The following is a 144,179-nucleotide window of genomic DNA, read 5'->3' on the forward strand; positions in this document are numbered from 1 at the left end:
CCTAGAAGTGGATCATCAGGTGGGATTTAATGAGGATACAAACAATGCATACTTCAAAAAGGTAAAAGGACTGAGGGCAAAACCCATGGTGATCCATTTACTGTTTAAACTGAGCAAATTAAAGAACTGTACTACATCCTCTCCAGCCGAACCTTGAACAAAAACTGTATCTCAATTCTCAACACAATTACTTTCAAGAAATTTATAACCCACTGATATTAAATTGCAACAGCCATCACGAGTTCCTACATTCTAAACTATAAAATGGCTTCCTCAAATCTCCTTTCCGTGACTCCATGAAAAGTAGTACAGTAGCAACATACTTAACAGGGGTCAACCATGTCTCAGCCTTCAACTCTCCCACTACATTATTCCTCTCACTACCAGTGTCCAACAAACATTCAGTGTCCAACAAGCATTTAAAAGTATGAGAATGTTTGCCCTATAAAAAGTCAATGACAATACATGATGATGTAAAGGCTCAAAACTGGCTTCTGAATGCTATATGTATATTGATACAAACAACTGACTGATGTTACAACAACGGAAGGCAAGGGTTAACCAGATGTGTTTAAAAATGCTTGGCAAAGAAAGCAAGGGTAATTCAGTTTATCCAACTCACCATACAATGTTCAAGGTTATTTTGTCATTGCAACAATGGTGCTGCAGGTTTAAAACACTACAGCATTTTTTCCTACCAGATTTAAAGTTTAAACAATAAGGCATACAGTGTTCATGAACACTAGAAAATTTTTAATAAGCTCCATTTGCCTTCCATGACATTTCCTTGATGGAGGTACAGGACCAAAGTTCTCTATATGGAGGATATATTCTTGGAATGGTCATAGCCAAAACAAATTCTTTTGTCCTTTACCAGTTTTATTTTACTATAGTGTTCATTAGTACTGTCCTTTTTCTCACCCATTACATTCCTCCTAGCATTGGAAATAGCTTTAAGTTTATATAATACATTATCAATCATCAAACAAATATACAACTGTAATATAGCCTAATTGCTATTGACTTTAAGCACACATTCTCTCCTTGATGATTTAAGCAATTTTGAAAATATGGCTGCAAATTTTGCACCCAGAAAATGCAAAATTCAAAAAACTACATTGTACTGATTTGATTTACAAACAAAGACACCGCAATCACTGATATAGCATCTAACCTCTGAAATAGGATGGGCCCTATTTAGAAAAGTAACACTAAAGTTGCTTGAAACTCATCATCAAGGTAATCTTGTCTAAGAATTTATCATTCAGTGCAGCTATGCCACTTCATAATTTTAATCTGGAACTGATATAAAGTTAATCTAAATGCATATCCTGTCAAATTACTTATTTAATAAATAGGCTTACCAGGTAGACAACTTTCCAAAAACATTCATACAATTATTACGTTATGACCAGAAATCTTTGAATTCTAACTCATGAAGAGACTGACCATCAAAAGTCTTACACTTGAGTTGAGACAACTTATTTCTTTCATTTTTATTTTTATTTATTTATCTATTTATTTTCTTTATATAATTTTTATTTATTCTTATTGCACACTGTGATACAATAAGAGGTTTCTTTGAATTTACTTGTTTTGCAAAATAAAATTTATCATTAACTTCATCAGAATACTTTACTTGATTAGTAATTTCATTCACCCTTGCATCATAAGTCTTAGATTTTCCATATTCATTACAACAAATCAACCATGTTATCATCTACATCACTAACGTTTTCCAAATACTGCCTTATAGTACCTTGTCTTCTTTGAAATACCTCAGGAATTAATTCTTTGGCTGCAATTACTCTACCTTAGCTTGCCAAGTTTTATGGTTACCCTAGATCTGAAAGTCGCAAGCCTCCTAACAATCTTGTTAGGCTTCCTACTCTAGTCAACTTGCTCAATATTAGTATTGTAGGCCTATCCCTGACAGCCTCCTCTTCCATTTCTCTCACTGTTACAAACATAAGCAAAAACAATAAAATCTTCCCAAAAGACACTACTACCCTGGGCTAAGCAAACACCATTAGTATAAAATGGCCTCCAGGAGCATAGTCAATTAACAAACTAACTGGTGTACATTGCTTAAGTATAAAAATATTTAACAGCCTATACTGGCTTATACAAAAATTGCAAAATCACTAGAGCCAACAATCAGATTTACTGTAAGCTCTACAGCAAAGTGAATCATCTAAGTACACTCCACAATTGGTTATGTGTGGCCCTCATATTTAACCTAGGTAAACACAAAACATAAAGCAACGAAATCTAAGATTCACGCTAACAGAATGCAGTGGGGGTCAACAACTTACCTGGGGGGGAGGCAGGTTTCAGGGGGTGGGGCACCCTTGGCCAAGTTACAGCACGGCGCCCGAAGTTAGGTTAGGTAAATGTAAGTCTGATCAGGTCATACCCCATTTGAAATGCCTACAGCAGCAGCCCTGACCCCTTCCTCTGCGATTCCGATAGTAAGCTATCTTTAGGATGCCTGCAGGGTGGCTCAGCCTAGCCTAACTTTCACTAACATCACCGTTTTGTAGGAATGCCACACTTTACCTTACCAGTAACTTAAAATCGGAATACTAAACCTTACCTTCAAGGTTATTATGATGCCCAACACGAAAACACTGCTACTTAGGTTCCATTCACATTCTAAAGTGTAGCAAATGAGATACAAAACACACTAAAATTTGACAGTTCGGTTGCTCAGCCGGGGCACCTAGCCTCTATAACCGCACCCCCGAAAAACGATAAAGGTAAACAAATTCCTTTATAAAACACACACAAATCACGTGATATAGGATGAAAAATGAATGCATTGAATTTTTTCTGATGGAAAAAATGTAGCTACCCTTTGAAACTGACGTTCTGTGGGCTTCCCTTTGAACAGTGTCCATTCAAGAAACAAAAGAGGCAATAATTATGATACAGATCATAATAGATAGATTACAGCCATAGCTAATAGTAGCAGGCCCACACACCCTGCCGCTACCTAATAGGTTCCATTCTTACGTAAGGAGAAAATACCAGGAAAAGCAAATTTAAAGGCCATAGTAATATATTTCATAGCGTTCTGGTTCTTATATTTTCTTTAAAATTTTCTGAGATTGTTGTCTTTTCTCAAACACACTCCTAAAAATACAAATAGTATGGTTACACATACAGCAACTAATGAATACAAAGTATAAGCTATTAAAGAATGAAAAATGACATTTCACTACATTTTTTTATTGTCAGTAGGTTATCCAGTTTCTTGTATCTTCCATTGTCAATATCAGCTCTCTCGTATGATAGAGAATTGTTTGTGACAGATAAGCTTCTGTTATGCTTCGTGATATAGGCTGAGTCCATGAAATAAGCACAAAAGTCTTAGGATTTTGCTCCCACTGGGATTTTTCCTATTTTAATAATCAAGTTCCACTTTTATAAAGGCACAAAACGTGAAGAGAACTAATCCTTAGCAAACTCTTAAAGTATGGGTGTTTCAGACGTTGCAGTCTTATCTCCTTCCAAACGAAAGCTTTGAATCACTTCAGTCCTGGTACAGGCAACAAAATCGGTGCAGAGTTCTTCGTGTGCTTTTTTCTGCAACTTCGCTTCGTTGACTTCCTTTCTAACCAACAGGTCAAGTGAAGACTAGTAAGAAGTGTTAGTAATTCAGAGTGATCGCAGAAATAACTGCTCGTTTATAAATAATTGCTATCTAGATTTTAGCAAGACTTTCCAAAGATGTTACACTTTTTATATAAGCATAAATGTAGACTCGTAAAAATGCTCACGGCTGCTGTAAAAGTATTCAGTCTCTCGATATTATCATTTTCTCAGACAATTCAGAGTTTTAAACGGAAAAGTAAATCAACCGTAGCTTAGGGAAAAAGTCGCCAGAAATTCACCCCATTCTGAAATTCAAGTCATCACTGATCGTCATACTTTTCATTCAGGAACTATGGCATCACCATCTAAGTAAATGGACGATCTCTGCTTTAAGTGAATGATCTCCGGTTTCCTTTGGAAAAGCACTGTACGCAGGTTGGCAGCCTCTTCTCTCATGGTGGCTACTTGGGCACGCAAGATGGCGTTTTCGCGCTCTAAGAATCCCGCCCTTTCAGCAATCTGAAGAAGAAGAAAACACCTTTAAGAACATCTCTTTTTCCTTATTCGTTTAACTGAATAATCTTTGCTGCTAAAAACAATGGAGGAAAAGGAATCCTGATATTGTAGTGGACTGAATGAACAGAGCCATAATTCATTGTTATAATAAGCAATATTGTACGAGAACGAAAAATTACTTGGGGAAAATATAAAGAAGTTTATGGTATATGTATCATTAATTTTCGTTTAAGATTTAATATTCCTTCAAAGACAAAGATGGGCTGCCTAATAATTAATTTACCGTTTATTGTGATAAAAGGAAAAACTACATCACTCAGTTACTGTAAGGAAAGACAAAAGCAAATCATTATAAGATCTCTGACAGAGAGAGAGAGAGAGAGAGAGAGAGAGAGAGAGAGAGAGAGAGAGAGAGAGAGAGAGAGAGAGAGAGAGGGAGGAAATACAAAACTAAAATATATGGACCTCTGCAAAAATCGCATCACTTGAGTAGCTATGTGGTAAGTCTATTGAACTCAAGACTCTTTAAGACAATAACCTAGTTATAACAAATTATAATGCATTTGTCATTCTCTTGATGTCAAAAGCATGCAAAGGTGCTAAGTGCCAAAGGAACATCAGGTATTCACCATGTCCTCCCGTTTCTTTCTATTATCTCTGGATTTTTTGGCTGCCAAGTTGTTACGTCTTCTTCTCTCAAAGTACTTGTCGTCCTTCTGAGATTCTGGAATGGGCCTTTTTTCACCTCTGGGTCGACGCGAACCAGTGGACACAAGTGCCCTAGCGAACAAATCTGAGGCTGATTCTCCTGGGGGAAAATGAATATCTAGGTTATCTGAGCCTTACAAATAAGAAAAATTTGTTTTAAAGTATTCAAGGGTGGATGGTAGAGTATATTATACTGACACGTGCAAGGAGGGACTGCTGCCTTGGCACCCAAAACTGTGGGTTCATGTGGATTAGCCCTATCCTCTGACACACACTCGGCCCCTTTTTTTCTGCGTCTTTTAACCCTGTAACAATCAATAAAATTATTTGTTTTTAAAAAAGAAATCTTCTCATACTATGGGCGAAAATTAATATACTGACTTCATTCCCAACGGGAAAAAATTCTGGCTTTTTGCCACTATTATCAACCAGGTCCGCAAATCAAACATTATTTCTCTCTTATGCGTTCTCAACCAACAAGGCATTTTGATTAAATTATACCTCGGAATGGTTCCTTGAGGTGTTTGTCGAGCAGGGTTCTCTACTATGTAATCTATTTTGCATATTAACAATTTCCACAACATTGATTCAAACTTGATTTGCCGTATCAATGAGCCCCTGATTCTTCTCAGATTCTCTTTATACCAAAAGATGGACTTGATGGTTCATTCTGTTTACAATAGGCACATTATTATGTTGGGCCCTGTTTCCTGGGACCAAATGAGCACCTTCCCTCTGGTAGCCATCACTTCCCACTACCTCTGTGCCGTCTGTAATCCTCTGAGTGTTCCATTCGGAGCTACTGTTTCTTTGCCTTCACGACCAAGTTTTCGGTTTCTTTTCCTTCTTCCATTTCCATAACAGCAAAAATATTCCATTTTTTCTTCCTCCCTCTTTTTCTACTTCCTTCAAATCTGGGCTAGATGAGGACATTGGCCTTACCCGTCCCATTTGCTTATGCGTTAAACAAACAAGAACGAGAACTTGTATTGACGTCATGGCAAGTTCAGTATAGTTACTTGTATAAGTCTTATGGTCTTAGTCCAAGTCTACCCACAACGGAGAAGAAACGCGTCGAGTATAATAGGCCATCTCTCTTGGGTGAGGTTATCACCATGAAAACAAACACAACAAAACTGGCGGAAGACTGCAGGAATTAAAAGATCTCTGCAAATGGAATCCTTCAGTCACAAAAAATCTGTCTATTTTTCTTTATAGTTAATGCATAAGACGGGGTCGAGGTTTTTAAAGTAATGATATTTTGTGGGAGCGTGTATGTGTTTTCACAGATGAATAAAATGTGTATGAAGGGTTTACGCTGTATTTCCATTTGGCTCAGAGTTAAATTTGAAGTTGAAGTCATGGTCCTGTCGTTTTCCCTCGATATATTATACATAGTAAGCCAAAGTTTACTAACATTCAGAACTGCATGATATGTAATTGAAAGCAATCAAATACCATCTATTGTAGTAATATTCACAAGCAACACAAAATAATGGTCAAATGGAGTGTCACTTACCCTTCCCTACGATAGGCATATTAGACATTTCTTGAACAGGAATACTCTTCTTGGAAAAGCTCTTCTGAACGATATCCATTACGACTTGGCTATCTTCTGTCGTCACTTCTTGCTTGGAGTGTTTCAAAATGTGCGTGAATAGAGCTATCTCTTGGTCTTCTGTGAGCCCTATGCCGGGTTCTTCGATAACGCTCTGTGAAAAAAAGAAATTTTAAATGGGATTTATTCTTAAAATCTAACTAAATCATTCTTTTTCGAGTCATTACTAGAATATTTTACGAAAAATTTTTCTTCTCTCAAAAATTATTCAAATTATTATTACCTGGGTCTACCTTATCATGCCCAGCTTACCATGAGGTTGTGGTTATTTTTGTAAGACTGAAGGCATTCCTCTTCTTGCAAACTATTCAACGTTTCTGCAGCAATAGAACTGCGCTCAGAGTCTCTCTCTGCGCCTATGTCAAACCTCGAGTTCAAACTTGCTTGCACTGGTAATTCTTGGCTTTCAGAGGATCTTGAAGGACCCACGCTTGGAGCCCGCAACTCTTCCTCCGTCCGAAAGCTGAAAGGTGTCTTCTCTTTGGCAGAATAGTCAATCGGTTCCTCTTGTGATAGGGTATTGTGCAGTGACGTAGAACTCACAGACCGTTTGCTAGAAGGCTGGCAGAAGCGTTGGATCGTATGATAAGTCAGTACAGATGGATGCTGCCTTACGGCATCAAGTGATTCAAATAACTGATGAAATGAGTAATCAGGACGTGTAACTGCTAGACAGGAAACCAGTCTCTTGAAGGGTCCTGGCGCATCTTCCTCGTTCAGAGACGAACAAAGGTCACTCGAGGCAGTCTGAGTTAGTGATGGAAGAACAGCTTCCAAATCGTGTGGCCTGTCTGGAAGAAGACCCACGGCATTTGATGCAATGTCAGTGCTAGACCCTGACACCAGGGTAGACCCTCTGCCTATATTCGATGTGGAGGGTTCCGGACTGCTTCCACTGTCACTTAGTCCTATTAAATAAAGAAAGAAAATACATGAGACTGTCTTTGAAAAGATTGTCATAGAGTCGTGGCAATAAAATGAGTAAGTTTATAGAACTGCAGTAAAGTTAGATATTACTATGATTTCAATGTATGTCAAAATTCATTCGATAGTCTGATGGATGTCTGCGTTAACGACGCAACGCTCAAGATAAATCCGTGTTTATATAATGATGATAATAGAACCCAGTCAATCAGTAACAGGGAAAGAGAGGAACACGAAGAAACCCATCTAGTCACCTAACAATATACGCATACATAAAAACATACATACGACAAAATGTCATGAATATTAAGGTAATATAAATGATGCATTTCAAACTTGTGACTGGTTATGATCCCCACCGTCACTGTCAAAATATGTACACATACATCCTATAATTACAACAATCGAATGATGTTTCCGAAAAAAATTAATGATTCTTTTAACTGAAGTTTGCACTCACATTGCCCATAACGTTACACAGGAGATTAGCTGGCGATAAAGTTTCCTCCTGGGTAAATGTTATTATAATTTGCAATCACGTAAAACCTACAGACTCTTCCAGTATCTCAGACTTTTGATGGGAAAAGGTTAATGAATCAACAGTTGTTGCCACTTCACAGGTAATTTGATCGGATTAGTGAAAACTTATTTCTGATTCTCAAGACATCAAGCTAATTTTCTGCCTGGGCATTTGCCATTGTTGACTTTCGACTATAATGACATGCAAAGGCAAAGGATTCCCTCCAGAATATTCATAACCATCCAATCTGTCTTTCCTGAAACCAGTCATTTGATTCTGTATTTGAAGAATAAAATTTGTCCTCGTCCTTCTTCCAGCAAAAGTGAAGTGTGAATTATGTTAACGTCAAGTTCTGAATTTGTCGTCAACGTAAGTGTGCAACCGTCCACAGAGACTCATGCTTATTTCAATCTGGCCGTATTAACATCCAACAATGACACGAGAAAGACAGAAGCATCCGGAAGCTAATTAAGAAATAATAATCAGTGTAGTGAGATATGCTATCAAAGAAAAAGGTATGGTATCCATTAACAAGATAACACACTGCTCTAAAACACGTGGGGCAGCCATATAAAACAAACAGTTACAGTACGTTTACCAAAAGAATTAAGAACAAAAATAGAACGAAGATATTTACAACACAAACCTGAAAAAAATACTGCAACGATAAATCGGCCAAAAGCCACATAGCACATTCATCAAGGTAGTATAACTATTACAATAATAAAAAAACGGTGCAACGTGTACTTAGGGCGTTTTCACCCATCCAAATAAAAGTAGAACGCCTGCAAATTAAGACCACGGCTCCGTTGTTATCGACGATTGTTTTTAAAGCCTGGGAAAGCACATGTGACCCGGCGATTACGGAACGTCTGTTGATCACGACAACGCTAAGCTAGTTTTCGGGGGTGGGGGCCGTACGATGACTGTGCGCCTTTAGTGGAGGTGTAATAAACGAAAAATGGAAAAATCCCTTTTGGTAGTTGAGAAAAGAATGTGTTCATATTCAGTCAGCAGATGCCACAAAAGTTTATCAATACAAATTAGATATAACGAAAAACTTATAAAATGAACATAGTTTAAAAATGTTGGAGGGGGATTCAATGAACTTACAGAAATAAATAACTGGTATAAAAAAATATCAAAGAATCGGAGAGAAAATTTAACGCTGGACTGAATGAAAGCTAATTACTTTGAAAACTTGCTTGTTTTTTTGACGTTTCTCTAGCGCTCTACACACACACACACACACACACACACACACACACACACACACACACACACACATATATATATATATATATATATATATATATATATATATATATATATATATATATATCAGCATCCACATTTCTAGTGATAGAATGCATGTTTCACAAATACAAGAACGAAATAAATAAGTGAGTCAATTAATCAAACAATTATCAAACTGTAAAAAAATAAACTTCACCCTTACGAGGTTTCGTGAGGCGAATGACACTTTGAAAGTTGAATAAGGCATTGGTGGAAAGAACTAGTGTTTGTGCTAGCAAACACTTGTTACCTGGTTACCACGAAGAAGGTTCGTGAATCAAAGCCTGCTGTCTTGACATAATAGCTATAATTCCTTTTAAATCGGGGGCGGGTGGCACACACACACACACACACACACACACACACACATATATATATATATATATATATATATATATATATATATATATATATATATATATATATATATATATACATATACAGGTGTGCAAGGATTTGTATATGTGACTTAAAACAATATACACTTATGTCAAGACGCATGACTTTGATTACACACACATACACACAACCACAAATATCGTTTAATATCGGATTCTCTAAACTTTGGGGATATAACACCCAAAGGGAATAATATAAACACTAAGGGAATTATAAAATCTGGCCTGGTCAGGATTCGAACCTATCAAGTTACAATTCCGCTTATGTAGGTTTATTCCCTACGTAGAGTGAATTCGATATTAACCGATATTTATGGTTTAGTATTTGTGAAAATAAAAAAGGCATGCATGTACACGTTACAAAAAAAATTATATATATATATATATATATATATATATATATATATATATATATATATATATATATATATATATACACACACATACATACAGTATATATATGTGTTACGTATAGCTATTTACACAAATATAACTGTAGGTTCAATGAAAATAATCCCGATTGATATCAACACTTGATTAGCTACATGGCATTTCTTCAGTGTTTTTTTCCTAAACGAAGCAATGAACTAACGAACAATTTCTTCATTATTTCTCCAAGACTCGTTTCGTGAAAAGGATTGTCGTGAACCCCTTTACGTGTCGAAACGGTAACACGAATGGTTTGTTGTTGGAAACGAGCTTCGGCGGAGCAACTCTTACAAAACTCTCTTTTATTATTCAACGACTTCGTGATGGAACCACTCCACAAGAATTAAAAAGGGACATGACTTATTACTTGCATAACAACCGAACGAGACCACTTATTTTCCGGATGACGTACACACGAGGCTGTAGCGCAGGATTGAAATGGATTGGACTTGGAGAGTAAACAAAAGCGCAACTCAACAAGGAAATGTGTTGTAGGTAGTAGGCTCCTCACCTCGTTGCAGACGCGAGGAAAAACTGAATACCGCATGCGGTGGTATATGGTGATGGTGGAACGTTAACTATAACTGATCACTGACGTTTGGTTGGAACACTAGACCAACCACTCTCGATCAATACGAACAAAAAGGGGCCCTCGGTCACAACACCACTTAGTCCTCACATGAATGATCAAATACGAGTGACTCAAGTATATGAAATGGTCGTGCACACGAACGCATACACTTACAAACCGCCACCGGATTGGTGCAAGTCACTTAAATCTCCATTTTCATTCTAATCAAGCATTTATATGCTACGACAACGTTCTTCCCGTCACGCAACGCTCTAAGTTACATCCACTAATTGTTACTGAAATGAAAGGGTTTAACCTTTATATATAAATATATATATATATATATATATATATATATATATATATATATATATATATATATATACATACATATATGTATATGTATAATGTACTGTCGGTTCTGTGAAATTTTAAAATCAAAATGTTTAAAAAATGGCAATTTCTTCACTGCTATTTTCTTACATCTCAAATATGAGTAAATACAAGCAAGAGTTTTATTTATGAAGGAAATGATCCAAAGAAACATTAGGGAATTAATTTTTCCTTTTCATAAAGGAAAAGTAAAAGAACTGCCAGTGGGAATTGTAGGGGTATAAAATACTTACTGTAATGGGGAAGCTGTATGGTAGGATTTAGGTAAGGACAGCAAGACATAATATGAGAACTTGTAGGATGAGAGCAGCGTGGATTTAAAAACCGAGAGAGGATGTTCGTTGTGAAACAGTCGTGAGAGAAGTTTCAGAGTAAAAGGAAAAAGCTTTATGTGACATACCTGAACATATAAAAGCTTAGAGTTTCAAGAGATGCTATGTGGAAGGCATTTAGAATGTACGGTGGAATGATATTAGTTTACTGTTGTATGTTTTAATGTGTCCCCTTCCAACCTTGTCACTTCCTAGTCATCTAACAATCCCCTACCCCACCGCAATCCCTGCCGTACCGGGGTCCAAGTAACTAAAACCGGCGGCCAGGATCATTACAAGTATGGCAACCTTTTGATCGATACTGGAAATATCAGTATTTCCCCCGCCCTAATATACAGGTGGTAGTGACATTACAAATTGTGATAGACGGGAGGGGGAAAAATGGAAATTAACTAGTGTGATCAATTAAATTCCTTCTTAATGTTACCTATCCTATCCTCCTAAAAATAATTTTTCCCTGCTTTACTTTCGTCTACTTTGTAAGATCGCTGTCATTTAAGTATTACATTTTTGCCTTTCCCGAATTCTTGGCAGATTGCCAAAAACAGAGGTGTCCTTCCAATATTTGCACAAACAATAACATACCATGCTTTGACATTTTTTACTGAAAAGTAATTTTTTCACGATATTAACCATATCACTGATCATATATTCCTTATTCTTTAATCCTTTCTTTTCCATTTCTTGAAACCGCTTAAGCTTCATCTTAGTTATCTATTCTTCTTTCTGTTTATTTGCATCTAACTAAACCCATGATCTTCCTCGAATCTATTTTGCTTCATTCTTTTTATTTAAAATAAACGTATCAGATGCTTTACGAACATCAGGATATTTGTGCACAAAACTTTTTCCATATTATTAAACGTTAGTTTGTTTTTGACATTTTTATTCCTTGTCTCTCTTATGTTTACCTTCCATGATTCATTTCGTTGCGTGTCACTAAATGCTTTTTCAGTTATTCTTTCCCGACAACAAATTTTATACACTGCTACTTCGCTCCACTATCCACGATTCTCGTATTTCTTCTAAGTTAAGTAACTCCCGTTGTCGTTTCTCTCGTTCCAAGAATATTACGATTATTTCCGTCTAAAACTTTTTTACAGCCTTTCAATTTCTGATTCTGTTATGCTTGTGCTCTTTTATATCCCACTTAACATAATTCATTCTGATAAATGACCTTACATTTACATATATAAAAATGAAGTATATAAAAGTTCACTTGAACCAAGTTGCTTGTTCAGGAGAATGCCATGTGTTTTTGCTTTTATTCCTTTTATCAGTACCTTCTGTACATTCCAATAAATCATCTCATGACCAACCTCGGAGTTATAAGAAGTGGTGTAATTTGTTGGTCATACAGAAATACCAAGGGACTTAGCTGGCGAGACCACGGAAGACATATTTCGCAATTATACCTTGAATTTGAATTATGAATCTAATCATTTTTGGAATGCTCATTACTAAGTTTTAGGTGCTATAGTCTAGCAAAAATACTGAACTCTTTACAAACTATACAGTCTACCGGTGTTGGATATGTACAATCCCTAAACGGCTAAGTTCAAAGACTAGTAGACCTTCGTCGTTTGCTCAGTGATTGGGTTTGCTAGAAAGTTATTTATACACAACATAAAAAGCAACTGGAGATTGTGAAGGTTTCATAAACCCCTTTGCAGCAGCGAATGACTAGCTTTGTTTACGGATTTTCAACATTTTTTTTTTTCATGAAAAGCGATACTTTACTAAGTTTCTGGAAAGATGCTACGTAATCTAAATATAAAACAAAATTATCTGTGTATTATCTCACCTAGGAATCAGGATGGAAATGAAACATCAAATAAAATGCAAAAAATTGATAGCCTTAGATGCAGTGATATTTGCTACTGAATCCAAATTTCGTACTCACCCGTGTAATCATTTCGATAGCAATGGACCTCAGGTCGTCCTTCGCCCTTACTTTGATGATTGGAACTTCGCTTGTTCGAACAGCAGTTGGACGGCATCGCCACTAAACTTGAATTTTCTTACTAAAAATATTTGTTTTTTTGGTTTCTAAGGTACAAAATTTAAGAATCTCCACGCACAGGCGCTACTGTCAATCAAGACCTTAAGGGAAACTTAAACTGAGACCGCCGTACAGTCGAGTTTGCCTGCTCGTGTGACGTCACGCAGTCGTAAAGGACCGTGTGAACAGACTTTGCTTTTCGGGTTTGATACGACTAGGTTTTATGGTTGTGTTTTATTTTTGTGTGTGGATCTTACCAGATTGAGCTGGCTATATGCCAGCACGGGCTCTTCCTCTCAAGAGCAAGCCCCATAAACCCGTGCGTGCTGGATCTGGTTTAGAGGTAAGAGAAAACTTTACATATACAGTTAGGCTAACACCCCTTAATTGGCTTGAGTAATAGGCCTAAGGGAGTATTTTATTTAAACAGAGTAGGCTAATAGCCTGTGTGAGACTAGCTTTGGCATGCATTTTTGCACCATATTAAGAATAACAATTTTTAAATGTTACCTACTATAAATCACTTAGGTATACTTTTTCAAACTGCATTGGAGTTTGAGTAATAACCTAAAGAAGATATTTGCCCAGTTCAAGGCAAATTAAAATGTCTGCCTTAGAGTATGAATTAGCCTTTATTGTAAAACTTTATAATGTCGCAATTGTAGAACAAAGTATGAGATAGCTTAAGAGAAAAAACTAAAGTGCTCTTGACTTCTTAGACCAGCCTGGGCCTAACCTACATGAAAATGGATAACCATGAATTTCTGTATAAACAAGCGTAGCAGTAGCACCAAACGAAGGACAATTTAGCAATAACTTGAACAAATAGGCTGTTGATAACAATTAGTCTAATGTGATTATTGAGGTTAGGCCTATTGTAACAGGGTATTGCAGAGGTTAGGTTCAAATTTCATTGACTTGATCCAGTCTGGTTTTATCAAGTGTAACTACCAAAAATTATACTTATGCATATACCAGTAGTATGTCCTTGTTTTATACTTGTGGGTAAATATGGATAAAACTGTCCATGTATAATTTACCTAGATTAAAAAAGGTGCAGCTCTTGCTTGTGGTAAGATGAATACTGTATCAAATTCTGTGGTTGAAATAAGACTATATTTTAGACCTTGTTTTTAACGTATTAAGTATGTTTATCATATTGATTATGTTCTTTATTATTGTTTCAAAGAACATAATTCATCATTGTAAATCTTTATATATCAGTGACCTATACCATCTGCAGTATTATGCTATGCCCATACTTTCTGCCAGTTTATCTTATTCCAGTGAAAACTCCCAATTATAAATTTTCTGCATGTATAAAAAGGTTGCATTTCTTCCATAAAGTGTTATCGGGTTTGGATCTGGCCCTCTGCTTCTCTGACCATAGGGAGTAAATACCAGCAGTAGTACATTTAGTTGCTATAATAGAAATATTTGGGTGAAAATGTATTTTAGAACTCAGTCTTGCAGTTTGGATCTACTACCCCTATTTCAGTATGTAAACAAACAAAATTTTACCTCTGGCTCAGGGTAGGATATTTTACGTTACTGTATCCTACTCATTGGTTTTTAATAGTTTGTCATTACACTGCCCAAACCAAGTTCAGCATTATTGACTTTTTTTTTTTTATAGGGTAACCCAACAATAATTGAAATAGGAGTTATCATGTCCTGTGGCCTAGGCATAACTATAACCCCTTTAGACTCAGCTAATAGGGTTATTGCAGTGTCAGTGTATTAGCTTTGTCAGTATATTTTGGCTTAACAGATATGTTCAATTGGAAATAACTATTGCAAATAGACTTGCTTATGCTTATCTATGACTATTGGGCCTTGTATGCTATGCTTGGTAAATATATTACTGTACAGCATAGATTAATTTCTGGTGAGCACCAAATTCAGTAATACCAGTTACTGAGTGGTGCTAATTTTGACATTTTTTGGTATTATTACAGTTTCGGTCAAATTCGGATATCTAATATTTTTTTACTTGCTATCATATATTTTTGTCATGATTCATATGAAAATACTTACTCGCATCTTCCGCAAATTAAGAGTTACGGAGATATTTGCCGATGAATAATTGTGCCTTGTTATCGCAAAGGATGCGTTTATGCTGCCATGTCAGTTTTTCTGCTGATGCGTATTTGTTTTGTCAATGTATTGTGGGTAAAAATGCCTAATCGTCTTTTGTTTTTTCGTTATGAATTATAAGTACGGTACAAATGCTGAAACCTGATTGGTTGCTTTTGTTTCAAGAATATCCAATTAACTTTGCGATTTTTGGAATAAGCGGCTTTCAAAAGTGCGCTGAGTTGTGCCATGGATTCCGTCGTGCGTCTGCAGTGGGGGTTCTCTGTCTTACTTTGAGGCTATTGGTCGTTTCCATGGACATTACAATGGAACTCCACGAGGTTGTGAATACCTATTTTCGTGAACATTTTGTTACTACCATCTATTTAAGGTAAGTGAAGTGGTTAACGAAAAGGTAACGTGCAGTTTGGCCGTGAATTTCACCGAAACTGTAACTGGACGCGTTAGGCAAAATTTCGTTCCCTGTAACCCTGTGGCAAAGTTGGCGAAGCTCAATATACAACTTGCCAGAACATACGAGCTTTGCAACAATCATTTAAAATGTGCATAAAGTCATGACGCGTTTACCACCACCAACTGAGAGCGGTACTTATAGCCGCCATGTATCTCAAAATCTAATCATTTGCGGGAAGAAATAAAGGTCAGATTCGTTGAAAGTACACTATTTAAGCTAGGGAAAATGTAATTTTATATCGGAAATGTGAATTTGACCGAAACTGTAAATTTACCCATTTTTTTCCCGTATAATTTGAATGGCTAGATATATTTACCAATAAAAGTATAAGATTATATCTTCATGCTGTTGATTGCAAGGTGCTCTGTAACTGGATGGATGCGGTTAGGAAAGTAATACAGTAACACCATTTTGTGAATACGAATGGCTAGTTAACAGTGGGTTACATATTTACCAATAAATGTTAGTTTGTAAGTCCTGTTGTCAATTCCAATGTGTTTTGTAACATCATGGATGTTGCTTAGGAAGTCATAGGTGCTTGTAGTGCATGAACCTCACACTACCTGTTGTTAGATTCCCTTTGTATGTATTATGATGCGATAATTACATAGCTTTTTGGCCAATTAAAACTTGACAAGTCAGAAGTTCCCCCATGTTCTTGGACTCTGCCCGGTTTACAGTCATTTCTGGACTTTATGACTGTAGTAGCAAAGTGGATATATGAGTGTGTTGAATGTCAGTGGAATATTCTTTAATGTTTTTAAGTAGCAAAGCCAGGATTTAAAGATCCAGCATCCAGATTTCTAGAAATGAAGACATCCTACAAAGCATCAGAGGTTTTGAAGTTGATACAAAGTACGACTGTGATCGTAAAAATGTTAAACATTTCATAGGGAAACGGGGAATGTTTAATATTTCTAGCCTACTTGAAGATTTACACTTGAAATATCACCTTCATTGGATGCAGAAAACCCGGACAATGTCACAAAAAAAGTTTTAAGTTTCCCCTGCTGCATGCAAATATTATTGAACCACGTCTAAATATGTATGGTATATATTTGTTCTTACAGGAAAACAAACCTTTGCCTTTTATTTAGGAATATTCTGCGGTGCAAGCTTGAACCTGTAGGTAGGTTAGGTAGGTAGATGGGCAAGTGTGGTGAACTCCCTACTTGCATGTCATAACCAAGCCCTTTTTCTTCGAACTCAGTTAAATCATCTTGCCCCACTTTGATTGACCAAGTTGTAACTCGATCTTTTTTATCATATACATGGAAACCTCTTGCTCTCCATTTGTCTCGACCTTGGACTCATGGTAAATGAAGAAATTGGATCTTCTACCTAAGCAGCAGGCATCTACAGGGCATGCTGATAGATGTGGCAGCTGCGAGAGCTTTTGGTTATGCTCTTGCTTCAGCAAACTCATGTAGGTGATAGTGCAATTCTTGTCGCAACAGGAACAACCATCCTGGCTTTGGCAATTCATACAGTCTTCTGTCATCCTTTTTTAGAGAAGCTCGTGCTTCGAGGCACCTCCTCCAATGCTCACGTCAATAGCAACTGCAGAGGCATTGGTTTATTGTGAGTAGCCCTTCCTCTTACTTAGTGCCCTCGAGCCAAGAGAGAGGGAGGACCTTGCTTGGCGGCTAGGTGATGGAAGCTCCTGATGGGAGTTGTTTAAATTTCTTGCTTCCAGAGATACCTTTGTTCTCAGACACATCAGGGGTGAGGCCCTCTCCTAGGAGTCTCTTTAAATGTGTGGACAGAGAATGACGTTTAATCTGAACATCATCTTTGGGATTTTGCAACATTCATTGACCGTGTGATGGTTACTCTGAAATGTCTATGTTTTTCTAGGAATGTCTTGGCAGACCAGCTCAACTGTTAGCAGTTACTTGAAACAAATTAGTACAGAATTTCTTGTGTGGGGAAAAAGGCTCTTTGAGCATTTGGGGAATTCCAGTGATCAGTGTGTTCGGTACATAGTTATACATGAAGCTCCCAGTGTTCTTGTCTGTTTCAGACCCTGGGCTCTCTTCGAAAACTCCTTCCACCAGCCCGAAACGCTTGAATATCTTCACTTTTCCTCTGATTCTCGAAGTGTTCAACTGAGTGCTTGTCACTCCAGGTCTCTGTTAATCCTGTTAGCTCTTCGTAGCCCCCATGCCGAGTGGTATCATGATCTGCTAGTTCTTCTGTTTTAGGCTTCTGAAGTTCTCGTTTGGCCAGTCTTCTCTGTTAGCCACACATTTTTAGGCACCCTCACTATTGTATCCAGGGGCAATATTCTCTGATTGATGTTGTAGACTAGGATTCTCTCATGGTTAGAGGAATTATTGCTGCCCTGCTTAGGACCATTATATATACAGTATCTATCTATCTATCTATCTATCTATCTATATATTACAAAATAAGCTGTCAGAAAAAATGCATGGTTTGTGACTCTCGGACGATTTTTTTTCAGCATCTTGTAATGCCATGTTGTCAGTAGTGACACCAAATAGTGTTCGTGCTGTTATGTGTGGTCAGAGTCACAGTTTATTGTTATATCTAACCGAAAAGCCCAGGTTTGAATTCTGGCCGTGACGAATGCACTCATCAGTTAAAATCGCCCTAGGTTGTAAGTTATTCCCCAAGGTATGGTGTTATATATATATAAATGTGTGTATATATATATCCATATATCCATATATATATATAATATATATATATATATATATATATATATATATATATATATATATATATATATATATATTATATATTTAAAGTCCAGGGAATTATAATTGATAAGTGCATCTGCCCCAACCAGGATTCGAATCTGGGTCTTTGGTGTATATCTAACAATAAACAGTGACTTGGACCACGCGAAGGTGTAACAGCGTGAACACAATTTGGTGTCATAATTGGCAGCACGGCATCACAAGAGGACAAAAAAAAAAAAATTGTCCGTGTGTCAGGGCCTTTATTACTTTTTTAATTACTACCAGTTAAGGTGTACACGCAAACCATGCATTTTTTCCGAACAGCATATCTTGTAATTATTTGTGACTATTACTTCTAGTGCAGTTAACTCATTTTTGCTTTAACCCCTTCCCCCTCTCCAAGAACGTACGGTAAGAAGTTTTTCATGTACGGAAAATGAATAAATATAGCGTACCGTACCGTACCTTCAGTCTTGTATAATTCTTAGTAGTCATCATTCTTTAGAAATGAACAGCACTTCTGAAGTGTGGTGACAAAAGAATATGTACATGTACAAGCAAGCCAAATCTTGGTGAAAGTTTTGGGTATCCCCATTAACGAAATTGTTCATTCGGTGATTGGACGAAGACAACCCTCATAGTCCGTTACCCTATTTTATATTTTAAAGTAAACAAACTCTACTACAATAATTTATGGTGGCTTCCGTGGGCCCGGGGCTCGACAGGTTTTTGCTTGGTGTCGATCTAGGAGGACGCTGACTTAAGTGATTCAGCTTTTTTCTTCACTCCTTTCATGTTTTAGCAGGGAAAGCAGTTTTGGTTCTGTAATTACATTTTATCGAATTCAAAACAATAATTACGGTTATTGAAGAGTAATTGCATTTTCAGTTACTGTCATCATACCAAGACCAAAATTGATAGCAGTTTTGAATTAGAATTGTCACAGTGCTACGTCAAGCGTTAAAATAAATCTCGCTGGGGAGTAATTTCTGCATAAGCACGGGAGTATTAAGATCCAGGATGACTTGTAGAATTAATATATATATATATATATATATATATATATATATATATATATATATATATATATATATATATATATATATATATATATATATATTACATTGTATATAGCCTATATATGTTAATATAAAGTATATATATATATATATATACCAGAAATTTAAAATATATTTTAGTTGTGTGTACTATTGACGTCACTTCTCATGTCATTTATTAAGAATACTCATTCTCGGTCTATTAGGTAATGCTTACGCTTCGGAAAGTAGGTTTGTCAATCTGCCTTGAGACTGCGTCAAGAAAGTGACCCTCCAAATTAAATCTTCAATAACAATATGTGTAATAAAACTTAAAGGCATCTAAGGCTCTTCAGAATAAAAATTACTAACATTTCAAAACACGGTTCGCTAGAGAGTTGCAGGAAAATTAATGTGACAAAAAACCTTACCGGAATCCGATGCATCGTATTTTTCGGCACTAGTCCATCCGTTATCGATTTCATCTCCTTCGAATGGTTGTTGGACCTTAACTGCTTCTTCACTTTGTCTTTTGTGAAGAAAATTATCCCAGAATTTTCTGTTCAGTCGCTTCGTGCACTGCAATTTCTCGTTCATTTTAAACTGGGATGAGCCCGATTTTTCCATTAGCATAAACATCCATAGCAAAATGGCAACGCCAAACTAGTTCTTATAGATTAGACGACAAGACTTGTCGACCACAACTTTACATTATGTAAAGCAGAACAGGTTGAGTCTTTTGAAAAGCTAAATGAGTAGAAATACTCAAGTTACGTTTGTCCCCTTGTGATTTTCATAACGCTGCTCGATGACTACTCTCACAAGGACTGCAACTTCAATCTGTACGTGGCGATCTTCAGGAACAGTTTTTGTTATTCGCTATTTGTTCTTCAGTCAGAATAATGGTCACCGAGTCTGAAAAATTATTGATTTAGTAAGTTAATGTCGCATTTAGTTAACCATTACACAAAGTTTTCAAATTGGAAATGTCCTTATTAATTAGGTCTCACATTCTAAATCTAGTATCTAAAACAGTTTTAGAAAAGACTGTATGTGGACACACTTATTAACATGTAGATTTTAATGTATAGGCCATGTGAATCAACAAATCTTGACCGACATGTTTTGGTACAGGCTGGAATTCACAGAATAATATTCAGACTCTTAATGCCTGTAAGTAATTAGGACTCCAGTTAAACGTGGAATCTGATAAATACAATTGTTTTCTCCCAGACTGATGAATACACACAGTATGTATTGCACTTTGATTAGATGAACATGGAACAATTTTGCTTTCTACTTTTAAAATTCAATCTCCAAGAATCTATCGTATATCTCCATGAGAAATAGGAGAAAAAATAATTACAGCCCACGCAAAGAATTTTCGTAACCTCTAAAAGTAGGCTAATGACGACTAATCTTCTGATATTTGCTTTCTCGAGAGTTTGAATTGAACGAGGTTCTGGTAGAGACAAGTTCAGTTCACCGAGCGCGTTCTCAGGTCGATACGTTACGTCCACAGTATGTTACGCCCGACTAGTAAGAGAACCATTTACGTGTTTGATTGGATCATTGAGCCTGGTTTTTAGTCTTCACGCTATGTAACACTTCATGTCTGGGTAGAAACGCCTGTTATATTGCGCAAACATACCTACCTGCCGAATGAGTCGATTGGTCGCTATGGCTGCTAAATAGGTTTTTTTTTTTAGTGAGGTCATTACAACGGCGAGTAATGAAGAACGAATTGAATGTTTCGTTTATTTATGCAGTTTATAGATTTAGCTGTTTATTTTCTTGGATTAGAAGATGAAAAACGTCTAAGAAATCATTTGTTTTGTATGTTGCCAAGGAGGGCTTGGTATTGTAGCATGTCGCAGCAGAAATAGTTCCAGAGGGGAGAGAAATTGATATAATAATGAGCACAGGCGTTATGATTATTTTGTCACAGCTAAAATTTAATGTAATGCATTCTTCTGTTTACTGAAAAAATATTCAGTGAAGCATTAGCGAAATCAAATCGTAAGCACAAAATACGTTGATGAATACTGTTCCAAAATAAAACAGCCAGTATAATAAGAGAAGGTAGTTTCATACCAGGTGTAGGCTAATTCAACAATAAATTCGAAAAAATAAGAATTGGATAGGCACCAAGTACTCTGATTCGTTCTTCTTTAGCGTAATTAGACTGCTTTATGTTAACTTGGTGACTGATTAGTGTCTGTAAGCGAAATCGAAATTTTATTTTTCATGGTTAATTCGACGTTATTTCATAGTATTATTTGACCATTAGGGCATCACATCGTGTGTTGCCTATGATTTAATTCTCGATTTTGTAGCCTATATATATTAAGTGAAGTCAACTATGATAAAATTCTCGATCTTGCAGCCTGTTTGTAGTAATGAAGTTAACCCAATTTTATTTTCATTATTTCCTTGTTTTATTCCTGGTTATGTTTGCGCGTAATCTAGAATCTACTGGGAAGAGAGAAAGAGTTGTAGCCTTGGTTTCTTTCAGTTAAACAATGTTAAACAGACTATTTTATCTTTAAATGATGCGTATAAGTAACGACTGAACTTACAAATGGTCGAGTTGGCAGCTTTATAGATGAAACATAGAACATTGCAAAATCCCATTAGGGGGGTAGTGCCGCCAGTGTACCTCACGCGGTGCACTGTAGGCATTACCGAAGAGTTTGCAGCATCCCTTCAGCCCCTAGCTGCAACCTCTCATTCCTTTCATCTACATTCATATTCTCTTTCTCTTTCTTCCAACTTCCTTCTCACCCTCCTAACAATTGTTTCGTGGTGCATCTGCGATGTTTCCCTCCTATTACACCTTTAAAACCTTTTACTGTCATTTTCCTTTTCAGCGCTGAATGATCTCATAGGTACCAGCACTTGGCCTTTGGCCTAGATTTTATATTCCATTCCAATTATATTCCAACACTACATAAAAGTGTTCTGTGTATACACCTGCAAGAGAGAGAGAGAGAGAGAGAGAGAGAGAGAGAGAGAGAGAGAGAGAGAGAGAGAGAGAGAGAGAATGTGTTTAGAGGTCTTTTATTTCGTAAATCCCATGGTGGTGTTCAGTTGCTGTTGGTTATTTACAAAGCTAGATTTTTAAAAATTTTTTGTACCATCAGACTTATGACTGCGAACCCACTTATTCTTTAATGTGTATTTAATGATTCTAGGGCTAATCCAAAATCTGTATTAATGCAAATAACAAATGAAAATAATGTTAATCTAAGTCTTGACGCCATTGTGCACAATATGTTTGAAGGAGATTTAATAATAAAATAAAATTGTTGGTAATCAATCGATAGGTATCTGCTAAACTGTAAAGTTCTTAGGCTTAATCTGTGATATGAACACATTCGAACCAGAAAGCACACACTGTATTAGTAAAAGCCAAATGCAAATTTACAATAAACTGATAAGAAAACCTATCACATAAAACTTGGGTACTGTAGTTGAAAGATCAACCCTGGTATTACTTTACAAAGCAACTGCCCTCTGTTTAGATTATGGAAGCCAAGTAAAAAGCTCAGCCTCAGACTTGTTGGAAAGCTTACAATTCATATGAAGGGCTGTGAATCCTCTGCAAACAAATTTTGCAAGTTGAAAGTGGGGAACCTTCCCTTTCTGTCCATAGTGGCTAGTCACCATACAAAGGTTTTTAAAGATTCAGGCAAGTGTCTCACAAAGTAAAGAGCTTTTCAGTCAGAGACATTTTTATAAACTATCATCCACCACCATTCCTGATTACAGCCAACAGAATTTTGTAGTTAATGTAAACAAGACGTTTCCTCCAGCACTAAAATTCTCCTTCCTAGGATGATGCGTAAAGTACATGTCTGTTTGGATTTGCACTGCCTCTACAAAGATTATGCAAATACTACTGAACATCATAAGCAACATAAAAAGAACAGAAGGCCCACATTATGCATTCTAAACAGAGGAATCCAAATTATCTAGAGTAGGATATGGTGCAATATTGCATAATGAAAGAAACTAGTTTTCTTTACTCAGTAATCACCTGTTTCCATGGCAGAATTATCTGCTTTATGGTCAATAGGTAAAAATATTAAAAACAGGCCACCACAGAAATTTGTAATTTTCTATGCCTAGAAGGTCTTTAGAAGCCTTTTCAAAATTACTGTCCCAAAATATCTGTGTTCTACAGACTCATTCTGCAAATTATGTGAAATTGGTTAAAATGTCAGTGAATTGTTACCATCTTTAAAAGTTATCATGTTTAGTACATGGTAGGCTTTGTGGAATAATGACTCTGACGATAACAAATTAAAAAATATTAGACCAACCATTGGTTTCTGGTATTCATCTAAAAATAACACATTGAAGGTAATAATTATCTATAGTCAAACCAAAATGATTACGAACATGGCTGTTATTAGTTGCATTGCCAGACTTCTTCCTGACTTATAATCCAGCTATAATTAATCTGTATCCCCCAATTGGAGGTCCTTTAATCTGGTCACAAAATCCTACTTAACCCTCCCACGGGCTTTCCAGAAGAAAGAGGCCATTCCTAGACAAGGCCGACTTGATTTACAATCTTTTAGGAGCCAATAACAGAATTTTTTTTTTTATCACGTATCATATGTTTTCATCAGTGAGTCTGGGCTAGGTATTGGGCATTTTTATAATTCATTTAGATGATGGAAACTAAATCATCCTTATCCTACCCTGTCATCAAAATGGTATAATGTATGATTTCAGATCTTCAGTTAATGCAGCTCTTTTTTTTTTTTTTTTTTTTTTTTTTTTACTATAAATCATCCTTTACTTGTCATCAAATCTCAGTTCTTTCGCTCATTGTACGTCTTCAGTGTTAGAAACCCAGAGCAATGGTGTCAAAGTGTTTACCCATTTTGGCCTGGTATAAGGGAGATATGACAAAGTTTCTGCCACATTTACATGCCAACCCAACTTAGGTCAAGGGTTTATGAATCAAATCTGGGAAAAGCGGCAGCGTCGAAAAGTACTACATGTTCATAGTCATTTTGGTTTGACTATAGTCTTTGAATTGGTCACACTTGTCTGACGTCCGGGTATTTGTTGAACAAACAGTATGACCAAGTTCCTGAATGCAGATCAGCACTTTCTATCAAATATATATCTAGGGATTGTCCAACTTTCAACCATCATCATATATATAAAGTACTCAAAACAGATTTTTGAAAGAAATTGTTAGAATATTCAGCATTTTTGGTTTATCTAATTATTACATATTTAAGGAGTTGCAACATAATAAACAAGATCTAATATACAGTAGCTGGAGAAGAACAAACACTAAGCCAGCCTGTGATAATTAAGATTAACTCAGTGGTCTGGTTAAACTCATTATTTTTTTATAGCTTAGTTGCTGTTTCGCGCTCAAGGAGTTACCTTCCATGGTCTACCAGAGCTCCATGATTATTTATTAATAATACTGACTTTTAACTGTGATGTATCAGTGTGATATAAAAGAGCTTGATCTTCTCTAGTGTGGTGTCTTGGTTATGGAGCTGGTTGAGGCTGTTATACCATCTAGTAATAACTGTTTTGAAACTTAATGATAGAATTGTTGTACCCATTATTCATAAGAACTTAGGAAATCCTGTTTAGTTTTTGGTGTGTCCTGCCAGGTTGTATAATGGAATAGGGCTCTAGCATATACATACTAATGACACCATTAAATATCTTTTTTGGCATTCACTTCTCCCTCTCCGATTTGAGCCCTCATTTGTTGGTTTTCTATCGATATTTTTAGCGTACCTAAGTTTGTCTTGTGTAAAATAACATGTGATGTAGGTTAAAAGTAGTTTACCGTCATTGTGTTATGGAAGAGTAAATTTAAGGAAAGGGTTATTTTTAAAGGTATTACTGCCCGGCTGGTTTATTTGTTTATATCTCAACGAAGGGGTCGTCAAGATATATGAAAACAGGCAAGGGCAGGAGAAGATCGAAGAAACTCTTTCTTCTGTCATACTCTTGTGAAAATTAGCAGAGTACCCCAAGGGAGAACCCGTCAGTACACTGTGTAGGTAGACATAAAGCTGCTCCTTGTGGAGAGTAAAGGTGGCCCTCATAGTATCTATTTCCATTAATGTTCTAAGTGCCAATTCGCGGATGTGAAGGTCTTGGGTGGAGCTATCGTGTACTGTAGACTCTTTAATGATCTTATTGATAGTTTCTCTTAATGGGACAGTCACCAGCAGGCTTTTAGTGGTGTTCTCAGAAAGGAGCTTCCTGTGACTTGAAGGAAACCAGCCGATGAATTTTAAGCTATTTATATGATGTATGTGGGGTTAATACAGCAATGATGAGTCACTCTGCTATTCTGTAAGTGGGGGTGATTACCTGCAACATCTTTTAGATCTTTATTGAAAACTGGCTACATTTGAGTCCTCTGTCTTTATTTGTTTCAGCAATGTGTTTGTGTTAGAATGAATCATTTGGGTGGACTTGCCTTCACATTTTCACTTGAAGATATTGTCAAGGAGGACTTCAGTTACCTGTCTTCTTTAGGGCAGTCTAGGTTTTTATATGAAGTGGAAGGTAAGAATTAACTTCAGCGATTTCTTTCCTCATGTAGGCTCATATTCTCATAATTGTACAATACTTGGTCACTCTTTGGTGCCTTAACATTTCTGCATTTAGCTGGGATATATTAGATAGGACATTTCTTTTGTTTTTTTGTAGTCACTTTGTGTAAGACATTGTAGCTCCAGCTTACTGGGTTGCAGTCTGTGTAACATGAATTTTCCCACTGATGTATAAGCTTCAATAATCAATTATCTGTTTCTTTATATTTTCTTTTTCCTATCATGCTGTTGAAATGCTTTAGCTTTTGCCTTGGCTGCCTTTTCAGACAATCCTATTTTCCTGTGATATCACTGGATAATCTCCAGGTTTAAGGTTCGATGGAATCCTTGGGAGTGTGATTTTCTCAGAAGAGTGCTTCCAGGGACTCCTGGTTGAACCAGAAAGTAGCTACAGTATTAGGGAAGTGTAAATGCAACCACCTTCCAGGCTGCCTGATCACATAGGCTGAGTCGTATGTTGGTATAGTTTGTTGTTGCTGCTAGTAGTAAACAAATCCACCTTTAGGGAACCCGACATCTACCGCAATGCTTGGCAAAAATACCAGGTTAGAGATACAGTCTACCCCCACTTATTCGTGGTTCAGCATTCGTGGCTTCACTCATTTGCGGACTTTTATGTGGAACGCATCTCCAAATTATTTGCGGAAAATTCACCTACTCGCTGATTTTTTTGTAGAGCAATATTCACTAATTACTGTACTGTATTTTCATACTATTTTCATGATTATATATACATTTTTATGTATTTGGTGTTTGAATTATTAAAATAGGCAGTTATAAGAGTTTTAGAGGGGGTCTTTGGTGTTTGAACTATTAAATAAGCAGTTATAAGCATTTGTAGAGAGGGTCAAGTATTTGTGGATTTTAGCTATTCACGGGTGGTTGTGGTCCCTATATACCCCTGAATACTGGGCAGGGGGTTATTGACTGTACCATAGTGAAAGCCGAACATGGGCCTTTGAAATGAGAATCCACCAAAACATTTTACCTTGGAGCACACTTTGGCACAATGTTCGGTTCATGATCCTTAACCATGTGGAGATATCAATGGGTAGATAACTAAACTTTCCTGATCCTCTACCCTCCTTATGATCTGAGCAGTGGATGTTGTGTTATCATTCATTACTCCTACTGTCCTGCTAGATGCATGGTGGTGAAAAAATTAAATGGCTAGAAAATCACAAGAAGTAATTTGAAACTATCTATGTGACAATGTATGATCTTTTTTGACTAAGTGAATGCTGCATAAAAATCCAGATGGGAACCCTAGCCCTTTGTGGGTAAATTCCTAAAGAGAAGGATCTCATGAGCGGGAAGAATTAGTTTAGCTATGCCTCGCAGATTATCGGCATTCTACCATCATCATAGACTTGTCACCACATCCGTGGCTAAGCTGTAATATTGGCTCCACAGCTGTGGACCATGACTTGCTCACCTGCAATTGCAAGGAGTGAATCCCAAAATTGGCCATGACTATCCTCTTGGTGAGAGCACATGACTTATGAGAACTTATCATAGGCTTTAGGGTAGTCACTCAAAAACTTCTCCCGTGAATGTAAAAAATCCTCTGATTTTGTCCTACAATTATTGAATTACAGTTTCAGTATGGTGAATATCATACGAAGATAGACAGCCTTTGCAATTGGTTCCACATCTTGATTTCTCACAGTTGATTTGTAATCCCTGGCATAGAGGAGTAGTTTCTGCAACTGATGTTGTAGGATCTCTGTCCAAATATCTACTTTGTCTTACCATGTCCCTCTGTAGCCTGATTGTTATTGGTGCTTGAACTCTTGTGAACAACTGCAGGGCAGTTACTAATCCAAAACAAAAGACTGAATTGAAACACCTTTCTGCTCCAAGGCCTAGGAACTTTTGGGATTCTGATTGTAACTAAATGTAGAAATAGGCATCCTTTAAAAAAAATTATTGCTAAAAGTTTTTTTTTCTTAGTTGATGGATTGAAGCTGCAGCCTCTGTCTGGAGAAGGTTTTGCCTGAGGAAGTGATTCAGAGGCTTTAATTCAATGATAGTTTTCATCCTGCCTTTTGTATAGAAACAATGAAGATTCAGCTGTAAAACCTGCTACGTCAATTTCACCCTTTTATTCATAGCTCTGATCGCACGTGCAACCTCCAGCATGGCCCAGTGTAAGCTCACATTGGAGAGATTGGAGTTTACAGGAGAGGCCTCATCTCCTCAACTGAAGGGCAGTGTACTGGTACACTTGAAGTATCTCTTTCCATTTCCATTAAAAGAGTGGCTGCTACCCATGCTGTTAATGCCTGAAGGCCTAGAAGAGCCATGAGAGAAAGTACCTGAGGATGTAATTGATTTTTCCTATAAGGGTGATTTCCTCTGCCAGCTAATGACTAGAACTGACTGGTATATCTTCTGTGGGTGACACTTCCTGGTTTCCTCAACATGACCCCGATTTGTTACCAAATATATTTTACTTGCTAAATTGTTGATGGTAGGCTCTAGAAAGAGGTGAAGGTCCCAAAAGTGTGCTATTCTCTCATATTGTGGTTGATGCTAAATCAGAAAACTACCCAAGGTCAGAATCTCATTTCTGCAAGACATGTGCTAAGAAATTAGTGACCATCCTGAGTACTAGAACAAAGGATTTTTATACATGAACTTACCTGTTGTTTACATATAGCTGTATTCTCGATCTCGACAGAAAATTCCAAACTGGCGGTCCCGCTAATATATGGTCAGGTGATACGACTACCCCGCCTCTACCGGGTACTCTGGATCCATTTCCATCAACAACTAATCATATTTTCTCTGTCGGGCCGGCGACTAGTCGTCTGCTCCTCTTCAGAAATTCATCGTGCTTTTTCGCTTTCTTTGGTGAAGTACCCACTTTTGTTGACGGTTCTGGCTTGTTTTTTTGGCTTGGTTGAGATTTTTCTAGTTATGTCTGATTCAGATCTCAAATTAGATATTATGGGGGTTGTAAACTCGAATGTCTCGGTTCAACATAGACCTCACTCTTCTTGCTCTAACTGTAGAGGAAATTGTGCAATGAATCTGATAGATGTGATGAATGTCTGTCTTGTCTGTGCTTGATTGGCAAAAGTTGGCTAAATATCAGGCAAAATTAAGTAAAGATAGGCACGTTAAGGCTTCGGCCAGAAGTTCCTCCCAGAGTAGGAGTAGTATTGCCTCTTGTTCTGTTCCTGTTACCCTCCTGTTCCTTTTCCTGCCCCGGAACCTGTTGTTTCCGGAACTCACCACCGTGTCAGACCTTCGGGCAGAATTTGATGGTAAGATTTCGCTCTTTTTCTCTGCGAGCAGAGAAGATTGGCCAGATGTGAGTGCCATGTCTAGACATCAAGTGTTGCGAGTGATAGTGTTGTGGAGGGAGGTGACTGTCCGTCCCCTGCCTTCCTAGGTCGAGGCTCTGTCCGGCCCCCAGGGCTCAGGAGAAGAATGCCAAAGCCGAAGGGAGGCGAGTGGGGTCTGCTCACAGCAGTTGCTCCTTCTAACAGTCCTGTTATGTCCCAGGCTGTTGCAGCCGTTATAGTAAAAAGCGATGAAGTGTCTTCTTGTGCTTCTGTTTCTGTCGAGGAGGAGTTGGAAGCAGTCAGAGTCTAGTAGGCCGCTGAAGAGACGCAGAGCTTCCTCTCCAAGTCAAGTTCTATCAAGAAACTTTCGCACGTTCTCCTCTTCCGTCTTGTAGCTTTTGGGATAGCCCAGAGATCTCTTCTTCTTCAGGCAGTCCTGATGTTATGCGCCCACGGATCGTAGCCAGCGCCGGATCCTCCTGTTAGCATGCAGCGTTTCCTTCCCTGATCCCAAGTCGGGCTTTTATGCTCCGATTCCGGGTCCCTTTTCAGTAAGAGGACAACCGACAAGATTTTGAGACTTTTTCGGGAAGGCTTTAAAGCTCCAGCACTTCAGGTTCCTTCTGCAACCGAGGTCGCCCTGCTCCTGCTCACGGCACCTGGCGCCGCTTCCTCAGACGCCTGGTCTGGCTCGCCGCGCCGCTGGCCCGCCTCCGACCGCGCCCTGGCGTCACTTCCGCCCGCACCGGCCGCACCACGACGCTACTTTGGCGCTGGCGCCCCAAAACACGCTCTGGCGACAATGTTTGCGCTTTTCAGCGCTACCGGGTTTTTGGCGCCTCTTGCCTCTCGGATCTTCTAAGGGCTCCTGACCTCCTCAAGCCCAGTTTGATACGCTTTGACGCGTGGTCGGGCCTCTGGCGCCGGTGACGCTCGCGATACTTCAAGAGATAACGCAAGTTTGGCTCCCGGAGACGTTTCTATCCGCGTGCTCCAACTGCTTCAGAGATTCTTCCCAGTTTCCATGTTTCGAAGCAGATGATGTCTCCGCCTGCTCCACGCCCAACTTAAGCATCTCTTACAACTTTTGAAGAACTTTTCAAGAAGACTTTGCTCCAGCTTCCCTTCGTCTCCGGGACTACGCAGTTTGCCAAGGATTTTAAACTCCTTCTCTAGATTTCTGAAGCTGGTCCTGTCTGTTTCAAGCAAAAGAGCTCCAAGGCAAGAAGGATGGTTGAACAAGAAAAGTTCTCAGGGTAAACATCTTTCTGTTTTCCCCTCTCAACTGTCTTTAAGTCTCTGCTCGTGGTATGAGACTGGGGAAGTCCTTTCCTTGGGAGACTCTGCCTCCTCCAAGGGGATTTCTCCAGCCTTGTGGATTCTGCCTGTCGCTCTCAGCTTTTTCTTCGTCCAAAGTCGGCTTCTCGTCTTGGAAATTGACCATCTGGTGAAGAGTTCCCAGGATCTTGGAGATTCTTTCTTTTTTGATCAATCTATAGGAGCCTTGAGCAGGATAGTGAAAGTCTGTGATCTTCCCCAAGACTGCTAAGCAGATCTTGATGCTATTTTTGGCCTGCTCTGACAAGGCTAATCACGGACGGAACGCCAGAAATTGCCCAGTGACTGCTACCGGCATTTTGAAGAAGAGAGCTCATTGATTTCCGCTTGTTGCAGAGGAGTCTCCAGGAACCAGAAATCTGCCTTCTTTTGCCTTTGCTTAAGGAATCCCTTTTCCTGCCATTAGTTAGGGAAATTTCGAGGCTCTCCACGGTAGTCTACTCAAGACCTACTGGCTCATTCTTCAAAAAGACCCAGGTTTTCGACTACTCCAGTAGTACCCAGTTTCCTCTTTCCCTGCAAAATTTAGGCCTCTCGGGGTACTTTCGGCCCTTTTTCCCAGCTAAGTTAGGAAGAGGAAAATCTTCTTCTCATCCCCAGAGTTAGTACCCAACCGGAAGGAGTTCAAGGTCCTTCATAACGGTCGGAGCCAGACTAAAGTCGTTCTGGTGCAAGTTTGGGAGGCCAAGGAGAACCCTGGGTGGTCAACGTCTCCTGAGAAGGCCACACCATTCCTCTCAGAGAGTCCTCCTTTAAAGTCTTCGCCAGTAGACTTCAACGTATCATCCAGGGACTCAGAGAAACTTGTGGTGTTGGAGGAGGAAGTTACTTCTCCTTCAAAAGGGAGCTATAGAAGCAGTCCTCGAACCTTCATCTCCTGGTTCTACAACTGCCTGTTTCTGGTTCCAAAATCGTCAGGAGGATGGAGACCAGTCCTCGACGTGAAGCGCCCCTGAACAAATTTGTGCTTCAAACACCATTCAAGATGGAAACACACAGTCGGTTATCAATTCCTCAAGGAAGGGAGACTGATGGTGTCCTCGGATCTCCAGGACGATACTTTCATGTACCCATCCATCCGAGATCAAGGAAATTAACGCTTTGTGTTCAGAGGCAGGGCTTTTTCAATTCAGGGCCTTTGCTTTTGGCCTACTCAACAGCCCCACAAGTTTTCATATGACGATGGCTCCACTTGTGAAATGGCTTCACTTGAGGGAATTCACATTTCCTTACTCGACGACTGGCTGATCCGGTCTCCGCAAAAGTACAATGCATGAAGGGACCTACAAAGGACCCTTTCTTACCGACGAATTGGGACTCATAGTAAATCTTCCAAAGTCACAACTCTCCATCTCAAGACTTGACTTATTTGGGAGTTCGGATGAACCCAGTTCTTTTTCAGGTTTTTCCACGCCTCAAAGGATCGAGAAATGCCTGCTGAAAGTGAGATACCTGATGGCAGCCAAGACTTGTTCTGCCAAGGAATGATGAGTTTTAGGCACCTCTCATCGCTAGAGATGCCCGGGCAGTCTGGGGAGGTTACACATGAGACCTCTTCAGTTCTTCCTACAGCAGATCTGGGAACAGGAAGAAAGACATGGATTCGCTTGTTTTTTCCTCTATCCACTCAAGTAAAGCAAGACCTGTCATGCAGGAACGACAGGAGCAACTAGATCGCAGGTTTGTCACTGAGACAGAGGAACCCAGACCTGATGTTGTTCTCCCACGCCCAGACGCAGGGTTGGGGGCAACATTGGGGGATCTTCTGGCGTCAGGCAATTGGTCTTTTCCCAACGGGACTGGTACATAAATGCGTAAAAGAGTTGAAGGCAATTCATCTAGCCTTGGAACATTTCGTGCTTCTGGTGGAAAAAAAAAAGATAGTAGTGCACTTGACAACTCCACAGCTCTGGCGCACGTGAAGAAACAAGGAGGACTACTCCTTCTCTCTGTTCGAGATCGCAAAAGACCTGCTTTTGTGGGCGGCAACCAAGAACATAGAGCTAGTAACTCGCTTCATCCCGGGAGCTCTCAACGTAAGAGCGGATATCCTCAGCAGGTCACTCCAGGTCATTCGACGGAATGGACCCTCCACCAGAAAGTCTGCCAAGGCCTGTGGAAGGTTCGGGGAACCCCATGTTAGACCTGTTCGCAACGAGGGAAAACCGCAGACTCCTCTCTCTTTGCTCTCCTGTTCCAGACCCAGAAGCATTAGCGTGGATGCCATGCTCCTGACTGGTCGGGTCTCTTCCTTTATGCATTCCCTCCTTCAGGATGCTGGGAGAAGTCCTGGAAGTTTCTGAGCACAAAGGTGTGTCAATGATCCTATAGCCCATGGTGGCCAGGAAGATCATGGTTTCCAGAACTACTGGAGAAAGTAGTGGATTGGCCAAGGAGGCTGCCATTCAGACCAGACCTTTCTGTGCCAGTTGCACAGCAGAAATGACAGGAACCAGATCTAAATCTGACAGGGTTCAGACTCGAGCGACTCTACAGGAGGAGAGGCTTCTCTAGAAGAGTGGCGCAGGCAATGGCTAGATCAACCAGGCCTCGTTCTACAAAGGTCTATCAAGCCGGGCGGAAGCGCTTCAGGAGTGGGTGCCCGAGTCTGGAGTGTCTTCCACTTCACGACTCTAAGCCAGGTGGCGGATTTTCTTTGTTTCTTGCACAAGGAGAAGAAATTGGCTGTCAGCACGATTAAGGGGTATAGGAGTATGCTGGCGGCAATTTTCAGGAATAGAGGTATAGACCTTCTCAGACAAAGATATTGCAGAACCCTTAAACTTTGCTACCACTAAAGGCAAATCTCTTCGTGTACCGCATTGGAATTTAGATGGGTGGTGCTAAAGTGGTTTACCTCCAAATCTTTTGAGCCTTTGAGTTCCTGGTTCGTTAGAATCTATCCAAGAAAACTTCTTTCTGGCACTGGCCCCGCAAAGAGAGTAAGTGAGATTCATGCTCTGGACAAAGAGTTGGTTTTGTGCGGATAAGGCTGTAGTTTCCTTCACCTTGGGTTTCCTAGCTAAGAACGAAAACCCTAGTAATCCATGGCCAAGGGAATTTCCCATTCCTAGCCTATCCTCCTTGAGTGGGAAGAGAAACGAGAGACTTCTGTCCGGTCAGAGCTTTGAAATTCTATCTGACAGGACCAGAAGTGTAAGAGGAACTCATGATTTTTATGGTGCTCAACTAAGAACCCCAAGAACCCCTCTATCTAAAAATGGGATTGCTTTCCTTTGAAAGAACTGATCAGGAGGCACACAAGGAATTAAGGGATGTGGATTTTCCTTAGTTAAAGTGAGGCCTCATGAAATTAGGGCTATTGCAACTTTTAGCCTTTCAAGAAGAACATGGCTTTAAAGGACATTCTAAGTTCAACTTATTGAGATGTTCGTCTGTTTTTGCCTCTCGATTATCTGGAGACAGATCCAAACCACATATGAAGACTGCAGCACGTTGGGCCCCTTTATTGCGCCTGACACGTAGATGGGCAAGGAAACCAGAGGCTCTAGATCCTCTCCTAGTTTCCTTGGGTGCAGAAGTTTTTTTTTGGTCGACTACTAGAGCCTAAGAGGTTAGGGGATGGCCCAGTAGGTCTAATTTTAATAGGTTGGTGTGAGTTTTATGGTTGGGTGATATGATGGTGAATGCTTTGAGTACTGCGCCCTGAGCAGGGGCATTATATGCTTTGGTTGATTGTGTCGAAGACGGCTGGGCCAACAGACCTTTCTCCATATAGCAGCCCGCGCCTGAGCTACTAGGGCCCCGCAGTTGCACTAAGGATAGCAGGTTACAGAGGCAGTAACCGAGAAAACAGCTTCCTTAGCAGGTAAGGATCCAAAGTTAAGACGTTTTTTCTTAGCCTGATGATCTCAGGTTTTTTCCATTTAACACTTACAGCTGTCCATGCCCACCGCCTCAATGTGGCAATCAGCTATATATAAACAACAGGTAAGTTCATGTATAAAATGACATTTTTATAATAAAATAAGATTTTATATCATACTTACCTGTTGTTTACATATAAAACTTTCCCACCCGCCTCCAAGCAAGGGACAAGGGGACATAGAAAATATGATTAGTTGTTGATGGAAATGGATCCAGGCACCTCGGTAGAGGGCGGTAGTCGGATCACCTGACCATATATAGCTGGACCGCCAGTTTTGAATTTTCTGTCGAGATCGAGAATACAGCTATATGTAAAACAACAGGTAAGTATGATATAAAATCTTATTTTATTATAAAAATGTCATATTTCCACTAATGAAACAATCTTCCTGGCCCTTAAGAAGTTCTTAGTTGCAGCTCCTCTTTGGAGGGAAAGTGCTACAGTAAGCCCCCCGCATTTGCATTCTCACGATTTGTGGACTCGCTGATTCGTGGATTTCTCTGTAGAGCATGCATACACATTATTCACAGAAAATTTGCCTATTCATATAATTTTTATTACTAAATGCACTTTTTGTTATAAAGCTATTAAAATACTCAGGTATAAGCATTTTTAGAGGCGTTTTAAGTATTCGCGGAGTTTAGCTATTTGCGGGGGTGTGGGGTATGCATCCCCTGCGAATATGCGGATTCTACTGTAGTGGCTCATATCATCGATCCCTGCCCGTTTATAACTGCCAGGAAGGTACTAAACTGGTGTCTGATTTAGGAGAGAAGAAAAGAGATGGCCAAGGAAACATCTGACAAGTCTTAGTGCCCAGTGGTGGCTGGCAAGCGTGTGATAAAATGTCAGATTTTATTGAGTGTCAGAGTATGGGTCAACATGAGTCATATGTAACCTCTACTTGATCCTACGTATGTAATCCTCCCTATAATATCAGAGAAGATGCTTTGAGGTGACCACAGTGAAAGGTAGGTCAAAAGCCACAGGAGTTTCTTTAGCTGACCTGTTAGTAGCATACTTTCATGGGTTTGAGCAGTTTAAAAAGGTTGCAAATCCAGTCTAGCATCTTGGTAATATTACATGTGCCCTGGTTGGTCATATCTAGAAATCCTCAAAATACTTGGATTTAGTTTAGTGGCTTTAACTATCTGGTATAGTAAGGACCTATTTGATCTCCGGCATTGGATATTTACTCCTCATAGATGGTTCAGGCACAGAAAGCACGTTCAAGGAATTTGGGTATAGAAAAGAAAATCCATTGCCTGTGTCATCCTTTGAGTCATTCTTATCTGGAAAAGGTGGCCAGCTAGCACAATTTTCTGGGCTTTGAAAGTCTGATGACTGGAAGTTTTCTCTCAAGCACACAAACATTGAATAAGATAGGTAGTCAGCTGGTACCTATCCGATCCATTATGCATGTCTACTACCCACTTATCGATCACTGTCCCTCTTATTTTCTTCCTTAGGAGAAGGCTTGCCTAGGAAACATGTCATGGATGAATGAAATGGCACTTTACGATATAGTTTTTCGTTATTATTTTACAGAATTTTTGGAATAGAATAAGCAACATTTTATATGACATATGATTCAGTTCCTTGAGGATGAGCATTAAAATATATAATTAGTCGGTTAAATCCTAAGTCAGTTTGAAATAAATTCACACTTACAAAAATAATAGTCTTCAATAAATACAGTACAATAAGTCAGTGGTATGAAGCCTTTACTAACCACTAACTCTAAAGTGTAAATGTTTTTAAGGCTTTAACCACTAACTCTAAAGTGTAAATGTTTTTAAGGCTGTCAGGAAAATGTAACTAAAAATGAGGCATAAAAATGACAGAACACAGATAATATAAAGATTTCCATTTTATATAACAAAATATAGTGAAGAAGATAAATACTGATAAACATTTGACATCTTATTCAAACACCTTGAAAGTTTGTAAGCACTTTTTGCAGAGCGCTCACTCTCATTTCACAGACAGCTACATTTCTAGCTAGTTACCCTGAATCACAGCTCTTTGATATTAGCATTCTTCCCACCAAGTAAATTAATGCCTTGTGCTTACATATGAATATGATGGCCATTGTCTTTTAACAAAGTGAAACCATTCAAGGGTAACACCTTGGGCCTTTAGGGACTCCGTAAAATGTTACAACACTGAATTGTCAAAAAGCATGAATTAAAACCTGCAGTAAATCCCTTCTTCCAATACTGTACATTCATTAACAATAAATTCTATATTTATTAAGAAGAGGAGTTTGAAGTAAAGTTTTTCTTTGTTAATTTTACCAAATTTATCCTGAAAGAATTACCTTATCAGGCATAAACCCAAGAATGCAAAGAGTGTGGTTTACATACAAGAACAGTGTACATTATAACTTAAAAGTCAGGTTTCTTGAATAAGAAATTTTATGTAAGGTTATTCAGCTTCAGAGGCACTAAAGAAACTGCCTGACACACAACAGGCTTTTTACTTCTCTTGCTTGTTTATTTACTTATGGTAAATAAAGAGTAACTTATAGTCATTCAAATGTAATTTATCAAGTAAAAAAATAAGAAATAAATATTTATTATTTGTACTTGACACCATAAATCAAACTCTTTATGATACAAATAACTAAATATTGCTCTTTCAGCAAACTTTCTTGCTTCAGTAAAAAATGCAGTACGTATTTTTCCTAATGGTAACAGCTAACAGCTTTCTTTTACATAGATTTTTTCCCTTCCAGTCTTTAAGCAGATTAGTTTCTATTACAGATTCTGTCCCTTCCAGTCTTTAAGCAGATTGGTATCTAGTACATGATGTCAGATCAGTAGTTAGTACAGATTCTGTCCCTTCCAGTCTTGAAGCAGATCAGTATCTAGTACATTGTATCCGGTATAAACTTCCTAATTTTCAATATGGTCATATCAGTAGACCTACAGTAAATATTTACCTTATCATCTGATAGAAAGGGTGCAGTGACTTTTTTTTATACTGAAGTAGGCATATATTATTTACTACAGAGCAAATAGACAAAAGACATCCAATTCTTAAACTTGACTATGAGAAAGCTTAGTGGAATTAAATTTGGAAAATTTATTGGGCTCTTTCTGCATCAAATGCAGACCTAAAAGTTTTGGCATTACTGCTGTAAAATTTATTATAATCTATCCTCATGACGAGCTGTGAAGTGTACTGGGAACGCTGGTGTACAGAAAGCTCAGACAGCAAAAAGAAGAGATTGTAACAATCTCTTTGGAAAACACTGCTAAGCATCTTGATTTCTTCTTGCCAATCATCATCCTGTTTTTGTTGAACAAAATTCAACCTTTGCTGCACATCAGTATTGTACTGTTCTTCCAAAATAGTGCAAAACTTATTCACTAGGTTTAGAAGGATGAGGAGTCTATTCCAAATCAACCCATTACTCATAAAACACTGAGCAGCTACAGACTCAAGAAAGTTATGATGTAAAGTTGCTAAATGCTGATAATCACTAGTTTTGTCTATTTCTCCAATAAGCTGCCAATGGTGTGACTCCAAAACATCCACCTGAAAAGAAAAAGTTGTGTGTGAAATCGAAATGTTAAACATTTAGGATTATATACTTGTAAGTTTTTGAGTCAGAACACCAATTGAAATATTAACTTTAATCACATTAAATTAAAACTTATAATAAATTTTTTCATAGAATCCTCTTCTTAACAATTATCCCATTTCCAGAGGCTTCAGCTGACCTAAAAACAAAGAAAACAGTAGTCGGTGGTACTACATAAATGTGGACAAGTCCTAAAGTTTTAGGCAGCCAGAAGTGTCATTATTTGTCTGTCTGACCCTTGAGCTGAGAGGTGAGAAGCTGCTTCATAAGTAACAGGTTTGTATGAAAACACCAGTGTTTTTGAAAATTATGTACTTGTTTTAAAACAAACCACTGTTTATGAAGTTAGCCAAAATTTAAAATTAGACAGGAATGATTAAGCTGCTACGACCTCCAGACTGACTGATTAAAATCTGTATGATCTGCCTGAGAGTTCCTTGTGACTTGTCTGAAGCATCAAAGCCCTTGATTAATGTTTTCTTGTCTGTAAACTAAAAATTTTTTAATAAACTGAAGGAAGTAATAATTAAATAACTTTAAACATTTTTTAATGAATTTTTTCATACAAACCCCTGTCTAATAATTAAACCATTTCCAGAAGCTTCACTCAATCTTTAAACAAGAAGAAAGTAGTCATTAGGTACTACTGCATATGAATGGGCAGATCCTCAAGTTTTAGGCAGCTAGAAGTTACATTTGTACTGTCTGATTCATGAGCTGTGAGATGGCTGGGAGATAAGATGTCACACCATAAGTAACAGGTTTGTATGAAAATGCCAGTTTCTAAAATTTATACTTGCTGCAAAGCAACACTGCATATAAAATTAGCCAAGATTTAAATTTGTGGATAAGATCAAGCTGCTACAACTTGCAAATGGATAGAGATTACTTTGTCCAGGCATGAGATAGCCAGACTCAGTTTCCATCCTTCAGTTGCAGTCTGAGCAAACTGTAACAGGCCCATGATTCATTCCAATTGTTGTCTTGAAAAACAACTGTGTAGGGAACTCCCTCAGGTCCTTCCTTATACTGGTTTGAATCTTACTGGGAAGAGACAGCTGTCGACAAAGAGTATCCCAACAGAGTCCCAACCATAAGAAAAGGTATATTGGGTGTATGCAACTTACCAGGAAACCTTTTGACTGGATTCTGTCAGCTACCACTCTCGGGTTTTGTAAGCACACTTCTTTGCTGGCTCCCCCAGTTAGCCAACTGTCTAGATAGTCTAGTTGAATTCCTTCTTTTCTGATTTCCCAGACAATTATTGGGGTAGTGTTTAAGCCAAAGGGCATGACCTTGAACCTGTACATGCTTTCCCCTAAGCGAAACCCAAGGAAGGGTCAGAAGGGAATGGAGATGGAGGCATACTATTACGTATCTTTCAGACTGATAGAAGTGGTCCAAGCCCAACACAGATTGAGAGAACATACTTGCGCAACAGTGGTCATCCAGAATTCACGACTGGACAGGACAACTGCACCAGTGGGCGGCCTCTCATTCAGTTGATCTCTCAGCAAGAAGCATCCCAGGCAAGAGGAACGTGCTGGCAGACAAGCTGTCGTCGGGGGCAGGTTTTGAGAACAGAGTGGTCACTGCATAAGGATGTGGCAGAAAGGCTTTTTTCATCTATGGGGAAGGCCATCAGTAGACCTCTTTGTGACCAGACACAGCAAAAAAACTAAAGGTATTTTGTTCAGTCATTCCAGATCCCTGGCTGTGGCAGAAGATGCCTTTCAACATTCTGGGCCAATCTGACCTTTAACTCTCTCCTGCTACACACACACACACACACACACACACACACACACACACACACACACACACACACACACACACACACACACACACACACACACACACACACACACACACACACACACACACACACACACACACACACACACACACACACACACACACACACACACACACACACACAGCGTCAGAAATGTCTCGTTATCTCCGAAGGCCCTCAACAGCCATGTACCAGGGAAAGTGGGTCATCTACTGTGATGGGTGTCATCAACGGGATTTCTCTCCAGTCGGAACTATTATTCAGCAAGTAGTAGGGCTGCTCTAGGGTTAGTTCTACGTTTGAAGGACGTAAACCTATCATCTTCGTGGGAAATCTCTATGCTTATCAGGAGTTTTGAGCAGTCCTGTTCCCTGCGAGAACTTAGACCTCTAACTGGGACCTAAGTTTAGCCTCTTCAGAGAGAGTTAGTGAACTTCACAGACTTTCTTTTGACAATAAACACATGAGGGCTTGGGGGTCTGTTGCCTTCGAATTTGTCCTGGAGCTTGCAGCTAACTCGAAATCCCTCGGTTCACAATGACAGATTCAAATCTTTTTCTATCTCTTCCCGTGGAGATTTTGATTTTGATGGTAATGACCCTGAAGAATGCTTCTAAGTCCTGTCAGAGCACTGCGCAACCATCTCAGACCAGGTTATTGAAGACTTTTTGATAGTACAGGCCAGAATAAGAAGTATCAAAGAATACTATCTCCTTTTGGCTGCGTGAAGCAATGAAACAAGCCTACAGTTCTTCTTCACATTCAGATGCCAATATAGTGCATGCAAGAGCACATGATGTTAGGAGTCTAGGCCCTTCCATCAGCCCCTCTCAATGTAGTCAAGCTGTCTTAACCTATAGATGGCTCAGGCAAAGAAGTGGTACTTGTCAGAAATTCACCTTGGATCCCTGTTTAATAGCAGACCCTGTCAAGGTATACAGCAGCCTTGACTGAGTGGATGTTAGACACATCCTCTTTTCATATGATTGCCAACGTGCTTCCACATCCAGAAGTGGACCTATTTGCCGCATGTGAAAACCATCCGCCTCCACTGCCTATGTCCCTGAACCTGGACAGTCAGGCAATAGCTAGAGATGCATTTCTATCAAGATGACAATTAAGACGAACTATCTCTTCCCTCCATGGTCCTGGATTCTAAAGGTTTTGATGGAAACTGCTAATTTTCAATAGGATACTTACCTAGTGGCCATGGAGTCACTGGTTCCTTGTGATTCAACGAGGGGTGAAAAAACTAATTCAAGTACCATCTGCTGTTCTATCCCAGACAGTAGGAGGGAAAGCTGTCTAATCTGAGCAGTGACCTTCAAGTAAGTATTTTAAGTGTGGTCTACCATGAAGATTATTCACCTACATTGCTAGGTACCTGGGGCAAAAACTACAAATTTTGTCTGACAATGCCAGTCCATATTGAAAGTATGGTTTGTTACCTCCACACTGACAGCCCAGTTGAAATTTCTGTCAAAATATTTTTACTTTTTCTGATAAACCTGTTTGAAGATAAGTGCCTTGCTATTGCAACAATTTCAGTTACAAGGCTGTCTTGTTTTGGATTGCAAAGACTGGATTCTACAAGGCTTCCCATTACCAGGTCCCTGAATAAGGTTCAACTCCTACTATTCTCTCAACTCAGAGGTCCAAGTGCAACTAATATGCTCCAAATAGCAATCTTCTTGACTGCCTTGCTATCAGGAGCTCAAACTAGCAAACTGGGCTCTCTTAGACAGGGGCAACATTTCATCACCAATACACCTAGCTATCACTTGCTGTTGTCTCCTAGCCCATCATTCCAGCTAAAAATGAGAACCCTTTGAAGAGGAAATCCCTTATTCTGGTAAGGGAACTCAGTATTACAGATAAAACATTATGCCTGCTTGTACTCCAGGTTTATCTAGTTTCACAGCAAATGTCCTAGTCAGGCCACTTTTCTACATCCTAGCACAATCAAATCACTCTCTTCACAAGGGCTGAGAATTATTTTAGTTTCCGATTAAAAAGACAGACCCGTACTCTATTCCAAAGTCACATGACATCTGGAAGGGAAGTACATTGCTAGCTTTCTTTGGAAATGTTTCTTTTTAAAGAAGTAGCCAAGTGTACAGGGTGATATTGCTGCTATGCATTCAAAAAAATTCAACTACACTATGTCAGTAGGTGGTATGGCAAGTCCCAGCCCCATAGGCACCTTAATGGAAAGCCAGGGGCCTTCTTGATGTGGTCATGCCAAACTATTGCTGGGGAAAGGGCAGTGACCTGAAGCCCAACCTGACTTTAGTCTTTGTCTAAACACATAATTACAGTACTGTACTGGATATGGTACATGCATACATTCCAACAAACCTCAACTTTTTCTACAAAATTAAATCACATCAAAAAATTAAATCACATCAGAAAAATTAAGAAGTTAATTCTAATAGCTGAAAATGTGTAATTAGACAATACCTGAAGATAGTACTGAATGTTGTCAATCAAAAGACTCATTTGATGGCGTGAAGTCCAGGGCAAACTGTCCAGCTTACTGAAATAGAATGTACATTAATAAGACACCATTTATTACTTTTTCATTTCTAAAATTAAATATTTTTTCATTCAAACCACTGTTTTACAAGAGTATTAGCTGGTGACAGAGGCACTTGCCCTAACTGTAACTGTTACTTAGTATAAATTACCTAATGCTTGTGGTGTTCAAAATTTGCGTACTGTTTGCTCCTCTGCAGTGCAGTGTAAATGTATATTGGTTGAGAAGTACGGGAACAATATAAAATTAAGGTCTGTATGGTATGAAACTATAAGTTTTGAAATAGTTATTAGAGCTACAGTAAGTAGTGTTTTACACAATGATTTTGGACATTTGACCATACAGTGCAGCACTTGTTTTACCTCATACTTCATGTTTTCTTTTTCACAGAATTAGACTGCCTTCATAAAACTTTGTATATCTACAGACATGAAGGTATTAGTGCCATATTCAACAACCCTTTTGTTGTCTTCTTTTCAGCTTAATCCCTAGTTGGGGTTGCTGTTTTTAATGAGCCTTTTCCAGGTGTTTCTAACAATCACTGAATGACTCATTTCATAATTTGTTTTGGCAGATGTTTTACAGATGGATGCCCTTCTTGATTCCAACCCTACATATTTATTTGCGCTTGGGAAAGACCTTTTGTTGTACCATTATTTAAATACTTTTATCCAGACAACATAAGTGTGTTATTTTATACTATATATAACAAGGTGTATATTTATGTAATAATTTTATATTATAGGTACTACAAGCAGATGAGGACAGTGACTTGGTATATACCTTGTGGGTATTAAAAGTTAACACCTTGACAGATGGTACAATAATTGCATAAATATAAATGCACCTCTTGTGTATTTATATTGGCCACCATTGACCTTATTTTTAATTTCATGTTACTTTCATTGTCATATTATGTAAAATGCTTGAAGCTTTATGAGAGTTAAGAAAGGTTTTATAAAAATAAAAAATTCATTTTAAACTGTTACGTGGTCCAAAGCCCAGGTCTACATACATCTGTAGTGGTTTGTTTGTACCTGTTACTTGCATTAAAATTCTAAATATCTAATATATGTAACTGCTTTACCTTTTGCATTTTTCTTTAATCCTAAGTATGTTAGATGTATACATATATACAATGTTAACTACTGATGGACAGCAGTCTCTAGTGATTATTCTTACATGATTAAAATTAACAAAAGATGGAACTCACTTGTCATTTTTTGTTTTCATCTGCACAATCCAGAGTTGTTGCAAGCGGTACTGAGCTCTTCGCATATCAAGTAAGAAGTTGAAAATTGCATTGTATCTGTCTTGAACTCTGCTTGTAAATAACTTATGCAATGGCCATTTTGCATTGTACTCAATTTTCAATGTATTCCAACTTTTACCTGGAAGGGAACATACTTTGTAAAATTAGAAAAATATGCAATACATTTACATATTCAAATTTATTTTCATCCGGTAAACTACTGAAATTAAATTCATGCACCATTTATAGTTAAACTCGTTCATGAGAACAAAACACTGCTTTAATCTAAGTGCCCTAAGGGATAACAGGCTCATTCAGGACTTACTTTTCTACACTTCTCAACCCCAATTAAGAATATAACCATTGATTTTGAGATGGCTGAAAAAGCTGTACAAACAGAAGTTATAGTAACACTCAAAAAAAAAGTGGAGAAAAGATTAAGACTGACGAATGTGAGATATCAATGGTTAAAGAAGTTCATGGATAAATATTTGTAATGACTTTGAAGTTTTCAAAACTGCTGAGCAAAAAGCTGGGGGAGACTCTTGCTGAACTATGTTAAAATCACCACAGATATGTGAATTTTGAGGACAGTTTCTATCTATTAACTGGTTCATGACTCATATCCATAAATGATCGTCTTCTGTCTGCAAGACATACAGTATGTCTGTGGACATTCAAAACTGCAAATGAGGGCTCAATTACGACATGGGTTTGTGATGAAAAAATATTTACTTGGCATGAAAATCACCACATTAAAAAATGCACAACAAATAGTGTACCAAAAATTACCAGTCTATAACAGAACAAGAACACATAATTTAACACTATACAATACCAAAAGGGATAATGTCCAAAAGTTTCAAGAACCAAAGGCAAAAGTTTCACAGCAGCAGTCAAGATGTGTGACATGACAGGAGTCAGGAGTCAAAAGAAAACTAGATACAACCCTTCACTCACTACCACACCTTGAAGATTAGTAGCAAGTACCTAGTTACAAATCTTCAATAAATGAACCAACTTATGGCAAAGATACTTCTATATAGAAGATGATTTGTATTCTCATACGAATAAATGATTTTCCATACACTATAAATATTTGATAATCTTACTACTAAGTTCCGATGATTTGGTGGATGATTTATCTCCTGGCAATGATTTTCGCTTGAGTGTAAACTTGCTTAACATTTCATCTTCTAACAGAACCTGACGGCCAGCCAACTGGAACAGTGCATTAAAATCTGCAAAAAAAAAAAAAAAAAAAAAAAAAAAAAAAAAAAAAAAAGACAAATTTTTAGTGCATCATAAAGGTTCTAATTTGTAAGGGAACTTTTAGTATTTTAAAAGCTAAAATCTAAGCTTAATAATTTTTTTGAAAATAGGACATCTATTAACCCCTGGAGATTCTGATAGACGTCATTTGCCGCTATGTAAATGTCAACTCTAAAGATTCTGATGGCTGCAAATGATATCTGAAACATACTTTTGGCTGAATCTAAACTTGTTACCATAACTTTTTATTTTTGCATTTTTTTTTAACAAACTACAATAAATTACAATTATTCAGTTTAAAATGACAATAACCTGCATTACACCATTAAAAATAAATTTACAAGTGAGAAAAGAAAAAGAATGATAGGCCCCTAAACAGTCAGAATGTGATTTGCCACAAATAATTTCTGTGACCCTCCCAAAAACTCAAACAGTTAAAACTGTAATTTAAAGATTTCTACTGTATATCACTAATGCTGAAATTCTTGACACTTCTAAAGCAACCATCAATGATTGTAAAAGTGCTACATACTAACACATAATTTAGCAGTCTCACTTTCTCATCATTCTCTCTTCCCCAAGTATATTTATCAATATTCTTCTTTGGAAAAATTATTTCCAACAATGTGGAAATGTGCTTGGAATTTCCATAATACATCCCATTCTCATTTTGTTCATTAACTTCATTTCTACTGAAACCATCACTTTCTCAGTAACCTACCTTAGCATTTAAATTACACCTCAAGCACTCCTCTATATCCTAGATCTAAAACTAGTCACATCCAGTTTTTACATACAATTCTCTAACTAATATATTTGTATTCTTTTACCAAATTATTCTCCTTTGTTATATATATATTCTGGTCACAGTCATTACACTCATATGTAAAAAAAAATTTATACATACTACTTACCATTTGTGGAACCAGCTGTCTTCATGAAATGTGTGAGGGAAGGAATAAGGGCTTGGTACAGTTCCCCTCTACCAAGGAAGTAAACAGCCTTAAGGTCATGAAGCACTGTTACTAAATTTGCATCCATTACAAGCTTGCAAACCTCCTGTAAACAAAAACAAAAAATTTTCACATTATTATTCACAGAACTTTCGAAAGCCAAAAACAAAGGCAGTTAAGCTTTCCTTGAAGTTCCAACCCTAAATGATTTTCTAAAAGCATGAAACATGTCACTAATACACATCCCTGATTGCTTAATGCTTGCATTAATAACACAAAGATGGTGAGAACAATCCAGTATCCTGCAAGCCTTAATACTATAATGTTTATATGTGCAAATACAACCATATTGGTTTGCCATATATCAGCTTGAAAACAAAACCTATCAAACTAACACGATTCTTAAAATGGCAGTCTTGTAATTTCAGTTACTAGAAAAGGTCAGAAGAATCTTCTTTTTGTAAAAGTTTGGGATAAACAGGTGAATGTATGGTGTCTGGGGCTAAAGTCCAGGCACCCAGGCTGACAAGACTGTTCGGTGCCAAGTAAATGTCTACAAGTTTTGGAACATAGGACATTGTGTACAGTCCCCACATCCCACGGTACCCCTGTACCTCTCCTAAGGTGTTGGAAGGACTTTGGTAGATAAAGGAAGAGGAAAGCCAACACTTAGACTTAACCACCAGTTAACCGCCTTCTTCCCAAGTGCAACAACCAACTCGAACTGGTGCTAAATGATGGTTTGTATTTACATAGGAACAAGGATGGTGAATATGTAAAACTTTGTTTATAGTACTGAAATAACAACAATTTCAATGGTTTTCAATGCCAATCAGTTACAAACTAAAAAATAATTAATTATCAACATTTGTGATGAAATCACATAATGATAAGGGAAGGTACTAAAAATTACCACTACATTTTTCAACAGTGTACAGTACCAAAAATTACAAATTTCTTTAAAACATACCTGCGAAACACAGTGCCTTATGGTTTCAACAACTTTGCTGAACTCTATGATGGAAAATGGAGCATCAGCCAAACCGTGCAGCAACTGAAGGTATTCTTTTTCTTTATTCTTTAAAACCAAACCAATGCGTGATGGGACAGAAGAAAAATCAATGCCTGCAAAAGGAGACATTATCATGGCATATGCTTTTAAAACTGTCTGAAAATTTATTGATTTATCTATGCAAAAAGAAGTACATAAAAGAGATGAATCTTATGAAAATAATTTACCAAACTATTCAAATCAACTTAACATTAACTCCAGCACTGTATACACACTCACACAAACCCAAAGACCCCAAATTTACAAAATACTTCATAAAATCCATGAAATCATAAGCTACAATAAACAAGTGGTAGAGATTAATAAACAAAGCAAAAAAAATCCATTCACTATTTAAATTTGATGAAGAATGGCTTCTTTGACAATCTTATAGTACCAGTGGAATTACATGAATGCCCATTCCAACAGCCTCAAAATCTTTAACTAGCTACAATTTTCATCCAGGTACTAAGAAAAGAAATGTTACTGTATATGGGTTACCAGTCCTGATGATTGGTGAAATTAAGAAGCAAGGTCTACAACTTTATAATGATAAAACACACATTACAAAATAGCTCATGCTAGCCTTCCACCACTTCTTGACTGATAAAGCATAGTTCCATTTTTCTAAGCAGACTACATATTAAAGGCCTGATTTGACAAAGTATGCATATAGAAAGTTGATGTTCACAATTACATACAGATCAACCCAAGTTAAGGAATTTTCTATATTATCAACATCCTCCACAGTTTTATATCAATATTCTCTTAAACAGATTTTATATGCTAAACTGGATAAACAGTGTTAAATCGACATTCTACTGTATTACCAAAACTATTCAATAAGAGCCCCTAACTATTCCTTGTCCTTCTTTTAGTGCAAAAGATATTAACTCTGGAAGCAAAAGAATAAGTTTTGTTGTGCTGTTTACAGGATCATCTGACTGGCTAAATGACCCACTCACCATAAATCTCAATAATATTTTTCTAAGAAAACAAGAGTGAAAGAATCCTGTCACGACATTTTAAGTAACATCACAGGGTGACAATGTTCTTATAGATTACTGTCATAATTTATAAAGCTGTCAAACTGAAATAATAGAAAATATTGTTGCAAAAAGATATAAGCCTCTGCTACCTGTTGATCTGTAATCAGGCAATCAAATTGTTTTATGGTACATTTAAACTGATTCTTAACATCTGAAAAAGTGGATCATTTAATCAGTTTAACTACTCACCAGTGTCCTTCTTTCCCTCTCTTTCAAACACAAGGATGGCTTCTCCAATGAACAGAATTTTCCCTGCTATATGAAGAGGAATATGACTTGGCAGCATATCAATTTCTAGGTTGTAGTTATTATATATTTTTGGAGCTTCAAATTCTGCCAGATTCTGTTTTCATAAAATAAAAATTGTATGAATGTTAAATATATAAAAGATATAAACATGAAGTTCAACAATCTTCACAGTTTGTCTGAAATGTCAAAGCATTGTAGCTTTGCCATTTCAAACAGACAAAAATCTGAATTTTAAGATACTAATGGATACATACCATCATTCTATAAATACATTTTTCTGACCTCAGCAAGTAAGATCAAATTTCTAAGTGTAATTAGTGAGTCCTACTGAGGTTCACCTAATTCTTGTACCATCAGCTTTCTCACTCTCTTGTGCCCCTTACTCTGCCTGTACTTACAGAGCTAGGTGAGTTTTCAGTCAACCGGAAGGACTAGTAAGCGAAAGGTGTAGCTCTCATCATTAAGACATTACAATAGCTAATCACAGTTCTTAATGATTCTACAACTAATTAAAAGACCTTGAATATGTTACCAACAACTGAGCTAGCTTCTCTCATAGACAAGCAGCTGACTTTTCCTTCACATGAATGACATCATAAACATAACACTATTATTATGGAGGGCATTTGTTATTATGGAGGGCATTTGTATATCATTTAATTACCTCTTTAGTCTAGCTTGGTTATGATAAATATTGGATATCCTGTTATGGCAATTAGCTTTCATTTTGAATATACAAAAGAAAAAACATAAATGTTATAAATACTTCGTATTAAAACTTGTTTCATCTCTTGTCTGATCCTTTTTGATCATTGGTGATTGTTTCAAAATGTAATGAATCAAATATTGAGTGACATATAATATTCAAATTGGGAAACTAATTTTCTATCTCTAACTGGGAAACTAAAGTTCATAAAGATAGATAACGACTCTAAAACTTACAATGGCATCACTTTGTGAAGGATCCTGGTTACTTGAGGAGTTATCAATGCAAGTGGAGACAGTTCGTATAAAAAGTTCATTGTGGGGATCTATCAAAATCCCATACAGCATCCAGTGAGTCAGCTGATCATAAAGTACTGAGTGAACAGTCTGCTCAATCCTGAGAGAAAAAACATCACAAAATTTTACTAATAGGTCAGTCAGCCTATGAGAAGAAAGCAAATCATAATCAGAAGCAGACAGTATTTGGTTACTTAGCCAGCAGATAATACCAGACATACAAATGAATGAATGTATGAAAAAATTACCAAGAACTCATGCAGATCAATCAAGTAATAACTTTCTGTTTCACTGCACTGGCCTAAAGGACTGTTCTCTATCACACATTAATATTAAAAAGATAAATATAAATATAGTATGCATGAGTCACCCAACTGGACAAATATACAGTGCATGCATACTTCAGTCACAGAAATTTGTTAAAATACAGCACTGCTGATGTTAAAAGCATGGCCAAGTTTGTAATTTACAGCAAAAATAACATACCTTACAAAGGTATCTCTGATATAAGAGACTGACAGAGCACTGTGTTTATGAAGAACTTCCAGAATCTTGCATCCATGGGGTTTTTTCTCCTCAATCTAAAGAAGAAAGAATGCATGTTAAACTTTAAAAGCTTTAAATTCCACACTTATTTTACTAAACATCTACTGTACTGTCCTTCACCAAAAATCAATTTCTATATCCTGGACCAAAAACATAAAAAAATTATTTTATAAAAATTCCATCGTCTTTGAAGAACCATGGACTCCAAACAATATATGTCTAAAATGAACTGTCTAATGGCTACTGCTTTTCTTGTTTGTTCAACATTTTCTGTGATTCCAAGAAATTGGGTTATGAAAAAAATTTAACAAATAAAGATCTATATTTTGTAGCTGTTATTAGTGTAGTTTACAATTAACTATTCTTAACAACATACTACCAGTCAAAACCCACTTATTGTTAATTTTTGTAATACTGTATACATACAGCATTCATTTCCAACTCATCATTCCTCTAATATATAAACATTCTATTCTGCAAAATCTTGCTCAATAAGTTTATGGGCTCCAGGTAAAACACATAAAATTCAAGTACTCTATTAATACTACTGTAATATTAATTACAACTGTAAAATTACCATATTATACTACTTAGATATACTGTAGCTACAGAGAAAAATTAGAAGGGAGAAGCAAAGTTGGAATTTTGCTAAACTCTAAAATCAAATTTGTTAAACACAATGTTTATGAAGCCTACAGACAAGCTGACAACTTGTATAAAAGGAGAAACTGAAGTACACAGATTTTATGATTTAAAATACAGCCAGCATCAAAGAATACAAATATGAAAAAGGTAGTTAAGAATAAAAATACGAAAAAATCAAGTCTATTAAATAAAAACAGCACACTGAAATTAAAAAGTTCAAAGAATAGTGTCAACAAAAATAGTCAGCAAATAGTGATCCATGGGAACAAAAAGGCACATGAAAGGCAGAAGAAATATATGGTGGTTCAGACTGGGAAAGGGTTTTACAAGAGAATATGATGATGGAATCATAATGTACTAAAGGAAACTGAAGAGAAGAGCCTTCATGCTCTGCAAAGGGCAAGCAGGAAAGATGAAGTGAAGTATATAGGGAAAAGATGAGGGAGGCTAATAGGCAGGTGGCCAGAACAATGTGAAGTTGGGAGGAATGGTATCAGAATTTCAACATAGCAGAGGGAAAAGATACATATTCAAGCTAGCAAAGTGACTGAGGAAAAGGAAAAGATGTGAATGGGGCAAAGTATATAAAAGGTGAAAACATAAAGTTGAAAATAAAAAGATATGTACTTGAAGGATGGAGGCATTTTTAAAAAATATTTTGAAGAAAAGGAACATGAACTGGCAGATGTTAGCAAAAGAAGAGGGATAAATACAAAAAGCACCTGAAGAAGTTAAAAGGGCCCTATGGAAGACGAAAACCAAAAAAACCTCCAGAACTGTTCACAATAACAAATGCTTTAATAAATCAGTCACCCATGAGCTTACCAGAATATATATAAAACCTGACAAATGGGTATACAGGATCAGAAAATGAGAAAAGCCTTACAGTAATAGTATGAAGAAGTGCTGAAAAAAATTGTTAAAATCAATTGGTCAGTTTGGACACATGCCAGTGGGATCAACAACAGAAATAATCTTTAAAATGGGGCAACTACTGGTAAAGTACCACATTAAGAAAGATTATATCACATATTTGTGGATCCTGAAAAGATATTTTAAATGACAGATTTAAACTGACAAATAATTAAATGTTGGTCTCCATCAAGATTCAGTAGTGAGCCATTTGCTGTTCATCACATTAATGGAAGCCACAAAATGCGCAAAACAGAGGGGGGGGGGAGAGGGGGGCTTGGGAGCTGCTACATGTATATGACCTAGCGTTAACAGTAGAACTTGAGGAAGTGGTGGTGGAAATGTTTAAAATATGGAAAAGCTGGATGGGGAAGAAAGGATCGAAAACTAATGAAGGCTAAACAAATTCTTACTGTGAATGGAAGAAAAAATAAAAAAAAAGGAAAAGTACAACCTGGAGAGTGGCCTTGTGGTTATTTTAGGAAAGGAGTGTATTAAATGAAACAGATGGTGTCACAAAAGAGGTACTCAGGATCAAAAAATATACATGGAATAAGATATTTTTTATGCTCAAAATGTAGAGGGAGGCTGAGATCCCTGCTTGATAAATGTGCATGTCCTTGAAGATGCAGAGCATTTCTATTACCTTGGGACACACTGGACAGTGAAACGGAATACAGTACTGACAGTGCAGTAATAAAACGAGTGTCAGTAACACAGCTATTCTACTTGTCAATAAAAAAATGTTCCATTAGTAACAAGAGCAGACTTATGATTTTAGTACTTAGGCCTGTACTTACTATTCTATGTAGCATAACCATGAGCAATGACAAGGAATATGGTGGAAATTTTGTAAAGGAGTTGCTATACACGGTTAAAAGTCATGACTGGATTAGTGGAAAGACCATACTACAAATGACCAATTGGTGGAAACATGTGGTTCCACAGTCTGGAAAATAGACTGAAGGTTTGGACACATGATGAGAGGAATGAGAAACAGTTGGTCAGAAAAATTGTAGACATGGAAGTAGAAGATGGAGAACTGTAGGAAGGGCAAAGAAATTCAAGACAAAGGGGGAAAAACGAAGACCTACACCTTATAGAGTTTACACAGGATACACAAGTGCATATGCAACTCACTGCATGTCTATTCCTATAAAGGGGAAAACTAATAAAAATAGGATTAAATGACATAATGTCTTAGCTTATGAAGTTAACATATTAATGAGGCAAAATCAATCACAGAGTTACACGGGGAAAATATGACATTTTTATAATAAAATAAGATTTTATATCATACTTACCTGTTGTTTACATATAGCTGTAATTCTCGATCTCGACAGAAAATTCAAAACTGGCGGTCCCGCTAATATATGGTCAGGTGATACGCCTACCCCGCCCTCTACCGTACCTGGATCCATTTCCATCAACAACTAATCATATTTCTATGTCCCCTTGTCCCTTGCGGGAGGCTGGTGGGAATGTTTTTATATGTAAACAACAGGTAAGTATGATATAAAATCTTATTTTATTATAAAAATGTCATTTTTATACATGAACTTACCTGTTGTTTACATATAGCTGATTGCCACATTGAGGCGGTGGGCATGGACAGCTGTAAGTGTTAAATGGAAAAAACCTGAGATCATCAGGCTAAGAAAACGTCTTAACTTTGGATCCTTACCTGCTAAGGAAGCTGTTTTCTCGGTTACTGCCTCTGTAACCTGCTATCCTTAGTGAAACCTTGGGGCCTAGTAGCTCAATGCAGGTTGCCTATATGGAGAAAGGTCTGTTGGCCCAGCCGTCTTCTTGACACAATCAACCAAAGCATATAATGCCCCTGCTCAGCGCAGTACTCAAAGCATCCACCATCATATCACCCAACCATAAAAAAAACTCACACCAACCTATTAAAATTAGACCTACTAGGCCATCTAACCTCTTAGGCTCTAGTAGTCGACCAAAAAGAAAAACTTCTGCACCCAAGGAAACTAAGGAGAGGATCTAGAGCCCTGGTTTCCTTTGCCCATCACCGTGTCAGACGCAATAAAGGGGCCCAACGTACTGCAGTCTTCATATGTGGTTTGGATCTGTCTCAGATAATGCGAGGCAAAAACAGACTAACATCTCCAATAAGTTGAACTTAGAATGTCCTTTTAAAGCCATGTTCTTCTTGAAGGCTAAAGAAGTTGTAATAGCCCTAATTTCATGAGGCCTCACTTTAACTAAGGGAAATCCCATCCCTTAATTCCTTGTGTGCCTCCTGAATCAGTTCTTTCAAAAGGAAAGCAATCCCATTTTTAGATAGAGGGTTCTTGGGGTTCTTAGTTGAGCACCATAAAAATCATGAGTTCCTCTTACACTTCTGGTCCTGTCCAGATAGAATTTCAATGCTCTGACCGGACAGAGAAGTCTCTCCGTTTCTCTTCCACCCAAGGAGGATAAGCTAGCAATGGAAATTCCTTGGCCATGGATTACTAGGGTTTTCGTTCTTAGCTAGGAAACCCAAGGTGAAGGAAACTACAGCCTTATCCGCACAAAAACCAACTCTTTTGTCCAGAGCATGAATCTCACTTACTCTCTTTGCCGAGGCCAGTGCCAAGAGAAAGAGAGTTTTCTTAGTTAGATTCCTAACGGAGCAGGAACTCAAAGGCTCAAAAAAGATTTGGAGGTAAAGCCACTTTAGCACCACATCCAAATTCCAATGCGGTACACAAGAGATTTGGCTTTTAGTGGTAGCAAAGGATTTAAGGAGTTCTGCAATATCTTTGTCCGAGGAAAGGTCTATACCTCTATTCCTGAAAACTGCCGCCAGCATACCCTATACCCCCTTAATCGTGCTGACAGCCAATTTCTTCTCCTTGTGCAGAAACAAAAGAAAATCCGCCACCTGGCTTAGAGTCGAGAAGTGGAAGACACTCCAGACTCGGAGCACCACTCCCTGAAGCGCTTCCACTTCGCTTGATAGACCTTTGTAGATCGAGGGCCTGGTTGATCTAGCCATTGCCGGCGCCACTCTTCTAGAGAAGCTCTCCTCCTGTAGAGTCGCCGAGAGTCTCGAACCCTGTCAGATTTAGATCTGACGGGTTCCTGTGGAACTTCTGCTGTGCAACTGGCACAGAAGGTCTGGTCTGAATGGCAACCTCCTTGGCCAATCCACTACTTTCTCCAGTAGCTCTGGAAACCATGATCCTCCTGGCCACCATGGAGCTATAAGGATCATTGACACACCTTTGTGTGCTGAAACTTTTTCAGGACTTCTCCCAGCATCCTGAAGGGAGGGAATGCATAAAGGAAGAGACCCGACCAGTCCAGGAGCATGGCATCCACCGCTAATGCTTCTGGGTCTGGAACAGGAGAGCAAAAGAGAGGTAGTCTGCGGTTTTCCCTCGTTGCGAACAGGTCTAGCATGGGAGTTCCCCAAACCTTCCACAGGCCTTGGCAGACTTTCTGGTGGAGGGTCCATTCCGGCGGAATGACCTGGAGTGACCTGCTGAGGATATCCGCTCCACGTTGAGAGCTCCCGGGATGAAGCGAGTTACTAGCTCTATGTTCTTGGTTGCCGCCCACAAAAGCAGGTCTTTGCGATCTCGAACAGAGAGAAGGAGTGAGTGCCTCCTTGTTTCTTCACGCACGCCAGAGCTGTGGAGTTGTCCGAGTGCACTACTATCTTTTTTGTTTTCCACCAGAAGCACGAAATGTTCCAAGGCCAGATGTATTGCCTTCAACTTTCTTTCGCATTTATGTGCCAGTCCCGTTGGGATGAAGACCAATTGCCTGACACTTGAAGATCCCCAATGTTGCTCCCCAACCCTCGTCTGAAGCGCCGGAGAACAACATCAGGTCTGGGTTCCTCTGTCTCAGTGACAAACCTTTGATCTAGTTTGCTCCTGTCGTTTCCACCATGACAGGTCTTGCTTTACTTGGAGTGGATAGAGGAAAACAAACGAATCCGTGTCTTTCTTCCTGTTCCAGATCTCTGCTGTAGGAAGAACTGAAGAGGTCTCATGTAGCCCCCAGACTGACGAACATCTCTAGCGATGAGAGGGTGCCTAAAGGCTCATCCATTCCTTGGCAGAACAAGTCTTGGCTGCCATCAGGTATCTCACTTTCAGCAGGCATTTCTCGATCCTTTGAGACGCCGGAAAAACCTGAAAAAGAACTGAGTTCATCCGAACTCCCAAATAAGTCAAGTCTTGAGATGGAGAGTTGTGACTTTGAAGATTTACTATGAGACCCAATTGTCGGTACGAAAGGGTCCTTTGTAGGTCCTTCATGCATTGGCCTTTTGACGGAGACCGGATCAGCCAGTCGTCGAGGTAAAGGGAAATGTGAATTCTAAGTGAAGCCATTTCGCAAAGCCATCGTCCTTGTGAAAACTTGTGGGGCTGTTGATAGGCCGAAGCAAAGAGCCCTGAATTGAAAAGCCCTGCCTCTGAACACAAACCGTAGGAATTTCCTTGATCTCGGATGGATAGGTACATGAAAGTATCGTCCTGAGATCGAGGGACACCATCCAGTCTCCTTCCTTCAGGGAATTGATAACCGACTGTGTGGTTTCCATCTTGAATGGTGTCTGAAGCACAAATTTGTTCAGGGCACTTACGTCGAGGACTGGTCTCCATCCTCCTGACGATTTTGGAACCAGAAACAGACGGTTGTAGAACCCCGGAGATGAAGGTTCGAGGACTGCTTCTATGGCTCTTTTGAAGGAGGGAAGTAACTTCCTCCTCCAACACCACAAGTTTCTCTGAGTCCCTGGATGATACGTTGAAGTCTACTGGCGAAGACTTTAAAGGAGGACTCTCTGAGAAAGGAATGGTGTAGCCTTCTCTCAGAACGTTGATCACCCAGGGTTCTGCTCCCTTGGCCTCCCAAACTTGCCAGAACGACTTTAGTCTGGCTCCGACCGTCGCATGAAGGACCTTGAACTCATCGGTTGGTACCCCTAGCTTTCTGGGGATGAGAAGAGAATTTTCCTCTTCCCTAGCACTTGGAAAAGGGCCGAGAAGGAGTACCCCGAGAAGGCCTAGAGGATACAGGGAAAGAAGGCTTGGGTACTACTGGAGAAGTCGAAAACCTGGGTCTTTCAAGAATGAGCCAGTAGGTCTTGAGTAGACTCGTGAGAGAGCCTCCAAATTTCCCTAACTAACGGGCGGGAAAAAGGATTCCTTAAGCAAAGGAGCAAAAAGAAGAGCAGATTTCTGGTTCCTGGAGACTCTCTCGCGACAAAACTAAATCCAATGTGCTCTCTTCTTCAAAATGCCGGTAGCAGTCACTGAGGCAATTTCTGACGTTCCGTCCGTGATGGCCTTGTCCAGGCAGGCCAAAATAGCATCAAGATCTGTAGCAGTCTTGGGGGGAAGATCACAGACTTTCACTATCCTGCTCAAGGCTCCTATAGACCAGTCAATAAAAGAAAATATCTCCAAGATCCTATAGGAACTCTTCACCAGATGGTCAATTTCCAGAGACGAGAAGCCGACTTTGGACGAAGAAAAAGCTGAGCGACGGGCAGAATCCACAAGGCTGGAGAAACCCCTGAGAGGAGGCAGAGTCTCCCAAGGAAAAGACTTCCCAGTCTCATACCACGAACGAGACTTAAAAGACAGTTGAGAGGGGGGAAAACAGAAAGATGTTTTACCCTGAGATCTTTTCTTGCTCAACCATCCTTCTTGCCTTGGAGAGCTCTTTTTCGATTGAAACAGACAGGACCAGCTTCAGAAATCTAGAGGAAGGAGGTTTAAAATCCTTGGCAAACTGGGCGAGTTGGAGACGAAAGGGGAAGCTGGAGCAAAAGTCTTCTTGAAAATGTTCTTCAAAAAGTTGTAAGAGATGCTTAAAAGTTGGACGAGGAGCAGACGGAACATCATCTACTTCAAACATCGGAAACTGGGGAGAGAATCTCTGAAGCAGTTGGAGCACCGCGGATAGAAACGCTCCGGGAGCCAAACTTGCGTTATCCTCTTGAGTATCGCTGAACGTCACCGAGGCGCCAAGAGCTCCACGCCGCGTTTATCCGAAACATGAGCTTGAGAGGAGTCAGGAGCCTTAGAAGATCCGAGAGCCAAAGAGGCGCTAAAACCTAATGTAGCGCTAGAAGCGCAAACATTGTGCACCTTGGAAACGTGTTGTGAGAGGCGCCAAGCGCCAAAGTAGCGTGTGAGGCGGTCGGTGCGGCGGAAATGGCGCCAGGAGCGATCGAGCGGAGCCAGGCGCGCGAGCGGAAGCGCGCCAGGTGCGTGAGCGGGAGCAGAGACCGAGCCCTCAGTTGCAGAAGGAACCTGAAGTGCTGGAGCTTTAAAACCTTTGAAAAGTCTTTCAAAATCTTGTCCAATTTATCCTCTTGCGAAAGGGGGCAGGAACTGGAGGCATAAAAGCCGACTGGATCCAACGGGAAGGAAGCGCTACTTGCATGCTAACAGGAGGATCCGCGCCGCTACGATCCGTAGAACGCATATCCGACTGCCTGAAGAAGAAGAGATCTCTGGGCTATCCCAAAAGCTACAAGACGGAAGAGGAGAACGTGCCGGAAAGTTTCTTGATAGGAACTTGACTTGGAGAGGAAGCTCTGCGTCTCTTCAGCGCCTACTAGACTCTGACTGCTTCCAACTCCTCCTCACCTAAAACAGAAGCACAAGAAGACACTTCCACATCGCTTTACTATAGCGAGCTGCAACAGCCTGGGGACGCAACAGGACTGTTAGAGGAGCAACTGCTCGCGGAGCAGACCCCACTCGCCTCCCTTCTCGGCTTTCGGCATGTCTTCTCCCTGAGCCCTGGGAGCCGGACAGAGGCCTCGACCTAGGAGAGCGAGGGGGACGAACAGTCACCTCCTCCACAACACTATCACAAGAACACTTGATGTCTAGACATCGCACTCACATCCTGGCCAATCTTCTCTATCGCAGAGAAAAGAGCCGAAATCTTACCATCAAATTCTGCCCGAAGGTCTGACACGGTAGTGGGTTGGAAACAACAGGTTCGGGGCAGGAATAGGAACAGGAGGGGTAACAGGAACAGAACAAGAGGCAATACTACTCCTACTCTGGGAGGAACTTGGCCAAGCCTTACGTGCCCTATCTTTACTTAATTTTGCCTGATATTTAGCCAACTTTTGCCAATCAAGCACAGACAAAGACTTAACATTCATCACATCTATCCAGATTCGCACAATTTCCCTCTACAGTTAGAGCAAGAAGAGTGAGGGTCTATGTTAGACTGAGACATTCGAGTTTTACAACCCCACAATATCTAATTTGAGATCCTGAATCAGACATAACTAGAAAAATCTCAACCAAAGCCAAAAACAAGCCAGAACCGTCAACAAAGTGGGTACTTCACCAAAGAAAAAAAAAAAGCACCGATGAATTTCCTGAAGAGGAGAGACGACTAGTCGCCGGCCCCGACAGAGAAAATATGATTAGTTGTTGATGGAAATGGATCCAGGTACCCCAGTAGAGCGGGGTAGATATATCACCTGACCATATATTAGCGTGGACCGCCAGTTTTGAATTTTCTGTCGAGATCGAGAATTACAGCTATATGTAAACAACAGGTAAGTTCATGTATAAAATTCAAAATTTCAAATATGGATAGGGAATCAGACAACATGGACCAGAATGTTATACAGTACTACTTTCAGTGGGTGAATTTCTGTGTAACCTTGAATTAAGTTTAATCAATAAAGAATGTTAAATACAACTTATATACTTTCTCAACTTATATGGAAGACTACTTGTGTTGGTACTTACTTCTGCAACAAGGGAAGCCAAAGCTGCTAATAATGGAGCAAGAGGCTGGAGAACATTCAAAAGATGACTCAGTGGAAGCTCTGGGTCATCTATGATCTGTTGCTCAACCTGAACCACACTAGTGTCATATACTTTCACAGAACTTTTAAGAGCACCGGCAAGTGATGACAGGTATAGGCCTCCTCTGTAATTTGGATCTGTTTGAGATAAAACATCATAAAGCAATACCAGCTTAACAACAATCATACTGCTGCTGATTTATTGGCACTATTGCTAAAAGTAATACAGTAGTTATAACAACAATGCTACTATAAAAGCATACATAACTCCAAAACAAAATCATATCACATACCTTTGCTGATCTGAACTGTGTCATACTCCGTATAAAAGTTTTTTATCCTCTTGTAGCATGATGAAATATTCAATAATTCCTCCACAATGGATACCTCACATGGGTGGAAAAATCCCAAATCATCCACAACCTATGGAAGTAACAAAATTTACAATGTGGCTGGAAAATTACAATCTAAAAACCAAGAGAATATAAAATGTTGGAGTTGTTTATATAAACTTTGAATGTACTGTACAATTTTTTAAACAAAACTTATTTCTCTTGTACAAACATTTTTCTACAGTAACCTAATCTGCAGTCAGTAGCTCTTCAGACACAGCCCATAGTTCTGAGCAAATTACTTCACCCTGGTCAGGTAAGACATCTTGGCCCCAAATTTCCTTCCTCATAGACAACAGACACTCCCTGTGTTGTACGACATTCCCATACAAGTCAAAGGGATGGGAGGAGGGCCAATTATGTAAAATAAAGGTAAAATAAAGGTTTTATATTTTGATACATAAATACATCACTTACAGTAGACTGAATTGGTATTTAGGTGGGATGGTCTCTTGTTAATCTTTGATTTATATATCATGTCTTGGAGAATTAGAACCCAACTTCTGGAGGAAATGATGAGGAAGCCAATATTTCAGAGCTAACAAGGGTCATGTGGTAGACAGTACCCTTATTAGCATGACTGGACTGTACCATTGTTCCACAATCTACATTCCAAGTCATGTTAAGAAAAGATGTCACAGGGCTAATCATCCCCAAAGATCATTCTAGATTTTCCTCACTTTATTTACCTATGAATGCCATCAGCTAGTGCTAGCCAACTTTGCACCAGCTATGCAAGTCAAAAAGGCTTACAGTCGTTTAAATACAACACCCACAGAGTCGATTCATTACACACAAAGTCAATTTGATACTTCTCAAGTTGCTATTACATTAGTTAACTCTCAACGTATACACCTGGAGCTAAGGTTTAATTCTATCTAATTAAAACCAAGGAAATGTTACAATTCTGATTTGCAGCCAATGACCATGTAACAGTAGTTTTTTCTCTTTCAAAACAAAGTAAATCATTATAACAAAGCATTAAGATAAACTGAACTACAAAGTAGCACCATTATCTATTGGGTCCTCATTTTTACATCTGAACTGCTTCAAGGCAACAAACAGTAAACTGATATTTCACTGTTCTAGCCTTCCCCTTCTCTTATCCTGCCACATAGTGACATTCAACTCCACAGACCATGGCTTCAGCAATAGTTTTTTGTAACTGCTCAGCTAGTCATCAGCTACTTTGTGCAAACAACAACAATTTCAGAAGGTCTAATTACACTGAAATGTATCAGAAGCAGATAAAAAAAAAAACAAATAAATATCCACATAAATTTATTTAGTTTCTAGTAAGAATTCTTTGGCATGTTCCTATTTAAATGACCCTGTATTAAAAAATTTTAAGAAGTCATAGCCTAACACCTATGGTAAATGTTTACTTCAATATCATAACCACTCCATGAACATAGGGACAAAAGTACACTAAAAGGTAATAAAATATGAGACAAACCAAGTGTGGTAGGTTCACTGATCTCATAAGGTAACACTTCAAGGTTTAACAGACTTCTAAGTTTCTCTCTCTCTCTTTCAAGTAGAGTTACTCCAAAAACTTTGTTGGCTTGCTCCTGAACATTAACAAAAGACAGTAAATATCTTGATACCAGTAAATCTGCAAAATTTTGCATGATTTTGATATTAAGGAAACTTAAGAGCACAACCTAAAAACTAAGTGTTCAGTATTTCCTTTAAAATTTTTTCCTATAGTATTTTGGTTTTCTTATCAAGAATTTACTACTATTTTTTTCCGATCAACTGTAATTATTGGTTAATTACAGAACTGATTATGTTTTTGTATGCTGGCCATCCTGGAATGCTATCACGCATGCACATTGTTATAAGGGAACTTTTGGTAAAAAGTGGTTTCCTTTACCAGGGGGTCCACAACCCCAGCTAAGTAACAAGACCTACTAGGTTACGTTAGGTTAGGGTATGTTAGGTTGGTATGGCTCCTTTTATAATTGATTTCCTTAGCCAATCCCTTCTTGAACATATGGCTCCCTAATAACTTTCGTATTCGCGGAACCATTCCACACAGTCCGTGCGGAGCTAATACTTAGAAATACCAACTCAAATGCAGTACTGAGTTGTGGTGGCCTACTGAAGTAAAATTTATTTAATTTTAAAAGAGCCTACCCAAGTCACAAAATTACCTGTACCTTAGGCTAATATTCACAAAATCTTATTTTTAGTAAATCAAAATAGCTACATCAGTAAGCTTTAGTATAAGAATTTCAGCATTTCAAAGTGAATTAACTAGTGCCATGATATAGGCCACGTAGACTAAGCTAAGTCAATAATAAAACTGTATAAACTTTGTTCTTAGCGTAGCCTACATAGGCCAAGGATTAAATTATCACAGACATGTATACATTGGGCTAATGCCTAAGCATTATTCATAACAAGCAAAGGCTTACTCAGACTAAGCTGTAGGCTATACCTTAGCTTAGTCTGAAAGGTTAACCTAGGCTATCCTACGCTAGTCTGCGTCTATAAAAGATTAACTTTAAAAATAACTCACCTCATAAGTTCCATCGTCTTTGACAATAAATATATCTCCACTATGTCCTGCAAGAGCCAATATGAGGTCATGTAACATGACAGAAAATTATCTTTCAAATATCAATACACTCAAATTTCAATAACACTTAATTTGGAGAACACCGCGCAGAGTTCAGTACTGTCGAAGTGTTTCCTATGTAACGGCTCACTACTTTTCTTGCTTCCACTTCCTTGTTGATATTTTTTTATAGTCTCATTCGTCGTCATTTTGTGTCGGGTAAAATTAACTTTGTTCGTTTTTTATTATGAATTCATCTGCATCACAGCCATTTTAAATTAGGAATTTGGTTGGTTTACTTAATTCAAGGCCAGGCCAAGATGCGATCTGAGTGGGCGGGGCTAGAAATCTCAGCTTACGGTGTGGATACAGATGGACAAGAGTTTTTTACGATATACATATATGAATAACAACCATGCTTATGTGTAGTAATAATAATAAGTAAACTGTGTTTATGAAATGTAAACGCAAAGAATATTCAGATATGTATAAAAGGGATGCTAGTGGCAGCAGCCACTAATTGAGAAGCTTAAAAGATAAGTATCCTGATTCAACAAGAGGAATGGTTACCAGAGAGCTAAACAACAAAATTCATTTAAAAAGGAAAAGTTGAGGCATCGCAAAAACTAGTAGGATGTGTATCATCCTACACTGTGGTACTATGTCCTCTCGAAATTTGAAGAACAGGAAGCACTACGTTTTTCAATATCGGACAATTAAATGATGCTTGGATTTAATTTCATTTTATTCTTATATCCATACCGAAAAGAGCAATTATACATTGTGGTACACATGAAAGTTTTACATTAATGAATTCAACAAATTATAATAATTACAGATAGACTAATCACACATACATGAGCGTACTGTATACATAAATTCATTTTAATAAAGGGGCAATCAACCACTCCTCCCTCACGAAAAAGTACCCCACCACCTTTTTAAGATGTTTCGATCAATTGCAAACATTCTATACAGCAAAAACTATTAATGTACGAATGTGAACATGAACTGGAAATGAAAATTTTCGCCATATTGTTAAAAATGAGTTTGGTGAAACATCCCTATTTTCTAGTCTTTTTACAATACATATTCTCACAAATTCAAGTAACCTTGGTCCATAAATCTATTTCGAACTAATTGTTTGGTGTCTGGTCAAGATTAACAAAAAAATCATCTTTTCCATCCATATCCTTAATGTGAAAGCTGTCATAGTTACTCGAGACGTAAAAAAATTATGCGTAACATTGCAAACCACTGCTATTTTACCTAGTTTTTCTGTTTTCATATTTATGGGCCTTTCAAACAGTCTGAATTTTGCCATACGTATTCTGAGATTGCCTCAGCTATGTGTTAACTGCTCGACTGCTAACTTAAAACTGATTCGTTTGTTAAGGCTGTACAGTCACATGAGTTACAGTAGTCAAATTTGTGGAGGTATTCCTCCAGTTTAAGGGTCCAACTTCACCGCTCCCTTGTGTGCGTTTAAGTTTTCTTTCCTGTTTTCAGTTTCTCCTTTCGACAGATGTGCAAACAGAAGTACATTTGTTAACAACTGAGCAGTTTATATGCATGCAGAAGCAGAGGTTGTACAAAAAGCAAAGCTCTCCAACTCACGTGAATAGTGTGGTGTGCCCGCAACTGTTTGTGGAGTGAACGCTTAGGAACCAAGAACCAGGTAGGAACCTGGCACGGGCTCTTGCTCTTCAGCAGTCCCCTTTTTGATAAATCTGAAAAAATGTCAGTTTATCTGCTTACAGAAGCAGAGATTTACGATTTTCTCAACATCCTATGTTTTTGTTTATTTCCCCCCGCCCTTCATTTTTTTTGCAATCTGCTTCTCTAAGCAGACAAACCGCTATTTTTTCGTATTTTTTTCATGCTTCAATTAATATTTGATAAAAATCTGTGCGCTGATCTTTACGTGATGCAGTGAATTTGGGCCCCTAAACTGTAGGATATACATATATATATATATATATATATATATATATATATATATATATATATATATATATATATATATATATATATATATATATAAAGAGAGAGAGAGAGAGAGAGAGAGAGAGAGAGAGAGAGAGAGAGAGAGAGAGAGAGAGAGAGAGAGAGACAGAGATTAAAATAGTCCCCTGTCAACAGTTCTTTTATCACAGAGAATCGCTCCTTCCGGTATCATTTTTCGAAAGATTAAGTTCTCTAGAAACTTTTACATATTATCCTCACACTTGGATTTTGCAAAAATATTGAAGTTTAAAATTTTATGCCTGAAATTATTTGTCAAAGAAAATAAACTTTTGTTTTGCAACTTGAACGTCGTGTTTTTTTCTATTTCGTAAATAATTTTGGAACACATTCTTCGCCAGTAATCTTTAGCCATGTTTTCATAACAACCGACTACGTATCACTGGTAACTGCGACTAAATATTCAGCGCAAGGTATCGATTAGTGACGTTTTATAATGAAGTGACATGTGCAACGATGGATGGAAATTTTGGAGAAGGTAGTGACAGGGGGACGTCGGAACTGGTGTAGTACCCGAGCTTGAAGGAGTCGGTTTAACTCGGCCACATTCGGCTCTCGTGAAGATAGTCACCGCCACCGCACAGACACCTATCAGTGACGTCATCAAAACACCCCCTCAATGACGTCATAAAGTCTTCGAGGTCAACTGTTGACGTGATTAAGGCCCGAGTGAATGAAGTAATAAAGACACCAATATCATCAAGACACCGTTGCCTGACGTCATAGTCACCTCTGAGCGAAGTTATGAAAGTTCCTGTCAGCAATCAGATAGAAGAAATTCCTATTCGGACGAAAGAAGTAAGAATTTGTTTTTCGTTTTATGTGCATTTCAAATGATGACATTAAATATATGAACATTGCAACAGTTTAAAAAAATTTAATTGATAAGTAAATGATATTAGTTAACGGCGAATAACAATACCAAGTTTACCCTGAGTGATGTAAAAGTAGCTATGCCAGCAAGCATGAATGAAAAATAGTTTTCAGATAGTAACGTCAGGCTTCTCCAATGGATATATATATATATATATATATATATATATATATATATATATATATATATATATATATATATATATATATATAAGAAGGCCCATAAAACACTAATATATATATATATATATATATATATATATATATATATATATATATATATATATATATATATATATATATATATATATATATATATATATATATATATATATATTATATATATATATATACAGTATATATTTATATATATATACAGTATATTATATATATACTCATATACAGTATATATATATATATATATATATATATATATATATATATATATACAGTATATATATTATATATATATATATATATATATATATATATATATATATATATACAGTATATATATTATATATATATTGTATCTGTAAGATTCAGCCATTCCATATGCCAGTTCACGGTCCATTTTTATATCCCATAACTGAGGGCATAATCCAATGTCCTCTTACTGACTTCCAGAATCACTCGATGCATTAAAGTTATGGAGACATACCAGACCCATTTCTACACCAAACCAGTCACCCTCCTATCTAACACGCACACTTCACTTTCATCACAAAATCCTTTAATGACTCACCAAAATGCATTAAACACCACGCATCCTCAGTAACCTCCATATTGTAGTATGTTCTGTTATTCATGAAGCTGTATACAGCTTTTCCCTTTGCTTTCGAACTTCTCATAAAAAAAAACGCTTGAGCTGCACTTCTTCCTCCTTATTGGAACAAGGACTGCACATCCTGCAAAATTTTACATCATTTGCCCTACTTTATTGATCAAAACCTTAACATACATCTTACAGTATATACTAAATTGTTTACACATATATATAAGTCTTACAGTCACTTGTATCTTTCCTTACATGCATTATTATTATTATATTACAGTATTATTACTATTATTATTATTATTATTATTATTTCAGTAGATGAAATCTATCCACATGGAACAAGCACACAGGGGCCATTGACTAGAAATTCAAACTTCCAAAGAATGTTGGTTTCAACCTCCCACCGCAGACCCCACACTGCAGCAGTAATTGATCATGATACAGAGCCAGTGATTTTTCATCACCCTGGGGGAGACACGAACCTGTGACATCTGAGTGGCATGCCACGACACTAACCACTATACCAGCGGACCAGCAGATATTGTCATCTATTCTTTTGGGTCGTTTTCCCTCCTCCAGATCTACTTTTACACCTCGGTTAGATGCTCAATCAGTTCCACCACTGTATCATAGAACCTTACTTGCAATCCCATCAACTCCTGGCACTATATACTTTTCTATTCAGAGAGTAAAAGCACGTTCTTTGTGCTTTGCTTGAATTTTCATTAAAAAGCAATAAAAATTACAGAAACTTGTGGTCTTCACTAAATTCCTCTTCAGCTTTAAGAGGTACAAAAGTAGAATAAAACCTGCATACAAATATAAAAAATGTTATCCACCTGTCTGAAGGGGTTCCTTCAACAATTTTTTTTTCTCTTGCTAGTGTTTTGAGTTGTGCAGACAATTTCCACCTAATCAAATGTAATTTGATGATACAAACCCAGTGAATGCCTAGCACGACATTAATCTCACTAAACCCCTCCCAATTTCCCTAAAGTTACAACAGACTTTGTAAGGAATTACTGTATATAAGCACCTGAATTTAAGTCAAGATTTTTCATCCTTTTACTCTCCCTTCTTACATCCTCAACATTCACTTTTACAAGCATTCTTAAATTTATTCTAACTTTCCACTCTTGCATCATTCAGACCTGCCAATCTTCTAATCGTTAAAACACCACTGATGAAGGATAGTAGTATTAGCCTCTTTCCTTGCATTTACTTCCTGTAGTGCAACTTTTCCTCTTAAAAGTAGTTGGTCAGACTCCTCTTTTCCTCTTTTCCAGTCTACCCTATCTGCCCTATCCAGCTATGCCTCAAACAGTATCTTTTTTCACCCAACCTATTATTTCTTCATTCAGTCATGCACTGTTTTTCTTTACTCTTTCTGCTTTCTGATTCTGACTTCATCCTTAAATGATGCTTATAACTCACATTTCCCTTCTGCTTAAGTGTGCTTAACCTTCGAACATTTTTCATCCATTTCCTTACATGTAATTCTAACTTATCAAATTTTTTGCCATAATCATACATACCTAAATTCTCAACTCCTCCTCTCCAACATAAACCTGTTTACTTCAACCAGATGATCAGCTATACCTCCAGTGTCTCTATGTCTCACCATTATGTCCATCAACTTGCTCTTTACCTTACCATTTTCTCTTTCCCAGATATACAATTAGTTGCCTCATAAGCACACATCCACAAAACTGTTTACTCTTATTTGCTCCAGGGAGTGTCTACTTACCCTTGCATTTAAACCACCTAGCACAGCCACCATATCTTGATCTCTAAACCCTACATGGTGTAGGTTCAGGCTCCTAAAATGCTCTCTTTTGATATTATCCTCCTCCATTCCTGGGCCAGATACACTTCCTAACTTTCAATATTTTCTCCCTCAACAAATCAACTATCATACATTACTTCTGCATAACCTCTGCACACATTTAAAATGGCAATATTTTATTTTTTATACTTGCAACAAAAGTACAGGGTATGAGGTTGCAAATCTAATGCCCACACCATCTGGAGACACCCTGAAGTGCAGTGAGAATATTTTTTGTTTTTAATTTCTTTAAATCCCATAAAATAAAAAAAAATGTGCTTATTATGTACTTTATAAGAAAAGGCTCATCTTCCATTTAGGGGGCATCTCCCATCACTGGGTCCACAATCCTTCACTATGTGCTGCTTTGATTCTTAAGAGGTGATTTAGATGGCTGTGAAATGTAAGTCCCCCATCTTTTCAGGTAGCTAATTCATCATGTACGTCTAGCATCAGCAGTAGTTCGGTGACAACTTCCATGACTTCATCATCGTCAATAGAAGAAGGCAAAATCATTTCTCCTTTCCAAATAGAACAGGACTGGAGAGAAGCTGCCCAAGAACCATCACTCACAGTCAGGTGTAAGGTTAGTTCATGAATGTCTGTTGGTACTATAAAAATGCTCAAGTTTTAATAAAATGTAAAAATCATAGAGGCGAGGAACAAGAGGAAAGACTGGATCATAGAAAAATCCACATATGAAAAGTAACGGAAAAATCCAGATATGGAAAGTAACAAGAAAAGTCGCAACCTGATTAAGTTTATGAAGAGTTAAGGCCAGAAATTTATCACTTAATTACAAAGGGAATGGTAATTTCTAATATAATTTATAATATAACATGTATATACAGTAATCTTGTTCTCTCTGTATAATCATTTGTATTAAAGACTGTTTTATAAAACATCCTCAGTTGCATTTGTTGTTATCCATTTTACAGTATGATGAGATGAATATGGAAGATGTGTTATGTGACAGTCTGAAACGATGCTGCTTATTGTGTGCATGGTATTTGATTACAGAAAACTACAGGTGAACTTGTCAAAAGCAGATTTGGTTCTGGGTCGCGGGGGAAATGTATCCTGCTGGGCAAGGAATGGTTCACTCCAACTGAGTTTGAAGCTCATTGTGGAAGGTCAGCTAGCAAGGACTGGAAACGGAGTATAAGGTGAGCTTGAGTTGCAGCACCTCCCATACTTTGTAGGCAGTGCAGAAGCAATAATGGAATAGAAAATAAAATTTAGGCCTAAGGCCAATCAATGGGACCTATTAGGTCATTCAGTACAGGCAGGGAAATTGCGAGTACAGTAAAAAGGTTTTAAAGGTGTAACAGGAAGAAAACCTGACAGTTGTGCTATGAAACAATTGTTAAGCGAGGGTGGGAAGTCAGATGGAAAAAAGAGAATATGAAAGAGGTACAGTAAAAAGAATGAAAGGGCTGCAGCTAGTGGATGAAGGGATGCTGCAAAGAACCTTAGGCAATGCCTACAGTACACTGTGTGAAGTGCACTGACAGCACAACCCCTTACGGGGCAGGGGCAATAATGTCCTTTCTTTACTCTTAGATTTATCTAGATTACATCTGGAGTTCAATTAATATTCCTTTCATTAAGATCTAAAGCATTAGAAAAAGTTTAATTAGAAATAGTTCACAAATATTCCAAGGAAGCATCTGTGCGCCACAAAAACAAAAGCATATTTGTTTCACATATGAAAGAGTAATCTATTACCAAATTGGAATGAAATAGAGCTGATGAACCAGTGCTAAATGTTGCTGTGTTTTCCTTATGGATCTGGATCCAGGAATTTAAATCTTTATTTGTTAGTCACTGATATGTATGTAAAAGTAATAGCAGCTCCCAGCTGTTTGAGAAACAACAGAAATGACTGAAAGTACTGTATGGGGATGCTATGTTAATAGCTTTGGGGAGGTTTGTTTGTATCATCAGATTGTTATTTTGAGTTGAAAATGTGTTTTCTCTTGAGTGTTTTCTTTTTTTTGTATTTCAACTTCACTATTTAGGTATCATTTAATGAGGGCACTTTCATTCCTATTTTCATTATTATTACTTGCTTGACCCTTATAGCTTGGTGTTGGTTTTCAGTATATATAATTATTATTGTTATTATTTCAGGTTTCAAGGACAGAGCCTTCTAACCCTGATTGATGAGGGGTTTCTTCAGGTTCATGCAACATCTTGTTCCTGTAGTATATGTCTTGATGATGATGATGCTGTAAGTCTCTCAACCCATATTTTTTCTTGCCTTTTGACTTTTAACTATGCAGTGGACAAAAGTTAGCAAGGATAAAATGCTGTTTTCATGATGATTAGGTTTTGAGTGATAAACAAAATATAAAAACATTTCTTCCTTATTCATCATTCATGACATTCTTTAATGGTGGTTAAATTAGTTTTATTAGCTTGCAAACTGTCAGTTTTTATTCATTCATTGTGCAGTACTGTCTTTCCCATAAGTGTTCTTTGCTTTCTTAAAATGTTTTAGATATACTTTTAGATTGAACTAACAGAATCAAAGTCAATGGGGGTAGCTCAAATATGATTCAGTATAAATATGAGAGTGACATCTGCAGTACTGTATGAGGAGTATACTTAGAACTATACATGATGAGGAGTTTCATAAGACCTCTTAACTTGTCACTGAACAAACATGCATAACAATTTTAGTGAGTGTCTTCCTTCTGGTCTGTGGGTTAGAGCTAGAGTGAAATTAGCAGCTCTCCCTCATATAGAGAAGTCCTATCTAGTTATAATTGCAGCTTTGCCTAAGGTTTTGAGCTCATAGCTGTCCTGATCTAATAGGCAGGAAGGGTTAATTGACAATAGAATTATATATGCTGTTATTACTACCATAAGAATTATATATATGTTTCAGTATGATAAGATTTTTATAATGATGTTTAATCTGCCTTTAGTCAATGAGCTCATTTTGTAAACTGAATAATTCCAGGCTGGTACAGTACGATTACATCGACCATTCAAGCGCAAGAGACGAGACAAGATTTTTCTGAGTACTGACTTAACTGGAAAAGTTATTAAGCGCACAGTGTCAGAGGAGCCAGGATCAACAACACCAACAGGTAGATAAAACTATTTAGTTAGCTTTAACTAGCATATATCAGAATGCTATACGTAAATATTAATTTTAACTGGACTGCTTATTTTTGTACCTGTATTTAAGGTGTCAAATTTCTTTCTGACTGATTATTTGAAATGCAATGTACATTGGTTTGATAATGTAATAGCACTCTATCATGCTGCCCAATACTAGTTTTTTGTGCTAATCTGCCTGGTATTATGAACAGCCGTAGAATTTTTAAGATGAACGGTGATCAGCAGTGAAATGCCCTTGCTTGCAGCTGCAATCTTAAACATCATTTTCATCATATTTTCTTATAGGTTAACCTGAGCAATAGTGCAAGGCTGTGATTATGAATAATATTAGTTTTTTACTCTTTAAATTCCCACCTTCATTAACTTTTATTAAGAAGTCTGTGCTAGCATGGACAGCTGTACTTTTTAAATTCCCACCTTTATTAATTTTTATTAAGAAGTCTGTGCTAGCATGGACAGCTTTACTTAACTGGACATGCTTTGTTAAATATGCTGTACTGTAGTCTTAATTCAGTGTCCATACTGTTTTAAAGTATAGTCACTAAGTTCCCTATTGTAGCCTTTGATTTGTTTAATGATATTTGACCAAGTGTACTTTAATGAGTACTTTAATGGTATCTGGCCACGTGTACTTTTATATCTAGGTCCCTCACCTGCATTTTGGTGAATTATATGTGCAGAATGCCTTAATTAGTACATTAGGGTCCCCTCTGTGAATTTCGTTTTAAAGCACTCTGGATCATCTGCAGGAGGATGATCCACCATGACTACAAACAGAAGCTCCCCTAAATTTTCAGTTCACATTGATGCTACCAATTTATACAGAGAGCTTGGACTGCTGAATGGGGTTTTCTGTTACTTCTGAAATTCTAAATTCTGTAGTTTGTGAGGATAAAGCCAATTTTTTGTCTAACATGCAAGCCAACCTCTGCCCTAATTTGTGAAAGAAAAAAGGATTTTTTTAGGCTTTACTGCTTTTTGTTAGATTTCATGGTTGTCAGATGTGAAAGGATTGTTCAAACTTATCACTGTGCATACTTTTCTTTAAAAGACAAATGAGCTCAGCAACAGTAAAATAGAAAATAAATGCTATATTTGTAGTTTTCATGTCTGTAGAATACTGTTTTATGTGAGGTGTATGATTTTTATAAAGATTTTATTTTCAGTGCCACATTTAAGAAATTTATGATGATTTTACTAAATTCTGAATTGGTATTTTTCTTTTAGTAACACTTCCAGTGTCAGAATTAGGGGATCTGACAGTAGTTCCTGGTTTAGTGCTCAGCAGTGGAACATCCCCAGCACAAGGCAATGCCCTAGCAGCAGCTGCCGTTTCTACGCCTCAGTCTACAGCTGTTTCTTCTGCTAATTGCAGTTCTCCAGGCACTCTTGCTAACCTTCCTTTAGATAAGGCATGGGAACGCATGAACGAGGTGAGAATGACTTTATCATCCTAAATTTAAAACATAACTCTACAAAAGACATTGTTGAAATACTAAGACTGGCCAACATGTTTTTTGTGCTTTTATTTCCACAAATCTCCTATCATCTTCAGCTTCCTGTTTCTCAGTTCTCATCCAAGTAGGTCTACATCCTTCATTCCTCTAGTGCCCAGAGGAGTCCAGCTTACACCATCAAATATTGTTTTCTGTGGGGTTGTGCAAAGGTGCTTGCTGATTGACTACAAAACTCATCAAGCACCTCTCATACCACCTTCATGAAGGTGCTTTTTTAACCACTTCACGCAGCAATAGAAAGTAAGACCAAATACTACAGAAGAAATCACAAATAATACCAAAATTCTACATCAACCTTCAGATGAATACCTCCTCTCAGTTATGGTCGCTCTTCCCATCAGTAAGCATAACTCCACTTGAACAATAACAAATGAAATCCTCTCTGTCACCCTTAGGAATAGGATAGAGTGTGAAGTAAGATATACTGTACTGTACAAAACTTTCTCAGCCAAGAAAACCATTACCTGAGAATTCAAAAAGGAAATAATGATACCAGTAATGATAGCACTTACCAGATGTTGACTAAAAACAATGGATATACAGATTTAACATATACAGTATAAGAGAAAGCTGGAAAGAAATCAACTTACCTTATGGTCAAGATGCCAGACAATCTACTAGGATTAAGAGGTGCCTGATGGATGAGTCTTTCCATTAATATTTTGTCTGGCCACACCAGGTAACTTACTCCCTGGTCCCCATGGATTTTGGTGGAACCACTTGAGAATGGAAGCAGCTCATACATCTCCTGAAACATTTTGCACATCAGGAATAAAGCTCAACTATAACCTAGTAGACAATATTTTACAGCCAGATAAAAGACTGTAACTAATTACTGTACAGTGAATTAGCAGCAACTATTTATTTAAACAATTTGTCTTTTTAATGTAATTTTATAGAATATACATACGTCAATATATAATGAATCACTCATGCCTTCATTTGGAAACTTGTTAAATGCACTCCAAGAGAAGGAGACACAATTAATAGGAAGATTAGAGAAAAATATATAAAAAGAATGCCTGCTATGCAGCACTATTATTTAATGAAATATGTTTGAGAGGCCTTTCCAGTTTTATTATCATTATTATTTGTTGTGCTGAGTATGGATTTTATTCTTGGATATGTAGGCCTCCTAAGAATGAGGTGGCATTATAAAGATTTTTTTTGCTCTTTTATGGGACTGAATATAAACACAATTATTTTCTGGAAAACTATAAATGAAACATTCTGCCAAACCTATAAAGATATGATGGAATTACTGGAATTGATTCACCCATTGTAAAATGTTTTCTAAATTGAGAATGGTGTTTGGATATTAGCATGTGTTGAATTTTCAGGTACTGGTTGGATTGGAGAGAAGTGTATCTGCCGCAAGAACTTTACTAGAAGAGCTTAAAGAAAGAACTCAGCAAGATGCCTATGACGTAAGACAAAAACTGCTCAGTGAGAAGGAAGATGCAGTCACTCAAGCCAAGCTTGAAGCTCAGTTCTCCAGTATGGCTAAGTAAGTCTGTTTTCTGTGATTACAATACTAAAAATATTATGAGGTCTCTTACAAGGTGGTTTTCTATTAAAATGATGTCCAGCTCTCACATGTATACTTTTCTGTTTGGTTATAGTTATGAAGCTTTCTTTCTGTTCATATACTTTGCAAACCTTCACCTAACTGCTTTATAACAAATACAGAACTCTTAATCCACAACACACAGACACACACACATACCATTCCTTGTCTCAACCCCATTCCTTTCTTGACCCACTCCTTTTTTCAACTTTTGTCATATGCCTTACCCTCTAAATTACCTTTTCACCATACACCTTCCTCGATACAGTGATGTTTTATTCATGCAAGTCTTATAGTCTACTATATCACCTTTATCCTTTCACTAAGAAATAAATATTCCTCACATATTCCTTAGGAGCCTTTCCCCTCATTCAGATGTACCTTATGCATACTGGTCAGCTACTCGTTCCATTTTTCCAATTGCACTACAGCAATCACTTCTAATCTCATCAACTACTGGAGTTTTCCTATTCTTCAACTTATAAATTTCCCTCGTTACATCCCCAACAGGGAAGTGACATTACATTCCACATCCAATAAAGAAATAATGAGGCCATTTTATTTTCAGGTCTTCAGAAGGATTTTTGGTTCAAGTAAGAGATGAGGACACTGGCCAGTCCCTCCAACCCATCATGTTAGACTCCTTAATTTCTAACATGCCATCCCTAACTCCAGCACCTGCCATCAATGGAGTACGTAAAAAGGTAATTAAGAATTCATTTGCATTGTTTCCATCTAAATTCTGAGATTGGTTTAGAAATGTATTTCCCCCTATCTGTGATGCTTATCATATCCAACCAACCTTTGTGTAAATTTGACAAGGTGTGTTTATTCTTTTTATGGGCAGTGCGTCAACTGTAACCGTGAAAGTGAACTGGAGTGCTCAGGTTGCCACAACAAAGCCTACTGTAGTGATTTCTGCCAGAGACGTGACTGGATCAACCACCAGAGTGAATGTACAAGATCTAGTCCTCCTCCAGAAGACCCACTTAATAATGTAGCTCAAGTTCCTGGATACATATTTATGCTTTCCGATTAAGTTGTTCAATTGATTTTAATTGTAGTAGTCATAATGTACATAATTTTTTTTAAGTTATTTGTAAAGGTATGGACACAGTATTATTTTAATAAGATATTTTAGGTTAATATTACAAAGGTTGACTTTTCATATCTGATGTGATTTTAATGAATACGATTAAAGCACTAGATACTGGTGTCTAATATTCAAATGCTACAAGGACTATTTTTAAAGATAATTACTGTTATTGATTTTAGAATGTCTTTCCAAATCTTTTGTTTGTTGATATACGAGTACTTCATTCCTGGTCGCATTGTACTGTTTTACTAGAAGTTTATTTTAATTCTCCATATCCATGCATATTCAAATCTCCAGGATAAAATATCTCACTTTTATTGTTTTTTTTCAACTTAGTATAGATAAGTAGATGCAAACCCAATGCCCATCTGGTATTCTGGTAACTATAAAATGCTATACTGTACATACAATGTTAATGTAATTGGCAATCAAGTGACAGAAATGAACTGCACATATTAGAGGCTTAAACCTGCATTCTAGGAATGCTTAGAGCTGCAAACTCACGACAGTACATACCAAGTTACAGAATGCATTTTTTTTATATCAGAACTCGATGCCAAATTTGTGCCTACTACTGTCAGCCTTCAAGCATATTTTCATATGAAAGTTCTCGCACATGCCAGTATGTTATTTGTGAATATTAATGTAACTGTCAATTAAATGAAATAAATAAACTGGTTCTCAAGCAGGTTTGAATAAAATACTACCAAAGTTCTAAGTTGCAGAGATACTGACTTTACTAAAAGAGAAAACTTTTCTCTTGCTAAGGTCAGTGCCATGAATTTGCCTACCTTCTGTCAGCCATTAGGCACGCTTTCCTATGAAAGCTCTCTTGCATTACCAGAATAGGTTAAATTGTAGGTAATTTTTTTTAGTGTATACATGACTATTAATGTAACTGGCAGTCACAGGAAAGAAATCAACTGAAGCACTTCACCAGCTTTGAACCATATTCAAGGGATGTTCTAAGTTACAAGCACATGTTACTGACTCCACTACAGGAGTAACTGTTCCACTTGCTTGAATGTCAATGCCACATTTGTGTGTAACTGTTATCACCCTTTAAGCATATGTACTTTCTCATTTGGAAGATCTCTTGCACTCAAGTTAGGATGCTATTTCACATCACTTTTCCAGCTGTTAATGTTACTTGCCTGTAAGTGAGAGAATATACTACAACTCTCAAGCAGGCTTGAACTCACACCAAAATGATGCTTGAAGTTGCATATGCTGTATACAGTATATGTACACATACATTCTGATATTTACAAGTCTTAACAGAAATTATTTTCTTAAGTCATAATTCTTAAGACAATAGTCACTTAACTTTTGTAATTATATTGTATCATAAACTTTGCAAAATAAAATCTATAAGAGTAAGCTGCTTCTTTTTCCTTACATTTATGTATGCTAAGCTAATTACTGTAATGCTTTTTTCGTATGAAATTATTTCTTAAGTGTTTGTCTTTGTAAGCCTGTTTTACGGGACACTTAGGAATTTCTGGCTGCCCAATGTGTGAACTTTTCCCCTTAAATTTCCAAAGGACTGTTGCTTCAGTTCATGAAATTTTGAGGTACAAAGTACTACATTGCAACGGCTGTGACTAAAGCACATTCCCAGCCCTCAGTTGTCTTGAATCTTAACAACCTCCAAAAAGAGAATGTGGACGTTAAATTTCAAAATTTATTTAAAAATTCCCACCATTCAAATACTGTAGTCAGACCAAGAACATTGGAAATATTTCAATTAGACTCCTACCTAGGGATGAGGTTGCTTTATTGGGCCTTGGTTTGAATTTTTGTTTAGAGAAAGATTTTTTTTACAGATCTCAATGGTCAAACAAATTTTGGTAATATTGAAGCTATATAGATTTAATTTCATTTTTAAGAGGAGTAGTTATAGGAGATGAAATGAAACCCAACACATTACCTGGGAATGAATGACATAAATTTGTACAGTATCTAATTTTGCAAATAATATTCATAAATACCTTGGTAAAAACAAGATTAGAAAAATAAAAGGAAAGGATGAAGCCAGGATATACCTCATGAACTGTTACCAATTACAATTTGGCTGACATAGGTAAGCCTGATGAAATCTTGAAAAACAAACTGGGGAGTCCAAGAGCATTGCTTACATTAATAGCAAAAACACTGATTACCCATTGTTAGGATTTTGACAAAATGAATTTGACATATAGTCAACTTTCAACCAGACCCAATAATGTAAAGCCCCATTGGTTGTGAAGGGGTTTCTTAATTAGCTCAATATCAGTGCTGGCTAGAAACAAATTTCTGAATGCTTTAGATTAGATAAATGCCAGCCATATCTTAAACTAAGCTTTCCAGATTAGTCAAGGAAGCTAATATGTAATTCAGACTTATTCCTTGGACTGATGGAAACCAAACACCTGGCCTTCATGACCCACACCTAGGCTCAATGGCACCACTAAGCAACAGATGGACAGTATAATTATGATAATAGTCAAATACTGTACTTGGAAGATCAAGCAGGAACCTGATGTAAATAATCTCTGTGTAGAAATTTTGATCTAGTTTCTTTCTCTCTGATAATGAGGACAGTAGTTCTTGTCAAACTTAAGGATTATACGTGTACTTTTAACAATATATGTATAAACTAAGACTGACACAAAAGAAAAGGGTCATATCTTATCCTCATCTTTGAAGAATATAAATTTTTCTCCATAGTATTCATAAACTGACACTGAACACACACTGCACAAATAGTCAACTGTTTCAACAATCTAAACACTTACTGAGGAAATCAAATTACAAAAAATGTTACTTAAGATTACACCCCTTATGAATAGATTAGAATTTTTTTATTAGCTGTCAGGACAACATCTACTTCATTTTCTTTACTGGTTGATGTAAATAAAATAACTTGTTGCTCACTCTTCAACCACTGTTTTTGAGGACAGACACCTCAAAATTTACTGTTATTATCAGGTAAGCAGTAATTTCATTGTTCGTTCCTATATCTTTGGCTTTACTGATACACTTGGCAGTCAGTATTTTTTGTTTTTTACATTGTTTTTAGTTGATGTTTTATTGCCATTCTTCCATGCCCATCTCTTCAATTTTCCAATGTTTTTAGAATCCTTTGATAGTTTGGTGCTGTATTAGGAACATTGCAGATATTTTCCATGACAGCAAACCCTTTTGTAGCATGTGTATAGATGACTCAAGCTTTACAGATGAGCTAGTGAGGAAGCTTGACCCGGCTAGTGGAAAAAGGTAAAGAAATCACCAGAAGAAAGAAATAAGCGGTTTCTACATTTATCACAATGTCTGCTATAAGAAATTCAATGCTACTGCAAAAAGGAAAAAAAAAAAAGAGAAATCTTTTGTCCTAGAAGCAAACTTACCAACATCATCAAGTGTTATATGTTGTGTACGCATATACTATAAAAAGGCTAGAAACTGAAAAGGGTTAAAATACCTCCCTTTAACTCTGAGTATGACTTTTCACAGGAAAGTGTTACTGATGCAGCCAAAAATTTCCCAAGATGGACCAATTCTTACACAAATTGGAATCACTGATTTTCATTCAAAGGTTAGATATGAACGTGTGTATAAAGGTATTTGAATAAAGCATGTCTAATATGATACAACTATTGAAATCAAAAGCAGATGCAAATGAAAGCAAAAAAAAAAAAAAAAAAATTATTCAGATGTGCAATAAAGAGTAAGGAAAAATAAGTAATAACCTGGTACTGAAATGTCTAAATAATGAGTCAAGCACCAAGCAGGTTACTTCTTGATTAATCTTGCTAAATATTCTGATATTCGGATACAAGCACAAGCAATAGCTAAATTAGCAGCAAACACTCACCTTATAACAGCAGGTAAGGCACCAAGAAATATTACGTACAGAAATCATAATGCAGAGACCATGCAAAACTCTTCACTCACTTACTCTGCTGCAATATTTCTGTGATCTGTAAAGACAAACCAAACATTTCACTTAACTGTGTTTGTAAATAACAGTGGATGCACAATCTATAAGGACATGATTATAAGACAAAACAAATTTAGATAGGTTGAAAGGTTTTAGGTCTACAAAACCACATCTGTTAAACGGGCTGGTGATTCAAAATTGGCCACTTCACACAACTGCATAACAAACATATACTCACTATTTGTGCTCCTACACAGTAGACTCACGTGATCCTATTTTCGCATGAGGAAAATTTTATAAATACAGGTTGAAAATTATGGTCAATTACTTTTTTCCATGTTTAAAAATACTATCCATTTCTGACATTCACATGAATTTCCGGATATTAAATACTGACTTATGGTACTGTACTTTCCTTGGTAACAAATAAAGACAAGCATTACCATGCAAAAACCTTATTTTGGTATCTTTGTTATACGGAAACTGTATTGATTAGAACAAAATGATTGTGTTGAAAAACATGACTTCAACCATATTCATGGGCAATTACTTGACCTTTGACCTGATGCCATGACAGCGTCCATTCTGGGTACACTTCAGGAAGCACTTTCCTAGTAGCCAAAGCACACTCTTTCAAAACAGCCAAATTGTTATTTTAAGTAATTCCCCCACCCTCAGAGGCTCCTGCTTTATTACCTTAAATAAAGCATTGTTTTATTCAGGGTGCAAACCTGTAACTTCAACATAAAGAACATGGTAGCAGAATAAATGCCAGTCAACTCGCAAATGCCTTCTAACAAGCAGACAAATACAGGAGTTATCACAGATTGGTCTGCACGGGAGATGCATATGAGAGGCCAATTTTAATGATTGTGATTTACGTCTTCCGGTTGCCTGGTAAAAAAAAAAAAAAAAAAAAAAAAAAAAAAAAAAACTCTCACATGGATCTATAGAACTCTGTCAACAGAAAGTAGCCTGCAGACACATCTATTTACTTTTTGTGCCATGCTGACTGATTGAGTGAAAGTTTGAGTTTTCAATTCAATGGATATGGTAAGGTTACTATGTTTAAAAATAAATAAACAGAACAAATAAAATTTTATTTCAATATACATTATTAGAGAATATCACTTACATATTGCAGTATGTATTATGTAGAAGAGCATTCCAACCATAAATTTGTAATCTACAGATCACATGAGTTCTGTGTACTTAAAGGAATTGAAGTAATCAACATCTAACCGTGGTGTACAAAATATTTGAAGGTTTCCTTAACATTACACACCTAATGTTTCCAAACATGAAACTATTTTGAAGTGAAGTATGAGGAATTATTTCAAACACTACTTAAAACTGACTATGAAAAATAGAGCATTGTAGAATACTGTAACCATGTGTTAATGCAAGTAACCATTACAGCACACAAGTTGTGAAATTTTTTTATTGCATGTGTGCAAAAAAATAGACTGTAACAAAAGACAGGAAACAGAGTGGTTAAAGTACACCTTGTGTATTCACCGAGCGATGTTCGAGGTGCATTCTGACGATGTACCGCTCATTGTTTCAACTGCTTGTCATTAGAATTTGGATGTTCTTGGTATAAGATAGGTATACGTATCATGTTGCCAGTTTGATGTTACCTAAAAATTTAATACAATGCTCTAAGGGAAAGAAGAGTGACTGCTCAAGCCATTCATTTTCAGTAATTTAAGTTTTACTGTATGATTTTTATTCCCATATCTACTATCATATAGAGGCCACTTTCATCTCTAAACTGACTGTACAATTAGTATTACAAAGCCTCTGAATAATTTAAATCTCCTGATTAGAGTGATTGTTTATACTGTATAAGGATCAAGTTCTATTTAATAAAATATTCACAGACTTTATACACTCGCTTTTTTGTGGATTTTATAACTTTAATTTAAAGATACTTCTCATGCAGTGTAAAACGTAGATCTGAATGTCCAAAAAATGTGTAAATCACGTGAGTCACGAAATGGACAACTTACATTTGTACACACCACATTATAAAGCATAATAAAAATATGTAAAAATTTTTCTTCATGAACAATACAGTAAAAATTTTTATAAAATTTTACTATAAAATATGAACAATACTGAGTTTTGCATATTTCATGGAGATGGTCATACAAAGTAGTCTATCCTAGACAACAAGTAGTTCATCGACAATATACATATATAAAAATTATTTACAGAAATGGCAAGTATGAAAGTCGACAGGTACAGTGACAATAATTTATACAAGTAATTTAAGCTACAAACCACAAAAAATTCCATTTACTAGTTAAAAAATTATAGTGACTATAAAATACAACAGCTACATTCTAAATAGATCTATAGACATTTACTTTAACCCCTAAATGGTATATTACACTGAAAAATGCTAAGCACTAAAACACCTACAGTAGAAAAGAATGTCAGTCAATGACACATTAACGAAGCAGTATTACACCGTTGGAATGTTAACAATTAAGTACAATACCAGCAGTAAATGAATTAATGTAGTAAATAGTGCTTTTTATCATAAAAAATCATGGATGTTATGCAATAATCATTGTAGTCCACAAATTCTATATCACATAACTGATGAACATGTAAAATATGAATAGTTTTACTTATACACCTTAGATGATGAAAGTTCACGTTTCCAAATTTATCGAAAACTAAACTCACTTCAAAGGTACAACTGACATCATAACTGAAAGGGCATCACTGCTTGAAAGACATCATAATTTGAAGCTGTAAATTTAATACAATTTAACATGCTGTAAAAAATCCAAAATCATGAAAAAATTAATATTTTCCATTCCACAGACATGAAACCTTAATTTTTTTTTTACTGAAGCCTTAAGCAGTTGGACAGACGAACAAAGTGTTCAATCAATAGTTACAACAATAAAAAGTACAATTTCAGTTGGAAGAAGCATCAGACTTATTCTGATGAAGTCTCTCATTCTCTGAATCAGCCCAGGGAACTATTGGAGGGCTTATAAGAGAGAGAACCCACAAGTAAATCTTAAAATTTTGACGGGTTCACATGAATTAGCAAAACAAATCTTTTACATTTGCTATGGCATGTTATGTACATGGAACAACAAAAAAGAGAATGGTCCATGAGCTATACCAGGAAAATCTTTATATAACTTAGCTGTGAATAAACTTCCCACCAGTTTTAGAGGATTGGTCTCCTTAACTGCACAGCTATCATTAATAAATACATTTCTATAAAAATGGCTTATTCTAAAGCTCTACGATTTGGCATGACTGTAAGATTTAATATTACCTTTTTCTTGACACTGCAAGGCCTTTCCATTTCATCTGGATGATGAAAAACATTAATTAAGCTGGAAATTGCACCAGAGAGCAAAGAGAACCCCTTCACAGCACCTGTTACAGAATCTTCTCTGTACAGCACAGATTCTATACAGTTTGTTTATTGATTCTCAAAATCAGCATGCAGCTGCTGGATCATTTTTAGACAAAGTCTCAATACCTGGAGGCAGGAGTGAAGAAGAGGGGCTGGAATGACTTGGCACGTCACTCCTGCTGGGATGGTGAAGTGCTATTGTGGTGCATATTAGTTATTATGACATAACTCTGCTGATCAGTTCTTTCAAAAAGGAGAAAAGCATGTCTATTCTCACTGCCCCAAAAGTTAAAAAAAACTGATTATCATCCACTCTGTTAGATCTGGGATATACAAGAAATATACTGACATCTCATTTATGGTGATGCTCAACATATAAAAACTTGTCCTGAATACAACGGTCATTTTATGATCAGGTCTATCATGAATGTCTCGTCTTGACAGGGTCTGACCTGACCAACTTTGTCCTGAACATGATATTCAGGCTGGATCCTGAAGCAGTTCCTAAATACAGTTGAAAAATGGAGAAGAGAGTAAAAGCAGACACAAGCCATCAGTTCATAAAAATATATTTGCACTATATCATAGATAAAAACCGGAGGATCTCACCATGGTAATTCTCACTTCACAGTTGTGGAACAATTCATCATACATTTTCTTGAAGGCAAGCCATATGTTGCTTGCTTAAGCACCAGAAGGGACAAGACCACCTAACTAGGAAGAGTAAAAGCAGTTGAGCCCGAACATTAATCCCACTTATTCAGAATTTTAGGTGAAAAATACAGTGTAATCCAGGAAATCACCTGATATAACCTATTTAGTCTTACCCTCCTCCTAAAATCTGTACCATTTCACTTGTTTAAACATCAATTTACAAATTGTTTTGCTCATCCAACTTGGCATTAGGGCTTTATCAAAACTACAAAGTTTGGCATTCATTTACACAACTTTTAAATATTAATATCTGCTGAAAAACCCTTTGAATTGCGTTTAGTTTTCAACTACATAGAGATTCTTAGGGTGAACAGGGTTAACATACAGAAGAACCAGTATAGAAAAGCAGTCTGAAAAGATGAAGTAACAATATCAAAGGAAGAAAAAGCAGTACAAATGTCACATACAAAATTAAAGCAACTATGGATGAGGGTTTCTTCACTTTTAAACTATCATATAATTTCAGCATTTAAAGATCCACTTTTCTAATTTTGGCACAAATATAAAATAACTGATAGCTAAACTGGTGAACTGAAGAATAAATTTTTAAAGGAATAATCATAGTTCCAACAAATAGCTAACTTAAATTAAGGTTAATAAACAACAGTTCTCTATTCAAGCAAAAGAAAGCTCATGAAGAGGAACAGTCATTTACAGGACAAACATCTTTCCAAACTAGTGATGCACCAGTGAAGCTATGTTGCAAAATTATCTATACCATGTACACTACAACCTCAATATTGTATGGCAAACTCAGACATGGTGAAATTCATTATAGTTACCTTGCCCAGAGCAAAATGCATCAACAACACCACTCTATTGAACAGCAGTCTCTCTCTCTCTCTCTCTCAAATATGTTCATAATAAGTTGTGCTCAATATCAAGATGTCAGGAAAGAAACTAACCACATTACAAAACCTGATATACAATGTACTGAAATCACTGTTAACGTGTGTGTAAACATGTTTCAGTGTAAACATTCTTTCCAACCATTTATAACTGAATTACAATACATACAAGCATAATAAATAATTAAAACATCAACTGATATTTCCATGGGATACCAAGAACAAATTGCGTTGGTATTTTTGAAATATTTTTAATAAAACTTCCTGTCAAGATGCCAACCCCCAGTTGGAAAACTAAGTAAAAGTATCCAGCCAAATGAATAAAATATGATTAAGCTCAAAACACTCCAGCAGAAATACTTAATAGCATCTGTGAACCCCAGGAATGAGCTGTGACATTTTACCCATATAAGCAAAGAATGTGGAAAGGAGTTGACTCAGACTAGTTGGCCTGCTTATGAGCACACAAGACTATTGGCTACCAGACATTTCCTTTTTGTTATTTTACAGGAAATTACAGTGTTCAAGACTGTTATGGCAACAAAAAGTAATAATTTAAATAATTAATGTGTGATGAAAATATGAGATTAAGATACTTCCTTTATCAAGCTGTGGTATAAAATAAGAGAGGAAGAGCGAGAGAGAATTCACTAGAGAGTAAGCACTTCTATTTAAACGACCCGGTCTCAACTCCATAATCATTGCTGTAAAGAGGTTTCTGTGTAACATATGGCACTTAAATTTAAACTGAACAATAAAACAAATGTTTTCATGAGAAGATTACTTAATAATATTAAAGTTCCTATTCTCAGTCTTCAAATGATAGTTTTTAACATTTTCAATGGAAGACAAAGAGCAAAATTAGAAAGAATAAAGAACAGGTTAACACAGAATACTTTGGCCTATATATTGCACACCTTAAGCATTAGTTTAAGCTTAAATCCCATGGTAATAGTTACAATGAAAGCTTCCAGGAAAATCTTTGTGCTTAAGGATGGAAAACGGATAAATTATTCAGGAAGAATACCTTGGCAATAAAGCAGTGTCCACAAGGAAAAATTGAAGTCCAAGAAATGACTGAAGTAACTCTTGAAAGTAGGCTTTATATAAATGGAAGATAGAACCTTCCTAAAAAGACTAATCATAAGAAAATTAAATGAAAAATGTAAAGAACCTTCCTAAATTTAAAAGACAAATCATAAGAAAACTGAATGAAAAATGTAAGTATTACAAAGTACAGCACATGTACAAGCATTTGAATGAATCTTCAGTAAATATCCTTGGAAAAGTTTTGGTAATTGGGAGAAACTTTCTATTGAAAAAAAAAAACTAAAATGCTTGACAGCAAGAAAGCCTTCTTGAAATAATCCTATTTTAATACAGAGATTAATGACTTATTGCTTACAGTTTATCTTCATAAAAACAAAGTTAGCAGCAAAGCTACATCATTATTTCATGTATCTAACAAGCAGGTTTTTCTTATCTTTTAAGTGTTTCTTTAAATATAAAATCACTTACAGCTTAGGCTTCTAACATATAAAGACAAAGCTTTGATACAAATATGCCAATGGATACCTTGCAAATTTTAGGCCTCTTTGTAAATAGCTTCAGTTCTATCTGCCATAGAAACAAGATACTGTACATTACTTTCATATTACATTTTATAGTCTAATATAAATCATGTCTACTATAGTCCTTCATATGATGATGGGGAGTACTGTACTTTCTGATGCAACTCATGAAAAAGGTCTTTTTATGTGATGATGGAGGGCACTGCAATGGCTTCTAATGAAAGAAGAAATCTTAACATCTTCTGCCTTTTAACAAGTTAAAATGTCACAAATCACTGTGAATCAAATGAATTTGTTTACAGACTGGCTATGAGAGGCAATAATACTGTAATCTTGTAATCTAAAACACTAAACCAAAAGAAATTATTTGTCTTCAATTTCCATGAACTGAATAAAGTCCTTCAGACTTTTATGGCTAAACAGTCTTTGGCTGAGCTTCCCCTTCCCCTTACTAACTGTTATGCTGCAATTCTTTTCGCAAAATTTTGTTTTTTCTCCTTGGACATGAACAGAACTCCAGACAACCAGAATAGCTGAGGTGCTGAGTTTCCAAATACCTTGTCCTTATTATTAATTAAAAACAAGTTGTCATCATTCTCTTCATAACTCAATACATTGTAGATTCTTTCATTTATGACTCAATCTTTCAGGTCAGTGGCTACTACAAAACATTATGCTGATACCAAAAGTATAGAGCTCAATCACTGCTATCCAGTTTTTATCTTTATTACGCTCTTTCAAGTTTCTGAAAAGTTGATTTTCAAGTACATGACATCCAGAAAATCAATTTCTGTCAGCCCAAGTGAATAAAAGACACAATTATGTTTGTTTGCTCTTGGATCTATTGAGCTTTATCTAAGGTAACCTTCAAAACTGATATGTGCTTTGCCATCCCAAACTAAGTTTATGTTGCCTCTGAATTTGAAATTTGTGGCAATCACTGCAAAAATTTTTCATTTATGGTTTGGATGATAAAACACAGTACTTGATCTACTATAGAGATTTTAAAGTGACTGTTAGTACTGCAGAGGATACATAACATCAAGTTGTTTTCACTTGCCCAATTTAAAAACTAAGTATCAAAGACTTATGTTCTACCAGAGATTTGGAACCAGTTAGTTAATAGTGTAATCTAGTAAAACCAGTCCTCCAGTGAGTTCTTTGGCCATATGTAACACTGTACTTAAGACATTGATTACTGTACTTGACAACTCAAGGTGTTAACTCCAACTACTAGCTTACTTTTCACAGCACTTATTTCAACTTGGTCATCTGGTTAAGCTACCTAATAATAATAATAATAATATTTCACAGCACTTAATAGCCTAAATGTAACTATAAAGTTTGACACTGTTAGCAAAGTTTTGATACCAATGCCGTATCATTCAGGTTGCTGGTCCTACCAATAGTCAACTCTGTGTGTTGATGTTATCAACATCCTGAAATCACTTAAAATTATTGTTTAATCTTTTCCTAAAAACTGTATTAAGGAGTCAGATAATCTGGTTTCAAGTTTTTCCATCTTCAGAAAGCTTATTTATACCTAGACTTCTGCTTTTCCACTAAATTTTTAACTTCCTGAGTCAGTGTGTACTACGCATTAGATAGCATACCAAAATTGGCATTCTTCTGAGCTGCTGTGAAGTTACACTGCCCTATATCATGTTTTGTTCCCTTTATAGTATAATTCTGAAATGTTTTCCTGACAACAATGGAAAAGTGCTGTGTTCCCATGGTATAGTATACTGTACTTTGGCTGCTACTTTTTAATTCATAATTCATCTTTAGTCTTCGGTGAATATAACCTTAGTAGAGACTGTTGGTTAAATCCAATGGCCTTTTGGCTTTCCCCATGAGAAATTATGCATATTAAAATAAAAAAATAATAATAGTGACTTTTGTACATTTTTATCATGTGAGATCTAAATTACGCTATACTCTTGTGAAGTGTCACTACAGTCCTTATTTCCAAAACTGGAAACACTGCATTTACTAACTTAATGTAGTACAAGACCATATCACCAGCTCCCTGTCACTTCTCTAACCTTCAATATTCATAATACTAAGTTAACCTGAGAGTTCTTCAAGAACTTGTACAGCATTTTTCACATCATTTGAAGACAATGAACATGAAATAAATTGAAAAACAATCTGCGATGTATCACAGAGTGATGTACTATCCTGTTTGCATGCCATTAAACAACAACTACAAAACACTAAACTGTTTAAACTCAATTACAGTAAATAGAAATTGTGACTACATGGAAAATACGGCATAATCTGTAGTGATTCATTTAAAGGTCCTTAAGAACAGTGGTTTTGACTGTGACTTAACAGTGGTCCAAAACTAGAGGTAGATTTTTATTATTATGCTAGAAAGTGGGATTCACAGGAATAACTCTTCAAACTGACAAATCACTCAATAATGACAGTCAGAACTACAGTACAAAAATTTTATGTTATGATTACAGCCTATTTATATGACCTCGAGAAAAACTTCATTAAGCCTAAATGACACTTGACAGTAAAGATGTGTGCTTAAATGACATTTAAAATAAATAACAGGTACAACCACTTTCTACAGTAAGTACATCCACAAATGAAAGACAAAATTAGAAATGGAATAAACAGAATACATTAAGAATGAATTCAGGATGCTTAGTCAATCAGAAGTCCCTATTCATATTTACACATAAAATTTTTCTTGTTAATCTAATTACCACTGCCACTTTTTATGAATTATTTGCTCCTATTGAAACATATAGAAAATCAGGGTAAATGGTTTCTTCACACTACTGCAAATTCTGCAATGTCACTTGCATGGAGTTTACCAAATTAACTCTTTGGATCACAGTTATCCAAAATCCAACCCCTGAGTCACTTATGATGCCATAATGCATCGTATTTGGCAATTTTCAACATACCAGTTTGACCTTTTGTTGCGCTTGGTTGATCTTTATGAACAAAACACAGTAAAGAACAATAAAATACAAGAATTCTACTTAAAAATGTTATCAGAATTAGTATCATAGCTTGAATAGCAACATCACAGACAGTGAACAAATGGAAATCATTCTTCACAGCTCTAGCTTTGGGACAGAGATGACTAACAAAGACCTTGTGACTGAAAGGGTAACATGAGAGAGAGAGAGAGAGAGAGAGAGAGAGAGAGAGAGAGAGAGAGAGAGAGAGAGAGAGAGAGAGAGAGAGAGAGAGAGCGAGAGCATCAATAACATAAAAAAGGCACCAAACAATTTTCAGAGAAGCAGTATTACTTCCATCTTTGATTAACCACACAAATCAACAAAAGCTTTAAAGGCCAAGAATCTTTGGTATCTTGCAAATAAAAATGGATTAGCTTATAATACGAACAAACACAAACAGCATACCCTTTTTGCAGATAACTAAAAAAACTTCAAAAATCTTGGTAAAATGTGCCAACACAGCATAACAGGATAGAAAATTTATAAGTATGAAAAATAATGAAGTGTAAAAGTTAAACCTTTCTTGTTCAGTAAATATATCTAATTGATTCACAAGAGCATATCACTTTGGTACAAAGAAACAAACAAGATGGCTGATTTTTGGCTACTACAACTGATGTCACAACATCTAGGTTACTGACACCAAAAAACAAACAAGAAAAGATGTTGTCCTCTTTTGGAAGAAAAATAGTTCTCTTAAAACATTTCCCAATCTCTCACCCTTGCCATTTTAATCAGCGCAAATTTCTTCTCTTAATAAAAAAAAACCCATTAGCAACAGATTAACTAATTAAAACCACTAGAAAAGTTAAACATGTAAATTTACCACTGAGAAAAAGATAAAATATGATGAAAAAAACCAGAATCGACTTACCAATTGAACATTTTTTATAGAAGCCCTAACACATCCTGAATCTGTTGATTTAAAATACTGCCGCAATTAAATACTGAAACAACAAGAGAAACAATACCAAAAGTAAAGAAAATTCGGCTATAATTTCTTTAGAAGAAGAAAAAACAAGCAAACAAACAACTAGAAAGGGCAAATAGATATGGCAAACATCAACCAAAGCAAATGCATTTCAATCACAAATGCTTAACAATTTTCAACACTGTCATCATCCACCTATTCAGTATAATTTAATACTGGTTCAAGGGTTATATATTATTAGGTACTGTGACCAAGTTATCAGCTAGGCTGTTAAATTTAAAATGTTGTTGGTTTAATAAGAAACAGACTTATAATTGAGTCACTGGTGCCAAAAGCTATGGACAAACCATTAAGAAATTAATGACTAATAATAAACATTGCTACCCAGATATTCTGCATCATTTCAGTCTTCTTTAATATATATTATTATGCAATTGAAACAATTATTCAAAACGCCTGTCACTTGTTTGTTTTTCATCAACCTGCATGAAACTTCTCTATTCTTACAATACACATTGGTGACAATAACAGTCAAAAAAGATGAAAAAATCATGGATTTACAGCAAGACTCAGATCTATGTGAAATTCTAATCAATTGTTCTATGAAACAAATGAATCACTTTATTTCTCCAAATTTCATTAATTTTTTTCCCATAACCTTGCTAACAAGCAAAAAACTGAAGAAAAGACACATGCTCCTTAGCCGGGATACTACATACTGTTTTTAATGAATGGGAACCAGTCATGACATTTCTCTTTGAAATCTTTATAAAAGGCAACAGTGGTAATAGACTCACTTTGTCAAACACTGTAAGAATTCTAACATCACAGAAGTTCTTAATACTGAGTTATTATATACACATTCATACAGCTTCCCACTGAAGAGCTTACCTAGTAAGTCGATTAAAACTAACTTATCAGTAAATTTATGATGAGGTAAACTGGTCATGTAAAAATTACAAGGAAAATGAAAATAATTACATGAAAATGGTTATAATTCATACACTTTAAGCAGGGAACAGGCAGCCAGCATTAACCACATCCTCCCCTCCTGGGAGGCACTGGTGAAGCCTATAAAATGGTCCTTTGAGTGATCTGTAGGTCTACTGTTACCTGCCACAAATTGTTCAATCATTTCACACAATCATTTTCAGGACCTCAGACAGACTACACTGACTGTAATGCTGGGATTATTTTCAACAGTTGACATCTTTAGGTTGTGAAGACTGCCTTCCTAATGATCTGGTATCATCAATATAGGAGATTATTTTACATTTAAGGGAAATTTTCCTGTAAAAGAAAAGCTCCTCTAAGAAATCACATTTCATAGCAAAGGACAACAAAGATGTCCTTTATAACTGACCTTCTTAACTGCGATCATCACTGGCATTGACTCTTACGGCCAATAACTGACAAACAGCACTTGCCATGTCGCTCACTATAATATTTATAGGAACATGTCTTCACTGTCTAACCACACCACAAACACAGATTTTGAAAGTTCTTAAAAAATAGCTTACCATATTCAGGTATAACAAGAACTCAATACAGGTTTTTCTTTCTGCCACAAAGGCATAAAATTACAAATGATGAACTCTAAAAGTTTTGACCAATCAAATGTGTAGACAAAAAGAACCTGAGTACAAGAAGAGGCTTTTAATTACTGTAATAAAGATAACCATCAGAGCCAGTTACATATTTTCACTTCAGAATTCCAAAATTATATGCTATACACTCAATATCCTAGTATAACACAGAACTGTCTACAGTATTTTCAAGAGGTCCATAAATACATATAGAGCCTAACATATAATATGCATAGAAGTTGAAGGGTAGTGTGAACCTTTTAATACCATCAAGATATTTCTTAATGCAGTAGATATATCAACAGTTTACATATGGTTTTATTTGTTACAAATGGAAAAATTAGTGAACATTTAAACTGATGGAAACTGAAGCTATACCAGCAAAATTCACTAGAGAAGTATACACTCCACTAAAAAACGGGGGAGGAACTAGTGATTTAATGCAAGTCCACATTCTACGTCATCCGATATATCAAATTGCATGAAAGGAAGGTGGATTTGTCATGCAAAGAACTTATCCTAAGAACTGTGAACTATTTAGTACATTTAAAAAGAATGATGCCACAAGTGCTGTATCATATGAACACTTGCCTCTATCAAAGTGCATCTCATCAAAGAAAGACAAGAAAGCTCCAAAAATGAACTATCACACATTTACCGCACATACTGTAGTTTCTGGGGACTGATCACATAGGGCACCTGCAGAGATTATGAGCAACATTGTTGATCTTCTGATGCAATAAAAATTTCTCTTCAGGTCTTCCTTAGAGTTAGAGACAGGATTTCAGAGTGTCATGACAAAATCATCCTTATTTAAAATAATTTCTGAAATTGTAAGGGGAAAAAGAGAGACAAGCTGATTTCTTTCCTCATGCAGTGTATAGGTTACTCTTGAAGTGAGATTGTGAAGTTCACTTGTTCACCTTGCAGATGCAAAAATCATGATGTGGATATTCTAAGTATAAAATCTTATATGACTCCACAAGTTTTAATGAGAACTGAAAAGGCTACTTACAAGAGGAATATCTAACCTGGGGAAAGGACCTTGCACGAAGGAATGCCGATTCATAAACTTTAACGCACGGCAAAAAGCAGAAAGAATAATGATACCAAATGATAGTTTATATCACCAACCACTGAAGATTGCTCAATTTGCCTGGGAAAGAATGGTGTAAATCACGTTAGGTGAGTTACCTCTTGATGAGGTAAATGTTGAAAACACTGCCTTGGATAACCTGTAAACATGGAGTTACAGCATTACCGACTTCTGGTGCCAGACTGGCACTTCAAATGGTACAGAGGCTTGGGCTGTTTTGGAACTAGGCATGACAACAAATAGTTACACAACCCTGACTTTTTCCATAGGTGAGGAAAGGCCTTTAAAACTGAAAATGGCAAACAGCAGAAGCTGTAATTTTTCTGGTTACCGATATACAAGAGATGAAACATCAACCTTCCTGAACTGGATTAATAATTTTGTATGCAAAGATCATTCTCATTGAATAACCTACGCCAAACAAGAGGGAGCTTCTGTAAATACCTGTTTCAAGGAAACACAATCATGTTAAATATGAGAATGCACTTGCACCTTGTCCCAAGTATACAGAATGTGTGATCAAAAATGAAACTCAGTTAAGTGCCTCTCTTAGTGCAAAGATATGTTAAAGTACTCATACTGTCTGCCATGACCCAAAACTATTTTTTGGTAGATGTGAATCTTACCCTTCCTGGTGACAGTTGTTACTCGAAGCTCGTAAATGACGTAGCAAGTGAGGAAGTTGTGATACAGATCCAACCATTTCCAAATGAATGATAACCTGGATTCTATAAAAATGGATTTATTTCAAGCTTGCATAGTTACAAAAGCAATAAGATGAGTAGCTTCCATGCCACATATATCCTTCCAAAGTAAAGTATTCATTACCCTTTTGACTTCAAACTGGATTCTCTACCATGTATCGAACTTAGCCCTGACTGACAAAAAAGTCCTAAATTTGCACATTACAAAGGATGTGCTAAGTACACAAAAATGTGTTGAAAAACACTCTTGAAAGGACTCTACCACCCAAAGAATTAATTTTTGCTGCTATGTGAATGACAAAGTTCATGCATGGCAATAATGGCCCCAAGATCCAATGCCAAAGTAAAGCGTGACATCTGTGCATCAAATAGTGGCTCTTAGGAAAACTAAGGAGGGGGCATTGGTTTACCTCAAGACATCACGTTAGCAGGTCATTCAAGAATTAATACCTACAACTGATGTTGCATTTGTTTCTATTGTCCAGCAAGCTAGATACTATACTTCTTTTAAAGTTGGTAAAAAATCAGTTACTCGATTTATTTTGGTAAGGCACCAGGGCAGTGAAAAAAATATGAGTGCACCAAATAAGTAGGCTGAATGGAATTTGGCGCAAGATATAAAAGCCTAGTACCTGTAGTCACTGACCCATCTGGATTTTAAAGTTTGTGATATCTCCTCATATGCATTGGCTGATGATTCAACCCTCCATATTTCTTTTGTCATCAAAGTTAATCTTCAAATGCTCTAACTATAACTTAAGTCAAATTCAATGCCTCCTAGACAGTTTCTCCTAATTTGTCTTCTTTCCCATTGTGTTCTCCTAACACTGTTAATGAAAATTTAACCAAGCCTATTACTTCAATGTTACATGTTCGGATTGTTTAAAATTTGCGTTTCAGGTATCTTATGGTTCAAAAGGATATTTCTGCTTCTGTAAAATAATTTGGTTTATTTTTGAGATGTCATCAACTCTTTTTGTCATCCGACGTTACTAATGCTTTTAGTTAGGCTATTTTCTCCCTGTTTGGAGTACTGCTCTCACCCTTGGAAAACCAGTTATGATGATACCTAATCTCTCAACATTCTTCAGCTCTCCCAAATGATGGCTTCTCTCTTTTTTCATAGGTACTATTTCAGTAACTGTTAAACTCAGCCCAAGGGGAGAAGTCCTCTGGCTTTCAGGCACCCCTTTCAGTCATTCTTCTCGTACACATATTGTGAAAATCAGTAATCCTCAAATTGTATGATTCAGTTACAGTTTTATCCTTCTACTGTCATGCTTTGGAATTCTTCCTGCTTCTGTTTTTTTAGGATTAACAAGTTCTTCTAAAAGAAGTCTATCACTTTCTTCAAATTAAGCCACCATCACTCATCCTCTTTTTATTATTTCTCACTTATTTGGACCTAGATCAAAGCATGTCTCTAAGGAGCTTTGGAGTCAGTAAGAAGAATAAGAAGAAGAGATTCCTTTGGAGTCAGTAAGGGCATTTGTCTGTAAAAAATCTTCCAAAGCAAGAAGAAGAAGAAGAAGAAGAAGAAGAAGAAGAAGAAGAAGAAGAAGAAGAAGAAGAAGAAGAAGAAGAAGAAGAAGAAGAAGAAGAAGAAGAAGAAGAAGAAGAAGAAGAAGAAGAAGAAGAAGAAGAAGAAGAAGAAGAAGAAGAAGAAGAAGAAGAAGAAGAAAGAAGAAAAGAAGAAGAAGAAGAAGAAGAAGAAGAAGAAGAAGAAGAAGAAGAAGAAGAAGAAGAAGAAGAAGAAGAAGAAGAAGAAGAAGAAGAAGAAGAAGAAGAAGAAGAAGAAAGTCAGCAAGGGCATTTGTCTCTAAAAATCTGCCAAAACCTAATAGAAGAAGAAGAAGAAGAAAATTTATATAATATAACTGATTTTTCATACAAACCCATCACTCACATAGTTTTCATTGTATGTCCCAGATTCAAGTCCTTGTCTGACAGACTTGAGAAGAAAGGTAATCTCCAGATAAATGCATCACCTAGATCCTCACCTACCATCAGACTACACTTTGTATAGTACTGTAGTCTGTAAATGAGGTTGCAAGACCTGTGGGGCAGGAGGATAGAAATCATCGTACAATTGATGGGTTTTTATTAAAAAACAAGTTGTTTAGTCACAATCCCAAGCAAGAACCTATTTCTGTGGGAAGACTTTGTTGCCGAATATTCTAGGGTGTTTGTACAGACTATACCTGTAGGAACCACGAGAGCATTTGGAGACTTTTATGAGTCACAGAAGGGCTCTGTTAGCTCAAGGTTATTGTCTGAAGGCAAGAACAAACCATTTAAGAGTGTAAAGCAAGGCAAATGTACCTGATAAGTATGTCCTGTATTGGAACATGAAGAAACTCACCCTTCACATAGATTTAGACGCTAGTAACAAAGAAGTCCATTTAAAGCACATGTCAGCAGAGGCTACACCAACAAAACTAGTGCGGCAGCTGCTGTAGATGAGGTATAGGTCCTTGTCAAAAAATGACACAGGCATGCCAGGCCATGTCTGGAAGACCTCTGAAAGTCTGCTGACGTATTGCTGAAAACACAACACATATACTACAAAAAAAAAAAAAACAACTCTAATGATAAAGGGTACAAAAATTAGAAGACAGAAAAAAAGCCTGTACCATATACAGCAACCACAATTTAGTTTAACAAAAAATCCTGGTAAACAGGATATATGTACAGTAATAACTTGAAGGGACTAGCACATACCAGCTGAAAATATAACATGCATATTACAGAATAATTTAGGCAAAAAAAAAAAAAAAAAAGACAACTGATGCTCTTACAAAAAGCTCGATTACAAAATTATTACTAAATAAAAATAACCATTCTAACAAGTAATAAAGAAACACCACAGAAAACTCCAGAAGTACAAAAAAATAAAAGAGCAAAACAACCAAAACTAAGGTGCAAAGTAATGTGGACAAGGACCATCACTTTCTCTTAACTTACAACATAGTAAAGAAAAGTTATGTATTAAGTAGTTAGTTAGAATAAGCATTAAAAACTAAAAAAAACCATTATGTATTAAGTAGTTAGTTAGAATAAGCACTAAACACTGGAAAAACCAATGTCAAAGCTTCAGAAAAAGTAGTAAAATAAACCCTAGAATATTACTAACAAATGAAAACAGGAGAAATTACCAAGAAAAATAAATAACTACATAACTAACACAACTGCACCATGAAGCCAACGATCCAGAAGTTGACACTAGCAACATATAAGTACCTGCTAAGAGTACTTATTTTAAAGAGTCTAGCAGAGAAAGATGAATAAGCTAATGAATAAATGCATGGTTAAAATAAAAAAAAAAGTGATCCTGCATAGATGAAATACACTTGGGAATTCTGGACTGTGCTGTAAACAGCACAACAGAACCACAAAAAGTGAGTCAGCCAATGCATACTGGAGGATATAAGTGGTGCAGAGATCATGAGACTACCCTTCTTTTTCTGTCTAATATATGACAAAAGAAAGGCAAGTCTGGGGACATACGTATATAAAATCAATGGTATTGTAATGAAGCTTGGACACACAAACACACATATGCACACACACTACACTGGGTCTGGTCAGTAGCTGGTTAGGCAACCGTCAAAAAAGCCAGACACCATCTCATCCCAGAGGGACTTTTTGAAACCAGATGGGTAATACTGTATCTGGTACCATCCCACCCAAGGGGACAAGAGCATATGCTTCTGAAAAAACATACATACAATATACATACATACATCACAAAAAAAAAATTGAAACGCACATTTCACCATTAAATGGGGTTGCGTTTGAATTTTTTTGTAGGTGCCTATATATTACCAGTAATTAAACGTGCTCATATGAATAAATAAAAACTATTACAAGTCATGCTTGTCGTCTGGTACTTACTTCTATTCATTATGAAAAAAAATTTATGATAGCAAAATAAGCTTAACTTAATGACTAGAAAATGCAAAATTATATGAAAAAATACCTTGTTTTTATATCAACTTACTTGACTATTTCAAGTATTAGCACTGAATTACAGCATCCTATGCTTTGCCACTTTTTTCCACTCTCACTTCCCTATTTATCATAAAAGGAAATCAGTCTCTGTACTGAACATGAAACAGAGGAAAAGAGCACTAGACATACACTAGAAATCACCAAAGATAGGCTTATTCCACATTCATTTAATACAACGTAGATATAAGCAATACATTATATTCATAAAAATATAAAATGTAAAATAAAGTCTCTTCATTTCATAACTATGGCTCGCCAAAATAAAAAGAATCCCATTTCTTGCCATATAGGATATCAAGTCTTAGGTATTACAACAAAGTAATGTAAAAAATATCTTCAGAATAAGAGATGGAAACAAAAATAAAATACCTAAACTAAATATGATCCCCTTATACACAACCTTGCAAGTGTTGATCCCATTGACTGTACTGCCATCTGAACAACCATTTGTTTGTTCACCTTAAAATTTGATACACATGGCTTAGATTTCTTGGGTATGATTCCACCTATACATGTGCTTTGGAATCTTTTATTTCCCTGATTCCTTGCAAGATTCTCTTAATGTGTCCTATTTTTGTAATTCCGAGTTCCTTGAGATCTCTGCAAAGTAAGGTAATATATGTTGATAATTCTATCAAATACAGAAAACCAATTCACAAATTCAATTCAAACAGTCAATTACAATTCTGCTGACTACAAGGTTCTCAGTGGAAAAAATCTGATTGTTTTGGGACCTGCTCTTTTTGACTTATTAATTTGTACTTTTCCATTACATAAAAAGGTGAGTGTTTTCTTTAAAATATATAAATGACAGGAGAGTCTTTTGTTTAAAGAAATACCAGGTCATATGTATTAATTACAGTATTTTATGTAGCCAATAAACAGGTTGCCGTCTGGTACAATTTATTCATAACTGTACTATAATGAATTACAATGAGAGAGAGAGAGAGAGAGAGAGAGAGAAATCTTTGTGAGAAGAACAACATACCTTCTCTCCAAATTTAGCAGTTCAGATCCACGTATGTCGTGCCCAATAAACGATTCTCTATACTCAGTGAGATGCAATCCATCCAGCCAAGCAGCAACATCATCGGGGCCCCAGTCCCTGACTTCTCTTTCCAATCCTCCCTTTCGTAAATCTCTTTTTAACTTGATTTTGAAGAGTCCCTTTGAGTGGACAGGCTTACGCTCACCCTACAGTCGTGAGAGTTCACATGAGAGGACAATGTTTACTGATAATTATCCAAATAACATTATTGTTCTTTTGTTCATCCTTAAGTTATGCTATTGTTCTAAATCTCAATATATTCACCATCATTACTATATAAACTAATTATACCTCTGAAATTTTCATATAAAACTAGTTCTGTAAAACAGAGGCCTTTGTTTTTTTAGGCCCAAAAACATTTAAAAAAAAAAATTTGAATATAAACCCATTACTGTACTTACAGTACTATTACCTTTGACATGAAAATTTCCCAGACAAATTTCCAAACAAAGAAAAAAGAGAGAATACAAGTCTCCAACAGGTAAGCAGCACGCATGTTCTCTAAGGTCTAGCTAGTCTCAGCTGACAAACCAGCTCATTCTGCATTTTGTAAGATTTTGGAAACTACAGTGAGGGACAGGATTTGTATCTAAAAAAATTACCTTTTACTTTGTTAGAAGAAACTTTTTAACATCTTCATATGAAAACCTATCAGAAGTACACTAAAAAAAGAAACATTTCTAAAACTATCTCATCAAAGAGAGCAAGTGTGCAAGATAATAAATGAGGTGTCTCATGTAAGGGATTTATGCAGTAACCAATTTTTCAGCTAATGTTTATCTCAAAAGCTGTAATACTAGATAGAGTGACTAGTGGATACTGTGAGTATAGTAAGAGTAAATTAAAAGAGGTTATATCCAAGTTATCTTATTTGAATACCATTGGGCTACTTTGGCCACCCTGAACTTTCAGTTTCTTTGCCGACGCAGTTTGTCTGATTTGGAAGGTCGCAAAGGAATGATCAACTACCCCAATAATTAACTCTTCCAGGATGGTATTATTTTATAGGTGACCTTTACATGCACTTTCCTAGCATAATCCCTTTCTATTCAGTTATTTTACACCATTTATCTCTATTCCTAGCTGGAAATTTGGAATACAGATTAAAGGAAAACACTGCTAAGAGGTAAGTATTTATGCTACAGCTGATTGGCCATTAGACACTGGTTCTAGATTTCAATGAGCCCAAGAGCACAATAGGCACAAACAGACCATTTCAGTTAACAACCGTTTACTGACTAATAATTCAGTACACTAGTAGGAAGACATTTTCTCATAAAAAGTAGCATTATATTTCGTACTAAAAGCTGGATGATATTCAAGCCAAAAGTGAACTGCTTTCAGGGAATCGGAAGTACAACATGTAACATAAATAGGAATGTTTCATATGATGTGTCACAGTTATGATAGGACTAATCAACTTGCTCACTACAGTCTCATTATTATTAAAAAAATTAATTTAAATTAAAACTGGTGATAAGTGGCCTCACCTCTTCTTCAGAATAAAAATGCATCAAGTGATCTTTCTCATGTACATGTTTCAAGGTACCATCTAATTGGGTTAGGGCCCCCTTTAGACTCTCTATTACAGTCTGGTTCATTGCCTGTGGAGAGCAAAATCACATATTACAACTTTTGTAGGGGCACAGTTTTGATTTGAAAAAAATACTGCTCAATTTTTTAGCAAATAAAAAAAAAAATGCAAACATATATATAACATGCAAAACATATATGTGTCACGTCTATGCTAAATTTTTAAAATACTGAACCCTACCAATAACTGATTATACATTCTTTGAAAATATGTTACTCACTAAAGACTCATCCTTTAATATAGCAATTATTTCTGTATGCAGACTCCGTACGCTGGTAACCAGCTCAGTTGCCAACATCCGCAAATTTGGCTAGAAATGAAAAGCCATATTATTATTTCCATACAGATATCCATAATGAGATAACGACAACAACAAAATTCTGTACCTGTTTAATGATATTTCTAATATCAGGAACTTAGTAAATAACTTTGGAACCTGGAAACAAACATCCTCATGTCCCTTCCCTAATTCACATAGTATTAGCTAATACCTCTCATTTCAAAAAGCATCACACTTAGTATTAAGATGTGATGTTAAGGGTAGAACTACCTGGTTATACAACTGGTCACAGCAGAAAATAACCTTTTCAATAGCCCTTCAACTATCAATGTAAACTGGTTTGACATGATGGGAGGTACAATAATTCTGTTCTTAATGTTTTCAAACATGCTAATAAAATTGTGGAATAAAACAAAAGTATTTCTCAAATGCTAATAGATAGAATATAGAATTTAGGCCAAAGGCCAAGTGCTGGAACCCAAGAGATCATTCATCAATGAAATGGAAACAGAGTAAAAAGATTTGTAAGATGTAACGAGGAAAACCTCACAGTTGCACTGTGAAAAAATTGTTAGGAGACAGGGGAAAGTAAGATAGAAGAAAGAGAACATGAATGGAAGTACAGTAAATGGAATGAAAGGGGTTGCAGCTAGGGGCCGAAGGGACGGTGCACAGAACCTTAATCATGCCTACAGTGCCCGGCATGAGGTGTACTGACAGCACTATTCCCCTATGGGGCTCAAATGCTAACGGGTCATTAATTAGATGTATCCGTTAAATAGAGTGAAATACTACTGCATGACAAACTTGAATCAATTTTATCTTGGCATCACCATCAAGTGAGTAATCCTCATGATTATAAATATCCAACATATATTGATTTCAATATCATAATTATTATCAAACATCTACCATTATTACTGGTGGAGAACATTCAGTTACACCATGGACATTTTACAGAAACATGAATGTGGCAAAACTATTGATACCACTTGCATACCTCTTTCACAGCCACATTCTGCCAAATCTGTAACCTACAGGTAAAGAAATCTCTCATTAACCCATAACTCCAATGACCATCAAATTTTTTACCAGATATTTTGTTAAGTATATAGACAGGAAACCAAAACAGATGAGCAAAGCCACATTTACAATCTTTGGCAAAAACATCCTATCAAACAAGGTTCAACATTTCTTTCAACACTGATTAATTTGTTACCACTGTAGTCTTCCTAAGGTTGTCCTGACTCTGACTCTTAACTTTGTGTGCCATTACCTGGTTGCTGTCTAAGCTCCACCCCTGTGAGCTATGCACAGAGGTGAGACAATCACATCTGTAAGCTTGTTTCACTCCTTCCTACCTGAGATTATCTTATTTATTTCATTCAATAAAATATTTTGATAGCTACGTTGGAATTAACTTAGGTTTCTCACTCAACACCCAAAACATTCAAATAGGTAGCTGGTCTATGGCAACTCTGTTGGTCTTTCTAACTTTGATTGTCCTTTTCAGATCAGTGGTATATTTTTGTCAACAATTCCAAATGTGCAAAAACGCAACGTCAGGTTTAAAGTCTAACTGATACGGCAAAAACATATTGGCCAAAGGTAGCCAGAAAGCAGTAAGTTATATTTAGTGGTAAGCATGAAGAGAAAAGACATAAGCATTGCAGATCTAAGAAGGTTTTATAACCTTTTCTTTAAAATGATATTTTTATGATAAAATAAAGTTTGTACATACTTACCCGCAGATATATACTTGGCTATAGTCTCTCCGGCGTTCCCGACAGAATTTCAAAACTTCGCGGACTACGCACAGGGTAGGTCAGGTGATCTACCATACCCGCCGCTGGGTGGCGGAATAGGAACCATTCCCGATTTCTAATCAGATTTTCTCTTCCACCTGTCTCCTGAGGAGGCTGGTGGTTATTGTCGTATATATCTGCGGGTAAGTATGTACAAAACTTTATTTTATCATAAAAATATCATTTTGTACATGCAACTTATTGGTCAGATATATACTTAGCTGAATGGCACCCTTGGAGGAGGGCAAGAGACAGCAAATAACTAAAAAACGGGAAACAACATATGTTGTAGGATAAACAAAAACCATGGTTCTTACCTGATTGGGCAGAAGACTTCATGGATACTGTCTATGAGTCTGCTTGCCTCAGGAGCTTCAGCGAGATGTGACCTGTGACTGACAGCCTTCTGGATCGTGCCAATGGGGATGACCACTAACATGGCCGAGCCTATAGCGATCGTGTCAAGGGGCTGACCCACCACATGACCGAGCCTACACCTGAATCGTGTCAATGGGGCTATCCTCTTATATGACAGAGCTAGTGTCCATAAAAATACAAGGAACATGACAACCAATCCTGACCACCTGGCTAATCCCTAACCTTGTTAGTGATAAGAAGTGAAAGGAAGCATAACTCCACCACCCTCTTTCAACCAACCATAAAAACACATCACCAAGCCTTAAAAACAACTGAATTAACTAAACTAAATAGGATTGGATTCAGCTCCTGTCCCAACACGAATCTGGCAGATACGTATGCTCCTAGAGAAAGCACTTATCATACGTTACTCTAATATCTCGTAAGTAATGAGATCTTTTGACGTTGAATTACACCTCAATAAGTTGCCTCTATAATGAGCTGGAGAGACAACGTCTTGTGAAAAACCAGGATGTAGCAATGGCTCTCACTTTAAATTATTCTTTCACTCTAGGAGCAAAAAGTGCTCATCCTCACAGATATGCGCTTCCTGATGATCCTTAATAAAAGGAAAGCGCATTCTTGAGATCGCTCATGTGAAGGATCCTGACAGAACACCAAAGACTTTTCATTGATCCTCCCAGTAATTTCTTCTTTTCTAAGTAGAATTTAAGGCTCCTGACAGGGCATAGAGTCCCTCTCCAACTCATGTCCCGTCACTGAAGAAAGACCTTTTAATTCAAGGTTCTTGCCACGGTTTAGAAGGATTCTCATTCTTGCTAGGAAGAAATGGTTTAAAGGAGCATATAGCCTAACCTTCCTTAAAACCAACTTTACCGTCTAAGGCTTGTATTTCACTTATTCTCTTAGCTGAGGCGAGGCAAAGAGGAAAAGTGACTTCCTGGTGAGATCCCTGAAGGAAGCTTGATGAGGAGGTTCGAATTTCTTAGACATTAAGAATTTCAAGACTATGTCTAGATTCCAACTGGGAGGTTTCAAGTCATGATTTCGGCGTTTCAAAAAGACCTTATAAGATCATGAAGGTCTTTGTTTTCAGAAGATATTCAGATCTCTGTGTCTGAAAAACTGATGATAACATACTCCTGTATCCTTTAATTGTGGATACAGCGAGAGGTTGCATTGTTCCCTCAGGAAGATAAGGAAATCAGCAAATGTTTGTCACAGAGGTACTGGAAGAGATATCTTGGTCCTGCACCATCTTTAAATACCTCCACGCCGACCTAGCGAAGGGTTGAGATCTCTAGCTCTTGCAATAACTGGTACTTCGCTCTGACCAGACGCTGAAGGGGTTGAGCGGGGATCTTGTGGAATCTGTTGAAGTGGGAGCTCGGCAATGGGCTTGCATTCCAGTACCTCTGTGAACCAATCGAGCTGGCCAAAGCAGACTACCAGGGTCCCAGTCTTTGTACATAAAACCACTTCTCCCAGGATCTTGAATGGGGGAAAAGCATACCCGTCTAATCCAGACCTTCTAGGAAGACTGTCTATTACAACTGCTCGGGTCGATATCGGAGAGCAGTAGTTTTCCAGTCTTGTGGCCCAGTGGGTTGCAAATGAGTCGATATTCGGCCTTCCCCACAGGTTCCAGCTCGCAGACTTCTGAATGGAGAGTCCACTCTGTGGGAAGGACCTGATCCTTCCTGCTGAGAAGGTCGGCCCTCACATTCCTTTCTCCTGTACAAATCTGGTGAGGAGTCTGTCTTCCCTCTCCTGAGCCCATAACAGCAACGTTTTTGCCGTTTCGTAAGGGAGAAGGTGTGTTCCTCCCTGTTTTCTTATATAAACCAGGGCAGTGGTGTTGTCTGAGTTCACTTGGACTACTTGTCCTGAGTATTCAGGAACTCAACTTGATGAGAGCCAAATGTAGCTGTCAGCTCTTTCTTGTTGATGTGCCAGTTCACCTGGTCTCCTTCCCAGGTGCCTGACACTTCTCTCGACCTAGTGTTTGCCCCCATCCCGACTCCGGGCGTCTGAGAACAACACTGGGAGTAGGGCTCAGTAACTGAAGAGACAGTCCTTTGTTTAATTTTTCGAGGGTCTAACCACCCAGTTGAGATCCTCTTTTACCTTGTCCGAAATTAGGAACAAAGTTGCTAAGTCCTGAGACTTCTGGTCCCATCTCTCCTTTAGGTAGAACTGAAGCGGTCTCAGATGAAGTTTTCCCTCAAGGAGCATCTAACTGTTCCAGCGAGGAAATGGTCCCAACAGACTCATCCACTCCTGCTGAACAATGTTCTCTCCTTAGAAAGACTGTCACCTTTTTCTATGCAGCGATCTATTCTCTCCTGGGATGGAAAGAGCCAGAAAATCCCGAGAATCCATCAGAATCCCCAGGTAAACAATGCTCTGCTGCGGAACAACCTGGGATTTCTGTAGATTTACTAATAGTCCAGGGACTGTGTCAGATTTAGGTGATCGACAAGTACTCCAGACAACTTTCCTTTGATTGAGCTCGGATCGCCAATCGTCGAGATACATTGATATCCTCACTCCTCTAAGTGAAGCCAGCGTGCCACATTCCTTAAGATGCCCGTGTGAACACTTGTGGGGCCGTCGAAAAGTCCAAAGCACAGGGACCTGAATTGAAAACTTTTCCCCGAATCACGAACCTCAGGAATTTTCTTGACGAGGATGAATGGGAATGTGGAAGTAAGCGTCCTGCAGGTCCAGGAGACCATCCAATCCCCTGGCGATCTTGAACTCGTCTTGATCACGAAGAAATTCAGGCGCTTACATCCAGAACCGGTCTCCAACCCCGAGGATTTCGGAACCAGAAAAAGACGATTGTAAACCCTGGGGAATGGAGGTCTTGAACCGGTTCTATTGCTTCCTTTCTAGCATCTGTTCCACTGCTAGAAGAAGAGCCTGGTTCTTGATGGGATCCCTAGCTGGCGGATAACTCCCTGGAGTTGATGTTAAAGGAAGGACTTTCCCTGAAGGGGATAAGGCAGCCTCTTCTTAGAATGGAGGAGAGGACCAGTCGTCCGCCCCTCTCTGTGCTTGAACCTCGCGAATTGTAACAGTCTGGCACCCACTGTCGTCTGGAGTACCTTCCTCACTTGGTCCTTTTGATCGGACCGAGGAAGACCTTCCTCTTCTCTGGGTCTTTTGTTTCTGGAAGGAGGATCTAGGCGAAGGACCACCTCGAAGGGCTCCTGAAAGGAGCCTCTCCTTCAGCGAAAGGGACAGCAGGTCTGATCTCTTCGATGACTGGGCCAAAAAGATCCTGTGCCGCCTTTTCAGATAAGAGCGAGAAATCTCCTTCACCAAATTTTGAAAAAAGGGGAGAAAGAGGAGCAAACAGAAGAGGATCTCTGAAGAGGAGACACAGACTTCGTGAGGAAAGAGCTGAATACTGACCTCTTCTTGAGTATACCAGCTCGAATAAAGGCAGCCACTTCCGCGAACATCCCTCACTGACTGTCCAAACAAGACAAAACACTCACAGTCATCCATACACAGGAATTCGGGTCCCGAGTCCTGTTGGCCAAAGCTCCAAGAGACCAATCCATAAAGTTGAATACCTCCACAACTCTAAAAAGACCCTTGAGGAGATGGTCCATTTCGCTCATTCCCCAAGTGAAGCTTCGCTGAAGAAAGAGAAAGTCTGAGGAGTCTACCAGATTAGAAAAAATCTGCGTCCTTTGATGTGGGGAGCCCCAACCCCATAGGGCTCCTTGGTCTCATACTACATTCCTGACTTTCCCAAAAAAGTTTCAAAAGGGGGAAAAGAGAAACCGTCTTGCTTGCATCCCTTCTTAGATTGCATCCATTCTCCGAACCTTTAAAGGCTTTCCTCATCGTAAATCGTAGGGCGCATCTTGACACGAAGAGGGTCTAGCTGACTTGGTGCTGTCCCACAAAGATCCCGGAGAAGGAGGGGGCATGACAAAAGAGAATCTCCAAACTCCTGAATCAGAACCGAAGCCAACGTTTGTAATCTGAAACTCCCAGCGTCCTTTGGAGATTCCTCCTCTGATACTTCCTCAAAGCAGCAGCGGGAGGAAGGCTTAAAAGAAGAAGAGCGCCTATCCAGGAGAAGCGAGCCTGGATGGGAGAAGCACTGTCCAACAAAGAGCGCCTACCAGGAGAATGGCGCCTGACACCGGAAGGGCGCCTGACAGGAGAGGGGTCCTGTCCACTGATGAGAGCCTTCCAGGAGAGGAGGCCTAAGCAGGGCGCTGGCAGGAGAGCGGTGTCTGCGGAAGAGGGGAGCTTGGAAGACGGCGGCGCCTGTCCAAAGGGAGAAGCACTGCGAGGCAGTGCGCCTGGAAGGAGAGGCGCTTCCCTCCGATGACGAGCGCCTGGAAGAAGTGCGCCTGCTGGAGGGAGACGAGCGCCTGCTCGTGGGGGCGTCACGAGACGAAGAAAACTTGCTAGTAGAAGGAAGCTTGGCAGAGAAGAGCGACGAGTTGAAGAAGAGAGCTTCCTGGAACTCTTAATGGAAGAAAGTCATCCTTCCTACGAGACGAGGTATCCTTTGCAAGAGATCCAACAAGTGCCCGATAACTGCTCCTGGAGGCGATCAAAAATCTTCTTCGTCGAATCCTTAACTCCTGTTGGAGAGGAGGAGGGGATCTGACTCTCTTCCTGACTACAGGAGGTAGTCCTCCGAGGCGCTCAGGGCTCGAGTCCAAAAGCTCTACTCTAGGAGCCTTCCAGGATCTCTCTTCAGAGGGCGCGACTCCTCAGCCGAACTCAACCGCGCTGGAGAAGACGCGTCAGGCGACGAGGAAACACTTCTTCAGGATGCTTTTCTATGGCGATCCAAGGCAGCCTGGGACGCAACTACAGGATCTGCCGAAGGGACGCCTGATCGATTGGGGATGCTCTACATCCTCCCTGCGGTTTTTCGACATTCCTCCTCCACTGAACCGGGAGTTTGGAAGAGGTCTAGCCTAGAAATGCGAGCGATCAGAGCCCTCCACTACACTGGGGACACTGCACATATCACTGTCACTCTTACCTTCTTCAAGACGCAGAGTTGCGATTTCATCGGCAGTTCCGCTTTCATCGCAGCCATTTGTGAGGGCGAATCCACAGGTTCGATGAAGGAGAAAGGGCTGAAACCAAAGGATTAGGAGAGTCTACTGTGTTAATCTCTACTTCGTGCTCAGCAGAGCGAGACCTACTCGAGCTTCTGGAGGAAGCCTTCCCTAACTCTATCCTTTTCAAGCTTCTTCAAATAAAGTCAAAACCTTCCATTCTTGATCAGACAATTTCTCACACTCCTTGCACCTATTGTCCAAGAACAATCATTCCCCCTACACCTCATACATACAGTGTGGTCTACAGCTTTCGGCAACCTCACCTTACACTCTTGCCTAGCACACACATCGGAACACAGGCGAAACATTAACATCGAACATCTTAATGAACAATCAAAAAAGCAAATCAAAAAACAGTCCACAACAGCGTATGCCAAACCAAAGATCCAACACGCTCACCAAAAAATCAGGACAAAACAGATCCTCAGCAAGCGCAGAAACGAAAATCAAAGCAGAGGAACTAAACAACAGATGTTGCCGGAACCAGCGACAGAGAAAATCTGATTAGAAAACGGAATGGTTCTATTCCCGCCACCCAGCGGCGGTATGGTAGATCACCTGACCTACCTGCAATGCGTGTGCCGCGGTTTGAAATTCTGTCGGAACGCCGGAGACTATAGCTAAGTATATCTCTGACGGTAAGTTGCCACAAAACTGGTATTACAACATATGGAGAAATTTTCAAAATGTTAAAAGGTCTGTAACATCAATCAGCAGTCTTAATGGAGGCAAGTTTCTGAAATACAGTATTTGTAGTGTTTAGATTATTTCATAAACATATTCTTATCACTTCATAATTGAACTTTATAAAAACAGAAATGTTACGAAATTCTTGAATGTACAACAAACAACGCGAAAACAAAACTTTAAAATGATAAAAGTTTTAAAAGAAAATTACACTGTGGTCACCAATTACAGAACTGGAGTATGCACTACAAGTGTTGCTGATTAACATACTGTATTCTGCATATTGTGAACATTTTGGCTATAATTGTTGATGAAAATTTATAAAAAATTATGGAAAAATAATCAGAAAAGGTTATTTTTGAAAGTGTCACAAAATATATTTCACTAAAAAAATGGGGAGACTAGTCCACTTGGCAGTCTAAACGGTACAAAAATGTTGATTTACGCATAGGCAAATTGTGAAAAGAAATTTAATAATACTTTCAAAGGGACTTACACTTTCAATGACCTTTCCATCTCTCCAGATTTTCTCTAGACACACTAGAGCTGATGATGCCAAATCTGTTAGAGTAGTTTCTAAGTTTGGGGTACTAATAGCTGCCATCTGTACACTACTTATAACCTCTCCGACCTGTTGATATAAAGTTAATGTAATACGCTGAAAATAAAGCACATTAATTATTAGAATGATGTTAGTTATTGTAATATACTATACACATAATGGTTCATATGATTAAACTTCATAAAGCCTTCCCTAATATACCGAGTAATTCATTTATCAAAAGACATGGACTATCAAGTGACTATGCAGATTATAAATTCATAATTGTTTATTAAAGGTTTAACATTTAAATTATATCTTATAAAATTTCTTCCCAACCCACCCACAAAATGATGGTGAACTTATTAAGCCTATTACAATGGTATACTCGTATAACTGTTTCTATTTCATCATAATTTGTCAAAGTAATTAATGTATGATTACAAAAACTCCACTCTCAGTATGAAGATATACCATTACTGCCCATATAACTGTACTTTACATCTCGGTGTGGATAAATCTGTATTACAGTTGGTCATATTATTTCCCTAATTCAACCAACATTCAGGCCTTGATTTATTCATAGAATTTCAGTGGTAAAGTTTTAAAACTGCATAAACAAAACGAAACCCAGTATTACCTTATTCATATAGATTAGCATTCATCCATGCCTCTGTATGTAGATTTAAAAAACACTGGCTCTTGAAATGATCATATTTTAATGGAATTTGGTTGAAAAATTGATGGAGCAGTTCCCTCATCTTGACAGACTTTTGGCTTTATTTCTATTTCAAAAACATAATCAGTTTCATCAAATCTATTCATATGTCTTTACGAAATTCTGCTGACACCCACCCAAAATAGAACTTCTTGGAAAAGATATTTAAGGGGACACAACAAAATTCTTAATTCAATTCCAAGAGGTACTAAAGTAAAAAAGTAAACTTATCAATAAAAATTATGCTGCAAATGATTCATAAACATTACCGTCGAAGCAAGCACTGCAAGAATAGGCAATTCCTCATCTGCTAACAATGTTGGCTGCTTTGTCTGATTTCCTATACTCCTTTGCTTTTCTTCCCAAGCCTTTAGGGAAACCTCCAAGTCCTGTGAAATATGAGCTCTATTATATATACTGGCTTTCAGATAACTGAATGGCTGTAAAGTAAAATCTCAAAATGTTTTGTATAATGTCAAGCATATTAAAGTCAAAGAGGAAAGGAGGTGAAAAAGTCAGCAATAACAGTGAGTACATAACAACTAAATGGGAATCATCCTGCAGAGGACATGGTTATTTACTTTGTCTTAGGCTTAATGTGAGTCATATATTTCTATGAACGAGTTACCACTACGTACTGTCAAAAAATTTTTCCAAATTTATTGACAGTTTCCAGAGTAAAGTCTTAATAAAAGAAGGTCATCACTTACCCTATTTCTGCAAAGCATCTGAACTCTATTCTTGTGAACAATCCTAACGATTCCAGGAGGCTGTGTCCAGGCTTCTCCATCAACCTGAATTGGTACACCTTCTTCACCTGCAAAATTAGATATACACCATGCTGTGAAGTTCGTAATCATCTCTACCTCGGTCTAAATGACCAAATAAATAAGAAATTCATAATTCTATTCACAAAATAAACAGGAAACACATTTCACCATAAAAAACCTATACCAATATCACGTTTTAAAATGAACCTAGATAAAAAAAAAAACTTTCAACAGTTTACTGTAATGCACGGTGGTTAGTGGTGCAAAATTCTTCCCAAACCACTAATTCAAATTTCATGACTTACAAGCCTAGCCAAAAGGATTTTCTTATAGGAGAGATAAAAATTGGAGAAAATGTAAAGCTAAAGCTAAACAAGCTAAGAAGAAACCTACGAGAAAGCTGGAAAGTAAAAGGCAGAAAACAATGCAGCTGGGGTCAAAGTGATCCCTAGCAAGCTGTTGTAACATACTTTTCTGGAATTAGTGTATCAATACAGTGTTTGGTTTCAAAACAGCACAGTTCTCAACATAATCATAATTTTTTTTTTTTTTATTTCAGCTTTTCTCTTTTAAAATGTTCACATAAATCAAGTTCTTTTCATACTTCCATAGTGCACTGGAAAACCATTCTAGTACTAGCATGGAGACTAGATCTGGAAGACTTCAGGGGAGTGATGCCTTATGTGAATGCTATTCAGTTGTTGTTTATCCTACTCTGAATACCAACTCTAAACTTTGTCCTACCTTTGAGGGACAGAATCTTGAATGCCACTGAAAAGGATAAGTACAGCCAGACCTCGGGTTACGACAGGCTCGGCTTACTATGTTCCGAGCTTACGACACTCTTCAAACATATTCATTAAAAATGATTTCCCAGGTTACAATGCATGTTCCGGGGTTATGAAACCAATCCAACGGAAGAAATATGGCTCCAAACGGCAGAATGGTAAAAATTTGGAGTTTTTTTTATGAAAAACTCAATAAAAATGCAGGTTACATCATTTTCAAGACACCCAGACGATTTTTGACGATATTTCGGGTTATGACTGCCTGTATATCAGTACTACAGATAGCAGGATAAATCTGTTAACTTTCTTCCCTACAGGCTTCAATATGATGAAGACAGACAGAAGATGAAGGGAAAGAGAGGTCCTAATCAAATACAAGGAAGCATTCGGACCACAAGGGAGCATGCCATAAGAAACCTTGGTTGGGAGCTTAATATATATGCATGAGCATAAGCAAAACAATTAGGTTGTCCCTGTGTGTAATGAAAAGCTTGGAAAAAAGTTGTCCTCCTTTCTCCTGATACAATAATATCTGAGACCTAGTGCAAACATATTTATAAGATACTGTAAAACCTGAGAGCTAATATAAATACATGTTAAATTACTTTACTAAATTAGATACTACAAATTATCAAACTAAAATTACAGCATTAAACAGTAAAATATTCAGAATTTCATTTCAATATCTTCAATAACAGTATCTAGTAAGAAACTCAAGTTAAAAATAAACACAAAATATGCTTCAAAAGAAATACAATTACCTGCTTCCCCTAAAATTGTTATTTTGATACTAGAACACTGAGCAATTCTGTGATGTTGTAGGTTGATGATGCGAGAGGCAGCCATCTGTGCAGACCCAAACACTGCAACGACTTCTAAAATTTTATCATCGAAACTAGGAGCCAGGAAACAGTCGTCTTCTTTTGTGCCGCCCCAAAAATTTGTTCCACCCATGAAGCTGAAATTAATTTTTAACTGAATTTTTAAATGAATTTTTGTGTTGTCAGTTGGGTACTAATAATACATTCATAGAATTTTTACTTTAAAATCTACAATTTGGCAAATAACTGAATGTACAGTATTGGGACTTAAGGTCTGGGGGGATTGAGTTATTTGAGGATTTTTAAATTCATGGGAGACCAGCGCTCCTGATCTTGGCAATTTCTCAGGGACAACTGAATCAGCTACAGGTATTTGCCAACAATGGCATCAGGTCATTGCAGCTGATGTTTCTAAGCGACACTTACTTGCTACATGACCCCAAGAAAAACTCTCACAATCTCCATAATTCACATTTATTATATGAGTGAATGCACAGTACAGTATATAAATATATATATAGAGAGAGAGAGAGAGAGAGAGAGAGAGAGAGAGAGAGAGAGAGAGAGAGAGAGAGAGAGAGAGAGAGAGAGAGAGAGAGAGAGAGAGAAATATATTTCATGAACAGCAAACTAATGTATGATAGTTACTACATCAATTACCAGTCATACAGCACATTTTATGGCAGAGTTCATAATCCTCATTCAATATCATGATTATCTAATTTAACTACCTATGAGCTAATTACCTCAGCTCTCACAGGGCTGACCTCAAGGATGTCTTTATTAATGATAATGTTTAGATTTTAATTATTAAATTACAGCTTTTTAAAAATTCTATAATTGAGTAAATGGTGATTCACAAAATTTCTTTAATTAATGTTTCAAAAACTTGATAATTGCTGTTGATTATATTCTGGACATTCACACATGAAGAATGTTTAACTATTAGTGTTATTCCACAGTCTGTACATTTAGGGATTGAATTATGTAGGCTATTCATTAATTACTCATGGTCACCATGATAATAAAGAAGTATACAAATAGTCATCATGATAGTATGGAAGCATACACTGACTACGATTTAATGAATGTGATAGTTGAGAAATTCTGGAAAACAGGCAATAAAAAAAAAGTATATCTTAGTTTAACCATACCACTGAGCTGATTGACAGCTCTCCTAGGGCTGGCCCGAAGGATTAGACTTATTTTACGTGGCTAAGAACCAACTGGTTACCTAGCAACGGGACCTACGGCTTATTGCGGAATCCGAACCACATTATACCAAGAAATTAATTTCTATCATCAGAAATAAATTCCTCTAATTCAGGCAATAACAGTCATTACACATATATACTACATGCACTGCTAAAATGAAAGCAGGCCATCCCTACTGAAAGTATTTTGACTCAGTGGTCAGGTCAAACTAATTGAGTATACAGTATAATAAAAAAAAATTAATGGAAAGACTTTATTGGAGCTAAAATACATAACTTCTCAAAGGGAGAATACATTCAATCACCACTTCATTTGTTCAAACAGCTCATCATGCAAGTATGTCCATTCATCTGGGATTTAAGACAAAAGTTTAAGTAACAGGGTTTTAGCTTGTATGTATAAAAGCTTTATGAGTCAACTCTCCTCTAATGTTAATAAAGTTGATTAACAAAACACAACAAGAAAGCATATAAAATGGCAAAATAAATCTCTTACCTGGGAATATTAAGTACAACAATGCCTTGAAGTGATGGCAAGGGGATTCTTTCACCATCGCATTCTAACTGCACTCGTTGATCAAGATTTTTGTATGTTTTCTGTTGAAGTAGAAAAAGAGAAAAAAAAAAATTAGTTTTGAAACAACTCATGCATACTCTTGTCATGGTGAACGACAAGGTTCCCACAGCAATGAATACATCTACATACACACAAAAAAATTTTAGCATGTATGCTAGTGATTTCTTACATCATTTTGTTTTGGCCTAAAAAAGATGTTTATTAAGGCATATTAACAAGCTGTCTTACTTCAATTTTTAATGAGAAGATTTTAGACAAAAAGAAACTATTTATATACTGTATATCTAAATCAATAAAACACTATGTTATAGGCTTTCTTTTGTCTACAGTAAATATACAGTATCATTTCAGCACTGTCTAGAGTGTCTAAATGTAAATAATACCTCCTTATAGGAGTTACTATAAAATAATAACAACAGTGTCAAAAGCACTGCTTTAAGAAAATATGTTCAAGGTAGATAATTTACTCCCAGAGAAACAATAAGGAAATTTTTAAAATTTCTGCTTGGTAAGAACTAAATGAACTTACACATAGCCATTCCTTGGAAGCCAAGACACCATACCACATGAAGTTTTTTGTTCTAGAACGACATTTCTCTGGGTGTTCTTCTCTCTTGTTGTGAAAGTCTAAGGTAATCTTAGCATCGATTCCTATTCCAAAGTAGTTGTTCATGGTACATCTTTCTTCATAACCATCTCTGAAGCAGGAGAAATATTTAAAATAATTGAAAACATTTTAAATAACATTCAAAAGGTCAAGTTTTTCAGTTTATTCCTATCCATAAGCAAGTCAAGGCAGTAACTGAGTGCAATACAATGAAACTTCTCCTCCCCCAAATATACTGTAAAGGTATATAACATTTTTTATGTTCATAGGAAAGAATAATAATTCTCAGACAAACTCATTATGATTTATGAATAACATTTAAAATATTAGAAACAGCCTATGATCAAAGCTAAAGATCACAAAACACTATAAACATATTCCTAAGAGAACTTCAAATCTCTAATAACAAGTAAAAGCAACAAAGAAATTCCAGTTCTCTACATTGTGTCCACTCTGCTACCTAAACACCCAGTTGTATTGCATTTGATATGTGATTCATGGGATTGTATAAAAATCTTTTAGGTAAAATTAAGTACAGTATGGCCAACTGTGTTATTGTTCTCCTAATTTCTTGCTCTTAATACATGAACCAATATACTGTGAGCATCTATTACCGAATGTATAATTGAAGCATATTCTTTAAAATAAATTTCAATACCCATAGATACTTTTCATGAATTTGCTGTAGCATTACAAAATATTTCAACTAAAACATCTCAATATTAGATACCAAAAGCAAGTTGAAATTTTATATTAAATAACTACACATAAGTAAATATTAAATTATGCTAATTCTAAAGTACTATCTAAAACAACTGACTAAAAACTACTGGTGCAGTTAAATATTCTTGTCTTGTTTTCTTAGCTAATCTATAAGACTTTCTGTTCATTAACCACAAGCATCCAAAACACAATACTACTTTAAAGGTAATGCACTGACTCTCATGCTTAGTTCCAACTTAAATAAAACCTGTCCATATAAAACTTATAACAAACAAAACAAAAATGTTTACACTTTAGCTTTGTTACCATCATAAAGTAATTAAACATAACAATGCCCACATGATACTTAAATTACATATACAGTAATAATAAAACCACATAACAGATATTTATTACATATACAGTAATAATAAAACCACATAACAGATATTTACAGTTAATAAAAATGGTGCTTAAAGCTCATCCAGGAATGGAATACAAAATTTAGGCCACAGACCAAGCACTGGGACCTATTAGGTCATTCAGCACAGAAAGGGAAATTGAAAGTAAAGAGGTTTTAAAGGAGAAACAGGAGAAAAACCTTGCAGTTACACTATGAACAATTGTTAGGAGAGGTTGGAAAGTAAGATGGAAGAGAGAATACGAACGGAGGTATAGAAAAAGGAATGTAAGGGTTTCGCAGCTAGGTGCCGAAGAGACGCTGCACAGAACCTAAGTAATGCCTACAGTACACCACATCAGGTGCACTGACAGCACCACCCCTCTATGGGGTTACAAAGCTCATAAAAATAATACATATACAACAGCATTACATTTAAAAAAAAATAATCTGGCATACATACAAACAAGAATCATCCAGGTCCATTAATGGGGATGCAGCAGCACATAAAGCATCCGCATTTGCCAAAAGAACTTTACTGATTAATCCACCAGCAGCTACGCCCGCTGCTATGTCTGTAAATTAGACAAATTACATGTAATGTATATTTGTATGCGCACACAACGTCAGCCCTAAATGACTGAAAATCATATGGTTCACTCTCACAGTCATCTGGAAAATCAAGTCATACATGCCACTCAGAAACTATTATCAATTTCATAGCTTTTTAGTTTTCAATTTTAGCTTGATATCACTTGGAACATTAGTTTTTTATACTGATGTTATAAAGAGTAATTTAACCAACACTTTACCATTTTTTGGTGGTTTAACCAAGCTAAGTAAAAGTTCTTGACTCTCAGGTACATCTCTCTCTCCAGATTTGTCATCTAATGTTTATGATGTCATTTGAGTCAAACCAAGTGATAAAAATGTTTCTTTTCATGGAAATAACAACTGCATGCATTCAAGACATTCAACTGCATTTGTTATGTTGTCAAATATAGGCAATGGACTAAAAATTTTAGAACAATTTTTTTATGACAAGACCCTTCTGCAACTGGACATTCAATAAAGTTTGTGAATGCTTAACATGCTATTATGAAAATTTTCAATGAGAATGAAAAATGTACTAGTCTTCTTTTCCTCTTCAGCTCAACCCTCATGGTTTCTTTTACTCTGCTCATTACTGCATCTATGCTACCCCTACAACTCAAATCTAATAATTTACTTTCTTCAATCTTTTCTTTCAAAGACCTTTACTTACTCTAAATGATCAAGTTTGGAAATCTTTCCAGGCTGTCCAAGCAAGTCAATGGCACCCAATTTTCATATGGCAACTAAAATTGTAAGATACACCTTGCTTGTATAGCAGTTTTGATATATACAGTAAATACTTTGTTTTATATTCAAGATAGATGTATTTGAAAAATAGCTCTCATTACATATGATAACTAGACATACTTGGCCACATGGGGAGAGACACCAGAGGGTTGATGATGGGAAGGTGTCTCCGAGAAGATCGGCCACCTGCAGAACCCCTTCCATTCTTTCGGCTGGATGGTCCTTGGGCTGCACTATCTCCACCTTTGCTCTTTTCTCTCCCTGAAGTAGATGAAGTGACACTCAAATTGGAGATGTCAGTACCCGGACTCTTAAAAGTTGAACCAGTAGAGATGCGTCTTGTAGCTGAAAATTGTACAAGAAATGGGACAAAATAAATGAAGTGAGCTATCTAAGAATATGTTTCCTCCCTTACTATTAATATCTGGTATCATTATACTGAACTGTACCTATTTAACCATAGTGATTACAGTAATTATGTGCTATATGCTACAAACTTGACCTAATTATATGAAAACCTCTCCAGAAAAGTTCTTTTACACCTAACCAGTGGTTAATTTTATATAAAAACCAGTCAATACATAACTTCATTTCACCCATGATTTTCATTCTAGAAATTTTTCCATTTACACTCCAGTATTAATAAGAAATTTAAAAAAAACTATTATCAAGTCACTGTACATGGAGCTATTAAATCTTTAATCCATACCTCTAAAAGTTCATGGTGGCAAGAGAAACAGATACTCAAAGGCAATGAGATGCACAGCTACTCACATAAAAAGCTTAAATCAAAAACCTACACTTCAAGACTCCATGACCTGCAACGACCAACAAGGACACAGCTGAACTCTTGGGTTTACCCAAACAGAAAACTTAGAGTGGCTTGCACAACCAAAGTTTGACAGAGCAAGGAACAACCTGCAAAGATAGGCACAAACTAATGCTGAAGTCCCAGCCCGTTCTTCATGAAGACCCATTCAAGACTGTCTAACCAACCACTCCATTGCAATTCTGTTACCCCCAACCTCGCAAACATTCTACCTTACTCCAGAGATGGGTGAACGAACCCAAGACAAGTGGTCACATGTGCAACTTCCCTTGGTGACACCCTAACCACACCCACTGGGCAATGATACCTCCACCAATGGACTTGTGGCTTATGTCGCCATGCCACGCACAAGTTATGTATTTTAATTCAGCTTGTGGGGTAGATAACAAAGAGTATATTAAGGTGATAAAAAATCCAGAAAAATCAGAAAGAAATAGAGGGTAATTTCTAAAACACCTGGAAAAGAACCACTGTATGAGATTAAAGAGAGTAAAATAGGGTAAAAAGTAATCCACCTAACAAAAAAGGTAAGTATAGGGTAAAGTGATATGAAATGAGTCATGTGCCATAACAGCAATGACACGTACTATAAATGAGAAAAACAGCTTCAAAATCTTACAAATATCAAATGCTGCAGAATGCTATTTTGGGGCTGCTCCAACCAAAACAGTGCAGGAGTTACATGACTGAAGGCTGTAGAAGGAGGGTCACTCGACTTAATATGCTTTTTCTTACCCGCATGTCCATCTGGCTGTGCCATTGCCAGTTTCAACCACAACTTTCAATAAATATGTATGGTCTCTACACGTTACCTAATGTAAACTAACTAGTATAGTACATGAAACCAATTACGCGTATAGTATTATCACAGTATAATGTTCTCACTGTCTTTTTATGCAAATTCTATTTCTTAATCATTAAGATCATTCAGAAATTGTCTGCTTTTTTTCAAATACCAATAAATAACTCCCTTTGGAACTCGGCCATCTGCCATGTCCAGATCCATGAATTCACAAAAAATTTTCTTGTTTATTTCTCATGACACCTCTCGGAGATACTCCTAAAATACCCTGACTTTTCATAAACCAATGGAGACTAATCCCACAGTCCACTATTCAACCTGCATAAAGTGATGATCTAAGTTTATGCCTCTAGTTCTCACATTCCCAGATTTCTTGTAGCCTGCCCGTGGGCAACTTTTCTTATTATAATAATCATGTAATTAACCCATGCCCAGATAAATAGGGAGGGTTGGAACCAGGAAGGAGATTCATGAATAAAACATCTTCCAAACTAAATTATAAGCTGAACCATTCAATAAATGTTAAAAGCACCTAGAAAAGACTCATTAAAAACAGAAACCCCAAATAGGGATTAATCAGAAGGATAAGAGTACATAATAAAACAATGTGTAAAAGATCCAACATACAGTTTTCTCTCTCTTTAAAAAGTTTATACCATGTCAGTGAAAACTTCAAAACACATTCTCCTCTGCCCCATTCTTCATTATTTTCATGGTCAGTCTATTTCACACCTCTATGCATCTTAAACTTATTTACCCTCTGCAATAACTTCTGTTATATCCCATACATTTAGTAGTTTTTTAAGTACTCGCACAACTTTCTCTTAGCATTATCTGAATCTAAATGCTCTCATGCAAGACATATTTTTATTTGATAAACCATTCAGCCCTATGAGACATTATCAACAAAATCCTTAACATTTCAAACTGTTTTCATGTTGTGTCATTCCTTCAGGTTAATGTGGCTATTTTATATATCTTTTCTCGCATTTTCTAGCAAACAAACCTTCTGACATCTATCTTGATGCTTGAACTCATGGATTATTCTAAATAGTGGCATCACAACAGCTCTCGTGTCACTGATGCTTACATTGCATTTTTTCAGCGAATAATATTTACAGTACTTTCAGAAGTCTCGATAAAAATTTTAGCGTTATTAAAAAGCCATCAGTAATTCACGTATACCCAACTCATAAATAGCATAGAACTATTTCCTATATTCCTAGCATATTATTACAGTTCCAATGATCAATTTCAGCATTTCCTGGTCCACTTGAATGAAACGGCAAAATTCTTATATAACAGTAAATATCCAATCAAACAGCTGACAACTAGTGCTAATTATTTTTTCTGTTAAGGAAAACAATTCCCACATCTCAGTGCAACCAATCTTGAGCACTGATAATGGCATTCTCTTCCAAAATATCTTCCATTTCATTTGAACTACCATTGCGTGTGTTGATACCCAAAAGAAGGTAAAAGAAGGTAAGTTCTGGTCCTCTAATAATAAAGAAATCTAATCTTAAATCTCAAAACTCAACAAAAACAACACTCAAATTCTAAGCTTGTGTGCACTCAAAATTTAATTTTAAATAAAATTTTATCTTTTTGAATTACAATAAAATAGATGACCAACTTGGTGAGAAATCAAAGTGTCCAAAATTATGAAAAACAGCTCCAAAGTCAATGCCAGCATCTAATTTGGAGCCACAGTATTCACAATTACACCATTTTCATGTTTTTCTGACATAACTATCTTACCCAATTTGAAATATCTTCAAGTACTAATATCAAGAAAATTCCAAAGAAATTTCCAAATAATTGCCTGGCACTACATGAATGATGTGTATCTCTATCAATAATCCATTAACAATACAGAAAAATATTTGACTGACAGACTGATTGGTTTGTGTAATGCTGGCATGACAACAGCAAAGATCATTTGTGCCTACTACCTATACAACACTGTTAAAAGTATATACTGTACAGTATTAAACTTAATATCTCATAAACTTACATTAATGAAACACGTACCTATACAATTACTGTACTTATTTAGAATTATGAAATCCTACTTTATCTTAAAAGCATTTACGGTACTTTATCACAACTCCCATTTACAATAGCTTATGTGCCCAGGACTGGGCCATTTCTGAATACAGTTGTGTCATCCTGGCTGGGCAGATGCACTTATCAATAATGATACCCAAGTATATCTGAGTTAGTTTTTTGAAGGGATAATGAATGTGGTACCAAAAAATATTTGTGGCTTAATATTTGTAAAATTAAAGTTACGTGTATATGGGACAAAAATTATATGATATACGGTACATATACATATCTTTACTAACGCAATTTACTGATTTCATTATATATCTGAAAATTCGGTATGGTATACATGAAAGGTAAATTATATGAAGGAGGTACCACTTTATTCTAATACTTGAGGGTATCTGAACGTAATTTTAAGGTGGTGAGTATATATTTTTCAAAGAGAAAACTGACACTGAATCTTGACTATGAAGTTTTGGGATATTCAGAGAATCAATTTATGAACTTATATTAATTATTAATTATCTAAAATACTAATATTTACATGTTTAAAGGAATGCCCAGTCATATTTGTTGTGATTAATATCCTTATCATAATCAAAACATCACTGTACATAAATTTCATAATTTTTGTCACTTACGCACAAATTTTGGGCCACAAATATTTAACATCAAATTCACTATGCCTTGGATATAACTTACACCCAACAGTATTAAAATTGATAAGTGCATCTGCCCTAGCCTGGATACAGGTTTTAAGAGAAATGTGAGGGTACTCATCACCATGTGTTACAGAAATTTTGCTTTAAAAAAGTTATCCTATACATTACTAGTTGAAATTGAACATTCTTAAAGTGAATGCTGTTACTGAATTTAACAACAGGCTTGTTATTCCCATTTTACACAACCTCTTAAAGCAATGACCAGGTTATATATACAGTATACATATTTTATGCAAATAAAATCACTGGAAAAACGGGTAGCAAGTGCTCTCATGCATTTTGTACACATTACTATTTGGTTAAAAAATGAGGAACATAAAAATTAGTATTAAATATAATTGAATACTAAAGGTGTCTACAAGTAACTCAATTATTAGTATTAGCATTAGTGCTAATTTCAAATCATTACTGGAAGTACATACACTATTGCTAAGGAAACAAGAGAGCAAAGTATTACAAAAATGTTCCACATTCTCCTCATATACAGTTAGGTGAGGTTTACTTTGTATTTCCAAACAATATCAATAACATAAAAATATTAATTTTCAGAGTAATGATCAGACTTGAAACTTTATCACATTATTTCATGAAATAAAATTTTCATCTATCATAGACCTGTAGTTTCTGAATCTCTGTTAGTTAACATCACTGCACAATGGAAATTATGGGCAATGAAGGTAAACATTAAAAAAAAAAAGTTTGACTCTTAATGAACTAGGACATTGTACTGTATTGGCCAAAAACCAGACCTTAACCCTTAAACGCCGAGCCTCTATTTACAAAAACGTCCCCCATATGCCAGCGGCGTTCGGGAGCTAGCGCCGAAGTGGAAAAAAAGTTTTTTTCAAAAAATCACAGCACGCTTAGTTTTTGAGATTAACAGTTCATTTTTGGCTCCCTTTTTTGTCATTGCCTGAAGTTTAGTATGCAACCATCAGAAATGAAAAAAAAATATCATTATCATATATAAATATTGAAATATATGACAGCGCAAAAAAAAATTTTCATATATAATTTTATACAAATCGCGCTGTGAGCAAAACGGTTAGAAACGGGTTTTTTTTTTCTTTGTATTGTACACTAAATTGCGATGATTTTGGTATATAACAAATTGTAAAATGATCAAAGCAACACAGAGAAAATATTATCACAAAATGATGCATGAATTCGTAATGCGCGGACGTGAAAAAATGTTTTTTTCAAAAATTCACCATAAATCGAAATATTGTGCTAGAGACTTCCCGTTTGTTGAAAAATGAAGCTAATTGATTAAATATTACCAGACTGTAAGTGTTTTAACTTAATTACAGTTTTCGACCATTTCGGTCGAGTTAAAGTTGACTGAAAGTCTAATTTTTTCTATTTATCGTGATTTATATGAATATATTTCAAACTGATAAAAGCTACAACCATGAGTTATTTTCTGTTGTATTGTACATGAAATTGCACACATTTTCATATATAAAACTTTATGTAACGACTAATATAAAACGGTGCAAATATTACGACAACTTGACGAAAAGAATTTCTGAGATGTTCGCCAAGTTACTAAGCGGCGTAAGGAAAATGTTTTTTCAAAAATTCACCATAAATTGAAATATTGTGCTAGAGACTTCCAATTTATTGCAAAATGAAGGTAAATGATTGAATATTACTAGAATGTAAGAGTTTTAGCTACAATTGCGTTTTTTACCATTTCGGTCGAGTTAAAGTTAACTGAAGGTTGAAATTTTGGCAGTTATCGTGATTTATGTGAAAATATTTCAAAACTGATAAAGCTACAACCATGAGCTATTTGTTGTTGTATTTTACATGAAATTGCACACATTTTCATATATAAAAGTTTATGTAATGACCAATGTAAACGATGCAAACATTATGACACCTGACGAAAGAATTTCTGAGATGTTCGCCGAGTTACCCGTAGCAGATGTAAGGAAAAAATTTTTTTCAGAAATTCACCACAAATCGAAATATTGTGCTAGAGGCTTCCAGTTTGTTGCAAAATGAAGGTACATGATTGAATATTACTAGAATGTAAGAGTTTTAGCTTATAATTGCGTTTTTTGACCATTTCGTCGAGTTAGTTAAAGTTGACCGAAGGTTGAAATTTTGGCAGTTATCGTGATTTATATGAAAATATTTCAAAACTGATAAAGCTACAACCATGAGTTATTTTCTGTTGTATTCTACATGAAATTGCGCACATTTCCATATATAAAACTTTATGTAACGACTAATATAAAACGGTGCAAACATTACGACAACGTGTGATTTAAAGAATTTCTGCGCGGACGTCAGGAAAAAGTTTTCAAAAATTCACCATAAATCGAAATATTGTGCTAGAGACTTCCAATTTGTTGCAAAATGAAGGTAAATGATTGACTATTACTTGAATGTAAGAGTTTTAGCTTACAATTGCGTTTTTTGACCATTTCGGTCGAGTCAATGTAGACCGAAGGTTGAAATTTTGGCAGTTATCCTGGTTTATATGAAAATATTTCCAAACTGATAAAAGCTACAACCATCGGTTGTATTTTGCTGTATTTTACATGAAACTGCGCACATTTTCATATATAAAACTTTATGTAACGGCTAATATAAAACAGTGCAAAAATGACGACAAAATGACAAAAGAATGTCTGAAATTTTCGGCCGAGTTACCGCGCAGGCGTAAGGAAAAAGTTTTTTATCAAAAATTCACCATAAATCGAAATATTGTGCTAGAGACTTCCAATTTGTTGCAAAATGAAGATACATGATTGAATATTACTAGAATGTAAGAGTTTTAGCTTACAATTGCATTTTTCGACCATTTCGGTCGAGTCAAAGTTGACCAAAGGTTGAAATTTTTTGTAGTCGACATACGGTACGTCCACTTGACACCCAACAGACAATTTTAGTCGACGTATGATACGTCCAGTAGGCGTTTAAGGGTTAACAATAATAGTTTTTTCTTAAATTAAATGCTATTCATTTACAATTTCGACTAAAAATTGACTACTATCTCTTCTTCAATTACATATAAAACTGTTACCTTAAGAAAGTAAAGTTTAATTGTTTATTTTACTTTGACCCTGAAGATGTGCACATAACACACAACAGCACTTGGTATCTGGATTTTCTTTATCTGCTTTCCCAGAGACTTTTTTTGTGGATACTTGCGATGAAAACCAACAAAGTGCTATAATCCTATGAACCACTGTGCAAGGGGACACTGCTAAATAAGTCGAATAACTTACACCATTAGTTATATAACAACAGGTGTTCAGAGACGGTAATTCTCAAATCCTACTATTACATACAGAAATACTTCTTTAACACAGCTAAAACTACGTGTAAGAACTAACATGCCAGTAGCCAAAAGATACGTCAATCATTAATTCGGCATTACTTCATACTTAGTCAAACAAAGCTATACAGTACCTATGTCAAGAGTGCTAGATTAAAAGCAGCTGACACATTTACAAAATATAGTAGTAGTACTCCACGAATTAAAGAGTAAACTAGCTTACACATGCACTTCTTCATAAGAGTTTATTTATGATGCTGAATACTCTTTCTAGTAATGCTACAGGCTGGAACTTCGTAGGTGACAGGTCAATAGCAGTGAATGGGGTTTATTCAATAGCAACTCCTCTGTCTATCAGAGGTGTGGGGGAAAAGGATACTCAAGGAAGTACCAAATTTGCCTCCTAATTCTCAAGACTACATTTCCTTAATAATGACAGTTCTTGATTAACTTACCTCATCAATGCATTTTAGAACAAAGAGCATGTACAGTAATGACAGATAAAACATATTTCGTAATTTCAAAAATGTCAAAATCTTGGAGATAGCAATAGTCACCTTATGAAACAAGCATATATATATACAGTATATATATATATATAAAAAGGATGAGAACACTATTCAGTGGGCAAAACAATGTGTTTAAGACTATGATAATGAATGCAAGAGGCATTAAAATTAATGATATTTCAGAAACATTATTCAAAGTAAAAGAACATCATAAAGAACTAACCGTCCTCACCTTTCTCGTCAACTTCATCATCTGTACCAGCTTCTGCACCTTCTACGTAACGTTCTGAGGTAGGGGGGACCATTTCCTCTCCTTCATCATCAAAATTTTCCAAATGTTCCTCCTCAGCTAAAGGAACAGTAGGTGTTCTAATTTCTTCAAATTCCACTTCTTCACCATGAGGCCTTTCTCTGGTTGGTGATGGCCACTCTGGAGATTCCTGTTTTTTTTCCTTGGCATCTTGATCTGACATGCTATTCACAGATGTCTCTTCTGCTACACTTGCATCCCCTTCAGGAGTAGTATCTTCAAAATTACCTCCCTCTTTATTTCCTGTTCTCTGAGTTTCTCTAACAGTGTCATCTGTTTCGTCACTATCACCTGTTTCAGTTTTTTCTTTATCCTCCTCTTCTATCTCTGCTTCCTCTTCATCACCACCTTCAACCTCCCTCTCTTCTTCCTTTGGCTCTTCCATATCCTCGTCAATATCAATAGAATTATTCAAAGAACTTGCCAGAGAGTCTCTTATTTCTGATATTGATTTTTCTTCAAATGCATATGGTTCTTCATCACCTCCAACTTCCATAAGATTATCTGTGGATGACTGAATTCGAACTTCAATATCTTCAATGGCAATACATGCCCCCTCTCCGTAATCTTTCTCCTGCATACTGTTTTTTCTACTGCTTTCCTGCACACTGTTTTTTCTACTATATTCCTGAACGCTATTCTTCCTGGACAAATCAGCAAACTCACTTGGCACAGGTAGGGTTGGAGGAAACTCAAATTCATTTTGGCTTTCTCGACGAATGTCAGGGAGAGGTGATATACACTCATATTTAACTCTTAATTGCTCAAGTGGATCATCTAAATTTGGTGTCCTAGGAGGAGAGCCTATTGAAGGAAATTTAAGAAATGATGAGGTATGTACAGAACCCTGGTGTTGATGACTTTCAACACCAGAAATGGCAGATGCTGGAACACCAAGATTAAACTGAGCTGGAGAGGCTGGCGGTAGTGGGAAATTAGTAGTAATAGAAGACATGAATGGCGACAATCCCTTAACTGGAACAGGTGACAAACATGAAGCCTCATGTGATGATGCAGCAATAGCTGAAAGAACCTGAAATGAATTAAAAAATACCTATGTTACTAAAAGATTTCTAAACAAATTTTCTTAGTTGGAAAGGAAATGAAAACTACTGTATTATCTTTCCAGATTAGTTGTTAAAGATGTTACTTTTAATTCCTGGAGTGTTTTAAACTTCAAAGGTAGTCTTCCTCAGAAAATATTTCATGCATGTTATTTTCACTGTTACCCTTTTTAAAGGGATGATTCCTGATTTTAATACATGAATATATTTCAATGCTTGTTAGGTCTAGCTCAATCTTACTTTGGAAGCCATATTTTACAAAGCTTAATTTATAAACATACATTCCAAAACAGCAATACTCATTCTGATATCATTTTAAAGAAGAATCCTGCACTTTTCTGATATGCTCAAAAGAGGCAAACACAAAAAATAAAAGGTCAATATGGCGAGTTAACAGATGCATCAAAGTGTCATATATGACTCTGGGGATGGACCTTTACTTGACATATAAATGAGTCGTAAGTAATCAAAAGGGACAGCCATCTCTAGATTAGTGAAACCCAGAAGGGCTGTTTGTTAACAAAGGAACACCTGCAAATTAGCCCAAAGAGCAATTAGTAAAATAGCAAATGAAAGGAGGGTGGAAAACCATGCCAGTCAGTGCAAACAAGGAACACCTGTAGAATAGTCAGAGAAACAATGAAAACAACAGTGGAACTGCATGAGATCACGCAATATAATGCTGAAATGCAATTAGATTGTCAACGATGTATCAATAAAAAAAAGGCAGAAGAAGATCTACAGAGGTCCAGTCTTTGTCTGGATGCTCTGATGTGGCCTTGGTAGTAAGGAAACACCTGCTTGGGTAGAAAACTATCACAGCATCATTGCTCAGTTTTTCATTGTACTAAGCGAGTTCCCCACTGAAGTACAATAGAACAAGAGGATAAATCCCATATCATTACTTTAAATTCATCCCATTTGGCTCTGAGGCCCACTGAATTATTGAAGATGATTCTAAGGAAGTCTAACCACCATTCTTATAATGTCTGGAAGTGTTTTTAGCAATTCCAAAGACTCAGAAACTGGTTGCAGTATGACCCATATGCCAGCCTCTTTTCTGATCTCTATAGTAGTTTTTTCATAATGCAGCAATAACACTTTTTTTTGCTTGTGTCCAATGAGACAAATGGAATAGCTACATGTGATAATCCTTTCAACACGGAAGAATTATGAAATCATATTTTTGAGAGACAGGCATCCACTGGCTCGGCCTCTTTGTTTAGCTAAAACACTGGTGCTTCCCCTTTCACTGTAGGATATGTAACAAACTATTACTGTCCAGAAATTCAATTATCTTGCTTTTTTTTTTTTTTGCAGAATTGTAGTTTTTCTGGACAAATCTGATATTCCTCTGGCTTTGGACTGATCTGGTTAGTACTTTCTTAGGAGACTCTTTTTGGCTTGTGTTGCTGTATCTACTTTTGATCCTTAACAGGCAAAAGTCAATTCTGGTCTAATACTAATAGTTTAAGTCTTTTGTCCTGTTTCTCAGAATGTTCTCTCTTTTTCCACTTTATAAAGATACACATTACACTTTTCAATTAAGAGAGGTGTACCTTACTGCAGTAAATATACTTAGATTCCTGAATGCATAAACCATATTCTTCTTGGCCAAATGCCATACATAAGCTGGCTTGCCATGTGCTTTACTCCTGAGAGAGGTCTTTGTATAATTAATAAAAATATCTCCTAGGTCTTGGAATACTGTATACTGTTTTATTTTGTATCTATGCTAAGTTGTGCCCAAATATACAGGCAGCCAAAGTGTTCTAAAACTTATCCCGATATTAGGGTGTCTCTCTCAATCTTTAGGATATAATTGAAAATTTTCCTAGCCTAACCTGTCCGAAAATTATTCAATTATGCGATCCACCCACCTGTTCACATTGTTCTTCTTTCACTATGCAATCCAGCTTACGACAACAAAAACCACGAAACAGACTTACAACCCATCTTTATCAACCTAACCTTCAGAGAGCTCTCTCTACACTCCCGCCCGCATTTGTTTACATTTTTTCTCCCTCCTGCCATTTCCGTCCTATGACGTCACTTCCTGTGACATCACAAGAACAGATACTTTTTAAACATAAAGAATGCTTTGCTATAAAAATGTCTTATAAAATTAAACATGTGCTTTTTATACATTTTGTAATGCCCATACCATTTCGATAACGCAGAAAATAAAAATAAAATAACGACTAACTTATAAAACTAACTTATAATCAATAATATCACACAATTTGAAAAATCACTATAAAATAATATACATGCAATCTTACACAATTTATGCAAAAGCCTAAAAATGTATATTACCCTGAATATGCTTAGAAGAAAATTTCCCATACACCAAGATGCGATTATGAATACTGTTACTGCTCTATAATCATTGTAACACCTTCAATTTTTAGCTTCACCTCTTCATACTGATTTAAATATAATAATAGCTTCACTAATAAAAGGGATAAATTTACCTGTAATCCTGGTCCTTGTGCACTGGCTCCATCATAGCTTTTCTCACCCCCTTCATCCTCTGAAAGTTGCAGCTTTATATCAGGAGGTTTTCTTGCCGCCGTCTGCTCATTCTGATCATCCAGCATTTTCTCTGTGTGCTCAATGATTTCTCTCACAGCTTTCTTCAAACTGTTTGCTCGGGACATTAAGGCATCCCTTTCAATTAGATGTTTCTGAAATTAAAACATATTACGTGAAAAGTCAACACCCCTCTAAAAGAATCTTAAATGTATTTGAAAGGCAGAATACGTTAAAAAATGAGCGTGAATCTTCTCTTAAAGGAAAGTAAATTGAAACAGTTTTTAAAAAAGCATAGTCCCAAAAATTTATCTCAAAATTCACTTCAATTAACTTGTCCCTATACAGCCTGAGCAAACAAACTGTGTGAAGAAATGAACTAAGCCTAATGTATTAAAAACTCAAAGCGAGGTACAGAAAAAAGATCTCTAATCCATCTCAAAAGAAGAGCGAAGAGCATATTATCAATAAGATTACAATAGCCTGACAACAGGGTCATCATTTGAAAACTTTCCAAATGATATTAGCAATTCATGATGAAAGACTCACATCTTACATTTTAGTAGCATATTAAACTACTAATCAAGCACAAAGTTGGGAGTGATGCATCACTCTTCCCTTACAATGTTATAATTATGCAAAATCCATTAAAGACAACTAATAAAACACTCAAGAATTATCTGAAATATTACTTTCACAGGAAATTATTTCTTATATTCTCTTGTGAAACACACACTACATTTTACTCCTTCTTCTCCCTTCAATTATTGTTCAACTAACTCATTAGAAGAGAAAATTCCATCATCATACTAAAAATCAAACATGAAATGGCAGAAAAAACTTGTATGTAATATGTTCAACACACACTATAAATATAAAATATTTAAATTTACTGAAAAATCATGAAACACTGGATACTCCAACTTCTACAAAATTCAAACCATGGTCATTTGTTATGACACTCACCCTTTTGTGTCTTTTCCGATGTTGTGTGTTGGAAGTGTTCTTTTCTTCTTTTTCTAAACTAACTTTATCCTCACTATCTAGATCTAGGCTTGTTTCGGGACTCTGCAAAGTAATATTAGACATATATAATAAATGGAAAATAGTAATTAAAGTAGAAGCTAAACTTAACAGACTCTCTACTGTCTGGCATTTCTGATAAGTAAAAAAGACCCTATATTATAGCTTGCACTTGAATATGTTTCAGATCTTATGGTTAACAGTAATTCCACATAGTTCTTAACCTAAACTAATCTGTATTTTACACCTAACAATCAATATTAGAGATATGTCTACAAATGTATCACATCTAAAATGGTACCATACGGAAAAATTGTCACAATATGGTAGCTGGTAAGTATAAAGTCCACTAAGTTGAGATTACAATAATACACAAATAAAGTTATCAACATAGCTCTGCTAAAACAATTTCAACACTGTTATTTAACTAATAATCCTAACTTTAAAATCTCTCACATAATACAAAACTCGTTACACCGATTTTGGATCATTTTGAGTCAGAGGTATGGCTAACCCTAAAAACTGTTTTTACAATAAATCAAGTTTTTACACAAACTCCATCATCACAAATAGCCTTTAGCTGTGCATAATGCATCCAGGCACATAGAAGAAAGCATTACAAAGAGAGATCCCACTATGCATGCCCCGCTAACTCCTCAAAGCCATGAATTGATGCAGATTTCATTCTCCATCTACAGAGAGCAGGACTGGGACAAAGGCACAGGATGCTATTATTAATGGGAACGTTTAAAAACTTGTTTTACTGTAAAAACACTATTAATTATTACAAAACCATTAACCATAAACAGATAAATCACCATCTATGAGAGACAATAATGCAGATGAGATCAAGAAACGGAGGACATGGCTGCCAGAAGTTCAGTCCAGGATAAAGACCAGGTGTTGGCAAAAAACTCCTAGATAAAGAGGGAATCCATAAATAACAAATTTTCAAGTGAAAGAATTCTCCATATAATGGGCACTTTCTTAATTAAAGGGTCTCCAATGGAAGATGAACTCAAGGGAGAACACTCTCCAGCTACAAAAGGCATCAAAGCTGGTACTCCACGAACTAAACACCTAAAATATGCCAGATAAATGAGGAATGATCATGAAGAGAATGAAGATGAGTAATCCAAATCCCTCCCAGTGAAACTGATGGTCTGCTGTGCTGATGGACCTTAACGACAAATCAAGTCTTTTGTGACTTGCCAAAGATAAAACATTAACACCTCAGGTCCTTTGACAACAGGAGCCAGCTCTAAGGATGACAGAGAGCTCCAAATTGAGCAGAGCAAGGGTCTCTCTGGATGCAGCAGAAAAAGAATGAGAAATGAACTGCTGTAACAAATAAGAAAGATGGTTTTTATCCACTCACTGATTATGACAACTCATACACACGAACAGATGAGGAAACAGACAAATTTAACGGTCCTCGCAGGACACAGAAAATTGTCCTTTTGAGCAAAAGGCAGAGCTGGAATATCATTTAGGTTAGCTTTTGTGGTTCACGTGACAACCCTAATGCTATTATCATGATCATAAATAAGTTTAGTGGCCTCAGCGAGTCATGTCTTTGGATTCATGGGGTATGACCAATGGATTTCTTCTTAAAAGAGTAGTGCAAATTAGAGCAAGAATGGTTAAAGGGTTGGACGGCTAAGAAAGAGGATACCAAAGGGAACAGACAAAAAGAAAAGGTGTAAGGAAATAAGGTTGGGACTGAAGGGACACTGCAAAGACCCTTCAGAAGGCAGACCAGTCAATCCTCCGGCAGTTAACCACAAGAGATGGCTAATGCTGCCATTTTGGATCTATGATTGTCATTTTGGATCTATGATATCACAGCCTTGAAATTTTTCTTCTGATACCTATTTAGATCTCATCTGCATTCCCTAAGATACACTGACCAACATATGAAACAAATACTATAATAAAATTGCAGTTGGTACAATGAGATCTCAGTAGATGCTGAATTAAAATCAACACACCTCTCCATTGAAGTGTTCTTATTAATCATAATGTTAAAGAACTTCCAAGATACTGTTCGTTCATTTCCCATACTTCCGTCCAACTCAGCATTTCATTTCATTAATATCCAAACAAAGAATGGTAAGATTATCCCAGTGTATAAAGGTATATATATTAACCCTTAAAGGCCGAGCCTCTACTTACAAAAGTGTCTGTCGTATGCCGGCAGCGTTCGGGAGTTAGCGCCGAAGCGGAAAAAAAGTTTTTTTCAAAAAATCACAGCACGCTTAGTTTTTAAGATTAAGAGTTCATTTTTGGCTCCTTTTTTTGTCATTGCCTGAAGTTTAGTACGCAACCATCAGAAATGGAAAAAAATATCATATATAAATATTGGAATATATGACAGCACAAAAAAAAAAAATTCATATATAATTGTATACAAATCGCGCTGTGAGCAAAACGGTTAAAGCTAATGAATTATTTTTTTTTCGTTGTATTGTACACTAAAGTGCGATGATTTTGGTATATAACAAATTGTAAAATGATCAAAGCAACACAGAGAAAATATTATCACAAAATGATGCATGAATTCGTAACGCACGGACGTAAAAACAAGTTTTTTCAACAATTCACCATAAATCGAAATATTGTGCTAGAGACTTCCCGTTTGTTGCAAAATGAAGGTAATTTTTTTTAATATTACTAGACTCTAAGTGTTTTAGCTTACAATTGCAGTTTTCGACCATTTCAGTCGAGTTAAAGTTGACCGAAGGTCGAATTTTTTCTATTTATCGTAATTTATATGAAAATATTTCAAAACTGATAAAAGCTACAACAATGAGTTATTTTTTGTTGTATTCTACATGATATTGCACACATTTTCATGTAGAATACTTTATGTAAGGCCTAATATAAAACGGTGCGAAAATTACGACAAGGTAACTAAAGAAATTCTGAGATTTTCAGCAGAGTTACCGCGCGCGGCGGGAAGGAAAAAGTTTTTTCAAAAATTCACCATAAATTGAAATATTGTGCTAGAGACTTCCCATTTGTTGCAAAATGAAGGTAAATGATTGAATGTTACTAGAATGTAAGAGTTTTAGGTTACAATTACATTTTTTGACCATTTCGGTCGAGTTAAAGTTGACCGTAGGTTTAAATTTTGGCACTTATCGTGATTTATATGAAAATATTTCAAAACTAATACAAGCTACAACCATGAGTTATTTTTTGTTGTATTCTACATAAAATTGCACACATTTTCATGTATAACACTTTATGTAATGCCTAATATAAAACAGTGCAAACATTACGACAAAGTGACGAAATGTTTCTAAGATTTTCGGCCGAGTTACCGCGTGCGGAGGTAAGGAAAAAGTTTTTTTCAAAAATTCAACATAAATCGGAATATTGTGCTAGAAACTTCCCATTTGTTGCAAAATGAAGGTAAATGATTGAATATTACTAGAATGTAAGAGTTTTAGCTTACAATTGCGTTTTCGATCATTTCAGTCGAGTCAAAGTTTACTGAAAGTTGAAATTTTGGCACTTATCGTGATTTATATGAAAATATTTCAAAACTGATAAAAGCTACAACCATGGGTTGTTTTTTGTTGTATTTTACATGAAATTGCACACATTTTCACATATAAAACTTTATGTAACGACTAATATAAAACGGTGCAAAAATTATGACAAAGTGACGAAAGAATTTCTGAGATTTTCAGCCGAGTTACTGCGCGGATGTAAGGAAAAAGTTTTTTTCAAAAATTCACCATAAATCGAAATATTGTGCTAGAGACTTCCAATTTGTTGCAAAATGAAGGTAAATGTTTGAATATTACTAGAATGTAAGAGTTTTAGCTTACAATTGCGGTTTTCGACCATTTCAGTCAAGTCAAAGTTGACCGAAGGTTGAAATTTTGGCACTTATCGTGATTTATATGAAAATATTTCAAAACTTACAAAAGCTACAACCATGGGTTGTTTTTGTTGTATTCTACATGAAATTCCACACATTTTCATATATAAAACTTTATGTAACGGTTAATATAAAACGGTGCAAAAATTACGACAAAGTGACGAAAGAATTTCTGAGATGCGTCGCTGATGCTCTGTAGTGCGAGAAGAAAGAAATTCGCCCATGCGCGGCTGGGTAACGCTTGTAAACAAAACAACAGCGTGATCCATGAACTCCTTGCATCCTTAAGGCATGTGATTTAAAATCTTTCGCAAACTAGGCCTATAACTATTTTTCCGCGAATATTTAAAAAAAACTTTTTGTAGTCGACGTACCATACGTCCACTCGGCACCCAACAGACAATTTTATTCGACTTACGATACGTCCAGTTGGCGTTTAAGGGTTAATAATACACTTAACCTTGAAAGTATAAGCAAAAAGACCTAAGGATAAGGTCAAATGAAAGGATTCATACCTGTTTGCTGAACTATTCTCATAAATTAGTCTATATGATCTTACACAATACTGTTCGGTCATACTATGTTAACATACTGTGTGTCTCAATCTTTCACGTCATTTCAATTAATTCATGTCGTTTTATTTATTGAATATTAGGACATGAACTCTGTATTAAAGTAAATATAACTCATACCTCATCTACAACAGAAGAGTCCTCTTGAGTATTTGTACTAACAGATGCCATGGATGCAAGACTCTCCTCGTGCAATGCAACGGAGGAGCAAGTCCAGCTTATCACTGAGAGTCACACACTTGGTGAAAGCGAATCATCCACCACAGTTGTGTCTGCTGAGCCTCCTTCACCTGCGATGCCTGATACTTCACTCCAACTCTTGCCTACTTTCATTATTAATGACTTTATAGTTTCACACAAAACCCTGTCAGGAAAAAAATTTGTCATTATAACCAAAAAATACTACAGTACTACAACCTTTAAAAAATGTAACCACTGACATCCACACATTTCATAATCAAGGAAAGACCGTACAATTCTTCCACTGTATGTCTACCTCAATACACCTCATATACAATAAGAACAGTTTAACGATGGTCACTATAATAAAAAAAATATGGCGCAGGTTCCAAAATAGTGCTATAAACCATAATAACACGTAACCTTTCCTGACTGATACTTACAAAAGCCATCACAGGTTTTCCTGGACTCTAAATCTGTTTAGGTCCCACATGAAATTGGATTTTAAAATGGTTGGTGGTTGGGAACTGCATATTAACTTTTACAACATTACTACCATACTTAACTTTATCATAAATCATATATGAATACATGGATAACCTCTCTCCAGTCTGATCAATAACTATATAAACTATAACATTAGGCTAGACTTTTCTAAGTCATGACAATTTATGATAACCAAAAAGTAAGCTAGTTATGCTCAAATTCACTTGGCTGATGCACTCAAGACATAAACAAACTTAATCAGTCTTGGTATTGTCTAGTCAATTCTCATTTACATTTGCAAACTTAACCACTGTTTCCTCTGTTCCCTATGTTTTTTGGACCTCTTTTCTGAATTGTATCTGTGTATGTTTTGATGGGGCTCCCATCTTCCAAGATAACCAGAAAGGGGCTTTGCTTCTCAGCTAAGCTTGAGATTCTGGATAAGCCAGACAATGCTTCAGAGCACTGCCAGTTCCATGAACAAGATTCAAGCATAGTACTTAGCCAACGAGAGCATGAGGAGGGATGAAGTGGACAGTTTGTCTATGCAAAAGTTTTAAAATCTTGATCAGGGCCCCCTCTTCTGGTATGAATAAAGGATCTGCCATGTTTGTAAACACAAAGGTAAGTGTATTAATCATTAACACTAGCTAACTAGTTTATTTGCAATTATCTGAAGGTAAGTTCAGAGTAGCAAGATGAGACTGAAACACAGGCCTGACTTAAATTACAGAGCCTTGCAGTTTCCTTCTTTCCCCTAGCAAAGGTTAAATGCTTAATTTGAGACTTCCGAAGATATAAGTATACTGTATTTGAAATAACTGGTTTTGTATTTATTTCAGAGTATATTATTCACTTTATTTCAAAGAATGATGCTCCAACAATTCAAGACCTAACACAAACAATCTACATGAAAAAAAAACCTTCAAAGAAAATTTTTAGTTATCTTATTATCTTATTAGTGTAAAATAAAAATAAAAATTATTTAATAAAGGGAAACCATCTTACTTGGCAGATGAGATGACAACTGAGTGTTGGTCTGACTGAAGCAGTGTTGCCAAATGAGCACCGACAGAATCTTCATATGCAGCTACTTGAGACAACAGAGACGGAGAAGTCAACTTGTGTTCCGGACTTAAAGAGACATGACTTACATAACTCATGATGCTCCACCTAAAATAAACAATGATGCACTACTATATCCTTAGCACATGAAGTAAATTAAGTAAATTCTCTATTACTGTAGGTACTGTATTATAAAAGGAAGAAATTATACAATAAACACAACAGAGGTTGTTGTCATAATACAGATACTAAAGAATTCCTAAGCTTCCATGTATATTTAGTGTAAATATGCCTGACATCCAAATTTTTCCAAAAATTTACATGTTAGTGATACTGTACAATACATCAATAAAGACTACAGTTATAAAAGAACCTCTTAAATTTCATGCAAAACTGACACTGGAAAAATATTACTCTTTAAAAAAATGTTTTCATGATAATATAGTGTGTGCTTAATTGTACCAGTGGTTATGCTTTGTATGTCAATGGCAGGTAATAAAAGCATTTTAATTACAATATACGCATAAAAACTTTATGCAAATAAAAGCTTCAGATCATAATTCCTATGGCTTATAAGGGATCCTCCTACTGCCTAAAGGAAATAAAAAATTGCTACATTTATAGAATGCAATCTGAAAAAGTCACGTACAAATTAAAAGTAGTCAAGTAACATGAATACCTATAGACTTGGCCTGAGGACAAAGTAGTGGGTTAGAACATTGTTTTCTGAGGTTAATTTACTTTTTAACTACTGAACTGTGGATGAACCACTTGTCCAGAAAACTTCTGCACCATAATCCACATCATATATCTATCAACAAGTTTCATCAACATTACATAGCAATCCCTATGTAAAAATACTGCAACATTCATCTCTTTATCGCATGTACTCCCATGTTTCCTGTAACTCACGAGCCTTTGTTGCCAATACCTCTCTCACACCATCTATCAATAAAAAAGTAAGGAAATCCTTACTAAATAGTAGATACACAGAAAGTGAATTTTTAGCAAAAGAGAGAGAGAGAGAGTGTCCTATTATGGAAGGACATACAAGTTACCGATCACTGATGTAATCTGGGAATCTGGACTTGATTTTTCTCATAAAAATAAGAAAAATGCCACGTGTAGAGGAATGACTTGTACCTCTTTGGAACAGATATCATTGATACTAACCTATCAAGCATTTTTGTTGTTGCTCTTTCATATTTCTCCAAGATATGAGGTAAATTGGTATCATCATCACATGCTGATCCCCACCCAAGAACTCTTGCTAGGTCATTTCCAGTTCCCAGCGGTAAAACTCCGATCTGACACTGGTTCTGCAAAACAGTGAGCATATTCATTATTCATGTGCTTCTCAAATCAAAAACACTTATAATTACTCCACATCTGTGGTCTTCAAATGTCCCGCTAGATTAACCCTTTAACGCCAAGCCCTATTTACAAAAAACGTCTCCCGTATGCCAGCGGCGTTCGGTGAGTTAGCGCCCTGAAGCGGAAAAAGTTTTTTCAAAATCACAGCACGCTTAGTTTTTTAAGATTAACAGTTCATTTTGGCTCATTTTTTTGTCATTGCCTGAAGTTTAGTATGCAACCATCAGAAATGAAAAAAATATCATTATCATATATAAATATTGGAATATATGAGTGCAAAAAAAAAAAATTGTATATAATTGTATACAAATCGCTGTAAGCAAAACGGTTAAAGCTAATGAGTTAATTTTTTTTACTTGTATTGTACACTAAATTGCGATGATTTTGTATATAACAAATTTTAAAACGATCAAAGCAACACAGAAAATATTATCACAAAATGATGCATGAATGCGTAATGCGTGGACGTAAGAAAATGTTTTTTCAAAAATTCACCATAAATCGAAATATTGTGCTAGAGACTTCCCGTTTGTTGAAAAATGAAGCTAATTGATTGAATATTACCAGACTGTAAGTGTTTTAGCTTACAATTGCAGTTTTCGACCATTTCGGTCGAGTTACAGTTGACCGAAAGTCGAATTTTTTCTATTTATCGTGATTTATATGAAAATATTTCAAAATTGATAAAAGCTACAACAATGAGTTATTTTTTGTTGTATTCTACATAAAATTGCGCACATTTTCATATATAAAACTTTATGTAACGACTAATATAAAATGGTGCAAATATTACGACAACGAGACGAAAGAATTTCTGAGATGTTCGGCCGAGTTACCGCGCAGACATAAGGAAAATGTTTTTTTAAAAAATTCACCATAAATCGAAATATTGTGCTAGAGACTTCCAATTTATTGCCAAATGAAGGTAAACGATTGAATATTACTAGAATGTAAGAGTTTTAGCTTACAATTGCATTTTTTTACCATTTCGGTCGAGTTAAAGTTGACCGAAGGTTGAAATTTTGGCAGTTATCGTGATTTATGTGAAAATATTTCAAAACTGATAAAAGCTACAACCATGAGCTATTTTCTGTTGTATTCTACATGAAATTGCGCACATTTTCATATATAAAAGTTTATGTAACGACTAATGTAAAACGATGCAAACATTATAACAACATGACGAAAGAATTTCCGAGATGTTCGGCCGGGTTACCGCGCGCAGACGTAAGGAAAAATTGTTTTTTCAGAAATTCACCATAAATCGAAATATTGTGCTAGAGACTTCCAGTTTGTTGCAAAATGATGGTACATGATTGAATATTACTAGAATATAAGAGTTTTAGCTTATAATTGCGTTTTTACCATTTCGGTCGAGTTAAAGTTAACGAAGGTTGAAATTTTGGCAGTTATTGTGATTTATATGAAAATATTTCAAAACTGATAAAAGCTACAACCATGAGTTATTTTCTGTTGTATTCTACATGAAATTGCGCACATTTCCATATATAAAACTTTATGTAACGATTAATATAAAACAGTGCAAACATTACGACAACGTGACGAAAGAATTTCTGGCCGACGTAAGGAAAAAGTTTTTTCAAAAATTCACCATAAATCGAAATATTGTGCTAGAGACTTCCAATTGGTTGCAAAATGAAGGTAAATGATTGAATATTACTAGAATGTAAGAGTTTTAGCTTACAATTGCGTTTTTTTACCATTTCAGTCAAGTCAAAGTTGACCGAAGGTTGAAATTTTTTGTAGTCGACGTACGGTACGTCCACTCGGCACCCAACAGACAATTTTAGTCGACGTATGATACGTCCAATAGGCGTTTAAGGGTTAAACAATTTCCTTTAAAAAATTTTCACCATCTTGTAGTGTACATGGCAAAAGGGCAACCTCCATTAGAAGAAGCCAAAAGACGAAAGAGGTCTAACAGAGGCCAAAAAGGTTCTGTAAACCCTTGAAAACTCAAAAGGTCAGTGTTTACAATGTTTATATGTTATCCTGCTTGCTTTATGGGGCTAAAGACACTTGACAGCTTTATGGTGCTCAAGCTACTTGATAGGTTTCAATGGCAATATTTTTAAGGGTCCTTGTGATAGTAAGTATTGCAGAGTACTGAATTGGGCAAATTCTGATTCTACCTTTACAAATACAAGAACTAAAAGTCTCTGCTGGACAGGCCATCTTAAAGGAACTGGTTAGATGTTTAAGAAAAACAATTTTTATGTAAAACTAAAAATACTAAGTGAAATGTTGGCAGACCACTTTGACACTCTAATTCTGTAAACTGTGACCTACATCAGTGAAAAATAAATGACTGGCGAGGAAATGCCAAACTGATCCTAAAAATATGCAATAATGCTTCTAGCAGTACCAAAGCATGCAACAAGCTTGCCTAAAAATGAAAAAATAAAAAAGTCAAATGAGGCCCTTACAGTCATGTGAAGCTTATCAATTTCTGTGAGGACCCATCCTACAGAACCATCTCCACTGCATATTAATATTCTGAAGGGATTGAAGCACTTGAATAACCGTAACCTGAAAAACAAAAAAACAATTGCTGAAATATTCAACCCTTACATAATCCTTTAAATAAAAATTTAAGTACTAAATCATTCTGGTCCCACCCCATCATAATTTAATTACCCTTTGGGAAATGCATATTCCAATAAACAGCATTTTCCTGGCAAAAAGAACTGAATTAAACAATACCTGGAAGTTGACAAACCAAACAACTATGGTCACATTAAGAATTGTTAGTGGTAATCACACATGTATTACACAATTTACAGCACAGTAGGATCCACAACAAATGGGTGTAAGAATTTCCATTTAAAGATGCCTCAAGTTCACTCTTCAGAAAAACTTACTTGGTTATATGGAACACAGTGCAAGAAGTTATAATGGGACACTTTCCAAATGTCTGGTTTTTACTCTGTATGGTACAGGAAACATTAAGCTTGACTGAATATACTGTAACAGCTTAAAGGCTGCACCATACTACAGAGATTAAAAATTCTATCAAAAGGTATGATTTTTTCTCCAGAATAATGATGAGAGTCCTATAAAACTACCAAATATTATAATTTCACATCACAAAATACAATTTTTTAAACAACGAATTTTTTCGTAATTTTCTACATATAAACTTACCTGCACAATGATTTGGCTAGGAAAAAATTAATAAATAAACAAAGCATACTTTACTTTATTCTCATCATTTTGACATTATGAAATACAATAAGTCTGTACACTGGATAAATACAGAAAAAGAAAGCCCAACAATGCTGAACTGTATTTGCTTTTGTTTTAATCATGGCTGCAAGATCACTGCACTTCTGTTTCTGGCACACTTTATAACAGCTGGCTAGTAAAAAAATAAAATCTTTCTTTCATAAACTATCCTTCTTTTTACTATGCAAACATATTTTACAATGAACATAATCCATTTTGCTAAAACTAAAACACTAACAAAAGCTTACCCCAAAACTGGTCCACCATTCATGAGATCAAATACTTGTGCTGGGTTCAAAAGTTGCTTGAAGCGTCTTAAAAATCGAACGCCTTGATTGTCCCCTGATTTACTGTTGACGAAAACAAGCAAAGGGGAGCAATTCTGGGGTCTTGTTACCTCCCATGCTTCATCAGTGCCTGAAAAAGTATAATTTTTTTAATTCACTTTTCAATAATAACCCATTACTGTACTTGTATTTAACCTGTTCATGTGCAACAAATGATCTCAGATTCTTAAATCCATTTTTAAAGAGAGAGAGAGAGAGAGAGAGAGAGAGAGAGAGAGAGAGAGAGAGAGAGAGAGAGAGAGAGAGAGAGAGAGACACTGGAAGTCATAGTCAACTAGTACTGCACATATGTAGCACAAGCTGCAATTGGAATTTTTTTTTTACAGTTTGTGAGCTGCAAAAAATAGGTGAGGCTAGGATGCCAGAAATCTTATTATAAGTAACGAATTAATATGAGAAAAAAATGTATTTAAAATATACTTGTTTCATCACAAACTCATTACTTATAATTAATCTGAATCTTAGTTTTGGTGGGAAGGATCAAACAAAGTCAGTGGAACTTGGCTTGTGCATATATGATTGAGTTTCTCTTCTTTCTAGAGCTATCAAGTTTATTGTTAGAATGAATTGAACACAACCCTGGCTACAAATGGCAATGATAAAAGAACAGTAAATTTAGCCTTACCTATCGTGGTGAGTGCAGTGGGTGGGACTATGGAGACCTTACAGATTCCTAAAGGACAACGAGTAGAATGTAGGGGCCGACAAGCAGTGTGTACCATCGTTCTACACCATAAACAACGCCAATCTTGCAATCTGTAGTATTGTTAAAAATTTACATTAAAATTCCAATCTTGCAATCTGTAGTATTGTTAAAAATTTACATTAAAATTCACCATCTTCAATATAAATTTTGTTTCAACTGATTTAAAAGTTTCCCCTAATATACTTATTACATCAGCACCTCATGGGCAAACCCAACTTGAGCATTTATGTCAGATGATATTTGCAATGCTTGAAAATTCCCAAGACATGAACCTCAACCAAGATACTACTACATTTTTTTACTCTCCAGTCACTTTAAAAGCTGTGCATCTGAGTGAGTCTTCTACCAATTCATTCAATGGGAGGAGATGGAAACTTGAAATTGAACTGAAAGAATTTTGTGCGTTTGTATGAAGAAATAAACCCATGCCTTACAAGACAATACCTACTGTATTTATGAAGGAAGTTGACTCAGGCAGGATGTTACTGAAGGTAGAGGGTATCCTTATACTATACTAAATTAGTAATATATTTTTTTTATTTTCATGTGTATTACAATCATTAGGAGAGTGAGATATATTAATAACACGAAAAGCCACTTTCCAGTGATGCATGAAAAGTTTACTCAAAACTCACTCAGGTAACTCCCCAAAAATTACAGTAGTACTCAGCACTAACACGAGTTAAATATTAATTAAATTCACTTTACCCTTGTAAATACTTTCACCAAGGGAATAAAATATTTTGGGCTTCAACATTTTCACATTAATTATTAGGAAAAATTGTCAGTTTTCTTCTAACATAAACTGCATAAACTAATAGGTTGATTTTTTCCGTTTATAAGTACAGAATTTTAAGCTGTTTGAATAAGGAAAAATGAAAATTTGAATCAAATCTCATTTGACCATAATTTCAGAAAGCAAACGCATATCATATAAGGGCCTTATAGTGTCAGGCCATACCTTAAGTGTATAAATTACAAAACTTTTATGATTGGTCACATTTACATACCTGAGTTTCTGTCACACAAACACACACTCTGTTCACATTTTGAGCCAGGAATTTGATTACAGTATTTTATACAACTCCAAAAGCCAAAAAATGGATCACTAATTCTCCATCAGCTAGATATGGGAAACTTGCCAGACATAAACTGCAACTGGGCTATTAAAAATAATGGGTTTATTGTGAAAAACTGTAATCTATAGAAGGCATCATCAATTTTTCATATAAAACCGACTTTTCCTCGCAACTAATTACTAGTCAGACTACATGGGAGTGATTTAGTTAGCTGTGAGACACGCAAGAATCTGAGGGGCACAAGCATATACCTACCTGGTACCTAGTATTTTTTTTTTTTTGTATGTCGTACAAAAGTGACTTTCTAATCCTCTTTCCAGAATCATCTAGACTCTAGAGTTTAAAGGTTCCCTTTTTAAAGGGTGAAACAAGATACAGTACTTGCTTCTAAAATTTGTCATTTGATGACCACACATTAGAAGTCCAAATTGTTACATTTCTGTGTGGTCATATGTCAAAGTTGATACTGAATTGATCCTGACATTTCATAGTAAGTTTGACTGACTAGATGATACCTATATCCTCATAAGCAAGCAGAGGTGGGGTGTATGCTGACAGAAGCCTAATATTTCATGGGCAGGTTCCCTCCATTTCATATGCAACACAAAATGTAATTTAAAAAGACAGATGGAAGCACTAAAAAAGTTTTTGAAGGAAAAAAAATGAGGATCTCAACACAAAATTTGAGGGAAAAAGGAATCTATGCAGAATATCTGTAATTGTGAAATAAAATTTACCCATAACTCTGAGCTAAAAATCTTAACTCTTGCAGGGATAGCAGTGTGGAAGAGGAGAGACAGAAATTATATACAAGTGGCAGAGTATATAAAACATATGAGAAATTCATGTTGAAATTTAAAATTAGGCTGTTGGAGCCAAATGATGATATAAAATGGAAACAATACAAAATGCGAAGTCTGATGGGGTTAGATGCAATTCTGAGTGAAAAGCATACAAGAATAAGATTGGTGAGGCATGCTATGAAAGTGTCAAAGAAGGTAGTCCACGAAAAGTTGCAAAACATCATTACAGTTGACAAATATTACTTTGGCTTCATGCCACAGAAATTAAAAAACAGATGTGGTCGATATAAAGCTGAAAATAAAGTTACAGGCAAAACGAGAAAGTGATATATTTGTGGATCTTTAGAAGGCATTTGGCAGATTAACGAAACAAGCATTTAGATGGCCACAATGACAACAAACAATACAGAAAAGACTCACTGAGCAAATGATGGTACTACATCATAACACAAGATCTACAGTGAAGACAGTGGCAGGTACAGTTTATCAGAGGCATTTGAGATAAATATTGTTGTCATCAAGAATGACAGCTGAGTCCTTGGATGTGCTAGAACACTTCTGTAATCTTTTCAACATACTGGATTGTCAATCTGGTATAGAGAAAGAAGTGAGACAAGAGTAGTAACTGCATAAATATGAAAGAGTATCTGCAAAAATCATGGAAATAAAACACGTATGGAGCCCCTAAATACCTATGCAGTGGATAATTTATATTACCGTATCTTAGTTTAATGTGATCTGTGAGTCCAATTTCTAGACTATCACTCGGTTTGTCCAAAGGATAGGTGAAAACCAGAACATTGCAAAGTTAAAAGACTATGGATGGCTAAATAAGAGGAGACCAAAATGAACAGAAGAAAAGTAAAGGGCAGAAAACAAAGCAGTTGCAGCCTAAGGGACTCTGCAAAGAACCTATAATAACATCTACAGCATGCCATGCAAAGCACTCTGTATGTGGTGCCTCCATGGGGTGCAATGGATAAATGAGTACTACTTG

The 144,179-nt window shown here is 36.6% G+C and overlaps 4 protein-coding genes and 1 long non-coding RNA gene across 10 annotated transcripts in view; 2 read left to right on the top strand and 3 right to left on the bottom strand.

The window, feature by feature from the left end:
* Positions 1–3,043: 3,043 nt before the first annotated feature.
* On the bottom strand, positions 3,044–21,135 carry LOC136847836 (uncharacterized). 4 transcript variants are annotated; one of them, XM_067119793.1, is made up of 6 exons: positions 20,989–21,135; positions 20,029–20,512; positions 6,692–7,347; positions 6,341–6,533; positions 4,743–4,921; positions 3,044–4,116 (listed from the first exon to the last, which is right to left on the bottom strand). In XM_067119793.1, exons 2-6 carry the CDS (start codon positions 20,234–20,236, stop codon positions 3,937–3,939), a joined length of 1,416 nt encoding a protein of 471 aa, XP_066975894.1. In that variant the 5' UTR covers positions 20,237–20,512; positions 20,989–21,135; the 3' UTR covers positions 3,044–3,936. The 4 variants fall into 4 exon arrangements, with proteins under 4 accessions (XP_066975894.1, XP_066975895.1, XP_066975896.1 ...); XM_067119794.1 differs by lacking the exon at positions 20,989–21,135 and adding an exon at positions 5,020–5,126 and having other exon boundaries at positions 20,029–20,360; XM_067119795.1 differs by lacking the exons at positions 20,029–20,512; positions 20,989–21,135 and adding an exon at positions 13,206–13,344.
* LOC136847839 (uncharacterized) lies at positions 13,453–43,735 on the top strand. The gene is made up of 5 exons (XR_010855858.1): positions 13,453–13,647; positions 26,032–26,161; positions 38,443–38,593; positions 38,916–39,078; positions 43,394–43,735. It is a non-coding gene; the product is annotated as an uncharacterized lncRNA (long non-coding RNA).
* Positions 36,244–62,497, bottom strand: LOC136847833 (gamma-tubulin complex component 4-like). Of its 2 annotated transcripts, none has more exons than XM_067119780.1 (12): positions 62,309–62,497; positions 59,686–59,815; positions 59,334–59,530; positions 49,963–50,057; positions 49,417–49,576; positions 48,415–48,568; positions 47,096–47,250; positions 46,087–46,231; positions 45,013–45,141; positions 43,862–44,039; positions 42,573–42,648; positions 36,244–38,271 (listed from the first exon to the last, which is right to left on the bottom strand). In XM_067119780.1, the coding sequence occupies exons 1-12, from the start codon at positions 62,384–62,386 to the stop codon at positions 37,816–37,818; spliced, it is 1,953 nt and encodes a 650-aa protein (XP_066975881.1). In that variant the 5' UTR covers positions 62,387–62,497; the 3' UTR covers positions 36,244–37,815. The 2 variants fall into 2 exon arrangements, with proteins under 2 accessions (XP_066975881.1, XP_066975880.1); XM_067119779.1 differs by having other exon boundaries at positions 43,862–44,054; positions 62,309–62,492.
* A 2,015-nt stretch (positions 62,498–64,512) lies between these two features.
* On the top strand, positions 64,513–76,540 carry Deaf1 (deformed epidermal autoregulatory factor 1). Of its 2 annotated transcripts, XM_067119798.1 has the most exons (10): positions 64,713–65,170; positions 66,339–66,620; positions 68,273–68,434; positions 68,869–69,014; positions 69,982–70,081; positions 70,817–70,946; positions 72,208–72,413; positions 73,838–74,004; positions 74,633–74,768; positions 74,912–76,540. In XM_067119798.1, exons 3-10 carry the CDS (start codon positions 68,327–68,329, stop codon positions 75,101–75,103), a joined length of 1,185 nt encoding a protein of 394 aa, XP_066975899.1. In that variant the 5' UTR covers positions 64,713–65,170; positions 66,339–66,620; positions 68,273–68,326; the 3' UTR covers positions 75,104–76,540. The 2 variants fall into 2 exon arrangements, with proteins under 2 accessions (XP_066975898.1, XP_066975899.1); XM_067119797.1 differs by lacking the exon at positions 66,339–66,620 and having other exon boundaries at positions 64,513–65,170.
* An 18,305-nt stretch (positions 76,541–94,845) lies between these two features.
* The window catches only part of LOC136847832 (diacylglycerol kinase delta), a 54,796-nt gene continuing 5,462 nt past the window's right edge, over positions 94,846–144,179 (bottom strand). The window contains 23 exon segments of the mRNA XM_067119778.1: positions 94,846–97,518; positions 97,907–98,112; positions 99,457–99,570; positions 99,781–99,870; positions 108,315–108,449; positions 109,347–109,466; positions 109,788–109,894; positions 111,397–111,593; positions 113,167–113,267; positions 113,777–113,945; positions 115,420–115,531; positions 116,418–116,642; positions 124,736–125,846; positions 128,352–128,564; positions 129,376–129,477; positions 134,017–134,094; positions 134,096–134,139; positions 134,142–134,260; positions 135,571–135,735; positions 136,801–136,946; positions 139,449–139,551; positions 140,496–140,664; positions 141,220–141,350. Coding sequence (XP_066975879.1) covers positions 97,425–97,518; positions 97,907–98,112; positions 99,457–99,570; positions 99,781–99,870; positions 108,315–108,449; positions 109,347–109,466; positions 109,788–109,894; positions 111,397–111,593; positions 113,167–113,267; positions 113,777–113,945; positions 115,420–115,531; positions 116,418–116,642; positions 124,736–125,846; positions 128,352–128,564; positions 129,376–129,477; positions 134,017–134,094; positions 134,096–134,139; positions 134,142–134,260; positions 135,571–135,735; positions 136,801–136,946; positions 139,449–139,551; positions 140,496–140,664; positions 141,220–141,350 — 4,051 coding nt within the window. The 3' untranslated portion in view covers positions 94,846–97,424.

The sequence above is a fragment of the Macrobrachium rosenbergii genome, chromosome 17 (genome assembly GCF_040412425.1).
Source record: "Macrobrachium rosenbergii isolate ZJJX-2024 chromosome 17, ASM4041242v1, whole genome shotgun sequence".
NCBI classification, from domain to species: domain Eukaryota; kingdom Metazoa; phylum Arthropoda; class Malacostraca; order Decapoda; family Palaemonidae; genus Macrobrachium; species Macrobrachium rosenbergii.

Excerpts from the sequence above, each read along its gene's own strand:
- LOC136847833 (XM_067119779.1), bottom strand. The coding sequence starts at position 62,386 with ATGTTACATGACCTCATATTGGCTCTTGCAGGACATAGTGGAGATATA. Across the intron at positions 59,531-59,685 it reads CACAGTTCAGATCAGCAAAG|ATCCAAATTACAGAGGAGGC; the intron begins GTATGTGATATG and ends TATCTCAAACAG. Across the intron at positions 48,569-49,416 it reads CTTCACAAAGTGATGCCATT|AATCTGGCAGAATTTGAAGC; the intron begins GTAAGTTTTAGA and ends TTATGAAAACAG.
- Deaf1 (XM_067119797.1), top strand. The coding sequence starts at position 65,117 with ATGAAAGTTCCTGTCAGCAATCAGATAGAAGAAATTCCTATTCGGACG. Across the intron at positions 69,015-69,981 it reads GACTGGAAACGGAGTATAAG|GTTTCAAGGACAGAGCCTTC; the intron begins GTGAGCTTGAGT and ends TTATTATTTCAG. Across the intron at positions 70,947-72,207 it reads AGGATCAACAACACCAACAG|TAACACTTCCAGTGTCAGAA; the intron begins GTAGATAAAACT and ends TTTTTCTTTTAG.
- LOC136847836 (XM_067119793.1), bottom strand. The coding sequence starts at position 20,236 with ATGTTTATGCTAATGGAAAAATCGGGCTCATCCCAGTTTAAAATGAAC. Across the intron at positions 4,922-6,340 it reads TATGCCTATCGTAGGGAAGG|GAGAATCAGCCTCAGATTTG; the intron begins GTAAGTGACACT and ends ATTTTCCCCCAG. Across the intron at positions 4,117-4,742 it reads GAAAGAAACGGGAGGACATG|ATTGCTGAAAGGGCGGGATT; the intron begins GTGAATACCTGA and ends CTTCTTCTTCAG.